Source organism: Amblyomma americanum, chromosome 1, assembly GCF_052857255.1.
Source record: "Amblyomma americanum isolate KBUSLIRL-KWMA chromosome 1, ASM5285725v1, whole genome shotgun sequence".
NCBI classification, from domain to species: domain Eukaryota; kingdom Metazoa; phylum Arthropoda; class Arachnida; order Ixodida; family Ixodidae; genus Amblyomma; species Amblyomma americanum.
Window position 1 is genome coordinate 222,462,214 of NC_135497.1, and position 103,971 is coordinate 222,566,184.

At 48.5% G+C, this 103,971-nt stretch overlaps 2 protein-coding genes and 66 non-coding genes across 68 annotated transcripts; all 68 read left to right on the forward strand.

The window, feature by feature from the left end:
- The first annotated feature begins 5,730 nt into the window (after positions 1-5,730).
- Positions 5,731-5,802, forward strand: TRNAE-UUC (transfer RNA glutamic acid (anticodon UUC)). Its single transcript has one exon. It is a non-coding gene; the product is annotated as a tRNA-Glu (tRNA).
- A 6,037-nt stretch (positions 5,803-11,839) lies between these two features.
- On the forward strand, positions 11,840-11,911 carry TRNAE-UUC (transfer RNA glutamic acid (anticodon UUC)). Its single transcript has one exon. It is a non-coding gene; the product is annotated as a tRNA-Glu (tRNA).
- A 161-nt stretch (positions 11,912-12,072) lies between these two features.
- On the forward strand, positions 12,073-12,144 carry TRNAE-UUC (transfer RNA glutamic acid (anticodon UUC)). The gene has a single exon. It is a non-coding gene; the product is annotated as a tRNA-Glu (tRNA).
- A 163-nt stretch (positions 12,145-12,307) lies between these two features.
- Positions 12,308-12,379, forward strand: TRNAE-UUC (transfer RNA glutamic acid (anticodon UUC)). The gene has a single exon. It is a non-coding gene; the product is annotated as a tRNA-Glu (tRNA).
- A 162-nt stretch (positions 12,380-12,541) lies between these two features.
- Positions 12,542-12,613, forward strand: TRNAE-UUC (transfer RNA glutamic acid (anticodon UUC)). Its single transcript has one exon. It is a non-coding gene; the product is annotated as a tRNA-Glu (tRNA).
- Positions 12,614-18,157: 5,544 nt separating this feature from the next.
- Positions 18,158-18,230, forward strand: TRNAE-CUC (transfer RNA glutamic acid (anticodon CUC)). The gene has a single exon. It is a non-coding gene; the product is annotated as a tRNA-Glu (tRNA).
- A 153-nt stretch (positions 18,231-18,383) lies between these two features.
- Positions 18,384-18,455, forward strand: TRNAE-CUC (transfer RNA glutamic acid (anticodon CUC)). Its single transcript has one exon. It is a non-coding gene; the product is annotated as a tRNA-Glu (tRNA).
- A 154-nt stretch (positions 18,456-18,609) lies between these two features.
- Positions 18,610-18,681, forward strand: TRNAE-CUC (transfer RNA glutamic acid (anticodon CUC)). The gene has a single exon. It is a non-coding gene; the product is annotated as a tRNA-Glu (tRNA).
- A 154-nt stretch (positions 18,682-18,835) lies between these two features.
- On the forward strand, positions 18,836-18,907 carry TRNAE-CUC (transfer RNA glutamic acid (anticodon CUC)). The gene has a single exon. It is a non-coding gene; the product is annotated as a tRNA-Glu (tRNA).
- A 154-nt stretch (positions 18,908-19,061) lies between these two features.
- On the forward strand, positions 19,062-19,133 carry TRNAE-CUC (transfer RNA glutamic acid (anticodon CUC)). Its single transcript has one exon. It is a non-coding gene; the product is annotated as a tRNA-Glu (tRNA).
- Positions 19,134-19,287: 154 nt separating this feature from the next.
- On the forward strand, positions 19,288-19,359 carry TRNAE-CUC (transfer RNA glutamic acid (anticodon CUC)). The gene has a single exon. It is a non-coding gene; the product is annotated as a tRNA-Glu (tRNA).
- A 158-nt stretch (positions 19,360-19,517) lies between these two features.
- Positions 19,518-19,589, forward strand: TRNAE-CUC (transfer RNA glutamic acid (anticodon CUC)). The gene has a single exon. It is a non-coding gene; the product is annotated as a tRNA-Glu (tRNA).
- Positions 19,590-19,743: 154 nt separating this feature from the next.
- Positions 19,744-19,815, forward strand: TRNAE-CUC (transfer RNA glutamic acid (anticodon CUC)). Its single transcript has one exon. It is a non-coding gene; the product is annotated as a tRNA-Glu (tRNA).
- Positions 19,816-19,970: 155 nt separating this feature from the next.
- On the forward strand, positions 19,971-20,042 carry TRNAE-CUC (transfer RNA glutamic acid (anticodon CUC)). Its single transcript has one exon. It is a non-coding gene; the product is annotated as a tRNA-Glu (tRNA).
- A 154-nt stretch (positions 20,043-20,196) lies between these two features.
- Positions 20,197-20,268, forward strand: TRNAE-CUC (transfer RNA glutamic acid (anticodon CUC)). Its single transcript has one exon. It is a non-coding gene; the product is annotated as a tRNA-Glu (tRNA).
- A 216-nt stretch (positions 20,269-20,484) lies between these two features.
- Positions 20,485-63,711, forward strand: LOC144115823 (uncharacterized). The gene is made up of 2 exons (XM_077650326.1): positions 20,485-21,496; positions 63,698-63,711. The coding sequence occupies exons 1-2, from the start codon at positions 20,485-20,487 to the stop codon at positions 63,709-63,711; spliced, it is 1,026 nt and encodes a 341-aa protein (XP_077506452.1).
- Positions 26,005-26,076, forward strand: TRNAE-CUC (transfer RNA glutamic acid (anticodon CUC)). The gene has a single exon. It is a non-coding gene; the product is annotated as a tRNA-Glu (tRNA).
- TRNAE-CUC (transfer RNA glutamic acid (anticodon CUC)) lies at positions 26,232-26,303 on the forward strand. The gene has a single exon. It is a non-coding gene; the product is annotated as a tRNA-Glu (tRNA).
- On the forward strand, positions 26,459-26,530 carry TRNAE-CUC (transfer RNA glutamic acid (anticodon CUC)). The gene has a single exon. It is a non-coding gene; the product is annotated as a tRNA-Glu (tRNA).
- On the forward strand, positions 26,686-26,757 carry TRNAE-CUC (transfer RNA glutamic acid (anticodon CUC)). The gene has a single exon. It is a non-coding gene; the product is annotated as a tRNA-Glu (tRNA).
- Positions 26,913-26,984, forward strand: TRNAE-CUC (transfer RNA glutamic acid (anticodon CUC)). The gene has a single exon. It is a non-coding gene; the product is annotated as a tRNA-Glu (tRNA).
- TRNAE-CUC (transfer RNA glutamic acid (anticodon CUC)) lies at positions 27,140-27,211 on the forward strand. Its single transcript has one exon. It is a non-coding gene; the product is annotated as a tRNA-Glu (tRNA).
- On the forward strand, positions 27,367-27,438 carry TRNAE-CUC (transfer RNA glutamic acid (anticodon CUC)). The gene has a single exon. It is a non-coding gene; the product is annotated as a tRNA-Glu (tRNA).
- On the forward strand, positions 27,594-27,665 carry TRNAE-CUC (transfer RNA glutamic acid (anticodon CUC)). Its single transcript has one exon. It is a non-coding gene; the product is annotated as a tRNA-Glu (tRNA).
- TRNAE-CUC (transfer RNA glutamic acid (anticodon CUC)) lies at positions 27,821-27,892 on the forward strand. Its single transcript has one exon. It is a non-coding gene; the product is annotated as a tRNA-Glu (tRNA).
- Positions 28,048-28,119, forward strand: TRNAE-CUC (transfer RNA glutamic acid (anticodon CUC)). The gene has a single exon. It is a non-coding gene; the product is annotated as a tRNA-Glu (tRNA).
- Positions 28,275-28,346, forward strand: TRNAE-CUC (transfer RNA glutamic acid (anticodon CUC)). Its single transcript has one exon. It is a non-coding gene; the product is annotated as a tRNA-Glu (tRNA).
- Positions 28,502-28,573, forward strand: TRNAE-CUC (transfer RNA glutamic acid (anticodon CUC)). The gene has a single exon. It is a non-coding gene; the product is annotated as a tRNA-Glu (tRNA).
- On the forward strand, positions 29,219-29,290 carry TRNAE-CUC (transfer RNA glutamic acid (anticodon CUC)). The gene has a single exon. It is a non-coding gene; the product is annotated as a tRNA-Glu (tRNA).
- Positions 29,446-29,517, forward strand: TRNAE-CUC (transfer RNA glutamic acid (anticodon CUC)). The gene has a single exon. It is a non-coding gene; the product is annotated as a tRNA-Glu (tRNA).
- Positions 29,673-29,744, forward strand: TRNAE-CUC (transfer RNA glutamic acid (anticodon CUC)). The gene has a single exon. It is a non-coding gene; the product is annotated as a tRNA-Glu (tRNA).
- On the forward strand, positions 29,900-29,971 carry TRNAE-CUC (transfer RNA glutamic acid (anticodon CUC)). Its single transcript has one exon. It is a non-coding gene; the product is annotated as a tRNA-Glu (tRNA).
- On the forward strand, positions 30,127-30,198 carry TRNAE-CUC (transfer RNA glutamic acid (anticodon CUC)). Its single transcript has one exon. It is a non-coding gene; the product is annotated as a tRNA-Glu (tRNA).
- On the forward strand, positions 30,354-30,425 carry TRNAE-CUC (transfer RNA glutamic acid (anticodon CUC)). Its single transcript has one exon. It is a non-coding gene; the product is annotated as a tRNA-Glu (tRNA).
- TRNAE-CUC (transfer RNA glutamic acid (anticodon CUC)) lies at positions 30,581-30,652 on the forward strand. Its single transcript has one exon. It is a non-coding gene; the product is annotated as a tRNA-Glu (tRNA).
- Positions 30,808-30,879, forward strand: TRNAE-CUC (transfer RNA glutamic acid (anticodon CUC)). Its single transcript has one exon. It is a non-coding gene; the product is annotated as a tRNA-Glu (tRNA).
- On the forward strand, positions 31,035-31,106 carry TRNAE-CUC (transfer RNA glutamic acid (anticodon CUC)). Its single transcript has one exon. It is a non-coding gene; the product is annotated as a tRNA-Glu (tRNA).
- TRNAE-CUC (transfer RNA glutamic acid (anticodon CUC)) lies at positions 31,262-31,333 on the forward strand. The gene has a single exon. It is a non-coding gene; the product is annotated as a tRNA-Glu (tRNA).
- Positions 31,489-31,560, forward strand: TRNAE-CUC (transfer RNA glutamic acid (anticodon CUC)). Its single transcript has one exon. It is a non-coding gene; the product is annotated as a tRNA-Glu (tRNA).
- On the forward strand, positions 31,716-31,787 carry TRNAE-CUC (transfer RNA glutamic acid (anticodon CUC)). The gene has a single exon. It is a non-coding gene; the product is annotated as a tRNA-Glu (tRNA).
- Positions 31,943-32,014, forward strand: TRNAE-UUC (transfer RNA glutamic acid (anticodon UUC)). Its single transcript has one exon. It is a non-coding gene; the product is annotated as a tRNA-Glu (tRNA).
- Positions 32,169-32,240, forward strand: TRNAE-CUC (transfer RNA glutamic acid (anticodon CUC)). Its single transcript has one exon. It is a non-coding gene; the product is annotated as a tRNA-Glu (tRNA).
- On the forward strand, positions 32,396-32,467 carry TRNAE-CUC (transfer RNA glutamic acid (anticodon CUC)). The gene has a single exon. It is a non-coding gene; the product is annotated as a tRNA-Glu (tRNA).
- On the forward strand, positions 32,621-32,692 carry TRNAE-CUC (transfer RNA glutamic acid (anticodon CUC)). The gene has a single exon. It is a non-coding gene; the product is annotated as a tRNA-Glu (tRNA).
- TRNAE-CUC (transfer RNA glutamic acid (anticodon CUC)) lies at positions 32,848-32,919 on the forward strand. Its single transcript has one exon. It is a non-coding gene; the product is annotated as a tRNA-Glu (tRNA).
- TRNAE-CUC (transfer RNA glutamic acid (anticodon CUC)) lies at positions 33,075-33,146 on the forward strand. The gene has a single exon. It is a non-coding gene; the product is annotated as a tRNA-Glu (tRNA).
- TRNAE-CUC (transfer RNA glutamic acid (anticodon CUC)) lies at positions 33,302-33,373 on the forward strand. Its single transcript has one exon. It is a non-coding gene; the product is annotated as a tRNA-Glu (tRNA).
- TRNAE-CUC (transfer RNA glutamic acid (anticodon CUC)) lies at positions 33,529-33,600 on the forward strand. Its single transcript has one exon. It is a non-coding gene; the product is annotated as a tRNA-Glu (tRNA).
- TRNAE-CUC (transfer RNA glutamic acid (anticodon CUC)) lies at positions 33,756-33,827 on the forward strand. Its single transcript has one exon. It is a non-coding gene; the product is annotated as a tRNA-Glu (tRNA).
- On the forward strand, positions 33,983-34,054 carry TRNAE-CUC (transfer RNA glutamic acid (anticodon CUC)). The gene has a single exon. It is a non-coding gene; the product is annotated as a tRNA-Glu (tRNA).
- On the forward strand, positions 34,210-34,281 carry TRNAE-CUC (transfer RNA glutamic acid (anticodon CUC)). Its single transcript has one exon. It is a non-coding gene; the product is annotated as a tRNA-Glu (tRNA).
- Positions 39,583-39,654, forward strand: TRNAE-CUC (transfer RNA glutamic acid (anticodon CUC)). The gene has a single exon. It is a non-coding gene; the product is annotated as a tRNA-Glu (tRNA).
- Positions 39,810-39,881, forward strand: TRNAE-CUC (transfer RNA glutamic acid (anticodon CUC)). Its single transcript has one exon. It is a non-coding gene; the product is annotated as a tRNA-Glu (tRNA).
- TRNAE-CUC (transfer RNA glutamic acid (anticodon CUC)) lies at positions 40,037-40,108 on the forward strand. Its single transcript has one exon. It is a non-coding gene; the product is annotated as a tRNA-Glu (tRNA).
- TRNAE-CUC (transfer RNA glutamic acid (anticodon CUC)) lies at positions 40,265-40,336 on the forward strand. The gene has a single exon. It is a non-coding gene; the product is annotated as a tRNA-Glu (tRNA).
- TRNAE-CUC (transfer RNA glutamic acid (anticodon CUC)) lies at positions 45,405-45,476 on the forward strand. The gene has a single exon. It is a non-coding gene; the product is annotated as a tRNA-Glu (tRNA).
- Positions 45,632-45,703, forward strand: TRNAE-CUC (transfer RNA glutamic acid (anticodon CUC)). The gene has a single exon. It is a non-coding gene; the product is annotated as a tRNA-Glu (tRNA).
- On the forward strand, positions 45,859-45,930 carry TRNAE-CUC (transfer RNA glutamic acid (anticodon CUC)). The gene has a single exon. It is a non-coding gene; the product is annotated as a tRNA-Glu (tRNA).
- On the forward strand, positions 46,086-46,157 carry TRNAE-CUC (transfer RNA glutamic acid (anticodon CUC)). Its single transcript has one exon. It is a non-coding gene; the product is annotated as a tRNA-Glu (tRNA).
- On the forward strand, positions 46,313-46,384 carry TRNAE-CUC (transfer RNA glutamic acid (anticodon CUC)). Its single transcript has one exon. It is a non-coding gene; the product is annotated as a tRNA-Glu (tRNA).
- TRNAE-CUC (transfer RNA glutamic acid (anticodon CUC)) lies at positions 46,540-46,611 on the forward strand. Its single transcript has one exon. It is a non-coding gene; the product is annotated as a tRNA-Glu (tRNA).
- TRNAE-CUC (transfer RNA glutamic acid (anticodon CUC)) lies at positions 51,853-51,924 on the forward strand. Its single transcript has one exon. It is a non-coding gene; the product is annotated as a tRNA-Glu (tRNA).
- On the forward strand, positions 52,080-52,151 carry TRNAE-CUC (transfer RNA glutamic acid (anticodon CUC)). Its single transcript has one exon. It is a non-coding gene; the product is annotated as a tRNA-Glu (tRNA).
- On the forward strand, positions 52,307-52,378 carry TRNAE-CUC (transfer RNA glutamic acid (anticodon CUC)). Its single transcript has one exon. It is a non-coding gene; the product is annotated as a tRNA-Glu (tRNA).
- On the forward strand, positions 58,376-58,448 carry TRNAE-CUC (transfer RNA glutamic acid (anticodon CUC)). The gene has a single exon. It is a non-coding gene; the product is annotated as a tRNA-Glu (tRNA).
- TRNAE-CUC (transfer RNA glutamic acid (anticodon CUC)) lies at positions 58,603-58,674 on the forward strand. The gene has a single exon. It is a non-coding gene; the product is annotated as a tRNA-Glu (tRNA).
- On the forward strand, positions 58,830-58,901 carry TRNAE-CUC (transfer RNA glutamic acid (anticodon CUC)). Its single transcript has one exon. It is a non-coding gene; the product is annotated as a tRNA-Glu (tRNA).
- A 17,558-nt stretch (positions 63,712-81,269) lies between the features above and the next one.
- LOC144115831 (uncharacterized) lies at positions 81,270-84,149 on the forward strand. The gene is made up of 3 exons (XM_077650337.1): positions 81,270-82,196; positions 82,928-83,132; positions 83,696-84,149. Exons 1-3 carry the CDS (start codon positions 81,845-81,847, stop codon positions 84,147-84,149), a joined length of 1,011 nt encoding a protein of 336 aa, XP_077506463.1. The 5' UTR covers positions 81,270-81,844.
- Positions 84,150-103,971: the final 19,822 nt, after the last annotated feature.

The window sequence follows — 103,971 nt, forward strand, 5'->3', positions numbered from 1 at the left end:
CGAAGATTATGGTGAGCAATTTAAAAAAGCATGTTTTAATACCGGACCTGCCCTAGCCTCATACTTTATTATGTTTTCTAACACGTTCTGCTATTAATAGCTTAATTTATATGGAGTGCGCTATAAAAACCATCCATACCCAAAAACTTTAGACAAACGCACTTTTCAACAGGAAATTGTCTATTAACGAAATTTGTTCATATATTGTGTGAGTCTATTATAAAAATCAATATATCCTCAAATCTCCCCTCAACATGCAGGCTTGTGTTTTTTCTCTGTTAACGTTTTCGCTATCGTCAAAAACGCACCCCATTGGTTTTCTATGGCAGTGTTAACTACTTGATGCGAGCGTTGGACAAAGTTTAAAAGAAACCGCATCGGAAGAATGGACCATTATGTTAAACATTTCTATAACAGTACCTAACAATATTGCACAGTTGCTTCACAATTAAAATTGATGTTCAAGAATCCGGGACATGAGAGCTGGACATGACATGGCAGAGAAATACAACGTACATATCTTTATCTCATCGTGAAAACTACCATTGCACAGTACTTTTAGCATGCAAAATTGTTTAAATTTGCCCTGAAACCTTTTGTCCTAACTATTAGCGTTTATTAACTAAGTGATAATAAATATAGCTTGGACCTAACATGACAAGGAAAACATCAGCTTCGCAGAAGCACGAAGGCGATACGCACTAACACAGAGAACATTCTCCTCCAGCGCTAAAATAAACTTCCCCGCTGTGGTGAGTGGGCGCGGCACCCCACACCGGCCTATGGCACCTGCCCAGCTCACACACAATGAGCCTAAGGCAGGTCCACCCGCGTTTCTGGCAGACGCAGCGAATGCCGCTGTTTCACCCCCAAAAACGGGTCCGCTGGCCACCAAGTCAGCAGCCCGCCAGGCTTCCCCCCTTCGGGAGAAGCCGAACCCTCTGCCAGCGGGTTCTCCACGGAACTCCGGTGCCTCCTGTGAGGCGATGAATGTAACTACTTGTCCGCATGCTTTGCAGCGGCGGAACAGCTCTCTTGAGAAAAAAAAAAGACAGAGCCCTGATTACGGGCCCAAAAACTAAGTAAATCTCTTCTATCCCTCCCCCCTCCCCCGCCCTTTAAAAAGAAAGCATACAAACATGACTCTTTTGGCAAAGTGAAACTGTGGAGGACTACTGAAGAATTACAGCGACCTAACACATATACTAGGGTCAATGTTACCTGTAGCTTTATGTCTTCGGGAAACCAATCTTAATACAAAACATGTGAATATCCTGAGACATTACAAAATCTTCCGACGCGATCGCGAGCAGGCAAGTAGACTCTCAGGAGGCGTTGCAATTTTAATTGAAAGCGGCGTCCCTGCTCAAGAAATTAAACTCGAGACAAAATTTGATACGGTTGCGGCCATTTGCGGGAGCAACAAAACAATAACAATATGTTTTTTATATCTTCCCCTCTACCTAACATTAACGATGCAAGATCTAAAAGACCTGACCGATGAACTGCCGGATCCATTACTAGTAGCCGAGGATTTTAATGCTCACTGCCCCTTTTGGGGAAACGAACGCTGTGACGCTAGGGGCGAAATATTGAAGATTTTATCCTCGCAAATAGTGTATGGCTTTTAAATACGGTAAAAGCCACATATTGTTGGCCGAGCTCAGCAGAAATGTGCTTGATCGATTAAGCTTTCACATCACCATCTGTTTTTAACGACTTTAAACGCGATGTTTTAAATGGCCCCCTAGAAAGTGATCACCTACCTGCTGTCATCAGTTTCTCATTGTCTTCGCCTGTCATCCCTCAAAACCACGACGCTGGAAAATTCCCCTCGCCGACTGGTCACGTTTTAGAACAAATACAACTTTGTAAAAAGAATTTTGTGACGAGCTTACCATAGACAAAATTAATTAAAGGTTTACTACATATACATCAGCCGCAACACTAGCTATTCCACATACAAACAGGACTTGCACAGAAGAAACACAAACTATGAGGGACACAAGAATGCACACTTACAAAAATTAGCAAAACAAATCTTGGAGCGCTCTCCGTCAGTATCCCACTCCAGAGAACTTAGTTATCTTTAGGAAGGCTAAGGCTAGAGCGCGGTACATCCAAAGAAATGCAGACAAAACCTCCTTGCAGAAATATGTATCCTCTATAAACAGTTCAATGCCCTCAAAGAAAATGTGGGCACAAGTTGGCAAATTCATTAGTGACCATACTACTTTCATATTTCCGTTGTAGACAACACCTGGTACACAAATATAATTAGAAGGACAGCCCAATACATTGGGCGAACATTTTGCTAAATCTCAAGTTCGTCCAACTACACACATTCCAGAAGCACAAAGCAACAGAAGAAAAACAAAAACTTCCCCCTGGAGCAGACATGCATGAGAACTATAACATGATTAATTATCACACTGCAGGAATTAGATAGAGCATTATCCTTCGGTAAAAAACACAGCACCAGGCCCAGACAATGTGCATTACGCTATGCTTGCTCATCTCTCTGAGGCTGCTGTATAGGCACTGCTGAATTATTTAATGAAACATGGGTAACTGGGAAAATACCTGAGGCGTGGAAAAAAGCAATCATCGTACCTTTTCTGAAACCCGGAAAACCGCCAAGTCCTAGCGGTTACAGGCAAGTAGCCCTCACCAGCTGTGTTGTAAATCTTTCGAAAGTGTTGTCAACATTACACTGACCTTCGTACTTGAATCCCGGCGACGTTTAGATATTCATCAATGTGGATAAAAAAAAAACATGCTCAACCATTGATCCCCATGTTCTCCTAGAAACCACCATCCGTGAGGCTTTCATTCACAAGCAGCGCTGTATCGGGGTCTTCTTTGACCTGGAGAAGGCGTATGATACCACGTGGAGATTCGGTATCCTCAGTGGCCTAGCAGAACTAGATATCCGCGGCAGGATGCTGAACTGCTTGAACGACTTCCTAGCTAACCGCACATTCCGAAACCACCTAGGAGCAACTCTCTCCATGAATATTGTCCAAGAGAACGGCTTACCTCAGGGGTGTATTCTAAGCACGGCACTCTTCACTGTGAGTATGAATTCCTTAGCTAAAATAATCCCCAAGTGCATAATGTGCTCAGTTTATGTAGATGACCTGCAAATAGCATGCACTTCCTCCCGCATATCAACCAGATACAAATGACACTAAATATACTGGCTGCTTGGGAAGACAGAGACATTTTAAGTTTTCTTCACAAAAAAGCACTAGCTGTACTGTTCTCATTGAGACGGGGCCTACAGGTCGATCCTAATTGATACCTGAACCAAATTGCACTACAAATAAACAAGAACATAAATTTTTAGGCACCACTTTTGAAAAGAATTTCAGATTCCTGCCACACATAAACAACTTTAAAAAGAAAGCTTTTCCAACACTTAATGTCTTAAAAATGCTTTCAAGAAAACGGTGGGGTTCCGATAGAGCATGCCTTTTGCAAATTTATCGCTTTGCGGTGCGCTCTAAGCTAGACTACGAGTACGTAGTATATGGCTAAACAAGAATATCCTACTTGAAACGGTTAGACCCTGTTCATAATTTTGGTCTGCGCCTATGATCTGGAGCATACAGAACATCCCCGGTAACCAGCCTTTATGTTGATGCTAGTGTGCCCTGTCTTGAGGATCGAAGAATCGCACTGACATGCACATACGTCCTAAAAATCTGTTCTCCCCGGAAACATGTCGGCCATCCCACTGTCATCAAGTGGCCATACAAAATATTATTCGACAACAAAGTACAATTTATCAGGCTATTGCTACTGCGCTCTGAAGATCAGTGCGAAGTTAGCTATACTAGATGATGTACCTAACATTGCATCAAGACAAGATCATTTGACGCCATGGCACAGCCTCCCCGCAGTATATGACTCAACACTGACACATTTCCACAAAAAGCAAACGCCACATGAGTACATACTGCAGGAACTCCTTGCATTACGAGAAAAATTTGACACCTACACTGCAATTTATACTTATGGCTCAAAAACAGAAACGTATGTTGGAAGTGTCCCCTCACCTCTTTCATTTCATTTCTCCGTTCTGCCTGCTGTCCTTTATTTCCGCTGCCCCAGCTCAGGTGCTTCAGTATCGATGGCAGATGCCGGGGCTAGCAAAAATATTTTTCTTCTTTTTCATTATTATTTTTAATAAAACCACTTACTACTACTATTTGGAAGTGCAGCAGTTCAAGGCAAAAGTAAAAAAAAAAATGATACGACTGCCACAGCGTGCATCGGTTTGTACTGCCGAGTGTGATGTCCCCTTCGTAGCTGTAGAACAAATAGTAAAAGAGAACATCAAAAACGACATCCTCTACCCTGATCCGTGAGTATGATCAAAGCACTGCACTCTAGAAATGTTGCTGAACTCAAATAGGAAATATAATACGTAATATAGGTAAAGACATAACGCAGACACATAACATTACGTTCTGCTGCGTCCCTAGCCCTGTCGAAAGAGTAGGTAATGAAAAAGCAGATGCAATGCGCAGCGCAGGCTCTATTTGGTTAAACAAAACACGTGAACATACCACAGAGAAATTGTTTGAAGGTAATGTACAGTAAACTCAGAAATGCAAGGCAGGCTGCAAGGGACGATTCGACAAACAACAAACTGCATTCTGTAAAGCCCGCTTTAGGAGTTTCGAAATCATGCAGACATCAAGAACCTTTTACTGAAGTTATTTTATGTCGGTTATGCATTGGACACACAAACCTACACACAACTTCTTATTTACACAACAAGATAAACCTCTCTGTGAGATGTGTGGTGGTGAACTCAGAAGTAAACCATTTTTTTTAATTTCGTGTTTATAACTTGAATTAGGAAAAGTATTTTACAACATTTTAAATGAATACATCCCATTACATCCCATGTTGCTTTTAGCTGATCAAGCACTTGTCGATTTGTCATGCATTTTTAATTTTCTCAAGGAAGTCAGTGTTTTTAACAAACTATAGGTATCAAAAGCTTCACCTTTAACAAAAACACTCTAGCGCTGTGTTTGGTGCATCATAGCCTTCGTTGCTTTTGCTTCATTAAACTCAATATAACTAACCAAAACTGATGATCATCAACCACGACTGCTGGTGGGGTCGCACCACCCAATTAGCCTAGCCAGCATAGACTACAAAGTCTTCACTAAGGTTTTAGCAAATAGACTACAGATTGCAATTACTATTTTGGTAGGCCCATACCAAAACTTGCGGCATCAAAGGCCGTGCCATATACACAAACATCCACGCTGCCCCTAACGTCCTGGGAGTGTTGTGATGCCTTTGAAGGTCGTATTGCTATGCTGCAGCTTGTTCTACGAAATGCGAGCGACGCACGAAGTTTTATTTAGTGTCCTTGAGCACACTAATCGAGTGATACTAGACGGAATTAAGATTTCATATGCCTATTTGCGATGCGTGTAATTGCAAATGGTTGGTTGGTTTATTGAAGTTTAACGTCCCAAAGCGACTCAGGCGATACCTGAAGCCTGGCAATAAAGAAAAAAAAACAGACGTGGCCCACCAGCTAGATACATGACTTTCATGGTGTGATGATATAATGGCTAGCACTCTGGACTTTGAATACAACGATCGGAGTTGAAATCTCGGTGCGACCAGCGCATGCTCTTTTTGCCACGTATGATGCCTTGAGACCCGCTTTTGCGTCCGCTGGCACCAGCTGCCTCGTATTCCGGCGTGATCTAGTGGCTAGGATATCTGGCTTTCACCCAGGAGGCCCGGGTTTGATTCCCGGCGTCGGAAAGTGTGGTCTCATGATGTAATGGGCCGCGGCAACATGATGGAACATGCTGAAGATTACCAGATTATTCTTTCGACTTTGACTACAGGTACAGGACGTGTTGTTCTCAACGTCGTTTTTTTTTGCACGCTGACGTGCGAATGCGGCCATGCAGAGTCGAAGACTTCAGGGATGCTCTCGCCAACGTTGGCGCGCTGCCCGACGTGGTGGCGTTGGGGGCGTACCATATCAACCACGTCTGGGCGGTTACGTTCGGCTCTGCGGATGGTGCGAAGAAATTAGTTGCGCTGAAGGAGCTCAAGGTGAAAGACCGCCGCTGTCTAATCCTCGACCCCGAACTCGGACCAGCAGCTAAAGTTGCGGCTTCACTGGCTGCTGCACGGCGTACCCGATGAAGATGTCCGAACGGCTTTCGCGGCGTACGGGAAGGTGACGGAGGTGACGCGGGAGCGTTGGCACGTCCAAGGGGTCAAGGAGAAGGGCTCGACAACAAGAACCATTCTTCTGAAAATGAAACCTGGTACGAATGTGGACGACCTGCCTCATCAGGTACGCGTCGGCGGTGAATTGGCCCTGGTTGTCGCGCCTTGGCGCCCAATGCAATGCCTGCGTTGCCGCGGCACAGGACACGTCTGCCGAGAGTGCAAGGTGCCCCGCCCCGGTGCACGAAATGCCGGCGGTTCGGCCACAATGATGAGTGCGTTCGTACGTACGCGACAGCTACAGGGCCTGGATTCAGGGACGATTCGGCTGATTTGACCATGGACGCCGTTGAGGCAGAGGATGCGGCGAAAGGCACCGAGTCTGCCGAAAAGGAGCAATCAATGGCGGACACTTCGATACCGGGCAGCGGTGACGCCAAGGCCAACGACGCAACTAGAGAGGAAGAAGTAAAAGAAATCTCTGCTACCGAGTGAAGTACGTCAAATGATAACGCGAGTTCTGTGGCACCCAAGGGCGCCGAACCATCAAGCAGCATGGATAGCCCAGACAAGGGCGGCGCACACACGGCTAGCGTCAACGCACCAGCTAAGCGACCCCACGAGCAGACCGATGGCGATGGACACAAGGCGGCAGTAACCAGAGTGGAGGAGCCGCCGGCGAAAACGGCCCAATTAAGTGCGGCGGCCCAGTTTCAAGCCGCGGCCTAATGTCTCGGTGGACAAGCGGGTCGACGGCAAGGTGGCCGCGCCGCAGAACCAGTCTCTCGCAACGGAGGGCTCTGGTGGCGGTGACGGCGTCTAGCTGCGTGCTAGACGCAAGCGGTAAGCACCGATCTCTCGGTCTCTTCACTCTTCATAAAAATGGCTACTGCGCTTACGCTCGCGGTGGGTACGCTCAATGCGAGGGGGCTAGCCAGTAAAAAGAAGCAGAGCCAAGTTTACCGCCTCTTAACAGACAGCGGCATTGATGTTCTTGCTATCCAAAAAACAAAGGTGGAAGCGGACGAAGAGACCGGGATTTTGGTGCAGCGTTTCACGTCCAGATATTACGCAGTCGTTAGCCACGCAAATGGCGCATCGGCAGGTTGTATTATTTCTGTTAAAAAACTGCCGATCCTTGAGGTGCAGGCGCATTTGTTGTTGTTGTTGTTAGCCTATCAAAAGATGGTACATACCCACACTGGGGGATCGGCCAAGAATCGGGTGGCTATTCACCTGAACGCAGTTAAAAGGAAAAGCACGTGGGAGCGCAACACCGGTGAATTTTCCGTCATGAACAGAAAAGGGATGAGTGTTTTGATTTTAAAATTTTAAGAATAATAATAAAGAGAGGGATTAAATATTAATGATTTAGTCAAAATGTAATAATTGATAGAAAAGAAAAGGTTGGAACACTTAGCAAGGCAGCCGGTGAGATTCTATCAGGAAATTTAGAACAGCGGTGCAAACAGATCTGTGGCTGAACCCAAATGTGGTGGCGCCAAATGATAGCAAGAGCGGGCTGCTCAAACTAAGGCCAAGATGCTGCAAGGGCTCCTCCAGCAACCTTTTTCTCAGAGAGTTGAATCGGCGACAATACAGCCAAAAATGTTCTATAGATTCAGGCTCACGGCAAAATGCACAAAGGGGAGAGAGCGCCAAACCCGACTTGTGTAAATAGAAATTTAGAGGGGGATGCGGCAGCGCAGCCTCGTCAGAGATACTTCAAGCTGCCGAGAGCAACAAATTTTCCTGTTCCAATAATATTTAAGGTGCTCATAATCCGTCGATGTTAAAAGCGCTGTGCCTTGCGTGCTTAAAAACGCACGTCGCCGAAATCTAGATGCCGTAATATAGGCTGTAGCCGGGATGATTGGCAACACGGGGCCGCTGAGGGAAGCCTTTGCGAGATTGTCAGCAATCTCATTTACTGTCACACTGCTGTGGCCGGGAACCCATACTAAATGAACAAGGTTCAAATGCGGAGGAAGTAGGGATAAGAAAGTTGATAAAATGGGACCGTCAACCTGTGCAGCGAGGGACGAACACAAAGATAAAGAATCTGTAATTACTGCAACTGCTGTAATAGAGGGGTCTAGCTTGCGTAGAGCAAGTACAACTGCTAGAAACTCTGCTTGAAAAATAGGGGTGAAATCTGGAAGGCGCGGAGAAAAGGACCAGTCTAAATGCGAGCAAAATATTCCTACACCTGCTTTTTCATTGCATTGCGATGCATCAGTGGCTATTGCTATATCTGTAGGTAGGGTCCTCAGATGATCTTCTAGAAGACCATTTAGAATACTCGGTGGCAAAAGTTTTGCCACCGAGTATTGTGGTGCTGTATGTGTTGTATGGAGTATGTGTTGTGGTGGACTTTTCTTTTTCGAGTGTTGAATAGAGATTCATTTGCATTTATGCGCCCAATATGCTGGAGGATCCAGTTCTGTTTTTTGAAAGTATCCAGCGATACCTAAGCACTGAAAAACAGGTAGTTTTTCTGGGCGATTCTAATTGCGTGTTGAATGCTGCTGACAAAACCAGAACACGTTCCCACCGGGATGGAAGTACCGAGGTTTTGTGCCGTTTAACAGATCGTTTTGCCTTGGAGGACGTGGCTGAATCTATGGAAGGTACGCGTAATGTTAAGTTTACGCATTTTCAACGCAGTAGTCATGCCCGTCTTGGTAGTCTATGTATTTTTAGATCTGGTCCCAAAATGCCATAGTTACGATGTCGTGCCCTTGATTTTCTCAGATCACTGCATGGTGCAGTGTAGTATAGGATTTAAAAAACGATCTAGCGTATTTCAGTGGAACTTATGGAAATTAAATAATCAGCTGTTACGGGATGAAACATTCACTGAGATGGTAAAAGAAGTAAATAAAGTAACTTGCGAGGGCATACACGAATGTGGGACGTAAGGGGAATTTGCAAACAATTTAAAATAAAATCCATCGACAGAGCTAGCTGTATAAAATACCAAGAAAAGTTACGCGAAGCAGAATTAAGGACCTTGTTTGAAAAATTACTTGCTGAAGAGTGTAAATCACCGGGTATGTTCTTAGATGATACTAGAAAAAATCAAGTAGAAGATAGAAGTGCTCGAAGAAAACCGCTATCGAAGCGCGCTTGTGCGCGCGAGAGCCGAAGAATTTGCTACATGTGAGACGCCCACAAAACGAGCCCTGGAATAGAAAGAGCGCGCGCACGGCGAAATCACGTAGTAGAAGTCGAGAGTGGGGGCCGAACTGTGACAACGATAGTATCGCGCAAGCTTTTTTTTTATCACTATCAAAAGCTTTTTGCCCAGCATCGAGTAGACGTGGCACGGTTCAAAGATTTTTTGGAGGCTATGCCTCGCGTAGCCGACGAAGACAAAAAAAGATTAGAGCGGGCGATTAGTTAAGCAGAAGTAGAACGGGCCCTAGATAAACTAAACGCTGGAAAGTCGCCGGGATCTGATGGTCTAAGCGCGGCGTTTTACAAAACATTTAAGAACGATTTAGTACCAATACTATGCGCCGTGTTCAACGAAGCTTATGAATTAGATTCACTTCCCGCATCGTACACGTCATCTCACACCGTACTGATTCCGAAAACCGAGCAGACGGAAAAATTAAGACAGATGTAATCTTACAGGCCGATTGCTTTGACAAATGTTGATTACAAGATATACATGAAGATGCTAGCGGCCAGCTTACAAACTGTAATAGGGGCATTAGTTGGCTCACACCAAACATGCGGAATAAAAGGGCGCTCCATCGGTCATAACATCCACAAAGCGAAGTGCATACTGGAGTGCTGTGATGCCACGTATGACCGTGTGGCAGTCCTCCACCTCGACCTCGAGAAAGCGTTTGACTGTAGTATGTCTCATCAACTTTTGTTTTGTATTCTAGACCACAGTAATGTAGGGCCTGTAATTTGTGAGGGAGCTGCCATGGCGTACCGTAACTGCATACAAGATTAATTGTAAATAAGAAGTTGGGGGCCCCCATAAGCGTACAACGTTCGGTGCGCCAAGGCTGCCCCCTCAGCCCTCTGTTGTTTTGTATATATATTGAAGTACTGTGTTTATAAATAATTGAAAATGATTCAATTCATGGCTTCCGAGTGCAGGCAGTGGAAGTGAAGTTGCTTGCATATGCTGACGACGTCGCTGTTTTTTGTCTCGATCAGAGCAGCATAAGTCACACGGTCGACGTTGCAAAGCACTTTAGCACAGTTACCGGAAGTTTGGTGAACTGGAGGAAGTGTGTTGGTTTCTGGCACAGAGATTGGCCATCAACCACAGACACTTTTGCCGACGTCTCATGGGTGACAACACCCGTTAAGTACATTGGCGTTCCGTTGGAGTTTTATCAAGATTCATAGCCTTTTGGCGAGAGCAAGCGAAGGAAACTCGGTAGAGGGCAGCAACATGGAAAAGCACCCATTTGTCTATTTTTTCAAGAGCCACAGTTTGCAATCTTTTTTTCATAAGTAAGCTGTGGTATGTGATGTAAGTTTTGATTTGTTCTCGGTTGAATGTGCAAAAGCTGCATCGTGTTTTCGCATTTTTATTTGGGCCTCAAGTTCGGAGAGGTGTAGCCGGACTAATATTTTCCGGGGCATCAAGGCGGACATGGACTCGGGCATTTGTTTTTACGCCAACTCGTAAAAAGGTTCTTGTTTTTCAGCGATATTAAAGATCCCTTTCTTCGCACCATGTTCCAAGTAAGACTCGGGCGTGCTTTGCAGGAGTTTGTTGTCGCAACACAACAAATGACGGGAGGAACTTCAGGGTTTTTAAGAGACATTGTCCTCAGTGTTGGTTTTTTCACCGCCCGTTTTTCAGTAGAATTTTTAAGCAATGTTAAGATGAAAACATTATATAAGAAGCTATGTGAAACCGTTTTCGCGGAACCTATGTACAGAGCCTTATACTCTGCAGGCCCAGGCAGTGACGTCCATAAACGGGTTAAAAATATGCATGTGCCGTCGGGGACAAAAACCTTTTTTTTCAAGCTGCACACAGGAACTTTGAGTGTGAAATCATTTCAACAACCTAAGGAGCTCTTTCTTCCGTGGGAATCACTTTGCCTAATATGCAAGCAACCGGTTTATTTCTGGGATGTCCTGCAAAGGACGCTAAAGAAAGAATTACCGCTGAACCCCCAACGATTCAGGTTTCTGCCTACAGAGAACGAAGCTGGCTTACCAGAAGACCTTGTTCTGCTCGTGGGCCTTCGCAGCATATGGCTCTCTCGAATGGCGGGGTACCACTGTGACCCGGACGCGAGGCCAGCTCGAATCTATTTTCGTGAAAACATGCACAAGTTATGCGAGGTAATACAAACAGCATCATGCGCTCCTGAGTGGTTGTCAAATTTGGAACCTATGACACATCTCAGAGAATTTTAACCTGACAATGCCTAACCAATGCAGGTTTTAGGCTACTATTGTGTTATTTATTGTGGTGGTCTCATGGTGTAAGGGTTAGCACTCGGAATTCTGAATCCGGTGATCCGAGTTCAAATCTCGGTAAGACGTGAGCTTATTTCTTGGCTTCTTCCTTTTTTTTTCCTTGTTACGACTCATAATGCCTAGAACGCCCTCTTGCTCCACCTTGTCGTGTTCCGGTGTGGTCTAGTGGCTAGGATATCTGGCTTTCACCCAGGAGGCCCGGGTTCGATTCCCGGCGTCGGAAAGTGTGGTCTCATGGTCTAACTGTTAGCAGTCTGGACTCTGAATCCAGCGATCCGAGTTCAAATCTCGGTGAGACCTGAGCTTATTTCTTGGCTTCTTCCTTTTTTTTCCTTGTTACGACTCATAATGCCTAGAACGCCCTCTTGCTCCACCTTGTCGTGTTCCGGTGTGGTCTAGTGGCTAGGATATCTGGCTTTCACCCAGGAGGCCCGGGTTTGATTCCCGGCGTCGGAAAGTGTGGTCTCATGGTCTAACTGTTAACAGTCTGGACTCTGAATCCAGCGATCCGAGTTCAAATCTCGGTGAGACCTGAGCTTATTTCTTGGCTTCTTCCTTTTTTTTTTCCTTGTTACGACTCATAATGCCTAGAACGCCCTCTTGTTCCCCTTTACCGTGTTCCAGCGTGGTTTAGTGGCTAGGATATCTGGCTTTCACCCAGGAGGCCCGGGTTCGATTCCCGGCGTCGGAAAGTGTGGTCTCATGGTCTAACTGGTAGCAGTCTGGACTCTGAATCCAGCGATCCGAGTTCAAATCTCGGTGAGACCTGAGCTTATTTCTTGGCTTCTTCCTTTTTTTTTCCTTGTTACGACTCATAATGACTAGAACGCCCTCTTGTTCCCCTTTACCGTGTTCCGGCGTGGTTTAGTGGCTAGGATATCTGGCTTTCACCCAGGAGGCCCGGGTTCGATTCCCGGCGTCGGAAAGTGTGGTCTCATGGTCTAACTGTTAGCAGTCTGGACTCTGAATCCAGCGATCCGAGTTCAAATCTCGGTGAGACCTGAGCTTATTTTTTGGCTTCTTCCTTTTTTTTCCTTGTTACGACTCATAATGCCTAGAACGCCCTCCTGTTCCCCTTTACCGTGTTCCGGCGTGGTTTAGTGGCTAGGATATCTGGCTTTCACCCAGGAGGCCCGGGTTCGATTCCCGGGTTCGATTCCCGGCGTCGGAAAGTGTGGTCTCATGGTCTAACTGTTAGCAGTCTGGACTCTGAATCCAGCGATCCGAGTTCAAATCTCGGTGAGACCTGAGCTTATTTTTTGGCTTCTTCCTTTTTTTTCCTTGTTACGACTCATAATGCCTAGAACGCCCTCCTGTTCCCCTTTACCGTGTTCCGGCGTGGTTTAGTGGCTAGGATATCTGGCTTTCACCCAGGAGGCCCGGGTTCGATTCCCGGGTTCGATTCCCGGCGTCGGAAAGTGTGGTCTCATGGTCTAACTGTTAGCAGTCTGGACTCTGAATCCAGCGATCCGAGTTCAAATCTTGGTGAGACCTGAGCTTATTTCTTGGCTTCTTCCTTTTTTTTCCTTGTTACGACTCATAATGCCTAGAACGCCCTCTTGCTCCACCTTGTCGTGTTCCGGCGTGGTCTAGTGGAGATTCGACTTCCGGACACCGAGCGTGACGGACGTGCGATGACGGGCTCCGTTGGAGCAGCTACAGCGGTCATGTCTGGCCGTGGAAACAGGGCTTTTGCCTCGGATGAAGAGTATCAGGTGATTCTGCCTACCCTTCCTACAGGACGTGTTGTATTGAACACAGTTTTTTTGCACGCTGACGTGCGGGCCCGTCCTTATCGGGTCGAAGATTTCAGGGATGCGCTGGCTCAGCTGATGCTGCTCCCCGAGGTTATCGCCTTGGGGGCGTATCGCATGAGCCATGTATGGGCTGTTACTTTCGCGAGTGCTGAGGCGGTGACGAAAATTCTTTCTGCCGGCGCACTGAAAGTCAAGGACTGCCGCTCTCTCGTCATCGACCCGGCAAACTAGGACGTCCGCGTCAAGCTGCACTGGCTGCTGCACAACGTGCCCGACGAAGACGTGAGGGTAGCCTTTGCTCCGTACGGCAAGGTGAGCGAAGTCACCAAGGAGCGGTGGCGCGTCCAGGGTGTCGCCAGCAAGGGGTCGACGACACGCTTGGTTTTATTGAAAATGAATCCTGGCATGAAGCTGGAAGACCTCCCTCACGAAGTCAGGGTTGGCGGTGAGCTGGCTCTCGTGGTTGTACCGGGCAGAGCTCCGCTGTGTCTGCGCTGCCACGGTACTGGACACATTCGCCGTGAGTGCAAGGTTCAACGATGCGGCGCCTGTCGTCGCTACGGGCATGAAGAAAGCAGCGGCGTACGCACGTACGCGAGTGCTGCCGTCTCAGTCAACACTGACATTTCGTCCGAACTTGTCATGGACGAGGCTGACGCGGAAGACGCTGCAGCAGAGGCAGGGGACAGCGTGGAGAAGGCCCCTGCTGTGCCCCCTACGGAGATATCCACAAGCGTAGAGGAGCCCAGCAGTAAGCGGCAGCAACAGGTAGCGCAGCCTGCAGAAGTCTAGGCGCCAACGGACGAAGTCTTGAGCAGTGGGGCGTCAGCTCCCGTCGTTCCCCAGCATGGTGACAGCATGGAAGTGTCACATGCATCAACCAGCAACCAAGCAGGGAAGCGACCGCACGAGCACAGTGCGAATGGAGAGCCCAAAGTGAGCGAAGGCGACGAGCCGCCGCAGAAGACTGTTGGTGTCAGGCGACCGACGTTGAAACCGGGGCCGAATGTACAGGCCGATCAACGAGCGGCGGCTAAGCCGCCGCCTTAGTTGGAGTGAGTGCCCTGTGAGTGGTTTCTGTGGGCGTGAGATCGCCTTTTTTGGTGACGGACTGCATGGGCTGATTTTCCAGTCCATACGGAAGAGGCACTTGTGCAAGAGACTTTGGATTACCGGCACCGCACCCATCGAGCACCTCAGACTAGGCAAGTCACCCGCACCGTCGCCTTGTGTCCCGAGGTATGCACCATATGGCTCCTGTGCCTGAACTAGATGGCTTCTACACCTCTTAGAGCGTTGCGCATTGCAACAATTAATGTCAGGGGACTGGCTTCCAAGAAGCGTCAGTACCAACTAAGCCGGCTGTTCGTTGATAATAACCTAGACATAATAGCCGTACAGGAGACGAAAGTCGAAAGACAGGAACAGGCGGACCTTATGGTGCAGCCTTTTACGGCACGCTACAATGTTTGTGTGTGCCATTCTTCTGGCACATCGGGCGGTTGTGTTGTATTTATTAAGAATTCTCTGGGGATTGTCGAGCAGAGTTTAACTGTGTGTCAAACTGGCCGTTTGGTTGTAGTGGATTTTTTTTTATTGCAATTTGCTATGGAGAGTCATATGCGTGTATGCTCCTAACAGGGAGAACGAGCGCAAGGAATTTTTTGAGCGCGTTGAACAATATGTGTGCTGTGAGCGGTTAATTGTGCTTTTGGGCGACTTTAACTGCGTTTGTAAAGCAGAGGATAGAATTACAAAAAGACTTCGATTGTGCAAGAAAATGGTTTAGATGATGTCGCTAAAGTTCTTTCGGTAGCGCCGCATTTTACTCGCTTCCAGGGTGAAAGTCACGCGAGACTTGACGGAGCGTATGTGTCGCTTGATCTGATTCCTTTGTGCAATAGCTACGAGGTAAAACACATGTCTTTTACCGACCACAGCTTAGTTACGTTTGCCCTGGGGAACAAAGACAAGAAATCTCGTTTCTCGTGGGACCTGTGGAAGTTTAACGCACAGTTACTCGAGGATGAACGCTTTGACATTAAAGTTAATGAACGCATTAAAGCATTGCTATCAGCAGAGCCTGGGAACTGGGTAATTAGGTGGGAAGATTTCAAAGAGCAAGTGAAAATAAACGCGATTGAAAGGGCAAGCATCATATGCCACGATAAACGTGTTAAAGAAAAGAACTACATTGCCAACTTGACTTGCTCGTAAGCCTGGAAAGTTCCCAGCCGGGAAGATATAAGAAATACGAGATACAAAAAGTAAACTTGAGATTATCGAAAAAGACGAGTATACAGCTGCCATGATACGGGCCCGTTCTGAACGTCTCTGGCTTGACCAAGTACCTACTAAACGCTCGCTTAGTGACGAAAAGAAGTACGCGACTCAGAACGAAGTAAGACAAATCAGGTACAGAAACGAGGTAACGAATGATAGCAAAGTGATTCAGTTGGCGTTTGTTGAGCAGTATCGGGAATTGCTTGGGCGGCGACGGCTTGAAGAAGAGGGGTTTGCAAACACGTTCTTGTCCCGTATGCCAAAACTAGGAGACGATATAAAACAAGGCTGGAGGTACCAATCCGCGTAAGCGAAGTGGGAAGAGCAATCGAAGAGCTGAGTGCCGGAAAATCTCCCGGTCCTGACGGCTTAGGTAGTGAATTTTATAAGAAGTTCAAAGCCGAACTCACCCAAGCTCTCCACTGCGTCTTCACCGAAATTTATGAGACAAAGAAAATGCCACCATCATTTAAAACAGCACACGTGGTTTTAATACCCAAGAGTGGGGACCAGGCTAAACTTCTGTCCGTTGGGGCTTATCGGCCGATAAGCCTAACCAACGTTGACTATAAAGTGTTTATGAAGATTCTTGCCAACAGACTGCAAAAGGTCATAAAGGACTTTGTAGGGCCCCACCAAACGTGCGGTATTAAAGGTCGCACCATTGGAACAAATGTGCACATTGCTAGAACTGTTCTTGAATGCTGCGATGCCTTCGGGGGCCGAGTTGCCATGATACAGCTTGACCTTGCAAAGGCCTTCGATCGAGTGTCGCACGACATTCTTTTCGCCATTCTAGAATATGCCAACGTCGGCTCTGTGATAATACAAGGTGTACTGATGGCGTACGACAACTGTGTTACCCGAATTATAGTGAACAAACAGCTGACTGAACCTGTACCTGTGTGTTATTCGGTCAGGCAGGGTTGCCCGCTCTCGCCTTTGCTCTTTGCGATCTACCTTGAGCCTTTTCTGTTATCACTGTTGCACAATGATGGGATCTGCGGTTTCACTCTTCTGTCGGCGCAAGTAAAAGTGCTTGCTTACGCTGATGATATTGCTGTTTTTTGCGCGGATCAAGAAAGCGTTAAAGAAGTTGTGAAAGTTGCGGGGGAATATTGCAAAAAGACTGGGTCCGAAATTAACTGGGATAAGTGCATAGGTTTTTGGCACGGTGATTGGGACAGCACACCTGCCGTGTTTGCTAACATGAAATGGACGACCGCCCCCCCTGCGAAGTACTTGGGGGTACCCTTGGAGCACTATAAAAGCAGTGCGGAGTTGTGGGGTGAGATAACGCAGAGTGCAAGGAGAAAAGCGGATGGCTGGAAAGGACGTGACCTTTCTGTTCTCGCGCGCGCAAGTGTGTGCAATGTATTTTTAATAGCCAGAATTTGGTATATATTGCAGTTCGTGCTCATTACCCGAGCAAACCTGCAGAAGCTGCATAGAGTGTTTGCTGTCTTTATTTGGAGCTCAAATTGGGAGCGAACAAGTCGAGTTAATCTGTTCCTTCCGGTCAAAAGGGGCGGCCTTGGTCTTTCTAATTTGTTTCTGAAGCAAGTTGTCTCAAGATTTTTGTTTCTACGTGATCAAACCGATCCCTTGTTGCGCACAATGTTGCAGGTGCGCTTAGGCAACGTGTTGCCGGAATTTGTTGTGTCCAGTTACCCGGCCACGAATCGTGCTGTAACAGGTTTTTTGCGTGAAGTTGTGGCAGCCTTTCGCACTTTGAGCGCTCACTTTTCTACACAGTATCTATCTGCTGTACCCAGGAAAAAACTGTACAAAGATTTGCTAGATATATTTATACCTGCTCCATTATACCGTTCATTTTGCTGCGGAGGCCCAGGCAAAGATGTGTTAAAGCGAGTTAAGAAGATGCCGGTAAGACCGACTGTCAAATCCTTTTTCTTTAAACTTCATACCGGTACCCTTCCGGTGAAAACATGGATAAACGATAAAGGCATTTTTGTGCCCTGGACCACCGACTGCATACTCTGCAAAAAACCCGAGACCATCGAACATGTGTTTATCGACTGCTGGGACCCGGTTTTCCACTGGGACATCTTGCAAAGAACATTGAAGAAAGAACTACCTGTAACTCCTTATGGCATCCGGTTTCTACCTATAGAAAGTGAGGAGGTTCCTTACGACATGTTTATGCTACTGGGCCTCCACAGCATCTGGAAAACGAGAATGGCGGCCAGGCACGCCGACGCAAATGTGCGACCAGTGAGAGAAAACTTTATAGAAAGTGCAGTTTTCCTGAGAGATGTTCACCGCAGTCAACCCCAGCCGCCGGACTGGGTGGCAGTTATGGATGAACTGATTAATATGAAAATGTTTTAACCATTGTCTCGGCCAAAGTGTGGCTGGAGATTTTTATTTCTGCGTATGTATTGTTTACCGGCAATAAAGAAAAAAAATCCGGCGTGGTCTAGTGGCTAGGATACCTGGCTCTCACCCAGGAGGCCCGGGCTCGATTCCCGGCGTCGGGAAGTGCGGTCGCATTGTGGAATGGTTGACACGTTATACTCTGTATTCAGCGATCTGATTCGAAATCTCCGTGAGGCCTACGCTTCTTTTCGGTACTTTTGTTTCCCTTTTACGACGCATAATGCCTAGAACGCCCTCTTGCTCCTATCGTCGTGTTCCGGCGTGGTCTAGTGGCTAGGATACCTGGCTCTCACCCAGGAGGCCCGGGTTCGATTCCCGGCGTCGGAAAGTGCGGTCGCATTGTGGAATGGTTGACACGTTACACTCTGTATTCAGCGATCCGATTCGGAATATCGGTGAGTACTACGCTTCTTTTTGGTACTTTTGTTTCCCTTTTACGACGCATAATGCCTAGAACGCCCTCTTGCTCCTATCGTCGTGTTCCGGCGTGGTCTAGTGGCTAGGATACCTGGCTCTCACCCAGGCGGCCCGGGTTTGATTCCCGGCGTCGGAAAGTGCGGTCTCATTGTGGAATGGTTGACACGTTACACTCTGTATTCAGCGATCCGATTCGAAATCTCGGTGAGACCTACGCTTCTTTTTGGTACTTTTGTTTCCCTTTTACGACGCATAATGCCTAGAACGCCCTCTTGCTCCTATCGTCGTGTTCCGGCGTGGTCTAGTGGCTAGGATACCTGGCTCTCACCCAGGAGGCCCGGGTTCGTTTCCCGGCGTCGGAAAGTGCGGTCGCATTGTGGAATGGTTGACACGTTACACTCTGTATTCAGCGATCCGATTCGGAATATCGGTGAGTACTACGCTTCTTTTTGGTACTTTTGTTTCCCTTTTACGACGCATAATGCCTAGAACGCCCTCTTGCTCCTATCGTCGTGTTCCGGCGTGGTCTAGTGGCTAGGATACCTGGCTCTCACCCAGGCGGCCCGGGTTTGATTCCCGGCGTCGGAAAGTGCGGTCTCATTGTGGAATGGTTGACACGTTACACTCTGTATTCAGCGATCCGATTCGAAATCTCGGTGAGACCTACGCTTCTTTTTGGTACTTTTGTTTCCCTTTTACGACGCATAATGCCTAGAACGCCCTCTTGCTCCTATCGTCGTGTTCCGGCGTGGTCTAGTGGCTAGGATACCTGGCTCTCACCCAGGAGGCCCGGGTTCGATTCCCGGCGTCGGAAAGTGCGGTCGCATTGTGGAATGGTTGACACGTTACACTCTGTATTCAGCGATCCGATTCGGAATATCGGTGAGTACTAACTACGCTTCTTTTTGGTACTTTTGTTTCCCTTTTACGACGCATAATGCCTAGAACGCCCTCTTGCTCCTATCGTCGTGTTCCGGCGTGGTCTAGTGGCTAGGATACCTGGCTCTCACCCAGGAGGCCCGGGTTCGTTTCCCGGCGTCGGAAAGTGCGGTCTCATTGTGGAATGGTTGACACGTTACACTCTGTATTCAGCGATCCGATTCGAAATCTCGGTGAGACCTACGCTTCTTTTTGGTACTTTTGTTTCCCTTTTACGACGCATAATGCCTAGAACGCCCTCTTGCTCCTATCGTCGTGTTCCGGCGTGGTCTAGTGGCTAGGATACCTGGCTCTCACCCAGGAGGCCCGGGCTCGATTCCCGGCGTCGGAAAGTGCGGTCGCATTGTGGAATGGTTGTCAAGTTACACTCTGTATTCAGCGATCCGATTCGAAATATCGGTGAGACCTACGCTTCTTTTTGGTACTTTTGTTTCCCTTTTACGACGCATAATGCCTAGAACGCCCTCTTGCTCCTCGTCGTCGTGTTCCGGCGTGGTCTAGTGGCTAGGATACCTGGCTCTCACCCAGGAGGCCCGGGTTCGATTCCCGGCGTCGGAAAGTGCGGTCGCATTGTGGAATGGTTGACAAGTTACACTCTGTATTCAGCGATCCGATTCGAAATATCGGTGAGACCTACGCTTCTTTTTGGTACTTTTGTTTCCCTTTTACGACGCATAATGCCTAGAACGCCCTCTTGCTCCTATCGTCGTGTTCCGGCGTGGTCTAGTGGCTAGGATACCTGGCTCTCACCCAGGAGGCCCGGGCTCGATTCCCGGCGTCGGAAAGTGCGGTCGCATTGTGGAATGGTTGACAAGTTACACTCTGTATTCAGCGATCCGATTCGAAATATCGGTGAGACCTACGCTTCTTTTTGGTACTTTTGTTTCCCTTTTACGACGCATAATGCCTAGAACGCCCTCTTGCTCCTCATCGTCGTGTTCCGTCGTGGTCTAGTGGCGGTTATCGACTTCCGGCCACCGAGCGTGACGAACGCGTTATCATGAGCTCCGTCGGAGCGGTTTCAGCGGCCCAGTCGGGCCGCGGTAACAGGTTTTTTGCGGCTACTGCCGAAGATTATCAGGTTATTCTGCCCAATCTGCCATCCGGACGCATCGTCGCCAACACCGTTTTCATGCACGGCGATCCAAGAGCCCGGCCCTATCGTGTTGAAGACTACCGGGACACTTTGGCCAACCTTGGTGCGCTTCCCGACGTTGTGGCGTTGGGGGCGTATCAAATGAACCACGTGTGGGCTGTGACAATGACAACTGCTGATGCTGCTCAGAAGCTTCTTTTGGCCGTCGACGTGAAGGTAAAGGATCGCCCATGTTTGCTCATTGATCCGAATAACCGAGAGGTTCGTGTAAAGCTGCACTGGTTGCTGCATGGCGTTACCGACGAAGACGTTCGCGTGGCACTGTCGCCCTACGGGAAGGTGTTAGAAGTGACCCGGGAGAAGTGGCGGGCGCTCGGTGTCACTGAAAAAGGGTCGACGACTCGTACAGTTGGACTAAAATTGCATGCCGACGTCAAAATAGACGATATTCCGCATCAGCTCAAGATAGCCGGAGAGCTCACTCTTGTTGTTGTGCCGGGCCGCGCTCCTCTGTGTCTGCGCTGCAAGAGCACCGGGCACATTCGTCGCGACTGCAAAGTGCCGCGCTGTAGTCGTTGTCGTCGTTTCGGCCACGTCGATGCTGATTGCGCAAAGACGTACGCCAGCGTAGCCGGACCAGTGCAGGCAAACGACATATCGGACCACCTGATGGACGAGGAAGACTCAGAGGAAACAGCAAGGACGAGCCGTAACCTGGTTACGCAAGGTGCATCGTCGAACTTTCAAGGGGAACAACTAATTGACGGCGGAGATAAACCCGCAGACAAGCGGCGACATGACGACGCAGAAGGCGGGAACGAGAAGGATGAGGCAAGCACTACGGGCCACCCCTCTCCCGGAGGAAGCGAGAAACCACCCACCGAGCCGGCACCAGTCACCGTGATGGACAGCGACAGTATTAGTGCCGCTGCAAAGCGACCTCACGACGCAGGCGAAAATGAGAAGGAGCTTAGTGTCGTTGCTGTGGACGAGCCGCCAGCCAAGACGACTTATGGACGGCGTCCTTCATTTCGACCGCTGCCGAACACTTCGGCGGCGCGCAAGACGGCGGAAACGCCGCCTATGCCGCCGTGAGGACCGCCCTGTGCTAGCACACTCCGGATCAAACCACAGTTGTGAGGTAAGCGCCATGCCCCCGGTTTTCTTTCCCACCTTGCTATGATGACTATGGAAAAGTCCATTCGCGTGGCAACATTAAATCTCCGAGGGCTTGCCTCAAGGAGGAAGCAGAGTCAACTGTACCGCCTGTTAAGCGACTTTGACCTTGACATTCTAGCAGTGCAGGAGACGAAAGTCGAGGGCGACGTGGAAACCGGGGGCATGGTGCAGCAATTCGTAGCGCGATACTGTGCTATTGTGAGCCATTCCGTGGGATATTCTTCAGGCTGCGCATTGTTGGTCCGACATAGTCTAGGAGCTAAAATAGAAGCCGTCACGTCATGCACGTCAGGACGGTTTATTGTATGTGATTTCTTGTTATCGTCCTTGGAGTGGCGTGTAATCTGTTTGTATGCGCCGACTGTTGCTGGGGAAAGGTGCAGGTTTTTTGAACAGCTAAAACAGTATACCCAGTGTAATAGGTTGGTCATTCTTATTGGTGATTTCAACTGCGTTCTTTCATCCCGGGACAAAACTAGCACCCGACCGTACAAGGATGCAAGCACGACTGCCCTAAATGAAATAATAGGGAACAGTAGTTTGGCGGATGTGGCTGAATGCCTTGGTGGTGGAAGAAATACACTGTACACCCATTTTCAGGCTTCGAGCCACGCTCGTTTGGATAGAGCATACGTAAGCCTTGATTTGGTACCCTTTTGCAAGGAGTACCGAGTGAGCGCTGTTTCATTTACTGATCACTGCTTAGTCAGTTTTCTAGTAGCAAGCACGAAAGAAAGGAAAAGAAGCTTCGAGTGGCAGTTATGGAAATTGAATTCAAAATTACTGGATGATGAAATTTTTATGGCAGACGTGACGACGCAAGTTGATGCAATGAAACATATGGGTAATACGACGTGCAGAGAAAAATGGGAGAACTTCAAGCAGACAGTTATAATGAAAGCATTGGAGCGGGCGAGCGCTATACGCAGACAAAAGGGGGCAGAGGAAAAAACGATGCGCAGAAACTTGGAAAAATTGATCAGTGAAGAGTGTAGTAGACCCGGCATGTTCATGGACGATATTCGCGCACTAAAGCATAAAATAGAACAGTTCGACATCGAAAGATACCACGGTGCTCTGGTGCGAGCGAGAGGTGAAAAGCTGATAGCGGGGGAAGTTCCATCAAAAAGAGCGTTGGGCGCAGAAAAGTGGCACGCGCGGCGCAATCAGATACTGGAAATTGAAGTTGGTGGAAAAGTTAGTGACACAGCAGAAGATATTGAGCGCGCTTTCTTCGAGCACTACAGTGGGTTATTTGCCAACTGCTCAGTTGACATTGATCGTTTCAAGAAGGACTTCCTTTTGTTGATGCCCAGCCTAGACGACAGTACGAAGGAACTATTGGAGGCAGCTATCTCAGTAGAGGAGGTGAAAAACGCTATTGAAAGCTTGCAGCCGGGGAAGTCTCCGGGCCCGGATGGTCTGACCTCAGCCTTTTATAAACGTCTAAAAAGAATTATTTCACCAGTTTTAGCTGCTGTCTATAATGAGGCATTCGATCTCAATGTACTGCCGCCTTCCTTCACACCCTCCCACACTGTTCTTATACCGAAATCAGAAGACCCCTCTGTATTGCGAAGTGTAACTTCTTACCGTCCAATTTGCCTCACAAATGGAGACTATAAGATAATGATGAAAATTTTGGCTAAGCGATTGCAGACAGTCATTACTGACCTGGTGGGGCCGCATCAAACGTGCGGTATTAAAGGCCGATCTATTTTCTCAAATATACATGTAGCGCGTAGTATCCTTGAGTGCTGCGACGCAATGGGCACACAAGTGGCAATGATCCAAATTGATCCGGAGAAAGCTTTCGATAGGGTGCCTCATGAAATTCTTCTGTGCATTCTAGATCATGTGAATGTGGGTAGAATTATTCGAGGCGGGGTCGCCATAGCGTACCAGGATTGCACGACAAGTCTAATTGTCAACAAGGTTGTGGTTTCACGCATTCCAGTCAAACGCTCGGTGCGCCAGGGTTGCCCTCTTTCGCCACTGTTGTTTTGTTTGTATATAGAGTCATTTTGTTTGAGCGTGATACAGAGCGATTGTATGCGCGGTTTTAAACTACATCAGTTAGAAGTCCGACTGTTGGCTTATGCGGATGATATAGCCATGTTTTGTAATGATTACGACAGTGTAACACAGGCTGTTAAGTGTGTTAAAAGTTTTTGTGCGGCCAGTGGCAGCGCGGTAAACTGGAGTAAGTGCCTGGGATTCTGGCACGAGGATTGGCCGGAGGCCCCAGACACTTTTGCCAACATGAGTTTTACTACGACTCCTGTTAAATACTTGGGAGTTCCTCTTGAGTGTTACAAAGACAGCGAGGCCTACTGGAGGAGTGAAGTGGATAAAATGAGGGAAAGAGTGAATAAATGGAATGGCTGGAATTGGTCAATGTTCTCGAGAGCCACAATTTGCAACATATTTTTAGTGAGCAAACTTTGGTATGTCCTTCAAGTCTTGCATTGCTCCAGGGTTCATATCCAAAAATTTCATCGGGTGTTTGCAGTGTTCGTGTGGGCATCTTCCTGGGAAAGATCAAGCCGCACCAATTTATTTCTACGAGTTCGAAATGGAGGACTCAGTTTGTCACATTTGTTTTTGAGACAGGTTGTCAATCGGTATTTATTTCTTCGGGACGTTAAGCACCCGTTTCTACACAGTCTGTCAACTTCGCCTGGGGAAGCACTTGCCTAATATGGTTGTCTCTGCTGGCAGTATGCCCGGTGGAGTGCATGGTTTTCTACGCGAAGGTGTGGTTTCATGTAGGTTTTTGACGGCGCGGTTTTCACTCCAATACCTGAGTGAAGTCAACCGGAAAAAACTGTATAAAGACCTCTGTAGTGTGGTTCTCCCCGTGCCTTTATATCGGTCCCTTTACAGGGAAGGTATAGGTAACAAGGTACTAAAGCGTGTTAAGGCAATGTTAGTCCCGTCTGGTGTTCAGACTTTCTTTTTTAAATTACACACTGGAACTCTGACTGTCAAACCGTGGATGGCTGAAAAAGGTTTTTTTGTTCCCTGGGGTACTCACTGTATAATATGCAGAAAAGAGGAGACAATTGAGCATGTGTTCCTTGAATGCTGGGATGCTGTGTTCCTTTGGGATGTGCTTCAGCGCACAATCAAAAAAGAATTTCCGCTTGATGGGTACGGAATTCGCTACTTGCCAATTGAAAGTGATGACGGTACCCCATTTGATTTGACCATGCTAATAGCCCTACACAGTATTTGGAAATGCAGAATGGCAGTAAGGCACGCCGATCTCGATGCAAGGCCGGCACGTCAATATTTCAAAGAAAGCATAAGCAACTTTGTTCAGGAGAAAAAGATGCTGGAATGTAGTCCAGAGTGGCTATCACGTGTTGAGTTATTATTGGCGATGAAGGAATTTTAGTATGAGCGTGACCGCACAAGCTGGGCGGCCGTTGTTTTAACAAAGATGTTGATTGTGTTTTAATGCTTGTGTATGAATATGTGTTTTCTTTTCATATGGGTCAAAATACCGGCAATAAAGGAAAAAAAAAAGGCGTTTTCTAGTGGCTAGGATACCTGGCTCTCACCCAGGAGGCCCGGGTTTGATTCCCGGCGTCGGAAAGTGCGGTCTCATTGTGGAATGGTTGACACGTTACACTCTGTATTCAGCGATCCGATTCGAAATCTCGGTGAGACCTACGCTTCATTTTGGTACTTTTGTTTCCCTTTTACGACGCATAATGCCTAGAACGCCCTCTTGCTGCTCATTTTTTTTTCTTTATTGCCTGACCCATAACATTTACACAAAAAACACTCAACAAAAAACACACAAAACGCTATGTACATACGACACTGTCGTGGTCAGCCATCATGAGTCTGGCTTCGTCATACTAAAATTCACGAAGCATACAGAGCGGCTCTAGCCTCGAGAGCCACTCGGGAGGCTCCGCAGCTGTTTTCTGGATGGCCAGAAAGCAGTCCATTCTTTCCCGAAAATAAATTCGGGCAGGTCGTGCGTCTTTGTCACAATAATAGCCTGCCATTCTGGAGCGCCATATACTGTGGAGGCTCAAGAGCATTATGAGATCAAATGGTACCCCATCCTCATTGTCTGTGCTTAAATAACGAATTCCCTGCGCGTCAAGTGGTAGCTCTTTCTTTATTGTAAACAGCCCGAAACAATAGACCATGTTTTTTTGCATTGCTGGGAAGGGGTTTATTTTTGGGATGTGTTACAAAGGGCCCTCTTGCTCCTCATCGTTGTGTTCCGGCGTGGTCTAGTGGCTTGGGTACCTGGCTCTCACCCAGGAGGCCCGGGTTCGATTCCCGGCGTCGGAAAGTGCAGTCGCATTGCGGAATGGTTCGCACGTTACACTCCGTATTCAGCGATCCGAATCGAAATCTCGGTGAGACCTACGCTTCTTTTTGGTACTTTTGTTTCCCTTTTACGACGCATAATGCCTAGAACGCCCTCTTGCTCCTCATCGTCGTGTTCCGGCGTGGTCTAGTGGCTAGGATACCTGGCTCTCACCCAGGAGGCCCGGGTTCGATTCCCGGCGTCGGAAAGTGCGGTCGCATTGTGGAATGGTTGACACGTTACACTCTGTATTCAGCGATCCGATTCGAAATCTCGGTGAGACCTTCGCTTCTTTTTGGTACTTTTGTTTCCCTTTTACGACGCATAATGCCTAGAACGCCCTCTTGCTCCTCATCGTCGTGTTCCGGCGTGGTCTAGTGGCTAGGATACCTGGCTCTCACCCAGGAGGCCCGGGTTCGATTCCCGGCGTCGGAAAGTGCGGTCGCATTGTGGAATGGTTGACACGTTACACTCTGTATTCAGCGATCATATTCGAAATCTCGGTGAGACCTACGCTTCTTTTTGGTACTTTTGTTTCCCTTTTACGACGCATAATGCCTAGAACGCCCTCTTGCTCCTCGTCGTCGTGTTCCGGCGTGGTCTAGTGGCTAGGATACCTGGCTCTCACCCAGGAGGCCCGGGCTCGATTCCCGGCGTCGGAAAGTGCGGTCGCATTGTGGAATGGTTGACACGTTACACTCTGTATTCAGCGATCCTATTCGATATCTCGGTGAGACCTACGCTTCTTTTTGGTACTTTTGTTTCCCTTTTACGACGCATAATGCCTAGAACGCCCTCTTGCTCCTCGTCGTCGTGTTCCGGCGTGGTCTAGTGGCTAGGATACCTGGCTCTCACCCAGGAGGCCCGGGTTCGATTCCCGGCGTCGGAAAGTGCGGTCGCATTGTGGAATGGTTGACACGTTACACTCTGTATTCAGCGATCCGATTCGAAATCTCGGTGAGACCTACGCTTCTTTTTGGTACTTTTGTTTCCCTTTTACGACGCATAATGCCTAGAACGCCCTCTTGCTCCTCATCGTCGTGTTCCGGCGTGGTCTAGTGGCTAGGATACCTGGCTCTCACCCAGGAGGCCCGGGTTCGATTCCCGGCGTCGGAAAGTGCGGTCGCATTGTGGAATAATTGACACGTTACACTCTGTATTCAGTGATCCGATTCGAAATCTCGGTGAGACCTACGCTTCTTTTTGGTACTTTTGTTTCCCTTTTACGACGCATAATGCCTAGAACGCCCTCTTGCTCCTCACCGTCGTGTTCCGGCATGGTCTAGTGGCTAGGATACCTGGCTCTCACCCAGGAGGCCCGGGTTCGATTCCCGGCGTCGGAAAGTGCGGTCGCATTGTGGAATAATTGACACGTTACACTCTGTATTCAGTGATCCGATTCGAAATCTCGGTGAGACCTACGCTTCTTTTTGGTACTTTTGTTTCCATTTTACGACGCATAATGCCTAGAACGCCCTCTTGCTCCTCACCGTCGTGTTCCGGCGTGGTCTAGTGGCTAGGATACCTGGCTCTCACCCAGGAGGCCCGGGTTCGATTCCCGGCGTCGGAAAGTGCGGTCGCATTGTGGAATAATTGACACGTTACACTCTGTATTCAGTGATCCGATTCGAAATCTCGGTGAGACCTACGCTTCTTTTTGGTACTTTTGTTTCCCTTTTACGACGCATAATGCCTAGAACGCCCTCTTGCTCCTCACCGTCGTGTTCCGGCGTGGTCTAGTGGCTAGGATACCTGGCTCTCACCCAGGAGGCCCGGGTTCGATTCCCGGCGTCGGAAAGTGCGGTCGCATTGTGGAATAATTGACACGTTACACTCTGTATTCAGTGATCCGATTCGAAATCTCGGTGAGACCTACGCTTCTTTTTGGTACTTTTGTTTCCCTTTTACGACGCATAATGCCTAGAACGCCCTCTTGCTCCTCATCGTCGTGTTCCGGCGTGGTCTAGTGGCTAGGATACCTGGCTCTCACCCAGGAGGCCCGGGTTCGATTCCCGGCGTCGGAAAGTGCGGTCGCATTGTGGAATAATTGACACGTTACACTCTGTATTCAGTGATCCGATTCGAAATCTCGGTGAGACCTACGCTTCTTTTTGGTACTTTTGTTTCCCTTTTACGACGCATAATGCCTAGAACGCCCTCTTGCTCCTCACCGTCGTGTTCCGGCGTGGTCTAGTGGCTAGGATACCTGGCTCTCACCCAGGAGGCCCGGGTTCGATTCCCGGCGTCGGAAAGTGCGGTCGCATTGTGGAATGGTTGACACGTTACACTCTGTATTCAGCGATCCGATTCGAAATCTCGGTGAGACCTACGCTTCTTTTTGGTACTTTTGTTTCCATTTTACGACGCATAATGCCTAGAACGCCCTCTTGCTCCTCACCGTCGTGTTCCGGCGTGGTCTAGTGGCTATGATACCTGGCTCTCACCCAGGAGGCCCGGGTTCGATTCCCGGCGTCGGAAAGTGCGGTCGCATTGTGGAATGGTTGACACGTTACACTCTGTATTCAGCGATCCGATTCGAAATCTCGGTGAGACCTACGCTTCTTTTTGGTACTTTTGTTTCCCTTTTACGACGCATAATGCCTAGAACGCCCTCTTGCTGCTCATTTTTTTTTCTTTATTGCCTGACCCATAACATTTACACAAAAAACACTCAACAAAAAACACACAAAACGCTATGTACATACGACACTGTCGTGGTCAGCCATCATGAGTCTGGCTTCGTCATACTAAAATTCACGAAGCATACAGAGCGGCTCTAGCCTCGAGAGCCACTCGGGAGGCTCCGCAGCTGTTTTCTGGATGGCCAGAAAGCAGTCCATTCTTTCCCGAAAATAAATTCGGGCAGGTCGTGCGTCTTTGTCACAATAATAGCCTGCCATTCTGGAGCGCCATATACTGTGGAGGCTCAAGAGCATTATGAGATCAAATGGTACCCCATCCTCATTGTCTGTGCTTAAATAACGAATTCCCTGCGCGTCAAGTGGTAGCTCTTTCTTTATTGTAAACAGCCCGAAACAATAGACCATGTTTTTTTGCATTGCTGGGAAGGGGTTTATTTTTGGGATGTGTTACAAAGGGCCCTCTTGCTCCTCATCGTTGTGTTCCGGCGTGGTCTAGTGGCTTGGGTACCTGGCTCTCACCCAGGAGGCCCGGGTTCGATTCCCGGCGTCGGAAAGTGCAGTCGCATTGCGGAATGGTTGGCACGTTACACTCCGTATTCAGCGATCCGAATCGAAATCTCGGTGAGACCTACGCTTCTTTTTGGTACTTTTGTTTCCCTTTTACGACGCATAATGCCTAGAACGCCCTCTTGCTCCTCATCGTCGTGTTCCGGCGTGGTCTAGTGGCTAGGATACCTGGCTCTCACCCAGGAGGCCCGGGTTCGATTCCCGGCGTCGGAAAGTGCGGTCGCATTGTGGAATGGTTGACACGTTACACTCTGTATTCAGCGATCCGATTCGAAATCTCGGTGAGACCTTCGCTTCTTTTTGGTACTTTTGTTTCCCTTTTACGACGCATAATGCCTAGAACGCCCTCTTGCTCCTCATCGTCGTGTTCCGGCGTGGTCTAGTGGCTAGGATACCTGGCTCTCACCCAGGAGGCCCGGGTTCGATTCCCGGCGTCGGAAAGTGCGGTCGCATTGTGGAATGGTTGACACGTTACACTCTGTATTCAGCGATCCGATTCGAAATCTCGGTGAGACCTACGCTTCTTTTTGGTACTTTTGTTTCCCTTTTACGACGCATAATGCCTAGAACGCCCTCTTGCTCCTCGTCGTCGTGTTCCGGCGTGGTCTAGTGGCTAGGATACCTGGCTCTCACCCAGGAGGCCCGGGCTCGATTCCCGGCGTCGGAAAGTGCGGTCGCATTGTGGAATGGTTGACACGTTACACTCTGTATTCAGCGATCCTATTCGAAATCTCGGTGAGACCTACGCTTCTTTTTGGTACTTTTGTTTCCCTTTTACGACGCATAATGCCTAGAACGCCCTCTTGCTCCTCGTCGTCGTGTTCCGGCGTGGTCTAGTGGCTAGGATACCTGGCTCTCACCCAGGAGGCCCGGGTTCGATTCCCGGCGTCGGAAAGTGCGGTCGCATTGTGGAATGGTTGACACGTTACACTCTGTATTCAGCGATCCGATTCGAAATCTCGGTGAGACCTACGCTTCTTTTTGGTACTTTTGTTTCCCTTTTACGACGCATAATGCCTAGAACGCCCTCTTGCTCCTCATCGTCGTGTTCCGGCGTGGTCTAGTGGCTAGGATACCTGGCTCTCACCCAGGAGGCCCGGGTTCGATTCCCGGCGTCGGAAAGTGCGGTCGCATTGTGGAATGGTTGACACGTTACACTCTGTATTCAGCGATCCGATTCGAAATCTCGGTGAGACCTACGCTTCTTTTTGGTACTTTTGTTTCCCTTTTACGACGCATAATGCCTAGAACGCCCTCTTGCTCCTCGTCGTCGTGTTCCGGCGTGGTCTAGTGGCTAGGATACCTGGCTCTCACCCAGGAGGCCCGGGTTCGATTCCCGGCGTCGGAAAGTGCGGTCGCATTGTGGAATGGTTGACACGTTACACTCTGTATTCAGCGATCCTATTCGAAATCTCGGTGAGACCTACGCTTCTTTTTGGTACTTTTGTTTCCCTTTTACGACGCATAATGCCTAGAACGCCCTCTTGCTCCTCGTCGTCGTGTTCCGGCGTGGTCTAGTGGCTAGGATACCTGGCTCTCACCCAGGAGGCCCGGGTTCGATTCCCGGCGTCGGAAAGTGCGGTCGCATTGTGGAATGGTTGACACGTTACACTCTGTATTCAGCGATCCGATTCGAAATCTCGGTGAGACCTACGCTTCTTTTTGGTACTTTTGTTTCCCTTTTACGACGCATAATGCCTAGAACGCCCTCTTGCTCCTCACCGTCGTGTTCCGGCGTGGTCTAGTGGCTAGGATACCTGGCTCTCACCCAGGAGGCCCGGGTTCGATTCCCGGCGTCGGAAAGTGCGGTCGCATTGTGGAATGGTTGACACGTTACACTCTGTATTCAGCGATCCGATTCGAAATCTCGGTGAGACCTACGCTTCTTTTTGGTACTTTTGTTTCCATTTTACGACGCATAATGCCTAGAACGCCCTCTTGCTCCTCACCGTCGTGTTCCGGCGTGGTCTAGTGGCTAGGATACCTGGCTCTCACCCAGGAGGCCCGGGCTCGATTCCCGGCGTCGGAAAGTGCGGTAGCATTGTGGAATGGTTGACACGTTACACTCTGTATTCAGCGATCCGATTCGAAATCTCGGTGAGACCTACGCTTCTTTTTGGTACTTTTGTTTCCCTTTTACGACGCATAATGCCTAGAACGCCCTCTTGCTCCTCACCGTCGTGTTCCGGCGTGGTCTAGTGGCTAGGATACCTGGCTCTCACCCAGGAGGCCCGGGTTCGATTCCCGGCGTCGGAAAGTGCGGTCGCATTGTGGAATAATTGACACGTTACACTCTGTATTCAGCGATCCGATTCGAAATCTCGGTGAGACCTACGCTTCTTTTTGGTACTTTTGTTTCCCTTTTACGACGCATAATGCCTAGAACGCCCTCTTGCTCCTCACCGTCGTGTTCCGGCGTGGTCTAGTGGATAGGATACCTGGCTCTCACCCAGGAGGCCCGGGCTCGATTCCCGGCGTCGGAAAGTGCGGTAGCATTGTGGAATGGTTGACACGTTACACTCTGTATTCAGCGATCCGATTCGAAATCTCGGTGAGACCTACGCTTCTTTTTGGTACTTTTGTTTCCATTTTACGACGCATAATGCCTAGAACGCCCTCTTGCTCCTCACCGTCGTGTTCCGGCGTGGTCTAGTGGCTAGGATACCTGGCTTTCACCCAGGAGGCCCGGGTTCGATTCCCGGCGTCGAAAAGTGCGGTCGCATTGTGGAATGGTTGACACGTTACACTCTGTATTCAGCGATCCGATTCGAAATCTCGGTGAGACCTACGCTTCTTTTTGGTACTTTTGTTTCCCTTTTACGACGCATAATCCTAGAACGCCCTCGTGCTCCTCATCGTCGTGTTCCGGCGTAGTCTAGTGGCTAGGATACCTGGCTCTCACCCAGGAGGCCCGGGTTCGATTCCCGGCGTCGGAAAGTGCAGTCGCATTGCGGAATGGTTGGCACGTTACACTCTGTATTCAGCGATCCGATTCGAAATCTCGGTGAGACCTACGCTTCTTTTTGGTACTTTTGTTTCCCTTTTACGACGCATAATGCCTAGAACGCCCTCGTGCTCCTCATCGTCGTGTTCCGGCGTGGTCTAGTGGCCAGGATACCTGGCTCTCACCCAGGAGGCCCGGGTTCGATTCCCGGCGTCGGAAAGTGCGGTAGCATTGTGGAATGGTTGACACGTTACTCTGTATTCAGCGATCCGATTCGAAATCTCGGTGAGACCTATGCTTCTTTTTGGTACTTTTGTTTCCCTTTTACGACGCATAATGCCTAGAACGCCCTCTTGCTCCTCGTCGTCGTGTTCCGGCGTGGTCTAGTGGCTAGGATACCTGGCTCTCACCCAGGAGGCCCGGGTTCGATTCCCGGCGTCGGAAAGTGCGGTCGCATTGTGGAATGGTTGACACGTTACACTATGTATTCAGCGATCCGATTCGAAATCTCGGTGAGACCTACGCTACTTTTTGGTACTTTTGTTTCCCTTTTACGACGCATAATGCCTAGAACGCCCTCGTGCTCCTCATCGTCGTGTTCCGGCGTGGTCTAGTGGCTAGGATACCTCGCTCTCACCCAGGAGGCCCGGGTTCGATTCCCGGCGTCGGAAAGTGCAGTCGCATTGCGGAATGGTTTGCACGTTACACTCTGTATTCAGCGATCCGATTCGAAATCTCGGTGAGACCTACGCTTCTTTTTGGTACTTTTGTTTCCCTTTTACGACGCATAATGCCTAGAACGCCCTCGTGCTCCTCATCGTCGTGTTCCGGCGTGGTCTAGTGGCTAGGATACCTGGCTCTCACCCAGGAGGCCCGGGTTCGATTCCCGGCGTCGGAAAGTGCGGTCGCATTGTGGAATGGTTGACACGTTACAGTCTGTATTCAGCGATCCGATTCGAAATCTCGGTGAGACCTACGCTTCTTTTTGGTACTTTTGTTTCCCTTTTACGACGCATAATGCCTAGAACGCCCTCTTGCTCCTCGTCGTCGTGTTCCGGCGTGGTCTAGTGGCTAGGATACCTGGCACTCACCCAGGAGGCCCGGGTTCGATTCCCGGCGTCGGAAAGTGCGGTCGCATTGTGGAATGGTTGACACGTTACACTCTGTATTCAGCGATCCGATTCGAAATCTCGGTGAGACCTACGCTTCTTTTTGGTACTTTTGTTTCCCTTTTACGACGCATAATGCCTAGAACGCCCTCTTGCTCCTCACCGTCGTGTTCCGGCGTGGTCTAGTGGCTATGATACCTGGCTCTCACCCAGGAGGCCCGGGTTCGATTCCCGGCGTCGGAAAGTGCAGTCGCATTGCGGAATGGTTGACACGTTACACTCTGTATTCAGCGATCCGATTCGAAATCTCGGTGAGACCTACGCTTCTTTTTGGTACTTTTGTTTCCCTTTTACGACGCATAATGCCTAGAACGCCCTCTTGCTCCTCACCGTCGTGTTCCGGCGTGGTCTAGTGGCTAGGATACCTGGCTCTCACCCAGGAGGCCCGGGTTCGATTCCCGGCGTCGGAAAGTGCGGTCGCATTGTGGAATGCTTGACACGTTACACTCTGTATTCAGCGATCCGATTCGAAATCTCGGTGAGACCTACGCTTCTTTTTGGTACTTTTGTTTCCCTTTTACGACGCATAATGCCTAGAACGCCCTCTTGCTGCTCACCGTCGTGTTCCGGCGTGGTCTAGTGGCTAGGATAGCTGGCTCTCACCCAGGAGGCCCGGGTTCGATTCCCGGTGTCGGAAAGTGCGGTCGCATTGTGGAATGGTTGACACGTTACACTCTGTATTCAGCGATCCGATTCGAAATCTCGGTGAGACCCACGCTTCTTTTTGGTACTTTTGTTTCCCTTTTACGACGCATAATGCCTAGAACGCCCTCTTGCTCCTCGTCGTCGTGTTCCGGCGTGGTCTAGTGGCTAGGATACCTGGATCTCACCCAGGAGGTCCGGGCTCGATTCCCGGCGTCGGAAAGTGCGGTCGCATTGTGGAATGGTTGACACGTTACACTCTGTATTCAGCGATCCGATTCGAAATCTCGGTGAGACCTACGCTTCTTTTTGGTACTTTTGTTTCCCTTTTACGACGCATAATGCCTAGAACGTCCTCTTGCTCCTCGTCGTCGTGTTCCGGCGTGGTCTAGTGGCTAGGGGATTCGACTTCCGGCCACCGAGCGTGACGGACGTGCGATGACGGGCTCCGTTGGAGCAGCTACAGCGGTCATGTCTGGCCGCGGAAACAGGGCTTTTGCCTCGGATGAAGAGTATCAGGTGATTCTGCCTACCCTTCCTACAGGACGTGTTGTGTTGAACACAGTTTTTTTGCACGCTGACGTGCGGGCCCGTCCTTATCGGGTCGAAGATTTCAGGGATGCGCTGGCTCAGCTGATGCTGCTCCCCGAGGTTATCGCCTTGGGGGCGTATCGCATGAGCCATGTATGGGCTGTTACTTTCGCGAGTGCTGAGGCGGTGACGAAAATTCTTTCTGCCGGAGACCTGAAAGTCAAGGACCGCCGCTGTCTCGTCATCGACCCGGCAAACCAGGACGTCCGCGTCAAGCTGCACTGGCTGCTGCACAACGTGCCCGACGAAGACGTGAGGGTAGCCTTTGCTCCGTACGGCAAGGTGAGCGAAGTCTCCAAGGAGCGGTGGCGCGTCCAGGGTGTCGCCAGCAAGGGGTCGACGACACGCTTGGTTTCATTGAAAATGAATCCTGGCGTGAAGCTGGAAGACCTCCCTCACGAAGTCAGGGTTGGCGGTGAGCTGGCTCTCGTGGTTGTACCGGGCAGAGCTCCGCTGTGTCTGCGCTGCCACGGTACTGGGCACATTCGCCGTGAGTGCAAGGTTCCACGATGCGGCGCCTGTCGTCGCTACGGGCACGAAGAAAGCAGCTGCGTACGCACGTACGCGAGTGCTGCCGTCCCAGTCAACACTGACATTTCGTCCGAACTTGTCATGGACGAGGCTGACGCGGAAGACGCTGCAGCAGAGGCAGGGGACAGCGTGGAGAAGGCCCCTGCTGTGCCCCCTACGGAAATATCCACAAGCGTAGAGGAGCCCAGCAGTAAGCGGCAGCAACAGGCAGCGCAGCCTGCAGAAGTCAAGGCGCCAACGGACGAAGTCTTGAGCGGTGGGGCGTCAGCTCCCGTCGTTCCCCAGCATGGTGACAGCATGGAAGTGTCACATGCATCAACCAGCAACCAAGCAGGGAAGCGACCGCACGAGCACAGTGCGAATGGAGAGCCCAAAGTGAGCGAAGGCGACGAGCCGCCGCAGAAGACTGTTGGTGTCAGGCGACCGACGTTGAAACCGCGGCCGAATGTACAGGCCGATCAACGAGCGGCGGCTAAGCCGCCGCCTTAGTTGGAGTGAGTGCCCTGTGAGTGGTTTCTGTGGGCGTGAGATGGCCTTTTTCGGTAACGGACTGCATGGGCTGATTTTCCAGTCCATACGCAAGAGGCACTTGTGCAAGAGACTTTGGATTACCGGCACCGCACCCATCGAGCACCTCAGACTAGGCAAGTCACCCGCACCGTCGCCTTGTGTCCCGAGGTATGCACCATATGGCTCCTGTACCTAAACTAGATGGCTTCTACACCTCTTAGAGCGTTGCGCATTGCAACAATTAATGTCAGGGGACTGGCTTCCAAGAAGCGTCAGTACCAGCTAAGCCGGCTGTTCGTTGATAATGACCTAGACATAATAGCCGTACAGGAGACGAAAGTCGAAAGACAGGAACAGGCGGACCTTATGGTGCAGCCTTTTACGGCACGCTACAATGTTTGTGTGTGCCATTCTTCTGGCACATCGGGCGGTTGTGCTGTATTTATTAGGAATTCTCTCGGGATTGTCGAGCAGAATTTAACTGTGTGTCAAACTGGCCGTTTGGTTGTAGTGGATTTTTTTTATTGCAATTTGCTATGGAGAGTCATATGCGTGTATGCTCCTAACAAGGAGAACGAGCGCAAGGAATTTTTTGAGCGCGTTGAACAATATGTGTGCTGTGAGTGGTTAATTGTGCTTTTGGGCGACTTTAACTGCGTTTGTAAAGCAGAGGATAGAATTACAAAAAGACTCCTTCGTGACAAAAGTGCGGAATTGTTGAATTCGATTGTGCAAGAAAATGGTTTAGATGATGTTGCTGAAGTTCTTTCGGTAGCGCCGCATTTTACTCACTTCCAGGGTGAAAGTCACGCGAGACTTGACAGAGCGTATGTGTCGCTTGATCTGATTCCTTTGTGCAATAGCTACGAGGTAAAACACATGTCTTTTACCGACCACAGCTTAGTTACGTTTACCCTGGGGAACAAAGACAAGAAATCTCGTTTCTCGTGGGACCTGTGGAAGTTTAACGCACAATTACTCGAGGATGAACGCTTTGACATTAAAGTTAATGAATGCATTAAAGCATTGCTATCAGCAGATCCTGGGAACTGGGTAATTAGGTGGGAAGATTTCAAAGAACAAGTGAAAATAAACGCGATTGAAAGGGCAAGCATCATATGCCACGATAAACGTGTTAAAGAAAAAGAACTACATTGCCAACTTGACTTGCTCGTAAGCCTGGAAAGTTCCCAGCCGGGAAAATATAAGAAAGAAATAAGAGATACAAAAAGTAAACTTGAGATTATCGAAAAAGACAAGTATACAGCTGCCATGATACGGGCCCGTGCTGAACGCCTCTGGCTTGACCAAGTACCTACTAAACGCTCGCTTAGTGACGAAAAGAAGTACGCGACTCAGAACGAAGTAAGACAAATCAGGTACAGAAACGAGGTAACGAATGATAGCAAAGTGATTCAGTTGGCGTTTGTTGAGCAGTATCGGGAATTGCTTGGGCGGCGACGGCTTGAAGAAGAGGGGTTTGCAAACACGTTCTTGTCCCGTATGCCAAAACTAGGAGACGATATAAAACAAGGGCTGGAGGTACCAATCAGCGTAAGCGAAGTGGGAAGAGCAATCGAAGAGCTGAGTGCCGGAAAATCTCCCGGTCCTGACGGCTTAGGTAGTGAATTTTATAAGAAGTTCAAAGCCGAACTCACCCAAGCTCTCCACTGCGTCTTCACCGAAATTTATGAGACAAAGAAAATGCCACCATCATTTAAAACAGCACACGTGGTTTTAATACCCAAGAGTGAGGACCAGGCTAAACTTCTGTCCGTTGGGGCTTATCGGCCGATAAGCCTAACCAACGTTGACTATAAAGTGTTTATGAAGATTCTTGCCAACAGACTGCAAAAGGTCATAAAGGACCTTGTAGGGCCCCACCAAACGTGCGGTATTAAAGGTCGCACCATTGGAACAAATGTGCACATTGCTAGAACTGTTCTTGAATGCTGCGATGCCTTCGGGGGCCGAGTTGCCATGATACAGCTTGACCTTGCAAAGGCCTTCGATCGAGTGTCGCATGACATTCTTTTCGCTATTCTAGAATATGCCAACGTCGGCTCTGTGATAATACAAGGTGTACAGATGGCGTACGACAACTGTGTTACCCGAATTATAGTGAACAAACAGCTGACTGAACCTGTACCTGTGTGTTCTTCGGTCAGGCAGGGTTGCCCGCTCTCGCCTTTGCTCTTTGCGATCTACCTTGAGCCTTTTCTGTTATCACTGTTGCACAATGATGGGATCTGCGGTTTCACTCTTCTGTCAGCGCAAGTAAAAGTGCTTGCTTACGCTGATGATATTGCTGTTTTTTGCGCGGATCAAGAAAGCGTTAAAGAAGTTGTGAAAGTCGCGGGGGAATATTGCAAAAAGACTGGGTCCGAAATTAACTGGGATAAGTGCATAGGTTTTTGGCACGGTGATTGGGACAGCACACCTGCCGTGTTTGCTAACATGAAATGGACGACCGCCCCTGCGAAGTACTTGGGGGTGCCCTTGGAGCACTATAAAAGCAGTACGGAGTTGTGGGGTGAGATAACGCAGAGTGCAAGGAGAAAAGCGGATGGCTGGAAAGGACGTGACCTTTCTGTTTTCGCGCGCGCAAGTGTGTGCAATGTATTTTTAATAGCCAGAATTTGGTATATATTGCAGTTCGTGCTCATTACCCGAGCAAACCTGCAGAAGCTGCATAGAGTGTTTGCTGTCTTTATTTGGAGCTCAAATTGGGAGCGAACAAGTCGAGTTAATCTGTTCCTTCCAGTCAAAAGAGGCGGCCTTGGCCTTTCTAATTTGTTTCTGAAGCAAGTTGTCTCAAGATTTTTGTTTCTACGTGATCAAACCGATCCCTTGTTGCGCACAATGTTGCAGGTGCGCTTAGGCAACGTGTTGCCGGAATTTGTTGTGTCCAGTTACCCGGCCACGAATCGTGCTGTAACAGGTTTTTTGCGTGAAGTTGTGGCAGCCTTTCGCACTTTGAGCGCTCACTTTTCTACACAGTATCTATCTGCTGTACCCAGGAAAAAACTGTACAAAGATTTGCTAGATATATTTATACCTGCTCCCTTATACCGTTCCTTTTGCTGCGGAGGCCCAGGCAAAGATGTGTTAAAGCGAGTTAAGAAGATGCCGGTAAGACCGACTGTGAAATCCTTTTTCTTTAAACTTCATACCGGTACCCTTCCGGTGAAAACATGGCTAAACGATAAAGGCATTTTTGTGCCCTGGACCACCGACTGCATACTCTGCAAAAAACCCGAGACCATCGAACATGTGTTTATCGACTGCTGGGACCCGGTTTTCCACTGGGACATCTTGCAAAGAACATTGAAGAAAGAACTACCTGTAACTCCTTATGGCATCCGGTTTCTACCTATAGAAAGTGAGGAGGTTCCTTACGACATGTTTATGCTACTGGGCCTCCACAGCATCTGGAAAACGAGAATGGCGGCCAGGCACGCCGACGCAAATGTGCGACCAGTGAGAGAAAACTTTATAGAAAGTGCAGTTTTCCTGAGAGATGTTCACCGCAGTCAACCCCAGCCGCCGGACTGGGTGGCAGTTATGGATGAACTGATTAACATGAAAAAGTTTTAACCCATTGTCTCGGCCAAAGTGTGGCTAGAGATTTTTATGTATTGTTTACCGATAATAAAGAAAAAAAAAAGGCGTGGTCTAGTGGCTAGGATACCTGGCTCTCACCCAGGAGGTCCGGGCTCGATTCCCGGCGTCGGAAAGTGCGGTCGCATTGTGGAATGGTTGACACGTTACACTCTGTATTCAGCGATCCGATTCGAAATCTCGGTGAGACCTACGCTTCTTTTTGGTACTTTTGTTTCCCTTTTACGACGAATAATGCCTAGAACGCCCTCTTGCTCCTCACCGTCGTGTTCCGGTGTGGTCTAGTGGCTAGGATACCTGGCTCTCACCCAGGAGGCCCGGGTTCGATTCCCGGCGTCGGAAAGTGCGGTCGCATTGTGTTATGGTTGACACGTTACACTCTGTATTCAGCGATCCGATTCGAAATCTCGGTGAGACCTACGCTTCTTTTCGGTACTTTTGTTTCCCTTTTACGACGTATAATGCCTAGAACGCCCTCTTGCTCCTCGTCGTCGTGTTCCGGCGTGGTCTAGTGGCTAGGATACCTGGCTCTCACCCAGGAGGTCCGGGCTCGATTCCCGGCGTCGGAAAGTGCGGTCGCATTGTGGAATGGTTGACACGTTACACTCTGTATTCAGCGATCCGATTCGAAATCTCGGTGAGACCTACGCTTCTTTTTGGTACTTTTGTTTCCCTTTTACGACGCATAATGCCTAGAACGCCCTCGTGCTCCTCATCGTCGTGTTCCGGCGTGGTCTAGTGGCTAGGATACCTGGCTCTCACCCAGGAGGCCCGGGTTCGATTCCCGGCGTCGGAAAGTGCAGTCGCATTGCGGAATGGTTGGCACGTTACACTTTGTATTCAGCGATTCGATTCGAAATCTTGGTTGAGACCTACGCTTCTTTTTGGTACTTTTGTTTCCCTTTTACGACGCATAATGCCTAGAACGCCCTCGTGCTCCTCATCGTCGTGTTCCGGCGTGGTCTAGTGGCTAGGATACCTGGCTCTCACCCAGGAGGCCCGGGTTCGATTCCCGGCGTCGGAAAGTGCGGTCGCATTGTGGAATGGTTGACACGTTACACTCTGTATTCAGCGATCCGATTCGAAATCTCGGTGAGACCTACGCTTCTTTTTGGTACTTTTGTTTCCCTTTTACGACGCATAATGCCTAGAACGCCCTCTTGCTCCTCGTCGTCGTGTTCCGGCGTGGTCTAGTGGATTCGACTTCCGGCCACCGAGCGTGACGGACGTGCGATGACGGGCTCCGTTGGAGCAGCTACAGCGGTCATGTCTGGCCGCGGAAACAGGGCTTTTGCCTCGGATGAAGAGTATCAGGTGATTCTGCCTACCCTTCCTACAGGACGTGTTGTGTTGAACACAGTTTTTTTGCACGCTGACGTGCGGGCCCGTCCTTATCGGGTCGAAGATTTCAGGGATGCGCTGGCTCAGCTGATGCTGCTCCCCGAGGTTATCGCCTTGGGGGCGTATCGCATGAGCCATGTATGGGCTGTTACTTTCGCGAGTGCTGAGGCGGTGACGAAAATTCTTTCTGCCGGAGACCTGAAAGTCAAGGACCGCCGCTGTCTCGTCATCGACCCGGCAAACCAGGACGTCCGCGTCAAGCTGCACTGGCTGCTGCACAACGTGCCCGACGAAGACGTGAGGGTAGCCTTTGCTCCGTACGGCAAGGTGAGCGAAGTCTCCAAGGAGCGGTGGCGCGTCCAGGGTGTCGCCAGCAAGGGGTCGACGACACGCTTGGTTTCATTGAAAATGAACCCTGGCGTGAAGCTGGAAGACCTCCCTCACGAAGTCAGGGTTGGCGGTGAGCTGGCTCTCGTGGTTGTACCGGGCAGAGCTCCGCTGTGTCTGCGCTGCCACGGTACTGGGCACATTCGCCGTGAGTGCAAGGTTCCACGATGCGGCGCCTGTCGTCGCTACGGGCACGAACAAAGCAGCTGCGTACGCACGTACGCGAGTGCTGCCGTCCCAGTCAACACTGACATTTCGTCCGAACTTGTCATGGACGAGGCTGACGCGGAAGACGCTGCAGCAGAGGCAGGGGACAGCGTGGAGAAGGCCTCTGCTGTGCCCCCTACGGAGATATCCACAAGCGTAGAGGAGCCCAGCAGTAAGCGGCAGCAACAGGTAGCGCAGCCTGCAGAAGTCAAGGCGCCAACGGACGAAGTCTTGAGCGGTGGGGCGTCAGCTCCCGTCGTTCCCCAGCATGGTGACAGCATGGAAGTGTCACATGCATCAACCAGCAACCAAGCAGGGAAGCGACCGCACGAGCACAGTGCGAATGGAGAGCCCAAAGTGAGCGAAGGCGACGAGCCGCCGCAGAAGACTGTTGGTGTCAGGCGACCGACGTTGAAACCGCGGCCGAATGTACAGGCCGATCAACGAGCGGCGGCTAAGCCGCCGCCTTAGTTGGAGTGAGTGCCCTGTGAGTGGTTTCTGTGGGCGTGAGATGGCCTTTTTCGGTAACAGACTGCATGGGCTGATTTTCCAGTCCATACGCAAGAGGCACTTGTGCAAGAGACTTTGGATTACCGGCACCGCACCCATCGAGCACCTCAGATTATGCAAGTCACCCGCACCGTCGCCTTGTGTCCCGAGGTATGCACCATATGGCTCCTGTACCTAAACTAGATGGCTTCTACACCTCTTAGAGTGTTGCGCATTGCAACAATTATTGTCAGGGGACTGGCTTCCAAGAAGCGTCAGTACCAGCTAAGCCGGCTGTTCGTTGATAATGACCTAGACATAATAGCCGTACAGGAGACGAAAGTCGAAAGACAGGAACAGGCGGACCTTATGGTGCAGCCTTTTACGGCACGCTACAATGTTTGTGTGTGCCATTCTTCTGGCACATCGGGCGGTTGTGCTGTATTTATTAGGAATTCTCTGGGGATTGTCGAGCAGAATTTAACTGTGTGTCAAACTGGCCGTTTGGTTGTAGTGGATTTTTTTTATTGCAATTTGCTATGGAGAGTCATATGCGTGTATGCTCCTAACAGGGAGAACGAGCGCAAGGAATTTTTTGAGCGCGTTGAACAATATATGTGCTGTGAGCGGTTAATTGTGCTTTTGGGCGACTTTAACTGCGTTTGTAAAGCAGAGGATAGAATTACAAAAAGACTCCTTCGTGACAAAAGTGCAGAATTGTTGAATTCGATTGTGCAAGAAAATGGTTTAGATGATGTTGCTGAAGTTCTTTCGGTAGCGCCGCATTTTACTCACTTCCAGGGTGAAAGTCACGCGAGACTTGACAGAGCGTATGTGTCGCTTGATCTGATTCCTTTGTGCAATAGCTACGAGGTAAAACACATGTCTTTTACCGACCACAGCTTAGTTACGTTTACCCTGGGGAACAAAGACAAGAAATCTCGTTTCTCGTGGGACCTCTGGAAGTTTAACGCACAATTACTCGAGGATGAACGCTTTGACATTAAAGTTAATGAATGCATTAAAGCATTGCTATCAGCAGAGCCTGGGAACTGGGCAATTAGGTGGGAAGATTTCAAAGAACAAGTGAAAATAAACGCGATTGAAAGGGCAAGCATCATATGCCACGATAAACGTGTTAAAGAAAAAGAACTACATTGCCAACTTGACTTGCTCGTAAGCCTGGAAAGTTCCCAGCCGGGAAGATATAAGAAAGAAATAAGAGATACAAAAAGTAAACTTGAGATTACCGAAAAAGACAAGTATACAGCTGCCATGATACGGGCCCGTGCTGAACGTCTCTGGCTTGACCAAGCACCTACTAAACGCTCGCTTAGTGACGAAAAGAAGTACGCGACTCAGAATGAAGTAAGACAAATCAGGTACAGAAACGAGGTAACGAATGATAGCAAAGTGATTCAGTTGGCGTTTGATGAGCAGTATCGGGAATTGCTTGGGCGACGACGGCTTGAAGAAGAGGGGTTTGCAAACACGTTCTTGTCCCGTATGCCAAAACTAGGAGACGATATAAAACAAGGGCTGGAGGTACCAATCAGCGTAAGCGAAGTGGGAAGAGCAATCGAAGAGCTGAGTGCCGGAAAATCTCCCGGTCCTGACGGCTTAGGTAGTGAATTTTATAAGAAGTTCAAAGCCGCACTCACCCAAGCTCTCCACTGCGTCTTCACCGAAATTTATGAGATAAAGAAAATGCCACCATCATTTAAAACAGCACACGTGGTTTTAATACCCAAGAGTGAGGACCAGGCTAAACTTCTGTCCGTTGGGGCTTATCGGCCGATAAGCCTAACCAACGTTGACTATAAAGTGTTTATGAAGATTCTTGCCAACAGACTGCAAAAGGTCATAAAGGACCTTGTAGGGCCCCACCAAACGTGCGGTATTAAAGGTCGCACCATTGGAACAAATGTGCACATTGCCAGAACTGTTCTTGAATGCTGCGATGCCTTCGGGGGCCGAGTTGCCATGATACAGCTTGACCTTGCAAAGGCCTTCGATCGAGTGTCGCACGACATTCTTTTCGCCATTCTAGAATATGCCAACGTCGGCTCTGTGATAATACAAGGTGTACAGATGGCGTACGACAACTGTGTTACCCGAATTATAGTGAACAAACAGCTGACTGAACCTGTACCTGTGTGTTCTTCGGTCAGGCAGGGTTGCCCGCTCTCGCCTTTGCTCTTTGCGATCTACCTTGAGCCTTTTCTGTTATCACTGTTGCACAATGATGGGATCTGCGGTTTCACTCTTCTGTCGGCGCAAGTAAAAGTGCTTGCTTACGCTGATGATATTGCTGTTTTTTGCGCGGATCAAGAAAGCGTTAAAGAAGTTGTGAAAGTTGCGGGGGAATATTGCAAAAAGACTGGGTCCGAAATTAACTGGGATAAGTGCATAGGTTTTTGGCACGGTGATTGGGACAGCACACCTGCCGTGTTTGCTAACATGAAATGGACGACCGCCCCTGCGAAGTACTTGGGGGTACCCTTGGAGCACTATAAAAGCAGTACGGAGTTGTGGGGTGAGATAACGCAGAGTGCAAGGAGAAAAGCGGATGGCTTGAAAGGACGGGACCTTTCTGTTTTCGCGCGCGCAAGTGTGTGCAATGTATTTTTAATAGCCAGAATTTGGTATATATTGCAGTTCGTGCTCATTACCCGAGCAAACCTGCAGAAGCTGCATAGAGTGTTTGCTGTCTTTATTTGGAGCTCAAATTGGGAGCGAACAAGTCGAGTTAATCTGTTCCTTCCGGTCAAAAGGGGCGGCCTTGGTCTTTCTAATTTGTTTCTGAAGCAAGTTGTCTCAAGATTTTTGTTTCTACGTGATCAAACCGATCCCTTGTTGCGCACAATGTTGCAGGTGCGCTTAGGCAACGTGTTGCCGGAATTTGTTGTGTCCAGTTACCCGGCCACGAATCGTGCTGTAACAGGTTTTTTGCGTGAAGTTGTGGCAGCCTTTCGCACTTTGAGCGCTCACTTTTCTACACAGTATCTATCTGCTGTACCCAGGAAAAAACTGTACAAAGATTTGCTAGATATATTTATACCTGCTCCCTTATACCGTTCCTTTTGCTGCGGAGGCCCAGGCAAAGATGTGTTAAAGCGAGTTAAGAAGATGCCGGTAAGACCGACTGTCAAATCCTTTTTCTTTAAACTTCATACCGGTACCCTTCCTGTGAAAACATGGCTAAACGATAAAGGCATTTTTGTGCCCTGGACCACCGACTGCATACTCTGCAAAAAACCCGAGACCATCGAACATGTGTTTATCGACTGCTGGGACCCGGTTTTCCACTGGGACATCTTGCAAAGAACATTGAAGAAAGAACTACCTGTAACTCCTTATGGCATCCGGTTTCTACCTGTAGAAAGTGAGGAGGTTCCTTACGACATGTTTATGCTACTGGGCCTCCACAGCATCTGGAAAACGAGAATGGCGGCCAGGCACGCCGACGCAAATGTGCGACCAGTGAGAGAAAACTTTATAGAAAGTGCAGTTTTCCTGAGAGATGTTCTCCGCAGTCAACCCCAGCCGCCGGACTGGGTGGCAGTTATGGATGAACTGATTAAGATGAAAAAGTTTTAACCCATTGTCTCGGCCAAAGTGTGGCTAGAGATTTTTATGTATTGTTTACCGGTAATAAAGAAAAAAAATCCGGCGTGGTCTAGTGGCTAGGATACCTGGCTCTCACCCAGGAGGCCCGGGTTCGATTCCCGGCGTCGGAAAGTGCGGTCGCATTGTGGAATGGTTGACACGTTACACTCTGTATTCAGCGATCCGATTCGAAATCTCGGTGAGACCTACGCTTCTTTTTGGTACTTTTGTTTCCCTTTTACGACGCATAATGCCTAGAACGCCCTCTTGCTCCTCACCGTCGTGTTCCGGCGTGGTCTAGTGGCTAGGATACCTGGCTCTCACCCAGGAGGCCCGGGTTCGATTCCCGGCGTCGGAAAGTGCGGTCGCATTGTGGAATGGTTGACACGTTATACTCTGTATTCAGCGATCCGATTCGAAATCTCGGTGAGACCTACGTTTCTTTTTGGTACTTTTGTTTCCCTTTTACGACGCATAATGCCTAGAACGCCCTCTTGCTCCTCACCGTCGTGTTCCGGCGTGGTCTAGTGGCTAGGATACCTGGCTCTCACCCAGGAGGCCCGGGTTCGATTCCCGGTGTCGGAAAGTGCGGTCGCATTGTGGAATGGTTGACACGTTACACTCTGTATTCAGCGATCCGATTCGAAATCTCGGTGAGACCTACGCTTCTTTTTGGTACTTTTGTTTCCCTTTTACGACGCATAATGCCTAGAACGCCCTCTTGCTCCTCACCGTCGTGTTCCGGCGTGGTCTAGTGGCTAGGATACCTGGCTCTCACCCAGGAGGCCCGGGCTCGATTCCCGTTGTCGGAAAGTGCGGTCGCTTTGTGGAATGGTTGACACGTTATACTCTGTATTCAGCGATCCGATTCGAAATCTCGGTGAGACCTACGCTTCTTTTTGGTACTTTTGTTTCCCTTTTACGACGCATAATGCCTAGAACGCCCTCTTGCTCCTCACCGTCGTGTTCCGGCGTGGTCTAGTGGCTAGGATACCTGGCTCTCACCCAGGAGGCCCGGGTTCGATTCCCGGCGTCGGAAAGTGCGGTCGCATTGTGGAATGGTTGACACGTTATACTCTGTATTCAGCGATCCGATTCGAAATCTCGGTGAGACCTACGCTTCTTTTTGGTACTTTTGTTTCCCTTTTACGACGCATAATGCCTAGAACGCCCTCTTGCGCCTCACCGTCGTGTTCCGGCGTGGTCTAGTGGCTAGGATACCTGGCTCTCACCCAGGAGGCCCGGGTTCGATTCCCGGTGTCGGAAAGTGCGGTCGCATTGTGGAATGGTTGACACGTTACACTCTGTATTCAGCGATCCGATTCGAAATCTCGGTGAGACCTACGCTTCTTTTTGGTACTTTTGTTTCCCTTTTACGACGCATAATGCCTAGAACGCCCTCTTGCTCCTCGTCGTCGTGTTCCGGCGTGGTCTAGTGGCTGATTTCGACTTCCGGCCACCGAGCGTGACGGACGCGTTATCATGAGCTCCGTCGGAGCGGTTTCAGCGGCCCAGTCGGGCCGCGGTAACAGGTTTTTTGCGGCTACTGCCGATGATTACCAGGTTATTCTGCCCAATCTGCCATCCGGACGCATCGTCGCCAACACCGTTTTCATGCACGGCGATCCAAGAGCCCGGCCGTATCGTGTTGAAGACTACCGGGACACTTTGGCCAACCTTGGTGCGCTTCCCGACGTTGTGGCGTTGGGGGCGTATCAAATGAACCACGTGTGGGCTGTGACAATGACAACTGCTGATGCTGCTCAGAAGCTGCTTTTGGCCGTCGACGTGAAGGTAAAGGATCGCCCATGTTTGCTCATTGATCCGAATAACCGAGAGGTTCGCGTAAAGCTGCACTGGTTGCTGCATGGCGTTACCGACGAAGACGTTCGCGTGGCACTGTCGCCCTACGGGAAGGTGTTGGAAGTGACCCGGGAGAAGTGGCGGGCGCTCGGTGTCACTGAAAAAGTGTCGACGACTCGTACAGTTGGACTAAAATTGCATGCCGACGTCAAATTAGACGATATTCCGCATCAGCTCAAGATAGCCGGAGAGCTAACTCTTGTTGTTGTGCCGGGCCGCGCTCCTCTGTGTCTGCGCTGCAAGAGCACCGGGCACATTCGTCGCGACAGCAAAGTGCCGCGCTGTAGTCGTTGTCGTCGTTTCGGCCACGTCGATGCTGATTGCGCAAAGACGTACGCCAGCGTAGCCGGACCAGTGCAGGCAAACGACATATCGGACCACCTGATGGACGAGGAAGACTCAGAGGAAACAGCAAGGACGAGCCGTAACCTGGTTACGCAAGGTGCATCGTCGAACTTTCAAGGGGAACAACTAATTGACGGTGGAGATAAACCCGCAGACAACCGGCGACATGACGACGCAGAAGGCGGGAACGAGAATGATGAGGCAAGCACTACGGGCCACCCCTCTCCCGGAGGAAGCGAGAAACCACCCACCGAGCCGGCACCAGTCACCGTGATGGACAGCGACAGTATTAGTGCCGCTGCAAAGCGACCTCACGACGCAGGCGAAAATGGGAAGGAGCTTAGTGTCGTTGCTGCAGACGAGCCGCCAGCCAAGACGACTGTCGGACGGCGTCCTTCATTTCGACCGCTGCCGAACACTTCGGCTGCGCGCAAGACGGCGGAAACGCCGCCTATGCCGCCGTGAGGACCGCCCTGTGCTAGCACACTCCGGATCAAACCGCAGTTGTGAGGTAAGCGCCATGCCCCCGGTTTTCTTTCCCGCCTTGCTATGATGACTATGGATAAGTCCATTCGTGTGGCAACATTAAATGTCCGAGGGCTTGCCTCAAGGAGGAAGCAGAGTCAACTGTACCGCCTGTTAAGCGACTTTGACCTTGACATTCTAGCAGTGCAGCAGACGAAAGTCGAGGGCGACGTGGAAACCGGGGGCATGGTGCAGCAATTCGTAGCGCGATACTGTGCTATTGTGAGCCATTCCGTGGGGTATTCTTCAGGCTGCGCATTGTTGGTCCGACATAGTCTAGGAGCTAAAATAGAAGCCGTTACGTCATGCACGTCAGGACGGTTTATTGTATGTGATTTCTTGTTGTCGTCCTTGGAGTGGCGTGTCATCTGTTTGTATGCGCCGACTGTGTCCGGGGAAAGGTGCAGGTTTTTTGAACAGCTAAAACAGTATACCCAGTGTAATAGGTTGGTCATTCTTATTGGTGATTTCAACTGCGTTCTTTCATCCCGGGACAAAACTAGCACCCGACCGTACAAGGATGCAAGCACGACTGCCCTAAATGAAATAATAGGGAACAGTAGTTTGGCGGATGTGGCTGAATGCCTTGGTGGTGGAAGAAATACGCAGTACACCCATTTTCAGGCTTCGAGCCACGCTCGTTTGGATAGAGCATACGTAAGCCTTGATTTGGTACCCTTTTGCAAGGAGTACCGAGTGAGCGCTGTTTCATTTACTGATCACTGCTTAGTCAGTTTTCTAGTAGCAAGCACGAAAGAAAGGAAAAGAAGCTTCGAGTGGCAGTTATGGAAATTGAATTCAAAATTACTGGATGATGAAATTTTTATGGCAGACGTGACGACGCAAGTTGATGCAATGAAACATATGGGTAATACGACGTACAGAGAAAAATGGGAGAACTTCAAGCAGACAGTTAAAATGAAAGCATTGGAGCGGGCGAGCGCTATACGCAGACAAAAGGGGGCAGCGGAAAAAACGATGCGCAGAAACTTGGAAAAATTGATCAGTGAAGAGTGTAGTAGACCCGGCATGTTCATGGACGATATTCGCGCACTAAAGCATAAAATAGAACAGTTCGACATCGAAAGATACCACGGTGCTCTGGTGCGAGCGAGAGCTGAAAAGCTGATAGCGGGGGAAGTTCCATCAAAAAGAGCGTTGGGCGCAGAAAAGTGGCACGCGCGGCGCAATCAGATACTGGAAATTGAAGTTGGTGGAAAAGTTAGTGACACAGCAGAAGATATTGAGCGCGCTTTCTTCGAGCACTACAGTGGGTTATTTGCCAACTGCTCAGTTGACATTGATCGTTTCAAGAAGGACTTCCTTTGGTTGATGCCCAGCCTAGACGACAGTACGAAGGAACTATTGGAGGCAGCTATCTCAGTAGAGGAGGTGGAAAACGCTATTGAAAGCTTGCAGCCGGGGAAGTCTCCGGGCCCGGATGGTCTGACCTCAGCCTTTTACAAACGTCTAAAAGGAATAATTTCACCAGTTTTAGCTGCTGTCTATAATGAGGCATTCGATCTCAATGTACTGCCGCCGTCCTTCACATCCTCCCACACTGTTCTTATACCGAAATCAGAAGACCCCTCTGTATTGCGCAGAGTAACTTCTTACCGTCCAATTTGCCTCACAAATGGAGACTATAAGATAATGATGAAAATTTTGGCTAAGCGATTGCAGACAGTCATTACTGACCTGGTGGGGCCGCATCAAACGTGCGGAATTAAAGGCCGATCTATTTTCTCAAATATACATGTAGCGCGTAGTATCCTTGAGTGCTGCGACGCAATGGGCACACAAGTGGCAATGATCCAAATTGATCTGGAGAAAGCTTTCGATAGGGTGCCTCATGAAATTCTTTTGTGGATTCTAGATCATGTGAATGTGGGTAGAATTATTCGAGGCGGGGTCGCCATGGCGTACCAGGATTGCACGACAAGTCTAATTGTCAACAAGGTTGAGGGTACACGCATTCCAGTCAAACGCTCGGTGCGCCAGGGTTGCCCTCTTTCGCCACTGTTGTTTTGTTTGTATATAGAGTCATTTTGTTTGAGCGTGATACAGAGCGATTGTATGCGCGGTTTTAAACTACATCAGTTAGAAGTCCGACTGTTGGCTTATGCGGATGATATAGCCATGTTTTGTAATGATTACGACAGTGTAACACAGGCTGTTAAGTGTGTTAAAAGTTTTTGTGCGGCCAGTGGCAGCGCGGTAAACTGGAGTAAGTGCCTGGGATTCTGGCACGAGGATTGGCCGGAGGCCCCAGACACTTTTGCCAACATGAGTTTTACTACGACTCCTGTTAAATACTTGGGAGTTCCTCTTGAGTGTTACAAAGACAGCGAGGCCTACTGGAGGAGTGAAGTGGATAAAATGAGGGAAAGAGTGAATAAATGGAATGGCTGGAATTGTTCAATGTTCTCGAGAGCCACAATTTGCAACATATTTTTAGTGAGCAAACTTTGGTATGTCCTTCAAGTCTTGCATTGCTCCAGGGTTCATATCCAAAAATTTCATCGGGTGTTTGCAGTGTTCGTGTGGGCATCTTCCTGGGAAAGATCAAGCCGCACCAATTTATTTCTACGAGTTCGAAATGGAGGACTCAGTTTGTCACATTTGTTTTTGAGACAGGTTGTCAATCGGTATTTATTTCTTCGGGACGTTAAGCACCCGTTTCTACACACTGTCTGTCAACTTCGCCTGGGGAAGCACTTGCCTAATATGGTTGTCTCTGCTGGCAGTATGCCCGGTGGAGTGCATGGTTTTCTACGCGAAGTTGTGGTTTCATGTAGGTTTTTGATGGCGCGGTTTTCACTGCAATACCTGAGTGAAGTCAACCGGAAAAAACTGTATAAAGACCTCTGTAGTGTGGTTCTCCCCGTGCCTTTATATCGGTCCCTTTACAGGGAAGGTATAGGTAACAAGGTACTAAAGCGTGTTAAGGCAATGTTAGTCCCGTCTGGTGTTAAGACTTTCTTTTTCAAATTACACACTGGAACTCTGACTGTCAAGCCGTGGATGGCTGAAAAAGGGTTTTTTGTTCCCTGGGGTACTCACTGTATAATATGCAGAAAGGAGGAGACAATTGAGCATGTGTTCCTTGAATGCTGGGATGCTGTGTTCCTTTGGGATGTGCTTCAGCGCACAATCAAAAAAGAATTTCCGCTTGATGGGTACGGAATTCGCTACTTGCCAATTGAAAGTGATGACGGTACCCCATTTGATTTGATCATGCTAATAGCCCTACACAGTATTTGGAAATGCAGAATGGCAGTAGGCACGCCGATCTCGATGCAAGACCGGCACGTCAATATTTCAAAGAAAGCATAAGCAACTTTGTTCAGGAGAAAAAAATGCTGGAATGTAGTCCAGAGTGGCTGTCACGTGTTGAGTTATTATTGGCGATGAAGGAATTTTAGCATGAGCGTGACCGCACAAGCTGAGCGGCCGTTGTTTTAACAAAGATGTTGATTGTGTTTTAGTGCTTATGTATGAATATGTGCTTTTTTTTCATGTGGGTCAAAATACCGGCAATAAAGAAAAAAAAGTGGTCTAGTGGCTAGGATACCTGGCTCTCACCCAGGAAGCCCGGGTTCGATTCCCGGCGTCGGAAAGTGCGGTCGCATTGTGGAATGGTTGACACGTTACACTCTGATTTCAGCGATCCGATTCGAAATCTCGGTGAGACCTACGCTTCTTTTTGGTACTTTTGTTTCCCTTTTACGACGCATAATGCCTAGAACGCCCTCTTGCTCCTCGTCGTCGTGTTCCGGCGTGGTCTAGTGGCTAGGATACCTGGCTCTCACCCAGGAGGCCCGGGTTCGATTCCCGGCGTCGGAAAGTGCGGTTGCATTGTGGAATGGTTGACACGTTACACTCTGTATTCAGCGATCCGATTCGAAATCTGGGTGATACCTACGCTTCTTTTTGGTACTTTTGTTTCCCTTTTACGACGCATAATGCCTAGAACGCCCTCTTGCTCCTCATCGTCGTGTTCCGGCGTGGTCTAGTGGCTAGAATACCTGGCTCTCACCCAGGTGGCCCGGGTTCGATTCCCGGCGTCGGAAAGTGCGGTCGCATTGTGGAATGGTTGACACGTTACACTCTGTATTCAGCGATCCGATTCGAAATCTCGGTGAGACCTTCGCTTCTTTTTGGTACTTTTCTTTTTCTTTTACGACGCATAATGCCTAGAACGCCCTCTTGCTCCTCGTCGTCGTGTTCCGGCGTGGTCTAGTGGCTAGGATACCTGGCTCTCACCCAGGAGGCCCGGGTTCGATTCCCGGCGTCGGAAAGTGCGGTCGCATTGTGGAATGGTTGACACGTTACACTCTGTATTCAGCGATCCGATTCGAAATCTCAGTGAGACCTACGCTTCTTTTTGGTACTTTTGTTTCCGTTTTACGACGCATAATGCCTAGAACGCTCTCTTGCTCCTCATCTTCGTGTTCCGGCGTGGTCTAGTGGATTCGACTTCCGGCCACCGAGCGTGACGGTCGTGCGATGACGGGCTCCGTTGGAGCAGCTACAGCGGCCATGTCTGGCCGCGGAAACAGGGCTTTTGCCTCGGATGAAGAGTATCAGGTGATTCTGCCTACCCTTCCTACAGGACGTGTTGTGTTAAACACAGTTTTTTTGCACGCTGACGTGCGGGCCCGTCCTTATCGGGTCGAAGATTTCAGGGATGCGCTGGCTCAGCTGATGCTGCTCCCCGAGGTTATCGCCTTGGGGGCGTATCGCATGAGCCATGTATGGGCTGTTACTTTCGCGAGTGCTGAGGCGGTGACGAAAATCCTTTCTGCCGGCGAACTGAAAGTCAAGGACCGCCGCTGTCTCGTCATCGACCCGACAAACCAGGACGTCCGCATCAAGCTGCACTGGCTGCTGCACAACGTGCCCGACGAAGACGTGAGGGTAGCCTTTGCTCCGTACGGCAAGGTGAGCGAAGTCACCAAGGAGCGGTGGCGCGTCCAGGGTGTCGCCAGCAAGGGGTCGACGACACGCTTGGTTTCATTGAAAATGAACCCTGGCGTGAAGCTGGAAGACCTCCCTCACGAAGTCAGGGTTGGCGGTGAGCTGGCTCTCGTGGCTGTACCGGGCAGAGCTCCGCTGTGTCTGCGCTGCCACGGTACTGGGCACATTCGCCGTTAGTGCAAGGTTCCACGATGCGGCGCCTGTCGTCTCTACGGGCACGAAGAAAGCAGCTGCGTACGCACGTACGCGAGTGCTGCCGTCCCAGTCAACACTAACATCTCGTCCGAACTTGTCATGGACGAGGCTGACGCGGAAGATGCTTCAGCAGAGGCAGGGGACAGGGTGGAGAAGACCCCAGCTGTGCCCCCTCCGGAAATATCCACAAGCGTATAGAGGAGCCCAGCAGTAAGCGGCAGCAACAGGCAGCGCAACCTGCAGAAGTCAAGGCGCCAACGGACTGTGATGACCCCCATAATGCGCAGGTCCACACGGGACGGAGAGGCAAAGAGACACCGTATAGCTCAGTTTAAACAAACAGGTATATTCAATAATTACACATGATTAAGATTATACATCAGAGGCTGGGGCGTCCGAGCTTACGTGCCGACGACTTCATGGGGGCGATGGAGTGGCTCCGGCGTTGGGCTCGAGCGGTTGCTGGCAGAAGCTGCACGCCGTCGGGCTTCGGCGCTGAAGGCCCTCTTGGCGAACGATGTCTTCCTGAGCGTCCCTCTTCCGTACTGCTTGTCTATTTTTATATCCTCTTCTCCACACTCCCTAGGGTGAGGACGCCCACGCCGGAGGGGAAGGAGGGGGGGCTAGGGCTTTCACTTGGGCGCACAAGCATACCACCGCACTTGGTGGTCTCGCCCCCCTCACGTGCTGAGTCCGAGGGAAAGAAGGTTGTCTTCGAGGTAGCGCATAGCGTCGGCTGTGGTAAGGCGCGCTCTGGCTTGCTGACAGTTCCCGCGGGTCACCGGCCTCCTTTCTCCATCCATCAACTGACACTCGCTCCTCAAGGTAAGGCGCGCTCCGGCCCGCTGACAGTTCCCTTGTCCTGGAATGTGCTCGGAAGGACCGCCCCTGGAAACGCCACGCCAATTGGGGAGGATAAGCCCGTTTCCCCGCGGCGGCGGCGGCGGGTCCGGTTGGGTCCGGTTGGGCTTAAACCCCTTCGTTCTGGTCGTCACTCAAAGAGCATGGCTGGGTAATTGATGATGCCGCTGTCATCTGGGTCTCCGTCTACGCCGCGCCGTCGAACGCGGAACCTCGTAGCACACACAAGGAATGTACCTCGTAGCACACACAAGGAATGTACCTCGTAGCACACACAAGGAATGTACCTCGTAGCACACAAGGAATGTCACAGGACGAAGTCTTGAGCAGTGGGGCGTCAGCTCCCGTCGTTCCCCAGCATGGTGACAGCATGGAAGTGTCACATGCATCAACCAGCAACCAAGCAGGGAAGCGACTGCACGAGCACAGTGCGAATGGAGAGCCCAAAGTGAGCGAAGGCGACGAGCCACCGCAGAAGACTGTTGGTGTCAGGCGACCGACGTTGAAACCGCGGCCGAATGTACAGGCCGATCAACGAGCGGCGGCTAAGCCGCCGCCTTAGTTGGAGTGAGTGCCCTGTGAGTGGTTTCTGTGGGCGTGAAATGGCCTTTTTCGGTGTCGGACTGCATGGGCTGATTTTCTAGTCCATACACAAGAGGCACTTGTGTAAAAGATGTTGGATTACCGCCACCGCACCCATCGAACACCTTAGACTCGGCAAGTCACCCGCACCGTCGCCTTGTGTCCCGAGGTATGCACCATATGGCTCCTGTACCTAAACTGTATAGATGGCTTCTACACCTCTTAGAGCGTTGCGCATTGCAACAATTAATGTCAGGGGACTGGCTTCCAAGAAGCGTCAGTACCAACTAAGCCGACTGTTCGTTGATAATGACCTAGACATAATAGCCGTACAGGAGACGAAAGTGGAAAGACAGGAACAGGCGGACCTTATGGTGCAGCCTTTTACGGCACGCTACAATGTTTGTGTGTGCCATTCCTCTGGCACATCGGGCGGTTGTGCTGTATTTATTAGGAATTCTCTGGGGATTTTGGAGCACAATTTAACTGTGTGTCAAACTGGCCGTTTGGTTGTAGTGGATTTTTTTTATTGCATTTTGCTATGGAGAGTCATATGCGTGTATGCCCCTAACAGGGAGAACGAACGCAAGGAATTTTTTGAGCGCCTTGAACAATATGTGTGCTGTGAACGGTTAATTGTGCTGTTGGGCGACTTTAACTGCATTTGTAAAGCAGAGGATAGAATTACAAAAAGACTACTTCGTGACAAAAGTGCGGAATTGTTGAATTCGATTGTGCAAGAAAATGGTTTAGATGATGTTGCTGAAGTTCTTTCGGTAGCGCCGCATTTTACTCACTTCCAGGGCGAAAGTCACGCGAGACTTGACAGAGCGTATGTGTCGCTTGATCTGATTCCTTTGTGCAATAGCTACGAGGTGAAACATATGTCTTTTACCGACCACAGCTTAGTTTCTTTTACCCTGGGGAAAAAAGACAAGAAATCTCGTTTCTCGTGGGACCTGTGGAAGTTTAACGCACAGTTACTCGAGGATGAACGCTTCGGCATTAAAGTTAATGAATGCATTAAAGTATTGCTATCAGCAGAGCCTGGGAACTGGGTAATTACGTGGGAAAATTTCAAACAGCAAGTGAAAGTAAACGCGATTCAAAGGGCAAGCATTATATGCCACGATAAACGTGTTAAAGAAAAAGAACTACATTGCCAACTTGACTTGCTCGTAAGCCTGGAAAGTTCCCAGCCGGGAAGATATAAGAAAGAAATAAGAGATACAAAAAGTAAACTTGAGATTATCGAAAAAGACAAGTATACAGCTGCCATGATACGGGCCCGTGCTGAACGTCTCTGGCTTGACCAAGCACCTACTAAACGCTCGCTTAGTGACGAAAAGAAGTACGCGACTCAGAATGAAGTAAGACAAATCAGGTACAGAAACGAGGTAACGAATGATAGCAAAGTGATTCAGTTGGCGTTTGATGAGCAGTATCGGGAATTGCTTGGGCGACGACGGCTTGAAGAAGAGGGGTTTGCAAACACGTTCTTGTCCCGTATGCCAAAACTAGGAGACGATATAAAACAAGGGCTGGAGGTACCAATCAGCGTAAGCGAAGTGGGAAGAGCAATCGAAGAGCTGAGTGCCGGAAAATCTCCCGGTCCTGACGGCCTAGGTAGCGAATTTTATAAGAAGTTCAAAGCCGAACTCACCCAAGCTCTACACTGCGTCTTCACCGAAATTTATGAGACAAAGAAAATGCCACCATCATTTAAAACAGCACACGTGGTTTTAATACCCAAGAGTGAGGACCAGGCTAAACTTCTGTCCGTTGGGGCTTATCGGCCGATAAGCCTAACCAACGTTGACTATAAAGTGTTTATGAAGATTCTTGCCAACAGACTGCAAAAGGTCATAAAGGACCTTGTAGGGCCCCACCAAACGTGCGGTATTAAAGGTCGCACCATTGGAACAAATGTTCACATTGCTAGAACTGTTCTTGAAGGCTGCGATGCCTTCGGGGGCCGAGTTGCCATGATACAGCTTGACCTTGCAAAGGCCTTCGATCGAGTGTCGCACGACGTTCTTTTCGCCATTCTAGAATATGCCAACGTCGGCTCTGTGATAATACAAGGTGTACAGATGGCGTACGACAACTGTGTTACCCGAATTATAGTGAACAAACAGCTGACTGAACCTGTACCTGTGGGTTCTTCGGTCAGGCAGGGTTGCCCGCTCTCGCCTTTGCTCTTTGCGATCTACCTTGAGCCTTTTCTGTTATCACTGTTACACAATGATGGAATCTGCGGTTTCACTCTTCTGTCGGCGCAAGTAAAAGTGCCTGCTTACGCTGATGATATTGCTGTTTTTTGCGCGGATCAAGAAAGCGTTAAAGAAGTTGTGAAAGTTGCGGGGTAATATTGCAAAAAGACCGGGTCCGAAATTAACTGGGATAAGTGCATAGGTTTTTGGCACGGTGATTGGGACAGCACACCTGCCGTGTTTGCTAACATGAAATGGACGACCTCCACTGCGAAGTACTTGGGGGTACCCTTGGAGCACTATAAAAGCAGTACGGAGTTGTTGGGTGAGATAACGCAGAGTGCAAGGGAAAAAGCGGATGGCTGGAAAGGACGTGACCTGTCTGTTATCGCGCGTGCAAATGTGTGCAATGTATTTTTAATAGCCAGAATTTGGTATTTATTGCAGTTCGTACTCATTACCAGAGCAAACCTGCAGAAGCTGCATAGAGTGTTTGCTGTCTTTATTTGGAGCTCAAATTGGGAGCGAACAAGTCGAGTTAATCTCTTCCTTCCGGTAAAAAGAGGCGGCCTTGGTCTTTCTAGTTTGTTTTTGAAGCAAGTTGTCTCAAGATTTTTGTTTCTACGTGATCAAACCGATCCTTTGTTGCGCACAATGTTGCAGGTGCGCTTAGGCAACGTGTTGCCGGAATTTGTTGTGTCCAGTTACCCGGCCACGAATCGTGCTGTAACAGGTTTTTTGCGTGAAGTTGTGGCAGCCTTTCGCACTTTGAACGCTCACTTTTCAACACAGTATCTATGTGCTGTACCCAGGAAAAAACTGTACAAAGATTTGGTAGATATATTTATACCTGCTCCCTTATACCGTTCCTTTTACTGCGGAGGCCCAGGCAAAGATGTGCTAAAGCGAGTTAAGAAGATGCCGGTAAGACCGACTGTCAAATCCTTTTTCTTTAAACTTCATACTGGTACCCTTCCGGTGAAAACATGGCTAAACGATAAAGGCATTTTTGTGGCCTGGACCACCGACTGCATACTCTGCAAAAAACCCGAGACCATCGAACATGTGTTTATCGACTGCTGGGACCCGGTTTTCCACAGGGACATCTTGCAAAGAACATTGAAGAAAGAACTACCTGTAACTCCTTATGGCATCCGGTTTCTACCTATAGAAAGTGAGGAGGTTCCTTACGACATGTTTATGCTACTGGGCCTCCACAGCATCTGGAAAACGAGAATGGCGGCCAGGCACGCCGACACAAATGTGCGACCAGTGAGAGAAAACTTTATAGAAAGTGCAGTTTTCCTTAGAGATGTTCTCCGCAGTCAACCCCAGCCGCCGGACTGGGTGGCAGTTATGGATGAACTGATTAATATGAAAATGTTTTAACCATTGTCTCGGCCAAAGTGTGGCTGGAGATTTTTATTTCTGCGTATGTATTGTTTACCGGCAATAAAGAAAAAAAATCCGGCGTGGTCTAGTGGCTAGGATACCTGGCTCTCACCCAGGAGGCCCGGGCTCGATTCCCGGCGTCGGGAAGTGCGGTCGCATTGTGGAATGGTTGACACGTTATACTCTGTATTCAGCGATCCGATTCGAAATCTCGGTGAGACCTACGCTTCTTTTTGGTACTTTTGTTTCCCTTTTACGACGCATAATGCCTAGAACGCCCTCTTGCTCCTCATCGTCGTGTTCCGGCGTGGTCTAGTGGCTAGGATACCTGGCTCTCACCCAGGAGGCCCGGGTTCGATTCCCGGCGTCGGAAAGTGCGGTCGCATTGTGGAATGGTTGACACGTTACACTCTGTATTCAGCGATCCGATTCGAAATCTCGGTGAGACCTACGCTTCTTTTTGGTACTTTTGTTTCTCTTTTACGACGCATAATGCCTAGAACGCCCTCGTGCTCCTCATCGTCGTGTTCCGGCGTGGTCTAGTGGCTAGGATACCTGGCTCTCACCCAGGAGGCCCGGGTTCGATTCCCGGCGTCGGAAAGTGCGGTCGAATTGTGGAATGATTGACACGTTACACTCTGTATTCTTTTTTTTTTCTTTATTGCCTGGTTTTGACCCATACGATTTACACAAAAAACACTCAACAAAAAACACACAAAACGCTATGTACATACGACACTGTCGTGGTCAGCCATCATGAGTCTGGCTTCGTCATACTAAAATTCACGAAGCATACAGAGCGGCTCTAGCCTCGAGAGCCACTCGGGAGGCTCCGCAGCTGCTTTCTGGATGGCCAGAAAGCAGTCCATTCTTTCCCGAAAATAAATTCGGGCAGGTCGTGCGTCTTTGTCACAATAATAGCCTGCCATTCTGGAGCGCCATATACTGTGGAGGCCCAAGAGCATTATGAGATCAAATGGTACCCCATCCTCATTGTCTGTGCTTAAATAACGAATTCCCTGCGCGTCAAGTGGTAGCTCTTTCTTTATTGTCCTTTGTAACACATCCAAAAAATAAACCCCTTCCCAGCAATGCAAAAAAACATGGTCTATTGTTTCGGGCTGTTTACAAATGAAACAGTTCGATCCCCACGGTAAAAAGAAATCCTTTCCTTCCAAAAACTTTTTAACTGGGAGTGTCCCGGTGTGTAATTTAAAAAAGAAGGTCTTTACTCCTGGTGGCACCTGCATTTTCTTTACCCTTTTTAAAACATCAGCTCCAGGACCTCCACTGTACAAGGCCCTGTACATAGACTCTGGGAAAACAATATCACAAAGATCATAGTACAACTTCTTTCTTTTAGTTTTATACAAATAATCGCTATAAAAACGCGCTGAAAGAAACCTAACACTTGCTACAATCTCTTTGTAGTAACCAAAAATCCCACCCGAGAGCTCTTCTGTGGTAACAACAAACTGGGGCAGCAATCGCCGCAGCCTCACCTGGCACACGGTGCGCAAGAACGGGTCTGAGACGTCGCGAAAAAACAAAAAACGGTTCACCAGCTGCCTTAAAAAGAGGTGCCCTAGCCCCAACCCCCCGTCTTTTACCCGCCGGAACAGGTTCGTTCGGCTGCAACGTTCCCATTCGGAAGCCCATATAGAGACGGCAAAAATCCGGTGTAACTTCTGAATGTGCACCCGAGAGCAATGCAAAACCTGCATCACATATCAGAGCTTGCTAATAAAAAACAGGTGGCAGACTGTAGCTCTGGCGAAAATGGAGAAATTGATGCCTTTCCACTTTCCAGCTCTGTCACGTGCTTCTTTCGTTTGCTGTTTCCAATACTCCTCGCTTTCGCGATAAGCATCGAGCGGAACGCCCATATACTTGCCCGGTGTCGTCGTCCACGGTACGTTGGCAAAATGGTCCGGGTGGGATGGCCACCATCCATGCCAGAGTCCGAGGCATTTGGACCAATTAACCCCGCTACCGGTGACTTCGCTGAACTCGCGTACACACCCGACAGCTTCGCTTATGCTCTCCTGATCAACCGTGAATACAGCAACGTCGTCAGCATACGCCAGAAGCTTAACTTCAGCAGCTTGCAACCTAAAGCCATTAATACTATTGTCTTCTAATATTTTCCTACACAGTGTTTCGATGTAAATACAAAATAAGAGAGGGCTGAGGGGGCAGCCCTGACGCACCGAACGCTGCACGCTAATGGGGGCCCCCAGGCACTTGTTAACAATCAATCTTGTCGTGCAGTTTCGATACGCCAGGGCTACACCCTCGCGGATAACTGAACCGACATTCACATGGTCTAAAACGGAAAACAAGATTTCATGAGAAGCACAATCAACAGCTTTTTCGAGATCAATCTGAAGCATAGCCACCCGCCCATTAATTGCATCGCAGGTTTCAAGTACACTGCGTGCTTTGTGAATGTTGGAAAAAATCGATCGCCCTTTTATTCGACATGTCTGGTGGGGTCCAACAATTTCCTTTATCACTGTCTGTAGTCTTCGCGCCAATACCTTCATAAAAATTTTGTAGTCCACATTAGTGAGTTCTATCGGTCGATATGCGGTAACAGATTTTAATTTCTCTATATCATCAGTTTTCGGTATGAGTACCGTATGGGAGGTCCCAAAAGACGGAGGCAAAAAGTTTATTCCATAGGCTTCGTTAAACATTGTACATAGCACCGGGGCAATTTCATGCTTAAATTCTTTATAAAATGCCGCACTGAATCCATCTGGTCCTGGTGATTTTCCGAGGTTTAATTCATCTATCGCATGCCCTACTTGGTTTTCAGTTATTTCTAGTTCCATTTTCTTTTTCCTTTCTTCGTCCAGCCGTGGCATTGCACCAAGAAACTGATGCTTAAATGCAACTGCGTCTGCCGGATGCCACGAAAAAAGCCTCTGGTAGAATTTTGTAAAGGCTGCTTCGATGTGGTCATTGTCTGCCGATAAGATACCCCCCCCCCCCATTCTATTTTATCGATGTGATTACTTTCAGCCTGGGCTTTTTCTAAACCGAGAGCACGTTTTGATGGCGCTTCGCCAGCAGCTGTGTCTTCCGCCCTCGCCCTCACCAGTGCTCCGCGATAACGCCGTTCTTCCATGAGTTCTATCTTTTGCTTGGTTTTCCTGACATCTTCAATCCATTTCCCAGGCGCCTTGCATTCCTGCTTCAGCAACGTTTGCAGTAGTGCCTTTAACTCAGCTTCGTCTTGTTTTTTCTTATACCGAATACAAGTGGCCCTTTCTATTGCTTTGATTTTTAAAGATTCTTTGCTTAACTCCCACTGTTGCCATATCTTCAGGGTCTTGCACGGGTTTATTTTTCCTATTTCATCCTTTACTGCTCGGTAGTAGACATCGTCGCGAAGAAGCGTGTTGTTTAGCTTCCACATTTCCCATGAAAATGCCTTGCTTCGCTTGACACTTCCGAGGCAGCACTCAACTAAACAGTGGTCTGAGAAGGACACTCCCACAACTTCGTACTGGCTGCATATAGGGGCAAGGTCAACTGATGTATAAATGCGGTCCAGCCGTGCATGGCTTGAGCCCTGAAAATGGGTGAACTTTACTGCCCGCGCACCCTCAAGACATTCAGCCACATCTTCGAGGTTTCCGTTAGCAATAATTCTGATCAACACTTCAGTGCTCCTGTCTCGAAACCCCCGGATGCTTGACTTATCGCGAGCATTTAGGACACAATTGAAGTCACCTAAGACGATGAGCTGCCTCTCCGTGCAAACGCGTTCTAGGAGGCTTTGGAAAAAAGCAACTCTTTCTTCTACCCCATTCGGTGCATACACGACAACAATGCGCCACTCAATGCTATTCAGGGAAAAGTCAAGGACAATACACCGGCCAGACACACACGAAAAATATGCTTGCACCTCTAGCCCCGGGATCTTCTGGTTGCGTGCTCTTTGTTACACTCTGTATGTGCAGTGTTCAGTCGGGGCAGAGGTGGGCATTTGACCTAAAAAATCTGGACCTCACCTCAACCTCAAAAAGAATTTGGCGACCTCACTCAACCTCAACCTCATCAGTTGAGGTTGAGGTCTCCTTTGAAGCCGTCACCTCACTTTTTCTGAGGCCACTGCTGACCCCACTCAACCTCACCTCAACCTCAAATTGTGAGGTTGAGGTCAGCTGTTCGACCTCAGAACACAAACGAAAAACAAAACAAAAAGTGATTAAAAAGTTTTTCAGATAAAAACAATTCTGAGAATCCTGTGAGACAGGAAAGCCAAAATGATGATGGAAGGAGTGTACAGACACTACTGATGTGCACGTAATAGGAGAAGCTTATAATCTGGGATGAACCCTCAGACAGTCGATGGCCTGCGGGCAGGGGTGTCTCATACGCGGTTACCACCAGTACGTCGCTGAGTACTTCATATGTGTCAATACTTGGCAACCTGCTTCGTGTATACTTGTTCGTATTGAAGCCTGTCGCTCATTCACGCACGAACCGGCAATTGACAAACACAGCTCTTCTACACCATACACCAGAAATTGAGAGGAGGGGGGGGAGGTATTCATGATACTCTTTTCAGGCTTGAGAATAATTACCGAGTATAAACTGGTCGTCGATGTACTTTTCAATGCGACGGTTATGCCGCCGCATATCAGTATATTTCGATTTCTAGCTCTATCCGGCATACCAAGAATGCTCTTTTGAGTCATCTGTATGTTGCCTTCAAAAGCACTTAACAAGCTGCGACTGTAGTACACCAACAGAGGCACGTTGTATTACCGCGACAGCGTTAAGGGCCCCGTGACGCAGAAAAGCCGGTGTCGTTGGCCTCGGCGGCGTTGGCCGTGAGCGAAAAATACCAGAAGCATTAATAAATAAAACCGAGTAGCAAATTGGTAGAGTTAGGGAATCGAACCAGGGCCTCCGGAGTGCGAGATGAGCTCGCTAACTACAGCGTCACTCTAACTCGATAGTTCGGAATAAACAAAGGCGCTCCCCGCAGGGGGGCGTCTGCAGCTTGCAGGTGTTGGTGAGTGGCGACACCACGGGTTCCTGAGCATCCGCAGGGACATCCCCCCAGGGGGATGATGGTGAACAGTGCATCACCACGGACCCGAGCACCTGCGCCTCGCCGTGGGAGGCATCGCCGTGTTCGGGGAAAAGGGAATCCTGGTGGTTGAGCCGATGCCGAGCGTTTTGACCTTTAAGGCCCCTCGGCGGAGGCAACACACCACTTTGGCCCCAGCTTCCTGTAGACGGCACCTCCGGCCTGACCCGACCGGGGGAAATCAGCAGTCGCCTTTTCCTATCCTCCCCTCCATCTTTCACTTTCCTATCTCTTTCTCAGAACTCTTCTATCTCCTACTCACTTTTTGGTTTTTCCTTCTTTCCAGGCGGCGAGCGTTAACCTTGTGTGACCAACTATCCTGAGTTGCGTCAAATTTGGTTATAGTTGAGGTGTACGGCTGGGGTGGGCAGGACTTGCTATCAAGTTCCTGTCCCGTCCCCTTGTTGGACTCCGTGGTGGGTGGCTGGCACCATGACCGAAAAACAATTTTTTTATGGCTCCCCTACTTTCAAAACCTGATCGCTCTCTCAAAAGAGGGCGGAACGAGGCAGACAACTTCTTTCAAAAAAGAAAAGTAGCTTTCCCCAAATATCACGTGATCCACGGTGAAGAACAAGATAAACAGACAAGAATAATATCCCCCTTCCTTGTGTCAAAGTGCTTGTCTGAAACCTTAGGCATTGGCTATAAGCTCTCAAAAATGGCCAGCGGCTGCTTATTGCTCGAACTGTGTGACAATGTAGAACACTCTAAGCTCTCCAACCTAACGACCATAGGAGAAATCCCGGTCTCGGTGACTTCTCATCGCTCACTTAACACTGTCCGAGGCGTAATATTAGAAAATGATTTTGTTCAGATAACTGAAAAAGAAATGCTCGAAGGACTCGCCGACCAAAACGTCAAGGATGCCCACCGAATCAAAACCCGGAAGGACAATAAGGAAATAGATAAAAAAAACACATGATCCTCACGTTCAACACCAGCACCTTGCCCGACACAATCGACATGGGATATTTGAAAGTCAATGTAAGACTATACATACCAAAACCTCGCAGATGTTTCAATTGTCAAAGGTTAGGCCACGGCTCACAGATCTGCCGCGGTCGCAAAACTTGCGCAAAATTTGCTTCGAATGGTCACCAGTCTGATGTATGTGACGTAGCCCTGTGCTGTGCAAACTGTGAAGGAGACCATGCTGCATACTCCAGGGCGTGTCCGTCCTGGAAGAAAGAAAGAGATAATCACCATAAAGACAAAGGAAAACATTTCATTTAAATAAGCGAGAAGGCGTTTTGCGCTTACAAACACATTCTCCTTCACAGCAAAACCAAACTTCGCTGGTGTGGTGCGCAGGGGCGTAGCACCACACAGCTCTGCGGCACCTGCCAAGGCCGCTTCCACCGAGCCTATGGCAGGGCCATCCACGCCCCAGGCAGGGCCAGCGAAAGCTGCCCTGTCATCGCCAAAGCAGGGAGCGCCGGTCCATTGGTCGGTATCCCGCAGGTCCTCCCCACGTCGGGACAGGCCTGAAGCTAACACAACCGCGGCTGCGCGGTCCTCCAGCACCTACGTTGAGGTGATGGATACAACGCCCACTCCGCCTCCATTACAGCGGCGGAACAGCTCTCTTGAGCGAAAAAAAGACAGGCCTCCCATAACGGGCCCACCACATAAGTAAATCCCCTTTCATTTTCTCTCAAAAGCATAAACATGACTTTTTGAATTCACTGGAATTGTAGAGGACTTATGCGGAATTAGTGACATAACACATATTTTAGGGTCAATGTTACCCATAGTTTTATGTCTTCAGGAGACCAATCTTGGTCCACAACATGTGCATATCTTGAAACATTATAAAACTTTTAGACGCGATCGCGAGGAGGGAAATCGACTCTAGGGAGGCGTCGCAATTGTCGTCCAAAGCGGCGTCCCTGCTCAAGAAATCAAGTTCAGTACAAAACTTGAGGCGGTTGCAGTCAGCATCGTCAGCTATAAAACACTAACAACCTGTTCCGTATACATTCCTCCACATTTTACATTAACAGTCCACGATCTAGAAGAACTGATAGATGAAATTCCAGAGCCATATCTGGTAGTTGGGGATTTTAATGCTCACTCCCCTTTTTGGGAAAGCGAAAGCTGCGACTCTAGGGGGCAAACAATCGAAGATTTTATTCTCACAAACAATATATATGTCTTTTAAACACGGAAATGGCCATATACTGCTCTCCAACCTCGGGCAATATGAGCTGTTTACATTTGTCTTTTAGTTCTCCATCTGTTTTTAACGATTTTGAATGGGACGTTATCGACAACCCATATGGCAGCGATCACATTCCGGCATTAATCAGTCTGACATCCACGCCAGAACGCGACGTTGGAAGCTGCATTTAGCAGCCAGCGAAATTTTTAGAGCACAAGCCAATTTAGAGGATATATTTTTAGAAAACCTAAGCATCGATGAGATAAACGAAATGTTCACGAATTGTATCATTAATGCCGCACACTTAGCTATTCCTCAGTCTTCAGGTGTGGTGCGGCAAAAACACAAAGTGTGGTTTAGAAAGGAATGCAAGGAAGCAAAAAAAACAACAACATAGAGCTTGGGGAAAATTTCGCAGGTACCCTACACATGAAAACCTCGTACGTTTTAAAAAGGCAAGAGCAAAAGCTCGGTACATCCGTCACAGTGCCGAGAAATCCTCATGGCAGAGTTACATTTCATCTATAAGCTGTCAGATAACATGAAAGAAAATGTGGGAACAGGTTCGGAAATTAAATGTCAACTTCTCACCGTTCACGATTCCTCTTTTGACAATACCTGGCCTACAAACAAGCATAGGAGAACAGCGAGACATTTTAGGGCAACACTTCGCTGCAGTTTCTAGTTCATCTCACTATAGGCAGTCCTTCCTGAAATACAAAAGTATTGCTGAAAAACAAAGACTTCCAACAAGTGGAGGTGTAAACCAACAACACTACAATTTAATCACTCTCCAAGAAATCAATGCTGTACTGTCTGCCGGCAAAAAAACTTCTCCGGGACCCGACCAGATACACTATCGAATGCTTGCCCATCTTTCCCAGCCTGCCATAGAGGCACTCTTGAATTTCTTTAACAAAATATTCACAGAAGGAAAAATACCTAAAGAGTGGAAGAAAGCCATCATAGTGCCATTCCTGAAACCTGTAAAACCACCAACTTCCCCAAGTAGCTATAGGCCGATAGCCCTCGCAAGCTGTCTCGCGAAATCTTTCGAAAGTGTCCTTAATAAAAGATTAACATTTGTCCTTGAATGCCGCGAACTTTTTGATGTCCATCAATGCGGTTATAAAAAGTGATGCTCAACAACAGACCATTTAGTTCGCCTCGAAAACACAGTAATAGAAGCTTTTATACACAAACGATACTGTCTTGCTGTTTTCTTCGATATGGAGAAAGCGTATGATACAACCTAGAGGTTTGGGATCCTCCGCGACCTGGGCAACCTAGGTATCCGCGGTAGGATGTTTAACATCCTCACTGACTTCCTTTCAGACCGTTCATTTCAAGTACGCCTGAGATCAACCCTGTCTAGGAGCTTCTTTCAAGAGAACGGGGTTCCTCAGGGGTGCATTTTAAGCACGACATTGTTTATTATAAAAATGAATTCGATAAGTAAAATAATCTCAAAGTCCATCCTGTATTCAGTGTACGTTGACGATCTTCAAATAGCCTGCACATCCTCAAACGTACCAACATGTGAGAGACAAATACAGCTGGCAATGAATAAACTAGTGACATGGGCAGGTCAGAACGGTATCCAGTTCTCCACACAGAAAACAGTAGCCATCCTTTTCTCGCTGAAACAAGGCATACAAGCCGACCCATTTATACATCTGAACGGAACTCAGATACCCGTCAAAAATGAGCATAGCTTTCTAGGGATAACTTTTGACAAAAACTTAACTTCCTGCCTCATATAAACGCACTGAAAAAGAAAGCCTCCGGATCCCTAAATATACTCAAAATACTGTCACGTAAACGTTGGGTTGCTGACAGGACATGTCTTTTACAAATCTATCGCTCAATGGTGCGCTCCACCTTAGACTATGGATGCATTGTTTATGGGTCAGCGAGACCTTCGTACCTGGAACGACTAGATCCAAAACATAATTTAGGCTTGCGTCTTTCCTCTGGTGTTTACAGGACGTCGCCGATAAATAGCCTTTATGTAGAAATCAATGAACCGTCACTTACAGATAGAAGATCCACGCTCACCTGCTGATATATTTTAAAACTCCGTTCACTGGTGAACACATGATTTAAATTCACCTAAAACCGGTTTTACCAAGTGTAGTTTATTATTCACTTCGCCGTCCCATGCGGCCTGCCATTTTTCTCTTAATTTACGCTGTACTATGTTCATGCAATCCCCAAAAGGTATATTTACTTTTTTTTATTTCCTTGCCACGAGCTCTAGCAGCGCAGAAATCCGCCCTCTCGTCGCCTCTTATCCCGACATGACTGGGAACCCAGCAGAGTTTTATGTTTTGTCCTCGAGCTGTCACTGTTACTATCTTGTGTATGATGTCACCAAGAATCAGAGTGACTGCATTTCTAGAGGGCAGAGCGGTAAGTATACTGAGGGAGTCTGTGTAAATAATACTGTTGGTGAGGTTTTCGTTTTCTATTTTTTCTACGGCCGCACAGACTGCGTAACATTCTGCAGTGAAGATGGATGAGCACTGTGGATGTCGTACTGTTTTCTCCGACTTCTCTCGGACCACTGCACTTCCTACGTAAACGTCTGTTTATGAACCATGTGCACAAAACTGCGTAAAACTACTGTATTTTTCTTCGAGTGCAAGGGATTCTTGTAGTATATATTGTTGCGGAGTTTGTTTTTTATGGAACTAAGTAGGAGTGAGATCACAGATTTCAGGAAAATTGTACCAAGGAGGTAGTGGATCTCGTCTCCGAGCAATGTCAGGTAATGTATTTAGTACGCCGAGGTTTTGGCACATCTCTTCAAAACGCAGGAGGAGTGGCCTAATAGCGAGGGGGTTATTGCTAAACAATGTTCTAGATGGGAATTTTGTGACTATTAGGTAACCTAAGTGTTTGGGCAGTGAACGGAGTTTTAAAATATATCAGCAGGTGAGCGTGGATCTTCTATCTGTAAGTGACGGTTCATTGATTTCTACATAAAGGCTATTTATCGGCGACGTCCTGTAAACACCAGAGGAAAGACGCAAGCCTAAATTATGTTTTGGATCTAGTCGTTCCAGGTACGAAGGTCTCGCTGACCCATAAACAATGCATCCATAGTCTAAGGTGGAGCGCACCATTGAGCGATAGATTTGTAAAAGACATGTCCTGTCAGCAACCCAACGTTTACGTGACAGTATATTTAGGGATCCGGAGGCTTTCTTTTTCAGTGCGTTTATATGAGGCAGGAAGTTAAGTTTTTGTCAAAAGTTATCCCTAGAAAGTTATGCTCATTTTTGACGGGTATCTGAGTTCCGTTCAGATGTATAAATGGGTCGGCTTGTATGCCTTGTTTCAGCGAGAAAAGGATGGCTACTGTTTTCTGTGTGGAGAACTGGATACCTTTCTGATCTGCCCATGTCACTAGTTTATTCATTGTCAGCTGTATTTGTCTCTCACATGTTGGTATGTTTGAGGATGTGCAGGCTATTTGAAGATCGTCAACGTACACTGAATACAGGATGGACTTTGAGATTATTTTACTTATCGAATTCATTTTTATAATAAACAATGTCGTGCTTAAAATGCACCCCTGAGGAACCCCGTTCTCTTGAAGGAAGCTCCTAGACAGGGTTGATCTCAGGCGTACTTGAAATGAACGGTCTGAAAGGAAGTCAGTGAGGATGTTAAACATCCTACCGCGGATACCTAGGTTGCCCAGGTCGCGGAGGATCCCAAACCTCTAGGTTGTATCATACGCTTTCTCCATATCGAAGAAAACAGCAAGACAGTATCGTTTGTGTATAAAAGCTTCTATTACTGTGTTTTCGAGGCGAACTAAATGGTCTGTTGTTGAGCATCACTTTTTATAACCGCATTGATGGACATCAAAAAGTTCGCGGCATTCAAGGACAAATGTTAATCTTTTATTAAGGACACTTTCGAAAGATTTCGCGAGACAGCTTGCGAGGGCTATCGGCCTATAGCTACTTGGGGAAGTTGGTGGTTTTACAGGTTTCAGGAATGGCACTATGATGGCTTTCTTCCACTCTTTAGGTATTTTTCCTTCTGTGAATATTTTGTTAAAGAAATTCAAGAGTGCCTCTATGGCAGGCTGGGAAAGATGGGCAAGCATTCGATAGTGTATCTGGTCGGGTCCAGGAGAAGTTTTTTTGCCGGCAGACAGTACAGCATTGATTTCTTGGAGAGTGATTAAATTGTAGTGTTGTTGGTTTACACCTCCACTTGTTGGAAGTCTTTGTTTTTCAGCAATACTTTTGTATTTCAGGAAGGACTGCCTATAGTGAGATGAACTAGAAACTGCAGCGAAGTGTTGCCCTAAAATGTCTCGCCGTTCTCCTATGCTTGTTTGTAGGCCAGGTATTGTCAAAAGAGGAATCGTGAACGGTGAGAAGTTGACATTTAATTTCCGAACCTGTTCCCACATTTTCTTTGATGTTATCTGACAGCTTATAGATGAAATGTAACTCTGCCATGAGGATTTCTCGGCACTGTGACGGATGTACCGAGCTTTTGCTCTTGCCTTTTTAAAACGTACGAGGTTTTCATGTGTAGGGTACCTGCGAAATTTTCCCCAAGCTCTATGTTGTTGTTTTTTTTTGCTTCCTTGCATTCCTTTCTAAACCACACTTTGTGTTTTTGCCGCACCACACCTGAAGACTGAGGAATAGCTAAGTGTGCGGCATTAATGATACAATTCGTGAACATTTCGTTTATCTCATCGATGCTTAGGTTTTCTAAAAATATATCCTCTAAATTGGCTTGTGCTCTAAAAATTTCGCTGGCTGCTAAATGCAGCTTCCAACGTCGCGTTCTGGCGTGGATGTCAGACTGATTAATGCCGGAATGTGATCGCTGCCATATGGGTTGTCGATAACGTCCCATTCAAAATCGTTAAAAACAGATGGAGAACTAAAAGACAAATGTAAACAGCTCATATTGCCCGAGGTTGGAGAGCAGTATGTGGCCATTTCCGTGTTTAAAAGACATATATATTGTTTGTGAGAATAAAATCTTCGATTGTTTGCCCCCTAGAGTCGCAGCTTTCGCTTTCCCAAAAAGGGGAGTGAGCGTTAAAATCCCCAACTACCAGATATGGCTCTGGAATTTCATCTATCAGTTCTTCTAGATCGTGGACTGTTAATGTAAAATGTGGAGGAATGTATACGGAACAGGTTGTTAGTGTTTTATAGCTGACGATGCTGACTGCAACCGCCTCAAGTTTTGTACTGAGCTTGATTTCTTGAGCAGGGACGCCGCTTTGGACGACAATTGCGACGCCTCCCTAGAGTCGATTTCCCTCCTCGCGATCGCGTCTAAAAGTTTTATAATGTTTCAAGATATGCACATGTTGTGGACCAAGATTGGTCTCCTGAAGACATAAAACTATGGGTAACATTGACCCTAAAATATGTGTTATGTCACTAATTCCGCATAAGTCCTCTACAATTCCAGTGAATTCAAAAAGTCATGTTTATGCTTTTGAGAGAAAATGAAAGGGGATTTACTTATGTGGTGGGCCCGTTATGGGGGGCCTGTCTTTTTTTCGCTCAAGAGAGCTGTTCCGCCGCTGTAATGGAGGCGGAGTGGGCGTTGTATCCATCACCTCAACGTAGGTGCTGGAGGACCGCGCAGCCGCGGTTGTGTTAGCTTCAGGCCTGTCCCGACGGGGGGAGGACCTGCGGGATGCCGACCAATGGACCGGCGCTCCCTGCTTTGGCGATGACAGGGCAGCTTTCGCTGGCCCTGCCTGGGGCGTGGATGGCCCTGCCATAGGCTCGGTGGAAGCGGCCTTGGCAGGTGCCGCAGTGCTGTGTGGTGCTACGCCCCTGCGCACCACACCAGCGAAGTTTGGTTTTGCTGTGAAGGAGAATGTGTTTGTAAGCGCAAAACGCCTTCTCGCTTATTTAAATGAAATGTTTTCCTTTGTCTTTATGGTGATTATCTCTTTCTTTCTTCCAGGACGGACACGCCCTGGAGTATGCAGCATGGTCTCCTTCACAGTTTGCATAGCACAGGGCTACGTCACATACATCAGACTGGTGACCATTCGAAGCAAATTTTGCGCAGGTTTTGCGACCGCGGCAGATCTGTGAGCCGTGGCCTAACCTTTGACAATTGAAACATCTGCGAGGTTTTGGTATGTATAGTCTTACATTGACTTTCAAATATCCCATGTCGATTGTGTCGGGCAAGGTGCTGGTGTTGAACGTGAGGATCATGTGTTTTTTTTATCTATTTCCTTATTGTCCTTCCGGGTTTTGATTCGGTGGGCATCCATGACGTTTTGGTCGGCGAGTCCTTCGAGCATTTCTTTTTCAGTTATCTGAACAAAATCATTTTCTAATATTACGCCTCGGACAGTTTTAAGTGAGCGATGAGAAGTCACCGAGACCGGGATTTCCCCTATGGTCGTTAGGTTGGAGAGCTTAGAGTGTTCTACATTGTCACACAGTTCGAGCAATAAGCAGCCGCTGGCCATTTTTGAGAGCTTATAGCCAATGCCTAAGGTTTCAGACAAGCACTTTGACACAAGGAAGGGGGATATTATTCTTGTCTGTTTATCTTGTTCTTCACCGTGGATCACGTGATATTTGGGGAAAGCTACTTTTCTTTTTTGAAAGAAGTTGTCTGCCTCGTTCCGCCCTCTTTTGAGAGAGCGATCAGGTTTTGAAAGTAGGGGAGCCATAAAAAAATTGTTTTTCGGTCATGGTGCCAGCCACCCACCACGGAGTCCAACAAGGGGACGGGAGAGCAACTTGATAGCAAGTCCTGCCCACCCGAGCCGTACACCTCAAGTATAACCAAATATGACGCAACTCAGGATAGTTGGTCACACAAGGTTAACGCTCGCCGCCAGGAAAGAAGGAAAAACCAAGAAGTGAGTTGGAGATAGAAGAGTTCTGAGAAAGAAATAGGAAAGTGAAAGATGGAGGGGAGGATAGGAAAAGGCGACTGCTGATTTCCCCCGATCGGGTCAGGCCGGAGGTGTCGTCTACAGGAAGCTGGGGCCAAAGTGGTGTGTTGCCTCCGCCGAGGGGCCTTAAAGGTCCAAACGCTCGGCATCGGCTCAACCACAAGGATTCCCTTTTCCCCGGACACGGCGATGCCTCCCACGGCGAGGCGCGGGTGCTCGGGTCCGTGGTGATGCACTGTTCACCATCATCCCCCTGGGGGGATGTCCCTGCGGATGCTCAGGAACCCGTGGTGTCGCCACTCACCAACACCTGCAAGCTGCAGACGCCCCCCTGCGGGGAGCGCCTTTGTTTATTCCGAACTATCGAGTTAGAGTGACGCTGTAGTTAGCGAGCTCACCTCGCACTCCGGAGGCCCTGGTTCGATTCCCTAACTCTACCAATTTGCTACTCGGTTTTATTTATTAATGCTTCTGGTATTTTTCGCTCACGGCCAACGCCGCCGAGGCCAACGACACCGGCTTTTCTGCGTCACGGGGCCCTTAACGCTGTCGCGGTAATACAACGTGCCTCTGTTGGTGTACTACAGTCGCAGCTTGTTAAGTGCTTTCGAAGGCAACATACAGATGACTCAAAAGAGCATTCTTGGTATGCCGGATAGAGCTAGAAATCGAAATATACTGATATGCGGCGGCATAACCGTCGCATTGAAAAGTACATCGACGACCAGTTTATACTCAGTAATTATTCTCAAGCCTGAAAAGAGTATCATGAATACCTCCCCCCCCCTCCTCACAATTTCTGGTGTATGGTGTAGAAGAGCTGTGTAGAAGAGCCTCAGTATACTTACCGCTCTGCCCTCTAGAAATGCAGTCACTCTGATTCTTGGTGACATCATACACAAGATAGTAACAGCGACAGCTCGAGGACAAAACATAAAACTCTGCTCGGTTCCCACTCATGTCGGGATAAGAGGCGACGAGAGGGCGGATTTCTGCGCTGCTAGAGCTTTTGGCAAGGAAATAAAAAAAAGTAAATATACCTTTTGGGGATTGCATGAACATAGCACAGCGTAAATTAAGAGAAAAATGGCAGTCCGCATGGGACGGCGAAGTGAATAATAAACTACACTTGGTAAAACCGGTTTTAGGTGAATTTAAATCATGTGTTCACCAGGAACGCTTTAAGGAAGTGATTTTATGCCGTCTCCAGATAGGCCACACGCACCTTACGCACAACTTCCTGCTAACAAAGCAAGACAAACCTGTTTGCGAATGCGGAGATGATCTTCTTGTTAATCACATTTTATTCTCATGTGTGAAGCCTGAAACACTAAGATAAAACTATTTTACTCAATTTTATAATGAATGCATTCCTTTTCATCCAGCACTGCTCTTAGATGATAATGCCATTGTTAACATGCCTTCCGTTTTTAGCTTTTTAAAAGAAGCAGGGGTACCTGAGAAACTAAATTTTGAACCACTGATTCGCTTTATTGCATGGTATACCTCAGCCACTTCCTGATTCCTGAGAAGAAGGCTGAGGCTTTTTATTTGATCACTTGGGAGACTCAGGATCCTTGCCCAGCCAAGGATAGCCGCTGAGGCTACCTTACCTTCTCTGTGGCTTTTACCATTGGCTATTTCCAGATTTCTTCTTCTCTGTTTTTTACCAGGCAGTTGAATATTCTTTGGCATCTACACCATCGACGATTTTTCATATTCCTAAACATTCTACAGAAAACAATTTCTATACCTTGAGCTTGGCACATGATGGCCTTAGCTGCCTATGTGCCATAAAACCCAGCACAACACAACACATAAAAAAGGCACGTCTAGTGAATACGGTGTTCTCTTAAAAGGGTGCTTTTCCTTCACTTATGGTGCGGTTTGGGTGTCCTTCGAGATATGTGAGACAGGCGACATTTACTTTCCTTAAAAGCAATTTTATTTTCATTTTCCTTGCCTTACCGCGTGGTTCGGGCGAAAAAAATTTTAATTGATTTTTGGGGAAAGGAAATGGTACAGTATCTGTCTCACATATCGGTCGACACCCGAACCGCGCCGTAAAGGCCGATTCACACGACGGACCGTTCGCCCGCGGCCCGCGCATCACGTGTTTGTGCGCCACGAAATTGAGAGGCACGCTGTCGGCCCGCGTACTGGACATGATGGTGGTAGTGGTTTTATTAAAAAAATAGTAAAAGAAAATTCAAATGCCTCTCCCCTCGCGGGAATTAGCGGCGGCTCGCGCAGATGCGCGCGCTAGCTCTGGAAGCCAGCGCTCTTCCTAATATTTCGGCTGTCGCGTTTCGCTGAGTGACGTTGAGCTGGCGCGCTGTTTTGACCAGCTAGACTGCGTTCGCTGCCATGACAAAGCCATCGACGGGGATAGCAAGACGGCTCAGGCGTTTGAGGAGTTGGACAAAGGGCGGCACCTACACCATTCAATCGCAGTCATGGGTGGTATATGAGTTCCAGCGCTTCGGATCTCTTTTGTCTTCTTTCATGTCGGGTTCTGGGTGCATGTTTTTTGGGAAAGCGGGATCCTAATGCGGCTCCTGTTCTCCTTGTTAATTCCCTCCCTTTCTTCTATAATTGGTTGTTGGTTGTTAGAGAAAGGAAATGGCGCAGTATATACCTCACATCTCGGCGGACACCTGAACCGCGCCGTGAGGGAAGGGATAAAGGAGGGAGCGAAAGGGTGTCGTAGTGGAGGGCTCCGGAATATTTTCGACCACCAGGGGGATCTGTAACGTGCACTGACATCGCACAGCACACGGGCGCCTTAGCGTTTCGCCTCCATCGAAACACAACCGCCGCGGTCGGGTTCGAACCCGGGATCTTCGAATCAGTAGCCGAGCGCCCTAACAACTCAGCCACCACCAAGATATGCTTCCGTTCCTTAAATTGTCCGGGCAAGGCGTCGCGCCGAACGGACAATGGCGTTCCGTGGATTCCTTGGCAACTCTGCAACACGCTGTCGCGTCCTGCTCTTAAGGACGAAGCTTAAGCGTCCTCCAATTTTTGAAGCGAAAGCTTTACTTGCCGCGAACTTGAAATTTCGCCGTGGCAGTGCTTCGAGGAGGCACATGACGTCACAATGCGCGCCGCGCCGCGGATATTTCTCTATCTCTCGCTACCTAGTTACTACTACGCATGCGGCACTAGTAGCACATAGGCACAGGTGTTCCACCGCTGTGCAGCGGCGCATCTTTCCTCAAAATCCAACTTTCAATTTTCAGTTTTCTCTTTCTTCGCTCCCTCCCTCCTTTATCCCTTCCTTTACGGCGCGCTTCGGGTGTCCACTGAGACATGTGAGACGGTTAATGTGCCATTTCCTTTCCTCAAAAAACCAAACAAAACAAGTGAGCCGACGGCGTTCATAGAGTTCATTGGCGTTGACAACTTTGCAAAGGCCGTTCATTTTCACAAAAGGGAAGGCGCACAACCGGTTTCGTGGGTCAGTGAAGAGCTGAATTTCGCTTTCACGTACGTGGCGTTGGTGTCCAACTGCAAAAGCCGGCTTTGATTGCGTTTCGTAAACTGGATTGGCAGCGCCCCCCCCCCCTGCCAACGCGCCATGGTGGCTCAGTGGGTAGGGCACTCGGCTACTGATCCATAGTTTCCGGGTTCGAACCCGACCGCGGCAGCGGCCGCGTTTTGATGGAGGCGAAACGCTAAGGCGCCCGTGTGGTGTGCGATGTCAGTGCACGTTAAAGTTCCTCAGGTGGTCGAAATTATTCCGGAGCTCTCCCCTACGGCACCTCTTTCTTCCTTTCTTTCACTCCCTCCTTTATCCCTTCTCTTACGGCGCGGTTCAGGTGTCCAACGATATTAGACAGATACTGCGCCATTTCCTTTCCATAAAACCAATTATTATTATTATTATTATTATTATTATTATTATTATTATTATTATTATTATTATTATTATTATTATTATTATTATTATTATTATTTATTAGTACCTCACAGGCCCCGAAGAGCATTGGGTGAGGGGGGCAAATACAGATGTACATACAGATGGAAAAAAAAACCATAATATCGGTGCAAGAACGCGGTACAAGTCAAATACAAGAAAGGAACACGAAATTTACACAAAACCGAGTTAAAATAACATCAGACACGAAACAACGTTAAGAACAAATGAAACTGTTGTACATTTCGAACATCACTATGGCAATAATTACTGCCACCCTGGGAGGTGACACGCAGTTAATGGTTGATGGCGAGAGTTTGATCACCAAATGAACGCTGCGGGCTAGCTATTGCTGCAGTGCCGCATGTCAGCCGCAACGCTATCAACGCTAATGAGTTCAGGCCACATCTCCCTCTCATTACCTCCACATGTATCAAAGCACGAATGAGGCGTCGGCACATCCAGGGAGCCAGTTATTCACCCTTTCTTTCGTCAAAGCCGTTGATGTCTAAAACATTATACACGCCAACGCTAATGAACACAGCGAAGGCCGACACTTTCGCTTTGTATATCCTGGATTAGCCGAGCTAATCCACATTAATTTTTTCACATTTCCTTCCCTTACGGGGGCGGTTCGGGTGTCTACCGAGATATTTGAGACAGGCGTCATTTCTCATGGTTTGACCTCTACCTTCATTCAAGGTGAACCTTGCGGCCACACTGACCTCTAGCTACATTCAAGGTCAAACTTGCGGCCCCGCCGACGGCTCGAAAAGATGGGGTAGTGAAGCTTTTCGCTTTAAAACCTTACAAACCTGTCGGATTTGCTGCCCTGCAGCGTGTGCAAGCCGCACATATGCCGTCGCGACAAACTATGCATCCCGCTAGGCATCGGCGGCCACCAACGTTTATCGCACTCTGCAGGCATTAAGCCCCCCGCATGAACAGCGAGCACTTTGGAGACAGAAGAGGCAGCCATCTCTCTCGCAATACTCTCCATTGAGGAGCAAGAAACAAGCCTACATCATCACCAGCTCTCAAGCTGTCTGCCGCAATTACGGCACGCGCAGAATATGCGCCCGCGCACATCATATCCTCAAAAGCAGAGCACACCAATCAGCCGATGTTGTTATTACACCTGGTCACCACTACCTCCGAAGAAAACCAGCGCGCGCGCTATCGCCCGAGATTATTATAACCGAGTCCCGCACGACGGCTCCAGACCATCAGAGCCGATGCTCGTACAATACTGCGCATTCCTTCAGCACCATCGGCTCAACCGACACACGCACCCATCGCCACACAAACACCTGACGTGGAATCGAGGAAGGTGGTGGTGAAAACTTTAATGGACACAGGGGACTTTAGTTAATCACTGAGCCACACCCGCCGCGGTGGCTCAATGTTTAGGGCGCTCGGCTACTGATCCGGAGTCCCCGGGTTCGAAACCATCCGCGGCGGCTGTGTTTTTATTGAGGCAAAACGCTAAGGCGCCAGTGTGCTGTGCGATGTCAGTGCACGTTAAAGATCCCCAGGTGGTCGAAATTATTCCGGAGCCCTCCACTACGGCACCTCTCTCTTCCTTTCTTCTTTCACTCCCTCCTTTATCCCTTCTTTACGGCGCTGTTAAGGTGTCCGACGATATTAAGACAGATACTGCGCCATTTCCTTTCCCTAAAAACCAATTTTTGATATTATGGAACATATAGCGCTGACACCAGGACAAAGAAAGAGACACCACGAGCGCTCGCTCGAACAGCCACTATTATTATTACTTAGCGCATACCAGCAAGAGGGGACGCTCTTTGACAGCTCGCGGTTATATGTGTCGTTTTGTTGTTATTTTCGAGATGCATTGATAAATAAGACCAATTAATTAAAAGCTATACGCAAGTTAAGTAAGTCCATGTTACGTGTGTGTAGTTGAGACATTTTACGCGACTACACAGATGATTTTAGGGAGAGCTTAAGAACCGGAGCAAGCCTCTGAAAGGTTGTTCAGGAGGAAGGCCTCAACTGCGAAGGGAGTTAACAAACCGGCTTTGGCAGCGGTAGATACAAGGGCGGTGAATTGACGTCCAAATGTTTTACAGTAAGAAACTACTCCTCATGTGTGTCCATGTATGACAGTCCGTGCTATGGTGCGTGCGCGAATAGCGCATTTGCTTCAAAGGAAAAACTATTATAACTAATTCAGAGCCGCAGGCCCCTGGGTCCCCGCACGACCCAAATAGGGCTTAAGTGTGTGCTTCCTGGTTCAGTGCGTCATGCTTGGATGCATTTGGTACCTTTGTCACATTGTAAAAACCGCCCCTTCGTGACATAATACGTGTGCTGACAAGAGATTTTTGTTTTGGCTCGTGCTGTTGATGGACAACCGCGGGAGAGGGGCGGTTTTGCCTTCCCAAATTTGTCCTTCGCTTCCTCGTTGTTGGCTTTGAAGGGCATTTTACATAAGCAGCGTAAACCCAGCGGCGCTCTCGTCCCATGCCAGTCTTAAAAAAAAAATAACGCGGATTAGCTCAACTAATTCATAATATCAGGCGAAAGCTGTCGGAGTTCATTGTGTTCGTTGCCGTTGGCGTTGACAACGTTCTATACACCGATGGTTTTTGGGAAATGAACAGCGCATAACTGGCTACCTGGCTCAATAGACGCTTCATGCGCGCTTTGAGGTACGTGGCGTCGCGGTACTGAGAGAGAAAAAACATTGGTTTTTCCAGAAAGGAAAAACAGTCTACCCGCCGCGGTGGCTCAGTGGTTAGGACGGTCGACCACTGATCCGGTGTTCCCGGGTTCGAACCCGACCGCGGCGGCTGCGTTTTTATGGAGGAAAAAACGCTAAGACGCCCGTGTGCTGTGCGATGTCAGTGCACGTTAAAGATCCCCAGGTGGTCGAAATTATTCCGGAGCCCTCCACTACGGCACCTCATTCTTCCTTTCTTCTTTCACTCCCTCCTTTATCCCCATCCCCAGGATTCTGGACCATGCGCCTCGAAAAACCGGTCGCGCCATCTCGCGACAGCCGGCGGCGCGGCGGCGCGTAACTCAATGGCGACGAAAAATAAAAATTGATATTTCGTCGCGCATAACAGTTCGAAATTAGCTCTCTCGCCTAGATGTGAAATGCATCTTAAAGTTTCATTTAGTCGAGTTTCATCGATGTAGCTTACATATTGCGTTTGCCATGAGCAATGATCTATGACAGCATGGAGCCTATGGCGAGGTCCTGAAAAATACCCCACTTGACTTCAATTTATCGCTCACTACAGCCCTATTTTAAAATATATCGACAAGCTCTAGCAGGTTCACGCAGGGTAATGTCCAATCTTTAAGGAAGTATAAGGTATTTTACATTTCAATGACGTAAAAGTCTTCCTGCGCTATTTCACTATTGATCATGCATCATCAGCTTTTTCATGAAACGTGTGGCGCCCTCTCTCGGTGCGTTGGAAAGGCACACGTCCCTGCTCGCGGCCGGGCTCGAATAGCGGAGGCGGCTCGATTCCGGCCGTGCCCTGCTACAGTGTCCCTGCTTTGGTAGGTTGCTTTGGGAGGTTGAGCCTGCCGTACGAATGCGCAGTTTTATCAAAAGTGCCCCCATCGGAGGGAGGCTATGGTCATGGGCTGCTACATAAAATGCTACAAGAAAGCGTGTGCCTTCTCTGAGGTATATAGAGGAAATTATAAGAAGACTCTTTTGCTTGACAGGTACATTTTTCATTAGGCGCGTACAGTGACCACACCGGCATAGGTGATAGTGGAATTGCGTACGCAATAACAGTGCAAAGCAATGAAGCTTCTAGGTACTTTCGTTCAAGCAGTGAAATTTGTAATTCCCGGACGCTCATACTTAGAGCTCACTCACCGATACTTGTATATAGTTCTTGCACTGTGCATTCAAAATTGTAAAATCGTGTCTTAATGTCTACATTTCAACACTCATGTTATTAGCCTCAATAGCAGAAAGCTCTTCCAATCTTTTGTCGATGTGGTGCATGTGCAGCAAGGATGCGTTGAAGTGAATGTTGCATGTGTTGCACATAAGAGGCGGCAAACCTGATGCTGCGTTTTTTGCCAGTAGGTTATTTGTCCAATGTAACAATTAGTAGTGTGGTAGCTCACATTTTTGTCTAGGTTGGTAAAGTGCTTCTCACGATTCGATTGTTCGCCGTCGAGAAGGGGTTTACCATTGCTGTAATCGATGCTAGTTTCGGCAATTCCGTCAAAGATGTACGTGAAGGATGAACCGCTAACGAAGACTTCATAGAGTGGCATGCTGGGAACTATTCTGAAGAGTGTGCCATCAGTTCGGCAAGCCAGTAACTACGCCGTTACCCAGAGCAGCAATCAAGAGTCAAACTCTAGTTAAATGTTCTTGATTATAATTTAAATCTGCTAAGAAATGAACAGAAGTTATTGTCGGATAACACGATGTTTAAAAGATTACCGGTTTTCTCCAGTACGGTGACTCGGCGCTCCACCCAACCCGTTTGTGCAATGCGCCGCTAGCGCGATTCATTAGCGACAGGACGCTACATGCTCGCGGCCCTGAATATGCAGTGAATTTACCGTGTTGCGAATATGTGCAACAATACCCATAAGCACTTTCGCACGAGTGGCGCGAACATATTTTTTTTTTTGCATAAGTTCCAACCTACCCTCGTTTTTTTTTTCTGCCGCTCTCCTATCTACTTTTCGCTATCCTCTCTCTTTGCTTTTAATTCCACCGGTTGCAGTTCCAGTGCTTGAGGGATTAGATAGCAATCGCTGGGCCGGCAACATTTTTAGCTTCCTTTTTGTATTCTCGTCAGTTGTTGTTGCCTCTGAAGCTGTTGGCAAACTAACCCCCGTATTCACAAACAACCCTCCACTCGACGCTGCGCCTCCACTCCTGGGAGTGGAGGAGAGCGCTCATCCTCGGCCCGAGGAGCAGTCGCGCTTCTTGAACACACCTCGAACATTCCTCCATCGAGGAGCTGGCCGAGTAGCCCTCCTCCACTCCAGTGCTTTCGAGGAGAAGAAAGAAACTGCCGATGACGAGAGTATTGTAAATTTATGCAAATAAAACACCACCTATTTGGTAATATAGAAGTAATTTGTCTATTTTAGTGGTAAACTGCAAGGTAAAAACAATAAAAATGCATATTTTTTGTTTTTCCATAAAAAAACGTGTACTTTCAGAAGAAATAACCAGTTTTCTTTACCTGTCTGGCAACCACAGCAGTCGCAGCTGTTCGGCGCGGCATTTTTGTTACGCTCCCTCTTTCGTTTCTCCGCTTGCTCGCCGCGTGTTCTCGTCCGTTTGCTGTGCTCCTGACTCGCTTCTTGCAGCTTTGTTGCAGTGTCTGTGCTTGCGCGTGTTCGACTGTTCGTGTGTGCACGTGTTTTTGTGTCTGCCCTTCTTTTTCTTTTTGGTTGCACAATGTCTGATCTCGACATTTCGGACTTCAGCACGACACCATCGGCATCCGCTTCTGACGCAACCCAGCGCGCCAAGAAACGACCCGCCTGTCCGCGATTCATCTTCACCGTAGATGAACGCCACATGTTTAGGAACATTATGGCGAAGTATCGCGACGTGATAGAAAACAAACGAACGGACAATACCACTAAAAAGGCAAAGGATGAAGCCTGGTCTCAACTTTGCGATGATTACAATAGCTTGGCCGGCACACGCACTGTGTGTGTAGCACAGCTACGAAAACTGTGGGATAATATGAAGTCCCGGTGGAAAAAGAAGAAGTCTGAAGAAACGAGGGAAATCTTTCGGACAGGTGAGCGAAACAGTTTTACATTCAAAAACTGTCCCATACATTTTCCTGCATGTTCGCACGTTTCATCTTATGACATCATTTTAATCCTAACAATTTGGCATTATTTATTAATGCGAAAAAATTATATGGTTACTTCGCATCAGCAAAACGTGTCCGCGAATTCTGTGTGCACGGTTATGTCGTTCTGTGGAGATAAATATGCAAAAGTTTGAGTTAGGCAGTGCGCGAGAAGATCTTGAAGTGGGAAAAGTTTGGTTGATGAATTGTAATTAGTTAATTAAATTGAAATAATGAAATAAAAATTGCTGTGTTTGAAGCAGGTTTTGTGCGACCGATTCGATGAAAAACGATGTAAATGCACGACAAGGCTTACTTAGTATAAAAAACAAATTTAAAAAATGAAAAACAAGCAACTACAAAATAAATGAAATAAGAAGTTTCCAACTAAAAAAAGGAACAGAGGGAGCAAGAGAAAAAGGGAAGGCTTTCGCATTTCCGTCCTTAAGCATAAATGCAATCTTTTTTCTTATTGTGAATTTTTGTGAAAAATTGTTAAAAATCTGCGTACTACTTTTGAGCAAAACATTACTGGTGGTACTCTACTGGTTAGCGATTTTGTTTGTTTTTCCTTTTCAAGCATTGCGTGCTGCGCACAGAATGCACTTCACCTCAGTGTGTTTCACTGCGCAGATTGTGCTGTAGGATATGTACAATTAATAATTTTGGTGCAGGTGGCGGTACCCTTGAATGCCGGCCAATGAGTCCGGCAACAGAACTGGTTGGTGCAGTCGCCGACCATATGGCGACCAGACTGCCAAATCCCTTTGACAGCGACGGGGCCCATGTCAGCGAGGCAGTGCTGTCCCTGCCACCTGTTGCATTATTGGAGGCGATGGCAAATGACAACGAACCAAGCCAAGACGACTTTTCCAGTAAGTAAGGCTGCCCTCTTTAAATACTAGTTACAACTGTCACGGTTAGTTTTCCTCGTGCATGAAGTCCAAAGCCTGGGCTGAGAAAGACGTTGGGGAGGGCTATGGATTAATTTCAACTGCAAGGGATTCTTTAACGCCCGCTTACATGCCGCATTACACGGGCGTTTACACAGCTCCTCGCACCTGTCGATATGTGGGCGCAGCATCCCAGATTCAATTCGCAACTGGTGCTCGGCTATCGAGCGGCACTGCAGCAAACACTAGTTATTTTCTGCTCGTGGTATGTGCACGTGCTCAAGCAGGCGGGCCACATATTTATCAGGACTTCTTGGCGGGCTCGTACTGGGTCCATTTTTCGCCATGTCACATACATGTTGAGAAGTTTGTTTTTAGATGTCTACACTAGTCGCGACCATGTAAAGCATTTGTTTTTGGTTCCCTGTTATGGTCTGAATAGCCTCTGTTTATGGTCTTATTTGTTCTTTGCATGTCATATCACAGTAGTATGTATGTAAGCATAAGAGCCCACCAATTTTGTTACAGCATTGCAGAGTTCTCATGAAGGTATTGTATGTGTGTGCATGTTTTTGCAGGCGAGGTTCCTGCACCCACATCAATGGAGGCAGCACCGTCACCATGGCTGAACAGCCGACCACTAACTGACGAGGCACTTCCTGTTCAGGAAGAGTGCCTCAGTGCAGGCAGACCAACAGTGCTCGTGCCTGTCGTGCCGTCGTGCCAGAGTGTGTCTGAGGACATCACACCAGCACAAATTGCTCGCACGAGGGCAGGTGGCCCCCGAGTTGCTGCGGTGGAGCGGACACTGGCTCCTGAAGTAGCAGCCAGAATTAAGGCTATTGAAGCTGAGGACCGGCGGAAGGAAGAGTTACACCAACTCGACCTACAACTCCGCAGGAGCCAGCTGGCCGAGCAGCGGCTCAAAAATAAAATGCAGCGCAAGCTGCTTTCTCTGGATTTCGAAATCAAAAAGCGGCAGTTAGAAGCACTGAAGCGCTAAATAGAGAAATAAAATTAACTTGTACATATTTGTCTCGGAACACTTCTGTGTACAATTACCAACACTGTCGTCATTTTGATGCAGTCGTACAGTATTTGCATGTTCCTTCAGTTTCTTAAAAACAATGTTCTTTATTTAACACACTTGCACATGTATAAACAGCATAAGGAAATATAATATGGAAAGGATCAAGCAGTAAAATAAGGAAGTAGCCTAAAAGCAGCCAAAAGAAATCTTTCGTTGGCAGAAATTGGAAGGTGCCATAATAGTTCACGAGGAAAGTGACAAAATACCAGTTGTGAAGGGTGTCACGCAGGGAGACGCGTTCTCTCCAGTACTATTCGTCACGTGCTTCCAGGATATTTTCAGAGAACTCGAGAGGAAACAACTGAGGATGAAATTGAATGCGAATGCCTTAATAATCTCAGATTTTTGAAAAATATTTCACTGCTAAGTAGCTGAGAACAAACTTCCAAACATGGTCGAAGACAAGCAAAGCAAAGGAAGCAGAACGGTGGGAGTAAAAATGCATATTGAGATCTTCAGTAATGTTAACACTCAGAACGGAACAGCCGACAAGAGGCAGTAAAGCATTAAAGTTGTAAGGTAAACGCACCTATTTAGAGCATAGTGACCACAGATCTGCACCACATGTGTAAACTAACTAGGAGAATAAGAATGATGGTGCAGCACATTTGCCAGGCACTCTCCAGCCATGAATGGCAGTTTACTAGTATTCCTCAACAGCCATATCTTGTGGGGCAAAGCCTATAACCTATGGGGCAGATATAGTGCAGCGAACTATGGAAAGGAAAATGATAGAAGTAGCGGTTAAAGTGCAGAATGAATGAGGGAATAAACGTGAGTTGGTAATGTCCAAGCTGGAATCAAGAAGAAATGGGCATGGGCAGGGAATGTAATGTGAATTCAAGATAAATGTTGGGCCATTGGTAACGGAATGAATCCCAAAAGAAGGTAAGCATAGCAGAAGGCGGCAGAAAGTACGGTGGGCTGATGAGATTAGGAATTCTGCAAGAACAAGGTGGCCGCAGCTGGCACAGCACAGGGTTAATTGGAAAGATACAGGAGAGGCCTGCGTCCTCCCATGGACGAGGTTCAGCTGATGATGACATTATATGCTATAAGAGAACCCAGTTCAAAGAAATAGACAAAAACACTGCAAATGCCATAAAAATAGCGGTTCTCTAACACTAGAAAAGTATCGTGTACATTTTCGGAGAAGGTAATTGGGACATTTAACGGAACGATCTGGCTATAAGCCCCACCCGAACACGAGAGCCATTCACTGTGTCGGCAGAAAGCTGCGGTGGCACATGAAGCTGCTGTGGTTGTACGCTGGGCTGTGGCTGCTGGATAACGGGGAGGGCCACAGCAGGTGGCTCCGGGTCCTTCCGTAGAACGGCGAGATTGTGAAGGGCGCCGCAAGCAGTTATTATAACTGCTGAGCGCTCAGGGCGGTTCTGGAGGCCCATGTCTAGGCATGGGAAGCGGCGCTTCCAAACTCCAAAAGCCCTCTCCAGACTATTTCTCGTTTTGATGTGGGCCGCCTGATACCTGCGTGAAAGACGAGCAGTTCGAAGTAAAAATTTGTATAGATGTGCTAAATTGAAGAGCACAGCAGTCTGCGCATTACTTTCTCAGTGGCCCCTCTGCAGCTAATAATAAAGCTGTAATTACATTTGCACGCCTCGGAAAGTAGCAAGACAGCTTCAGGGGCGTTGTCCGTCAACTGGTGGCAAATGTATACTAAATCTGAATTTTTATTTCTTGTTGAATTTGAATGAAAAATGGGAAAAGCATGGAAAAATTATGTGTTTCAGTAACAAATAAAAATGAAGATTCCACTCTTTAATGTAAAGTGTTTACGGAGCAGTACAGCAACAAAAGGAGATGACATTCGTACATTTGTGCTGCCTTCAATCAAAGAAACTATGGTGCTACGTTCCCTCTTGTACTTACCTGCCCTCTGGGGTATTTGGCGGGTTGGCATCTGCCAGAGGTGTCATTAAAAATGACATGCAGGGATAACCTGCGTCTCCCAGCAGCAACCCAGGAACTCGTTTTGTCTCGTAGAGGACCCGTGCACGGCTGTTGTCAAAAATCCTGCTGTCATGAACTGATCCAGGCCAGCCGACGACCAAGTCATAAAATTCAAGCCTTGGCCCTGTGATTGCCTGAGGATAAAATATTATGTCTCTTTCGTGAAAATATTCTCAGGAAATGAAAATAAATTTTTGTGCCTACATGTCAGATCACTCTACTCTTCAGCAATTAATATATATTCATAAAACTTAGGTTCTATGTTTTACAGGAAACAAGAGCCAGAAAAATTAGCACTTTCATTGAAATGGTGCAAGTTGTTTACTTTCAATGCGAGTGAAAATTTGGTGCATCATGTAACAGGAACGCTAGGTAACATTCATGGTATTTATTTATTTTTACTCTCGGGGTCATACAGGCATTTGAAAAGGGTGCAGGAAGAATGAAATGCAAAACAAGCAATGCGGAAAACAAATTATTGCTCCTATATATACAATGTTAGCTAAGAAATAGAGAGTAAATTCATTAGATGTGCTGGTGTTTATACAACGCAAGGCAAATATTGAGGCATAACAAAAATATTGTACAAAAAATACCTTCATCACTGATGAATTGATAGCAGTCGCTTTGGACGTAAAAGGGGTTTGCGTATACGTACACGCAATAATTAAACCGGACCCTCCAATCTTGAAAAGTGATGCAGTGCAGGTTCAGCACGCCAAGAGATCGATCTTTTTTTTTGGTCAATATTTACATGAACATTATTTGAAGAAGACGACAGCTAAGATGGGCAATGTGAAGAAAAGTGGCCCTCATGTTTGTTCTATATCAACGCGCGTTAGTACAATTTAATGCCACCTAGAACGCGATAAAGTATTGCAAAAAGAAAAATGGGCTCACCTGCACATTGATCGAAAAGTACTTTCCGGTTGCGGTATACCTCTCCGAGCTGCCCGCCAGGAGACTTGATTCTAATGTGGGTGCAATCTATGCACCCAGTCACCCCAGGGAAACGGCCAAGGCGGTAGAAGTCTCTCGTGTCCGCTTGAAACTCGGCTGCAGTAGCGGGGAACTTAACAGTTCGAGGGAACATATGTGCCGCGATCAGCGTGGATACTCGTTCCACTGCACGGCACACCGTCGGTTGCGAAACATTTACCAAGTCACCGGTGACGACTTGGAACGTTCCACTTCCATAAAATCGAAGTGCAATGGCCAGCTGAAGCATCGGTGGTAGCGGGTGACCGCGATTGCTGACGCTTTCTTCCATGGGCAGGCACTTCAGGAGCTCTCGCACAGTGTCCTTCGAAAACCGGTACCGGGATAGGAACTCCCCATCGCTGAAATGCTCGAGCGGGTTTATTCTGTCCCGCAACGCCCGTCGTGGCACAACTGAAGCTTCGCTATCGTCGGCGCCGTCGTGGAACAGCTCGTCCACACGTAGCACACGTTCGGCGAACTCGGCGAGCGAGCCGGCAGCCATCTCAACACGGTTGAGGGGGGACGCTTCGGTCGAGGAGGCGTTCAAGGTAGCAGCAGCGCCACCTCGAGATTTCGGAGGAGAGCGTGGAGGAGTTCCTCCGTTCGAGGGCCGGTAGGAGTGGAGGAGGGTTTAAGAAGCACGAAACGGGCTTCGAGGAGCAACTCGAGTGAAATTTCAAGTGGAGGTCTGTTTAAGAATACGGGGGTACACGGGTACACGGGGGTACACGGGGGTACACGGGAATCAGTGGGTACACGGCGACACTGCGGAACGAATCACACACCGTCCTCGAGCCGCATGCTCAAAGCGATGTGTCATTGCTGTTGTCGCTGATTTTAAAACAAATATGCAAGAATTGGGAATCGTCTTAACCAAAACTTGCTTGAATTCCACCCTACCCTTAGGGCACAATTTTCAGCACTGTTCCTCCCAAAAAGGCTACGGGGACAAGACGCACAACACGTAGCATCAAACGGATGAAGAACGTGGAGAGGCGGTAACGGAAAGGGCCAAGGATGATTTGAGCAGGTGCATAGGTACGGAGAAATTCTTTTTCAAGAGCTACACGGGCAGCCGGTAGCAGGGTGGTAAGAGGGAGGAAGAAAAGGACAGTGGGGAGGGGTCTCCTGCTGTGCCTTTGCCTCCCTTTTTTGTTTTTTCTCCTTTTACTTTTCCTCGAATCGTGGAGCGCAGTCCATGGTTGCTTTTTGGATGCGCTATGTTTCTGTTCCCTATGGTGCGAAGCACGAGCTGCACGACATAGTCGGCGCCTCTGCGAAAACGGCCCGGAAAGGTCATGGACGCACTCTTGCCTCCAGGCTGTCACAAAAAAAAACTTACAACCGCTAATGTGTCAGTCCTGGCAAAGGGTTTCTCCACACGCAGACAAAAATCTCCCAAAAAAGACATCAGAATTTCTGCAGAAGATTCTTTACTGCCTTCCGCCAAACTAAGGAATTCCACCAGCCTTGTTAAAAGCAGAGCGCATGGCACAGGTAGACAGTGCCACCAAAATCAATTTCGGACGAGTTAGCGTGGTTACGCCAGTTGCAACTAGGATTGCTAGCACTTCGGCTTCCAGTGCTGTTTCAGTGTTCGGTTCCGTTGCGCATAGATGCAGCTGATGAAGACGACGATATCCAAAATACAGCGCAAGAGACTGATATTTTATGACGCAGAATGTTCGGCTGCGACGGTGTGGCAGTCGGCGGCGGCAAAAAAGCGCTCCGCTGCCGCCGACGCCGGCGAATCGCCCGGAAAAACGCTCCATGTGGGCCACGCTTAACGCAGCAACCAGCAAAACGTGTGCTTTCTCGCCGCCTCGGGTTCGAAACTCACTCGCGGCCGTAAAACATTTTCGATTATTTTATTTCAGGTCAAGTAAACTTCAGACATACAAAGAGGCCACGTCGAAATCCAAAATTGAAGCCTCAGTGCTGCAATGAAAAATGCGACCCCGTTAGCCCGCTGTTCTACCAGCTTGTGGAGGCAACGGTTGGTACCAATGCGGCCACTCGATGGAACCGCATCACCGAGTGGCCGTGGCTCTCATCTGCTCACTCACTGAAAAAGGCAGCGCGTTGGAAATGTTTTCCTTAAGCCCCAACTCGATGGGCACATCCTAAGCGTACGGCAGAGCGCCTGCGCGCCCAGCCCCGCGCCGCGACGAGGCAACACAAAGCGGACGTCCGACAAATGAACCGTGACCGCAGCGCTGCGGCCGAACACTGCGAGGCATGCGACCACCGAATGGACGTTGACGGCACTAATGTACTGGAAACCGAAGCTAACCCGCACAGGAGGCTTCTACTTGAGTCGTGGCACATCCAACAGACAGGGAAGAATGTTAATCGCTCCCTGGGGACACTTCCCGCTTCTTACATCCATGGTTTGCAGCCACTGACCCGGATGTCTTCAACACGAGGGCTTAAAAAGCCGAGGTTCGTCGACAGCCCGGCGCCGAGATGCGGCGATTTCCCTGTTAATCCCCGTCAGCAGGAAGCGTGCATGGCGAGGCAAGCGGGCGTAGACCGGCGAAGGCAAAGACCGAGCCAGAGGAAAGGAGCCAAGACGTTTTCCCGAAACCGCCCGCCCCCCTTCGCCCGTCTAAGGAAACCACCGCAGTGATAGCGTAGCATAGCGCATGGTCAGCGCGGATGCGGCAAGCAGACGCCGCGTCTAAGCCGCGATGGCGTCGAAGTCAGAGGATGGGGCATACCAACGGGTCCCGAGAAGCGGGCCTGCTTAACGAAACGCTGAAGCGTGTTCAGAGGCAGCAACGACAGGCTGGCGCCTCTTTACAGATTTTGCGGGGACGCCTGTCAACAGTCGTCCCGAAGACGAGTAGTCTGCTACTCGCAGCGGTAGCGATCGGTTGAATATCGGTAATTGGCGTAAAGCTGGGAGCCGCATGGGAATGTTTTGATGTATTTTCATATGTTTCTCTTTTTACTTTTTAAGGGAGAGAGTTTGAGTAATACTGTGGAAGAATGGGGCGTGGCACGTAAACCTGTTGGTCCAAGCATTTCGAGGGTTCATTCCCGGAATTACATTTTCTTATAGCAATTTAGATGTGCTGTGTATTTCAGGGAGAGGGTTATGTCACACCCAAAAATAATTGTGGAATCTCCTTCATCACGCTTTTCCATAAGCCGTATAATATTTTCATGCGTTTGGTTTATGGTTTATCGTCCCAAAGCGACTCAGGCTATGAGGAACGCCGTAGTGAAAGACTCTGGAAATTTCGACCAGCTGAGGTTCCTTAACATGCACTGAAATCGAACAGTACACGGACCACTAGCATTTCGCCTACATCAAAATCCAAGCGCTCCATAACGATCGCAAAGTACAACATTGATGACTTGACTACACAACTCCTCATTGCGGCAGCACTATGAGCAGTACTTTTGAACAAAGAAAAGAAATCGCGCTGAAGTTAAGAAATTTGGGGAACACTTAGCTCCGCCTTGTTGGTATGATGCTATAGCATTAACAGGTCTTTTCTGCGGCTTGGTGTCCTCTGCATATTTTGTATTCGAAATTTCAGGCTATTTCGCATGGTCTCATGACGTAACATTTAGCCCGGCGAGCAATGAGCACTCGACCGTATAACCAGCCAACAGCCACCCGCTAGTGCACCTCCCATCTCGGACATGTGACGGCGCTTGGTCATGTTACCAGGTATCGTAATCTAGTATCTTAACCCCGCTCAGCCACAGCGTTTAATGCCGGGATGCATGAGGCGTTTTTACAGCGTGAGGCCGGCGATTTTCACCCGATGATGAGCGCCGCCACCAATGTGGACCTACCAGATAATTTTCGCACGTCGTCCGACGACGGTTGATGAGGCGGCGGCTGACGCGAGCGAATAGGTGCGCAGAAAGCCCGCTCTTTTCCGATATGACTGCTTGCGCACGTCGCCGTCGACGAGGCCGCCATGGCCGACGAGCACGTGGCGACTTGGGGGGCGGGCATGGAAACGTGACTGTCTTGAAGATAAACGATTCATCAAGCATAGCATGTCTTTTTTTTACGGGGACATGAATTACTGTCGTATGAAAATGGGCGCGCGCGTTTCCTCAAGGCCGGTGGAAGAAAACCACGCGCGCAAAAAGCCTGTGTTGTCTCGAGCGTGTGGTTCTCGATATCTGGACATGTTCATGCGGAGTAATGTGATGAAAAAAAAATCCGAGGGATCTGGTTGCATGTTACATTCTCGAATTTCCTGTTTACGTTATCCCTACGTCATAAGACAGGCCGGTGATCAGCCATGGAACTTAAAAGCTTCACATCCTGAGCCGGCCCTCGCCCTCCTAACCAAGCCAAACTTGCGACAAGCCAAGTGGGAGCTGCGCGTTTTTGCGCCACTGCATGCAATGGACTCTACCGTGGCGCGCGCGCGCACACCCACACACTCAGCCCAACACACACACACACACACACACACACACACACACACACACACACACACACACACACACACACACACACACACACACACACACACACACACACACACACACACACACACACACACACACACACACACACACACACACACACACACACACACACACACACACACACACACACACACACACACACACACACACACACACACACACACACACACACACACACACACACACACACACACACACACATGTATAAAAAGGCAGTGAACTAGGGCGCCAGAAAGTCACGTGCATGCAGGTACAATTCCTATACAAGCGCATCCCGAAAATGGTTACACGTTTAAATGGTATTATTCAATAATTTGTACGCTGAGCAACCTGTCACCATACTTGTGTATAAATGCAGGAAACACATGTTGTGTGCAAGCAGCCTAGGTAAAATGATCAGCGCCGTTCGTAAGTAGAAGGCAGCATATTTTCATTTTTGCGAAAGCATAGCAGCTCATAAGGAGGAAAATCAGGCGTTGTCCTCCCCAGAGGTTTGGAAAAACCACGTGACCTAATCAGAAAAAGAAAAATTAAGTTTCGTAAATAAAATACTTTCCGAAGTGGGTTCCGCACCCACGAAGGGAACCCGCCGCATTGGCTCAGTGGATAGGGCGCGATGTCAGTGCACGCTAAACATCCCCAGGTGGTCTAAATTATTCCAGAACCCTCCACTACGGCACCTTTTTCTTCTTTTTTTTTCACTCCCTCCATTTTCCCTTTACGGCGCGGTTCAGGTGTCAGCCGATATGAAAGACAGATACTGCGCCATTTCCTTTCTCAAAAAACCAATTTTCAATTTTTACTTTCAAGGTTAGTTTCTAAAATTGGTTTTGAGGAAAGGAAATGGCGCAGTAACTGTCTCACATATATCGGTGGACGCTCGAACCACGCCGTGAGAGGACTGACCTCTGGCCCACTTGAAGGTCAAAACCGTAAGCACCGCGAAATCGTTACGAGGTAGCATAGTGAAGCTTTCGCATTAAAAGTGAAGGAAAATAATGTTGCCGGCCGTGGCAATTGCTATCTAATATCTTAACCACCCGAGCTGCAGCCGGCGGAGGAGAAAGGGAAATGATATCGAGGAGAAATATAAAGGGGAGCGATAGCAAGGAAGCACAGGATCGAGTAATCGGGTGTGGCTCAATCCCCTGTCCGCTTTCGAAGGGGGATGCTATTCACATACCTGGCTTAATATCTCATATGTGCCCTTGAGGCTTGGGTGTTACGCATATTTTTGAAAGTATGGCGGAGTGCTTGGCGTAACGCACTCTGGCACAGGTCAGCCCGGTATTGCACTGCTTCCGGGATTGGCCCGTGGCCTACGGGCTATTGCGCGCGCTTTTCTTCTGTCTCTTTACTCCCATCTTTCACCTCCTACTATCAGCACGCAGGCAGCTGGGCGTGGCTCCGCATTGAGCCAGTAAGCAAGCCCGTGCTTTTCCTTTCGTCCTTCTGTCGACAACTCAACTCGAAAAAAGGAAGCACAGGGGCTCGAGCTGGGTTTGGGTATCGTCGCCTTCATCAACTTCCATTCGGGCGGCGTGAACTGATCAGCTTGGCTGGCCATTGCATTAGAGCAGCACGCCATCGCCGCAGCCGAACACCACGCTGCAAGCTTTCTCCTTCACAGCTCGTCAGTAGACATAATTGTTGTCCGTAATTTTTTCCCCGTTGCGAAAAAACTTGACAAATATGGTGAGTCAGGTTATAACTGCAACCTCTTTCGAAAAAATAAAAACACTGACGTGTAAACAAATGCGCAACACAAGGTTCTTACTGACGCTTATACGGCCACTAGTTCTGTTCTGTCACCAGTCATCAGATTTTCTGTACAGCAAAACACCATTTACCATGAAGACACAGACCGTCCCACTGGGAGAAGTTGGGTGCAGCGCTAAAAAAATTCTATTCCACGCATTATTCTCTGGACTCACTGAGTGATAGCTGGGCCTTGGCACAATTCTGGAACGTTTAGCCATATCTTATGTGATGTGCATATATACCGCCAGTAGTTTTTGACAAATGGCCCCTCAAAGTCGGACAAAGACGGGGCGTGTACACCGCTTCAACCCCAACCCGACTTCTTTCTTTTCTTGCACCGCAGTAAAGGAACAGACTAGGGGAGCCGCACAGTCAGCCCGTTTCGAATACGCTGTGTGGAAAAAAAAACAGAAACGCGAAGGGTGCCCCCCTCCCGAGGAGCTTGGCTTGAGGGGAGGACACAAAGCGGACAATGGGCGAAGCTTACTAGCGTCTCTCTCTCAAACCGGGAGGAAGAATGCAAGAGAAGGAGGAGGAGCTCAACTTCATGCGGCCCGTGGTGGCGGCGTTGTGAACTAGGAGCGGATGAACCAGAATCCTGGCCATGCCTTACGGCGCGGTTCAGGTGTCCAACGATATATGAGACAGATATTGCGTCATTTCCTTTCCCCAAAAAAACAATTATTATTATTAAATAACAGTCTCACATATCTCGGTGGACAACCAAACCGCGCCGAAAGGAAATGGAGAAAGGAGAGAATGAAAAAACAAAGGAACAAAGAGCTGCCTGAGTGGAGGGCTCGGGAATAAGTTCGACCACCTGGGGATCTTTGACGAGCACTGACATCGCTCAGCACACGGGCACCTTTAGCATTTCGCCTCCATCAACGTGGCTGCCGCGGTCGGGTAACGCGGTCACGAGGTTTTTCCGTTTGCTAGCCGCTACAGACAAGCCCAATGTTGCCCACGCCCTGCCTATCTATCTATACGCGTGGTACGATGCCGGGTACTGAGAGAGAGAGAGAGAGAGAGAGATGTGTTATGCATGCATTAGCGCTTAGAAAGTTGTGGCACACACTCGGCATTCCAGAAATGGCCTCAGCGTTCATTGCGGGACCAATCTCTCGTGATCAAACATTAAGTGCCACCTGCTGCTCTGGCAGTGTGGCCGCGCTGCCTATTCAGTGTGCGAAACGCAAAATTGAACATTGGTTTTTGAGGAAAGGAAATAGCGTAGTAAGTCGCACATAACTCGGTGGACACCCGAACCGCGCTGTAAGGGAATGATGATGATTTAACTTTAACTCACCCGTCAAGGAATGGGAGGGCGGTGGTGGTGGTAGTGGTTTTATTAAAAATAACAGTAAAAAGGAAGAAAAAGATTTTTGCTAGCCCCGGCATCTGCTATCGATACTGAAGCACCTGAGCTGGGGCAGCGGAAATAAAGGACAGCAGGCAGAATGGAGAAATGAAATGAAAGAGGTGAGGGGACAGGAATAGAGGACAGGGGGAGAAGTAATATGTACAAACTATTTACACAATAAGAAATGTGTCCAGGTTGTGCGCGTGATTAGTTCATTTTAGAGGAATTAAAGAAGTCTTGAGTCTTGACAGCCGTCATCTTCCTCCCCTTTCAGCAGGCTGTCAGCGGTGTCCAGAAACAGACGGATGACTTTTTTAATGCGGCAGCATTAAGGATCTCGTGTGTGTCGCAGAAAAGCCGGTGTCGTCGGCGTTGGCCGTGAGCGAAAAATCCCTCATCCTCTTCCTCTCAATGTACGCCACTGCCCCAACAGAGAGCGCGCGACGACAGCGCCTCCCGCTCGTCTCGTTCGGGCGCAGTGGGGCCGTGCGGGCACGCAGGAATCACGCGGTGAGCGGCGAACAACGCAGCGCGCATCCAAGGCGCGTTCACCACGAAGCTTGCGGCTTGCTGCCCGTTCGTTCGGCACGGAAGCTATGCTGGCGTTCGTGGCATCGGGTTTGTCGAGAACGATGTGCCGACGAACTACGACTGCAACTTGAGTCGCGCGCGTATCGCCAAGGCGCCTGGCAGCGCTTCTATGTGGTTTGCCGCTCCGCGCGTCCGTTTCACCGTACGTAGCAGAGCGATTAATCGAACGGGCAAGGCGTCGCGCCGAACAGGCGGTGGCATTCCGTGGACTCCCTGGCAGTGCTGCAACACGCTGTCGCGTTCCACTCTTAAAGGCAAAGCTTAAACGTCCCCAATTTTAGTTTGTCTGTGTAGAAGTGAGCGGGTTCGTTTATTAATGCGAAAACAATAAATGGCTCCCTTTCAAGGTCATATCCGCAAAAAAATGTCCGCAAGAAACGGCACCAGGTGACGTCACGAGCCGACGAGTCATGCGACGAAGATGATGATGTCACAAATTAATGATAATTAATATATTTAGATAACGCTAAGACGAAGAGTATAATTAGTGGTGACATCATATGAGTGCGACGTCATACCAGGTCACGTGACAACAATGTATTGTGCCATCAAACACAGTCCCGTTATGATGCTGTAATATGACATCACACCTACTCACGTGACAACGATGTAATTTCTGGTCATGCAAGGCTCCCATCCATCCCCATTTCAATGCCCATATGGATCCCACATTAGTACACATGCGCGCATGACACGTTACAAAGAGTGCCCACAACCCGGTCCACATTAATGACACTAGGATTGTCCAGCAGGTAGACGCGCCAGTTCTCATGTATGACATGCTACAAAGATCATGCAACGACGCATGCCTTTGACTCTCGAGATGATGGCGATGATGGTGATGCTAACAGTGTATCCTTATGAGCCCGGGAATGTCTCATATACAGCTACTAAATTAAAAGTTGCCAGAATATTGATTAAATATTGCACACTACCCTGCAACCGTAGACAATTTTTGTGCGGGAAAATAGGAATACCTGCAGCTAATAAATAGGGATGATGAAGTTGATGTTCCTGTGAGGGCAAGGCCCTCCCCCGTTTCCGCCACTTCCCTCCAGGTGGCGATGGTAATGGTACCGAAATCCTGGGAATTCTCCGATGACTCGGTGACCCGCGGCATTTTGAAAGGGCTAGATTACGTCTTCGAACACTGTGCCAACTATTAAAATCACATGGGTGAAAACAACTGGCCTAGAGTGGGCAGCGTGAACTGCTCTCTCTGTCAAGAGCACCATGGTTCTGCGCTCAAATTTCCCCGCAGCGAAATCTTTTTTCAAGCCCCCCCCCCCCCCTCCCAGTTAAAAAAAACCCGCCTAAATACTCATAACGCCTCAATCCCCGCATTGGGGCGTCTGCAGCTTGCAGGCGTCGGTGAGTGGCGACACCGCGGATTCCCGAGCATCCGCAGGGACATCCCCGCAAGGGATGATGGTGAACTGTGCATCACCACGGACCCGAGCACCCGCGCTTCGCCGTGCGTGGCATCGCCGTGTCCGGAGAAAGAGGGATCCTGGTGGTTGAGCCGATGCCGAGCGTTTATATTTTTAAGGCCCCTCGGCGGAAGCAACACACCACTTTGGCCCCAGCTTCCTGTAGACGGCACCTTCGGCCTGACCCGACCGGGGGAAATCGGCAGTCGCCTTTTCCTATTCTCCACTTCATCTTTCACTTTCCTACCTCTTTCTCACAGCTCTCTGTCTCCTACTCACTTCTTGGTTTTTTCCTTTTTCCTGGCGGCGAGGGTTAACCATGTGTGGCTGACAACCCTGTGTTATGCCGTATTAGGTTATAGTGGCGGTGTATAGCTGGTGTGGGCAGGGCTTTTTAAAGGCGCCTGTCTCATCCCCATGTAGGGCTCCGTCGTGGGCGGCTAGCACCGTTGCCGAACACCAAACATTTTTTATGCCCCCCCCCCTTTCAAAACCTGATCGCTCTCATAAAAGAGTGCGGACCGAAGATATAACTACTCAATGCTTCCGGAAAACGAAGGAATCATTTCCGAAATTTTATGTCCTCCATAGTGAGGAAACAGAAAAAACTGCAAGAACTTCGTCCTTATTCTTAGTCTAAAAATGTCTGACTGATGCCATCAGTCCAGGCTACAAACTGTCAAAAATGCCCAATGGTGACCTACTACTTGAACTAAAGGACATCGTCCAATACTCCAAACTTTCTAACCAAGTGCAAATTGGGGACAACATTGCGTCTATCACTGCACACCGATCCTTTAACACCGTCCGTGTTGTGATTTCTGAAACAGATTTTATCCACCTCACTGAGGAAGAGATGCTGGAAGGCCTCAAGGAACAAAACGTCATAAACGTACACCGTATAAAGATAAGAAAAGAGGACAAAGAAATCCCAACGAAACACATAGTCCTCACGTTCAACTGCAGCACACTTCCAGAGTCCATAGATGCAGGCTATTTGAAAATAAATGTACGCCATTACATTCCAAATCCACGAAGGTGTTTCAATTGTCAAAGATATGGACACCGGTCACAGAGTTGTCGTGGCCACAAAACATGCGCTAAATGTGCCTCAAAAGACCATGCTTCCGATAACTGTGAAGGAGCAGCATTTCGCTGCGCAAACTGCGGAGATGATCACCCATCATATTCAAGGTCATGTCAAACATAGAAAAATGAAAAAGATATCATTACAATGAAAACAAAACAAAACATCACATTCAAGGAAGCGAGACGGCTCTTCCACGCGAAGAACACTTTACCTTCTCTACAAAAACAACCTTTGCTGATGTGGTGCGCAGGGGTGGTGCGCCACACAGCACTCCGGCATCTTCCAAGGCCACGCTCAGTGAGCCTATGGCAGAGCCACCCACGCCCCAGGCAGAGACAGCGAAAGCTGCTCTGCCATCCCCAAAGCAGGGAGATCCATGCAATGGGTTGGCCTCCCGCAGGACTTCCCCCCAACGGGGGAGGCCTAAAAATCAGACATCCGCGGCTTCGCGGCCCTCCAGCACCTCTCTTGAGGTGATGGATATAACTCCCAGTCCGTCTGCTTTGAAACGGAGGAACAGCTCTCTCGAGCAAAAAAAAAAAAGGCAGACCCCTAATTACGGGCCCAGAACAGTAAGTTCCTTCTGCTCCATTCCCACTCAAAAACACAAACATGACTTTTGTGATTCAATGGAACTGTCGAGGATTACTGAGAAACTACAGTGACGTAACACATATTTTAGGGTCAATATTGTCCATTGCTTTATGCCTTCAGGAGACCAACCTTGGTCCGCAACATGTGAATATCTTAAAACACTATAAAACTTATCGACGCGATCGCGAGCAGTCAAATAGACTCTCGGGTGGTGTCGCAGTTGTCATTCAAAGCGGCGTCCCTGCTCAAGAAATTAAACTTAACACAAAACTTGAGACAGTTTAAGTTAGCGTCATTACCTACAAAACAATAACAGTATGTTCTGTATATCTTCCCCCGCACATCACATTAACAATCGAAGATTTAGAAGGCCTGATTGATCAACTGCCGGAGCCATATCTGGTAGTTGGCGATTTTAACGCTCACTCCCCATTTTGGGGAAGCGAACGATGTGACTCACGGGGACAAATAATCGAAGATTTTATCCTCTCAAATAATATCTCTTTTAAATACGGGAAAAGCCACTTATTGTTGCCCAAGCTCGGCAAAAATGAGCTTCCTCGATTTAGCGTTCGCATCACCATCGCTTTTTAACGATTTTAAATGGGATGTTTTAAATGACCCTTTGGGAAGTGATCGCCTACCTACTATTATCAGCCTCTCATCGTCTACTCCAGTCATCCCCACCAGACCACGGCGCTGGAAACTTCCCCTCGCCGACTGGTCGCTTTTTAGAGCAAGTGCCACACTAGAAAAAGAATTTTGTGAAGACATCAGCATAGACGAAATTAATGAAAACTTTACTACATGCATAATATCGGCCGCTACACTAGCCATACCGCAAACAACAGGACTCGTACACAAAAAACAAAGTATGGTGGACACAAGAATGCACATTGGCAAAAAAACAACAAAATAAAGCTCGGGGCTCTCTGCGTAGGTATCCCACAGCGGAGAACTTGATTGCCTTTAAGAGCGCCAAGGCCAGAGCGTGATTCGTTCGAAGAAATGCCGAGAAATCATCGTGGCAGAAATATGTGTCCTCAATAAACAGCTCAATAACCTCAAAAAAAAAATGTGGGAAAAGGTTCGTAGATTCAGTAGTGACCATACCCCTTTCACACTTCCTCTATTGACTACACCCGGGACAAAAATATCATTAGAAGAACAGGCCAACATACTGGGTGAGCATTTTTCTGAAGTTTCCAGTTCGTCCAATTACACAAACACGTTCCAGAAGTACGGCGTTCCAGAAGTACGACGTGAGGTTGAGATCATTTTGATGTTGAGGTCGACCTCATGAGGTTGCCCCCCTCTGGTCGAGGCTCGAGTTGGGAGAGGTCAATCCGCACGAATCTTTTTCTCTCTGTGGGTAGCGGTGGCCCGGGTTTGGATTATTTGTTCATCAGACACCTTGTACCAAGATTTGTGTTCCTCCGAGACCAAAAAGACGCGTTCTTGCGAGCGATAATGCAAGTATGGTTCGGAGATGCACTGTCACACTTTGTTGTGTCATCCAGTTGTGTTAGACACGAGGATGAGGGACTTTCTTTGGGAGGTTGTTCACGCATTTAAGTTGTTTAAAGTTCGCTTTTATCTGCAGTATCCTGCTGTTGTCATAAGGAAAGAGCTTAACAAAGTTCTCATTGTCATTGTGTTGCCTGTACCTGTGTACCTTTTCATGTAATGTGTACGCCAGGAAAAAAATGTACTGAAGAGATTTAAAAAGATGCCGGTGCAGGCCTGGGTGACAACCTTTTTTCAGCTACACAGTGACATATTGGCAGTGAAGCCATGGCTTCGAGAAAAGGCAATATTTGTCCCATGGTCCACAAGCTGTTCAATCTGCAGAACCTCAGAGACACTTGATCACTTGTTCCTCGACTACACAAACTCTGTATCTCACTGGGACATCTTGCAACGAGCAGTAATAAAGCCGCTTCCGATATCGTCTTACAGCATACGATTCCTACCTGTCGAGAGCGGGACAGTATCTCATACGACATGTTCATGCTTCTCAGCATACACAGTATATGGAAAAATCGAATGGCATTCAGGCATGCAGATGAAGCTGTACTTCCCGTCAGAGATTACATTGCAGAGAGCGTCTCCTGTATAAGCGATGGGTTTAAAAACCAAAATGAGCCACCAGAGTGGCTCTCAGCAATGGACGACCTTGTACCGCTAAAGCTCTTTTGATCCTCTGGCGTGAGCGAAGCAGGGCAGGCTTGCACAAACGCGAGCTTCTATGCCCAGACCAAAATCCGAATCTCGTCTTATTATAACCTAAGATACATCTGAACTTCCCTGCAGACGTAGTGTGCTTGTACGAACCGAAAAAACTGAACTACAGTCCAGACTTATTGCAGACGGTAGATAATTTTAGTACCCAGGCCGGATATTTAGCCGCCGACAAGGAATGAGATGGGGGGAATCGGCCAGAAGTCGGTTGTGAGGGCGCAGACGTTCGCGCTGTCCAATAGATGACCGCTATTCAATGTCAACATCGGGACACACTCCCGTGATTTTTGAACAACTGAAAACTGATCATCGTGGGATCCCCTTTCTCATGGCGGCACGCCCGTCCTAGTGCAGAAGTTGGACGCAGCGTTAACTATCCAAACCATGTTGTGCACACAGCTTCTTTTCACCCTCCCTTCCCAATTTCAACCCGAGGGGGGGGGGGGGGGGCTTTTTTCTCTGGAAAGCAATGGTTTGGCAGAGGTGCGCTTAATCCATATGTATGGGAGTTTTGTTACGTTCAAAGAAGGTAATAAAACAAAAATTGGACAAGACACTTAAGCTCCACCTTAAGGCTATGACACCATAGCGTTGTAGGTAAGGCTTTCTATTCTGAGCAGTTTGACACATTTGAACGCATTTTTCTTTTTTCGAATTGTTCCCATTAAATAATTGATCAATTACATACATAATTTTTAATTAGCATCACCAAGCATTTAATTTCACTTCATTTATTTTGCCCTCACGGCTTTCGCATTACAGAGGGGGTTAACCCTGTGACCCGTGGGGCCACGAAGATCAACAAGAAGTGACAATGACATAGAAATGGATCAAGAACACATGGAACGTACTCAAAGAAGACGCTGAATTGCTTCTAGGGAGAATTTTCATTTTTAACGTTTTGACACGTTTGAACCCCCTTTTTTCCGATTTTTTTCATTTCTTTAATGTATGGATTAATTACAATGACTTCATTAACTCGTGATCGCCTATCACGCATCACTCACTAGAACCACAATTACCATGATACGATTTTCTGTACGACGCCCCCTACTATTTCCGACACCCGGTGCCGACTACATCTGCGCCGATGTCTTTTCAACCGAACGAGCTTTATACGCTATCTCGTAAAAAGCGGTCGCATGGTGAGGATTCCACTTCCGGCCACCGAGTGTTACGGACGCGTGTTGGATGGGCTCCGTTGGAGCAGCGACAGCGGCCCGTGCCGGCCGCGAAAACAGGAATGCTGCAGCTGCAGATAACCAGTACCAAGTTCTTTTGCCAACTTTTCCTACCGGACGCGTGGTGTTAAACACTGTTTTTCTTAATAGTGATGTGCGTTTTCGGCCCTTCAAAGTCGAGGACTTCCATGATGCCCTCGCCAAGACCGGAAGACTGGACCAGAATAGGTTAACCACTTATGGGTTAACCTGGTCCGGTTAGAGGTTGTCTAGAAGGCTTTGTTAATTCTTTGCGACCTCTATTTGATACCTTCGAAGAGAGAACACGCACGCTAAGTACCAAACAATGTTATCAGGATAAGGGCAAACGCACCGTTTTGAGCAAGCACCCGGACGGAAAAAGCGATAGTGCGCTACAAGGTAGAAAAAAGTTTATGGTAGACAGCTACAATGTTGTACTTGACAGTCTAGGCTCTCCTTTGCGAGTGCGGAAGGCTGCCTACACTGACCTCTGCGAAAGGTTCAGTATCTTAAAATTGCTTACAGAAGTTGGGAGCAAGGCCTGTCTGGCACAGTAGGCTGAGAAGTTGGTGAAAACCTACAAAAATGATTTGGAGCCAGCATTTTCCGCTGAAATCGTCCAGTTTGCGAACTTTCTGCACAACTCTGTGTGCCAGGACACGAGTCAACTGAGAATAATGATGTTGCTGCACGAAAGAAAGCTTATTGATGTGCTTCCGAACCTTTCTATTGCATTGCGAGTCTACCTAAGCATACCCGTGGCAAACTGTGAGAGCGAACGATCGTTTTCCAAGTTGTCGCTGATAAAAAAAATCGCCTTCGTTCGAGCCCCCTGGACGACAAGGTGAACTCGCTTGCTATCATGTCTATTGAAAGTGACCTCCTCCGAGATATATCCTTCGAACAGACTATATCTGATTTCTCCAAAGCGAAGGCGCGAAGGACGCCATTTTAAAAGAGAACTGTTTGCGCTATACATGAATAGTTCCAATAAGTTCGTTGTGGCGCCTCCCAGCCTCCACGTTGGCAATGAAACGCTGAGCAGTGCAATTCAAGATATGCAAATCTTCGTTGATCGTCTCTTGCTTGTTCTTCTTGTGATATTTAGCGTGCTCATAAAGAATTGTATTTTTGTTGTTTTTGATAGTGCCACGTTTATTTGGTGTCGTCCTTGCGTGTATTACCATTAACGAAAATATTTTTAAAAATGTTTTGTAATTACAGTTGGTTATTTTCATCTGTATTCTAGGGCATTTTTATGGTGTTTGTATTGCCTTAAGTATTGTATATATCTATTGCATTTTTGTAGAGTAACGTGTATAGCGATTACTGCAGTATGATGCTTGAATTTTAATAAATAATGTTGTGGATACAACAATGCGCCTCCTCACGGGATTAAACTTAGGGATGCAAACAGAGCCTAGCTTCAGAAGGATCGACATCTGAGCTGTGTTGTCTTTTCTATGTTCTTGTTCGTCTTGAGTGCACTAAACTTTTCCTTAAAGCCTAACTTTTGCTCAAAACGGAATGCAGATTAATCACAAAGTGAACATGTGTGTTGGCGTTTACAACGGCACGCGTTTCCAGCTAGTTTTGTTGTTTTCCTTATAACAATAACAATAAAATTAATCCCGTTGTCCGCACTTCGTTCTTTTTAATTTAGTTGAATTAAAATGACACATGGCATATTTCCAGTAGCGTAGCAGGCGACAGGGGGGGGGGGGGGGTTCAGTATAGGGAAAGGGGGCCTTCACGTGCATTAGCCCAGGGCCCCATTTTACTTTATCCCGCGCTGAGCGGATAAGGCAGCAGCAGCCACGGTTTCCTCACCGTCTTCGGCAGAGAACGTCGGAGTGCCCAGTGACCAAGGGGAGGAGCCTGAACTTCCAGGATTTATGGAAACCAAAATGGCAGAGGACGGAGGGTCTGCAGGCGCTTCAAAAACCGAGGTGCCCCAACCTGTGGGTGAGGAGGGCATGGATGACAGCGACGGCCGCCTGGCGACCGTTAGTGCGCCCGTCAAGCGTCCTCATGAAGCGACTCG

Bases quoted from the DNA above. Each gene is read 5' to 3' on its own strand.
- LOC144115823 (XM_077650326.1), top strand. From the start codon at position 20,485: ATGAGCTCCGTCGGAGCGGTTTCAGCGGCCCAGTCGGGCCGCGGTAAC.
- LOC144115831 (XM_077650337.1), top strand. From the start codon at position 81,845: ATGTCTGATCTCGACATTTCGGACTTCAGCACGACACCATCGGCATCC. The intron at 82,197-82,927 runs GTGAGCGAAACA...ATTTTGGTGCAG, and splicing joins GAGGGAAATCTTTCGGACAG to GTGGCGGTACCCTTGAATGC. The intron at 83,133-83,695 runs GTAAGGCTGCCC...GTTCTCATGAAG, and splicing joins CAAGACGACTTTTCCAGTAA to GTATTGTATGTGTGTGCATG.